We start from the raw sequence: 127,793 nt of genomic DNA on the forward strand, positions 1-127,793 counted from the left end.
AAGAGTCAAAGAACTAAATTGAAACTACTGCTTTCTTAGACACACTTATTTTTTGAGTCTTTTATAAAGCACATTAACGCAATTCATGCAAGGTTTTAATAAAACTAATTTTAAAAAACGGTGTACAGAAATTTAAAAATGCGATTCTAAGATTGACTGAGGTAGGCGCACAGCAGGACAAATCCTGTTCAAAATCTGGAGCAACCCGACTGGGGAAGTACCTCGAACTCACAGAAGATCACAGCTAAATAATACTCCTTTCAAACAGTGTTGTGTGTCTGGGGCGAGTGAGGTGACCAGAGCTCCTGGGGGGATTAGGATTAGGGTTGGTAACGCGCTTGCGATGCTTATAGTGTCGCAGGCATCTATAGGCTGCGGTAAAAATGTATAAAGAAAACTAAGAAAATATGTAACACGTCATAAAGACAAGAAATAATGTCACGACAAACGCCAACAATATAGCATCAGTTTTCTCTTATTCTATAAGACATTCTTGGGAGCCGTTACGTCATTCCATTGTGTTGTTGTGATTGACAAGTGCGTCGGCTTTTGCAATATTAAACTCATTATGTAAAGTCCGAGATGAAAGTCTAGGAATTATTGGACCGTAAGCGGGTTCAAAAAAATACTGTTTTTTGCAGTCGCCGAATAATAGATCAAGATTTGGCAACTTGAATATACATATTAGACAATCGATTATCATGACTATCTAATCGAACTATTGCTACTCTGTTAATTTTAATTTGTTGATGGTCTTTCAATTTTACAGTTAGGTCTTAGGTATAGGTCATATATTATAATTTTTTATCAAATGTATTTTTTTATTATAGGTCGTACCCCAAGTGGTAGAAAAGCCCGTGCCCTACACAGTTGAAAAGCCTGTACCCTATGAAGTCGAGAAGCCCTACCCCGTTGAAGTAGAGAAGAAGGTCGAGGTACCCATCCCCAAGCCCTACCCCGTCCACGTACCCGTCTACAAACACATCTACCACCACAAGGGAGGCAAACACTAAACGCAAGCCATAGCTTACCTTGTAAGCTTCGCTAACCGGTCTGAGCCAGTTTATTCTGGTCCGAACCAGTTATTACTAGATATAAGCGGTTCAACTGTAAATATAATCTAGTTTCGGTGGTGACATCGCCTCGTTATTCAAATGTGATATTTATTTGTGTGCAAATAATAATGTTCTGTTGTCTGTTGCTCGCATCGTTGTTGACTATTGTGTAATTGTTGTTTTTTTTTAGTTATAAATATATGACATTTGTATAAGATGTACTTGTTTTATTGTCCATTAAATTAAGCAAATTGTAATAAACCCAAAACCCCATTTCAATTAACTTTAATCACTTCACTATTTAATAGGGAGCCTTTCTAAAAGGTTAAATTTTCGCCTTAAAGGTTAAATTGTTGCAAATAAGACAAAAGCAGCTGTTAACGTTCCTTAACGGAAATTACTTGTTTATTTTCAAATAACACTTAAGTAGGGACATGATTTATTTAATAGTTAACTATTTCTTGAACACGGTAGAATACAATGTACTCACTGGTTTTATCTACACATCTATACAAATAAAAAAAATTGAAGTGTCTGTTTGTGATATTAAAATAACCGCTTTTTACTAAATTCATATGTATGTATACATATTGCCTGTCTGTCTGTTTGTTCCAGCTAATCTCTGAAAGGGCTGGACCGATTTTGACGGTACTTTACGTCTCTGGCAGATAGCTGATGTAATAAGGACTAACTTAGGCTATTTTTATTTTATATTTTCTTATAACCTTGCGAACTGAACAATGATTGTGTAGTTAAATTCCACCCGGACGAAGTCACGGGTACAGCTAGTTTCTACATAAAATCGCATTAAAGTGCAGTAATACCATGGATCAATGATTCTATACAACCCATTAAATGGAATGTGAGAATGAAACATAATAACTAACATTTTAATCAAAAAGATTAATATTTGTTAAGGGTCATTATTAAAATTATCCGTCAATAAAATCTTAAAATAAATATTTTTAAATTAATAAGATACACACGGTACATAAGGATGTATTCTATAGGGTTCTGCATTCAAGGAGATACCAAAAAAAAAATCTATTAACCGTTCTCTCAGCCGCTTCTGTATTAAAATTCTAAATAAACGTTCTGTTGGAATGTGCGCTTGGGTCTTTAAAGAAATGTTAAACTGACTCAAGAGAATAGAAAGAAGGAAAAGAAGCAGATATAGATGGTGAAAGAATTTGGCTATCAGACCTCTCACACATCATTCTAGACCTAGTTAACCGACTTCCAAAAAAGGAGGAGGTTCTCGATTCGACTGTATTTTTTTTATATATGTTACTTCAGAACTTTTGACCGTGTGGACCGATTTCGAAAATTTTTCTTTTAATCGAAAGGTGGTGTGTACCAATTGGTCCCATTTAAATTTATTTGAGATCTAACAACTACTTTTCGAGTTATATCTAATAATGTGTTTTTACTTCACCATTTTTTCGGCGACCTACGTTGTATTATACCGCATAACTTTTTACTGGGTATACCGATTTTGATGATTTTTAGTTTAATATTTCTTTCTAATTTTTAGTTAATATAAAGTTGGTGTTTATCTTGTGGTCACATTTAAATTTCATCGAGACCTGATAACAACTTTTTAAGTAAGCTTTGATAACGCGTATTTACTTGACTATATTTTCGTCTACCTACGTTGTATTACTTGTCGATGCAATCGAAGTCGGTTTTTTTTTTCGTTTGTGAGCAAATACAATTATTTCACATCAAAATTTTCCGTGAAAGTTTAGTATCGTACACGAGCAATTAGAGTAGTCAATTACACTTAAGCTATGCAACAAGAATAATTGAATGTTGCAAGTACAGCCGCAATCGTGAACAAATCGCTATAACACAACCTCCTTCCTCTGAGTCGGATCACGGTACCCGTTAGGTAAGCATGCGGCGCGGCCACTTTCACTGCCGCGGTCAAGGCACGGGTCGATGCACGATCTGTATTATATATCTTATATGTATATTGTTAATTATATAATATATTGAGAATTACTTTACCTTTAACATGCACTTCGCGCTTCAGCCTGTAATATCCCACTGCTGGACATAGGCCTCTTACCCCATGTAGAAGAAGGATCAGAGCTTAATTCACCACGTTGCTCCAATACGGGTTGGCGGATATATATCCTGCTATGAGTAACGATCGCTATCTGGTGTAAATAGTAACAACCAACGGGTTAACGTGCTGTCCGAGGCACGGTGGGGAGACCAAATGTCGGCCAACCCGCAGTGGAACATCGTGGTGGATTAAGCTCTAATCCTTCTTCTACATGGCCTATGCCTAGCGGTGGGATGTTACAGGCTGAATCGTGTCGTATCGTATTCAATGTAGCTCAACGTTCAAAGAAACCTGTTTTGGTTCTTCGTTACACCTAAAACTATGTTTGTTTTATGATTACAATTCAATCCTTTATTGGCAAAAATCATTTGATTACTGTAACGATTATCGCCTTTGTCACGAATGTAACGGATCTTATGACCACCGGTACAACAGATAGTTGCCATGGCTTCCGCGTCAACCCATCATAAATAATCGTGAAATTCTGAAATATGTATTTATATTAGACATAATTTAAAAATCCACTAAACGTCTCCGTTATACTATCTAGGCATTATTCGTTGAAACAATAACGCTAAAACTACATCATTATTTAAAATAACCAAGGACTAACGTTATACACTCTTAGTTTATTGGGGAACGAGTTTAATGTTTTAGTTTTAAGTGCGGATCGAATTCTCCCTTATTCTTCTCGTAATAAGCGATATTATGCCGCAGCACCCGTCACAATAATTACTGCACCTTATGATTTTATTGATCTCGACTCTATGTGATCGTCCCAGAGGGGGGTCAAATTGAAATTGCAATTTTATGCCATACAGTTCCAAGGAGCCTGATTTTCTTATTAAACAAGGTGTAATAAAATCTTATTTAAATCATATTTTTTTAATATTACAACCATATCGTAATCTGGTAATATTCAGATTATCGCACATAAGCAAATAATTTTTATTTCATAATTAATATACTTCAAATCTTTGAAAAATATCAAATATCTTCGTTAGAAATGAAAATTTAAAGCATTCATCTTCAAGAAGCAGTTCGGAGTAAAACTCAGTATTAGACCAAAATAAAAACTGATGCCTTATTATGTAACTAGGTCGGCAACCAAGCGTACGTCCCACCTGATGGTAAGCGATTACCGTAGCTTATAGACGCCTGCAACATCAGAAGCATCGCATCGCGTTGCCGACCCTATCCCCAATCCCCCCCAGGAGCTCTGGTCACCTTACTCGCCACAGGAACACAGCAATGCTTGAAAACAGTATTATTTAGCTGTGATCTTCTGTAAGATCACAACAATGCTTGAAAACAGTATTATTTAGCTGTGATCTTCTGTAAGGTCGAGGTACTACCCCGGTCGGGCTGCTCTAAATTTTGAGCAGGAAATTTGCTGTGCCCTACCTCATTTAAAATATCTATAAGTAAATAGTTACATCTATTTAAATTAGACGCTGAAATATAAAGTTAGTTCTAACGTTTTTCCTGAAAGACAACACGCTTCTGTTTTTAATACAATAACAAACTAATTTGAGAATAATAAAGAAATCGGTCTTATATTAAACTAGCTGACCTGGCGAACTTCGTATCACCTTATTTTTTTCTGAAATATAATAATAACATAATATATGCAAACTGCACACGGTGTGCAAATTTGACTAAAATCGGTTAAGTAGTTTAGGAGTCCATTGAGGACAAACATTGTGACACGAGATTTATATATATTATGATAAAAATTGGGTGTCCTGGAAGAAATCTTTTATAGGGATAAGCACATTTTACGCGAGTCTTCATGACACATATATTATGTATATAATTTTGTACGTATAAAAATTGTTAAATGAAATAAAAAAATAAAAAGTAATTAAATCGGCATAGCGACTCAACGAGGAAATGCTGCCAGCATTCTTGGCACAATTCCACGTGGACATGATTTGTACCATACGTATCTGTAAATATTTAGTTCTTAAGTTGTGAATTGTAAATAATAAAAAAAAATCTTCAATAAAAAATGTGTATGCGCACAAAGTACACGTCAGAAGTGAAACTTCTTTGGAAAACTAATTTTTAAGTCTCGTTTATATTTAATCTAAGGCTTTAGATTTCCGTTCCAGCGCCATCGACAAAAACGTTGGCGTTTCATCCGTCAAAAATGTACCCTCATGCGCCTTAAGACGTTTCACTTCAAAAAAATAAATAAAAAAAATCCTGTATATTTGTAACTACTCATCTACGCACAGGCGGAAAACATTGTATTCTCGATGAAAAGCCATACTAGCCTAACCTAATCTCTATCACTGAGTCTGTTTCTAATTATCTCAAATTAAATCATAATACTAGAGATCCCGTAAAGATAACAATATATTAAAACCAACGTATTAATTATTCTACTTAACATAAAGTCTACTAGCATTTATTGCAAGTATTTATTTATTTTATTATTGTTATAAATATTAGTTAGAATATAATTATGTTTATTTGTGATTGTGAAAATAATATAAGAATATAATTATGTTTATCATTATGAAAATAAACGTAATAAGTTTTATATATCGGCTTTATAACCTTCAAAAAAGGAGCCTCCTCCTTTTCTCAATTCCATTGTATTTTTTATGTACATATATTCGGTACCTCAGAACTTTTTACTCGATATACCAATTTCGATGATTTTTCTTTTATTCAAAAGCAGCACTGTCATGTGATCTTATTTAAATTAAACGAGATCTGACAGGTACTTTTCGAGTTATATCTAATCTAATCTAATCTAACTACTATATTAAACGAGCAATTCTTGTATATATATATATATATAGAATCTGAATCTCGGAAACGGCTCCAACGATTTTCATAAAATTTAGTATTTAGGGGGTTTCGGGGGAGATAAATATATCTAGCTAGGATTCATTTTCAGGAAATGTCGTTTTATCCCTGTTTTTAGGAATTGAAAAAAATATCGTTAGAATACGAAGGTAAATTTCGCATAAGTCAATGTAGTTGAAATAGCTCGGTGGGAAATCGGCCGCTCGGGATCAACCGAGAAGATCATGGTTCAAATCCACATGTCCTTTTCTTTTTCTAATTGCACTCGCTATTTTTTATTTAAATAGACTGTTCTTATTTTTTATTATTATGTCGGTAAAATCGAAAAATATTATTCATATTTTATCAATATGTAATTCGTATTTATACTTTATGATTTCCAAAAAACACGATTTACTAAAAATACCGAGCTTAGCTCGGTCAACCGGGTACTATCTAATTATATATGTATTTATTTGACTACTAACTGTGATGGATGTGATCTGATTAATAAAGTATTTGTTCAGTTCGCAATGTTAAAAAAAAGTTCTAAAATAAAAGTAGCCTTAGTTACTTCAGCTATCTGCCAGTGAAAGTCTTGCTAAAATCGGTCCAGCCGTTTCAGAGATTAGCCGGAACAAACAGATAGTAAAAAACTGTAAAAATTGTAATATTTTGATATATGCATTTAGTAAAAAGCAGTTATTTTAATATTACAAACAAACACGCCAATTTTATTTGTTTGAATAGATTTTTACGTCAACTTACGTTGTATTATTATGCAGCATAACTTTTTACTAGGTATACTATGATGATTTTGGTGATTCTTGTTTTAATCGAAAGCCGATGCGTGTTGTGTCTTGTGTGATTCCATTTAAACTAGGTCGAGATTTCATGACTTCTTTTAAAGTAATCTTTGGTAATGCTTATTTACTTAACTATTTTTTATGTACTTACGTTGTAATAGTTGTCGATGTAATTGAAGTCGGTTTTTTTTCGTTTGCGAGCAAACACAATTATAATTGTTGTATTTACTGAATTTTATAAAACCTTTTGAAATTTCTCCTAAAGTATCATAATAATAAAGTTATAGTAATGTAAGTAGATATAATTAATGAAATGAAAATGATTTAAAAAAAATTAATAGCCAGTAATTTTTTTTCAAAGTTTATAAAAATAGAAAGTTCTATTAGAATTATTATTTTACCAATAAAAAAATATATAATATAAACATGAAACGAGAGATATAGAGAGAATGGTCATTAGAACTTTCAAATAAAGATTACATGATAATCCCAGTCGTTACTTATTTGCTTCGTCTATAACGTCTAAATATTAACATTTTGAAGTAAAACTTCTTTACGAACACTCAACTTGTGGAGTAAGCTGATGAATGCGAGATGAGAGCGTTACGAAAAGTGTGATCGTGCGAGGTAAACGGAAGTTGAGAGGGACATGTAAGTTAGATGAAGCTAACGAAGTTTTACTTCAGTCGTGTGGTCTGAAGCACACTTTTTTTCTAAGGAATGCTTGTTTTAAATATTATCGAATGAGAAATTAATTTGATTTTAAAAGTTTTGCGATCTAAGAAAAAATACAATATGATCTGTGTGATTACGGCATTTAAGAATATGGCTATCCCTTGCTTCCTGTGGGTGTCGTAAGAGGCGAATAAGGGATAACACAGTTCCTCTACCACCTTGGACTTAAAAAGCCGACTGATGGCGGGATGACTATCCAATTGCTGGCTTTCAAGTACACAGGCCGAAGACGGGCAGCAGCGTCTTCGGTGCGACAAAGCCAGCGCTGCGGTCACCAACCCGCCTGCCAAAATGAAATCTTAATAATGGGAGAATGTATATTTAGCAAGCATTAGACTTACTTCACTACAGGTCAAAGCCTCACAATCGTCACGTACCATTGACACTGCAGTTCGCATCATCAATTATTGTTGTTCTCTGTTTAAACGGTATGATTTTTCTAAACAGAATCTTAGGACAACTTAACTAGAACAACACTAAGTACCCTCAGTTCGGCTTTATCATTAATCATAACTTTTTATATAAAAACCAACTGATGATACATCTTATTGAATCCCCGTGTGAACTAACGTCACCGAAGGGTGAAATCCCTCAAATAAGAAATGATAATGCCACCACAACTGAGCGATTGGTTCTGGCCGCACTGCGCCCGCGCAGTCGAGAGTGCAAAAGGCATTAATTTATTTTTTTATCAAGTTTTAGGGTCTCGCGGGAATAGCGTTTATGATATTAGGTCATCTTTATTTCTCAATTCAGAATTGAAAAGACTTAAAAAAAAGAATCAAATTTTTGTTTGCAAGCAAAAACTTTTTTGTACTTGAGCTTTTTTTGAACTTATGTCTAAAAAATCTACCATATTATATTTATTCATATCTTTAAATTGGCACTGTCAAAACAATCAACACGTCGATAAGGCATTAAACATTTTAATTTAATAGGTAATAATATCAAATAAAATTCACATACTAGTACAAAAAGTAACAGCACACATACGGCATCACACACTCTTAAAATACCTTGTCTTGTCAGATGTTTTTTTCTTGCGAGTATTATTTTTTGAACGATGCACCTGCCAGCCCCCCGCCGCGTCCCGCCGCGGCTTTCGAACAGACGGATTAATGCCGGGTTTCCTTCAACCTTGCGTAAAAAAACAACATCGCCTCGAGAGGTTTTAAGAGGTCATTATGTGTTTTTTAATATATACACGATTGACCTAAGATCTTGTATTTGTATGGATTTAATCGGCTTTTATACGAGCACTTTTGATACGAGCTGTGCTACATTGTGCACTTTCATTTAAATGGCTACTTTATAGTACAAACCATAATTACCAGAGGGTTATAGAGCAAGAATTTATGTTCAAAAATTTACCCAAATGATTTAAATGATTACGAAGATTTCGACAAAATAAAAATCAACTCAGACATCAATTAATCGAAAGCGAAACCGGGAAGCAAACAAAATAAACAAGACAGTCATGTTTATCGTATTAGACCAAACCAGACTAAATACAAAATCTAAAGCGATGCGTTGGTTGAATGAATTGGTACATGTAATTTAATAATTACAAGTCACTAAACAGGAGGACCACCAACCCGCCTGCCCAGCGTGGCACTACTGGACATAGGCCTCCACAACTTCACTCCAAAAATGGCGTGAACTCATATGTTTTACCCATAGTCACCACGCTGGGCAGGCGGGTTGGTGACCGCAGGGCTGGCTTTGTCGCACCGAAGACGCTGCTGCCCGTCTTCGGCCTGTGCATTTCAAAGCCAGCAGTTGGATGGCTATCCCGCCATCGGTCGACTTTTTAAGTTCCAAGGTATTAGTGGAACTGTGTTATCCCTTAGTCGCCTCTTACGACACCCACTGGAAAAGAGAGGGCTGGCTATATTCTTTGGTGCCGTAACTAAACAGCATATTTTTGGTTGGCGGATATGTTCCCTAATATAAGTAAGGATCTCTATCAGGTATTTATGATAGTAAGCGGGACCGATGGCTTAACATGGTCTCCGAACCGGAAAGAAATAATTGTACAAATACGAATATCCATCCCGAATGGGAATCGATCCCGCAGGCCATCAGTGTTTTAGACGACTCGCACCACTACACCAAAGCGGTTCTTCATGAACCTCTACTATGATATTATTTTTGAGATCTGAATACTAAAGATACAGTCGATTTGTTTGTTGGTAAAAATGTTAATCAGATCGGATTACCAGGTCCGATGAATACTCTTATCGTTAGTAATTATTATATGTGTATAGAAACCAGTGAAATAAGTCTTGAGATCTTTGCAACTTATATAAAGGTAATAAGAAATATGTTTATGTTATTTCACGGTTCAGCAGAATAACATCCGTCACAAGCCAACTACCTGATATAGTAACGATAAAAACCCATAATACATAAATAAGAAACAATCAAACAATTACAGCTGATGATAGAATTAAAACCATCATCAATCATACAAAACTTCATTGTTTGCATACTGATGCAATCGGATTTCCTACCAGTTTCTATGTGGGAAAAATCGGCTTGATATAGTACTTAAACGACTTATAGAGAAAGTGTTGAAGTATCATTACTTTCGCGGGCGTTAAATTACAAATTCGTCTCAATTTTCAGTTATAACTAATGTAATATTCTATTCACAATATTACTATTAATATTACAAAAGATCCACGATTATTTGCGTTTTGAATTTACATATTTTTGCATAAAAAGTTCTATGAATATAATTTAGGTCTAAATTGATTTGTCACGCCTATCTATAAATTTTATGCGTATATTGAAAAGTTTTATAGTAAAATTACGATTTGATGAAATTTTGAACAACGATTACAAAATGCCATACCTATTCAAGAAAATATTAAAGATAACAGATAACGATAACCAGCAATGAAATAATTCAAAATTTTCTTTTAAAAATCGGTTACGAAACCGAGATGACAAAATTAAATTTTCGTTGATTTACAAACTTGCAATATGTAATATTTGCTGACATATAACAAATAAAAACAAACATAGAAATCTATTTAGTCTTTATTTTCTTCGGATGAGGATTAAGCACAAAATATTGTATGACAAAATTGCAATTAAAATAACAAATAATATTGCTCATACTACACATAACAGCTAAATACTGTCGAATAACGAAATATTTAAATCTAAATGTATTCCTGTCAGATGTAAACATAGTGGTTGAAAAGCGCGCGAAATCTGGACAATTTCGCGAGCTCAAACAACAAACATGGCCGCTGTAACGAATGTGGCGAAACACAGCTACTTGACGCTACTGCATTATTACGTCATTTTAAAATAACAGTGGTTATTTGAAACACAATTTAGCTGGCGTTGAATTAATAAGAAATAAATTGCTGTAATTCACATTTGTAAATAAAAATTCTTAACCAAACCGTCCTCAATCATAATATATTCTGATAGCGTTTTTTTTTTCTTTGAGTTTTACGTTGTGTGTAATTAAAAAAATATATTATTTATTACCTGCCAGGTATTGCTAAATTAAATAATAATTATATCTTTAAATTGAAACCCTGCTCTTTAGAATAATTAGTATATTTATATAACGAAACGATATTAGTAGGTACCTATACAAATAAGGTAGGTATATATAATAATATCAAAATTTATAAGTATCTAATTAATTTTTTTTAATTATATAGTCTGTGTCTGTTCAACGAATCGAATTAAATGGTTCAACGAAACATCTTCGTTTGAATACTGTTATTCTTAATGAAATTAATTGAACATAAAACTACTAGTGTTGATGGTTAACAGTAATAAAATGCTTAATGCTAACCATTTATCGATTTTGTAACGTTCTACATTGTACAATATAATAATATTGCAGTAACATAAATCCTCCTTGTGCAACCAAACAATTCGAAAATATCTATTTGAAACTCATTTCACGTAACCTCTTTTATAACAATAATATTATCTATGCATCAAATTCGATAGAATATTTATAAAAGATTGGATTGATGATTTCAACATCTTTTTTTTTCTATTTCCAACCTGTAAATAGAAATAAGTGCTAAGGGCTCAGAACAACATAATTATAAGGAATATTTAGGTACTAAATGTTTTATATAAATATCAATAAAAAGTGACAAAAAGGACTTAACACAAGTATTGAAGCAGTGATGTAGCGTGGGTAGTGTCGGGGCATGGCCCCGGGCGGCACACGAAAGGGGGCGGCAAAATCACCACGATTTTTTTCAACTTGCAGAATAAATAATTCCAAATCGCGACCGTAATGTAACACACATAAAAATACAGTAGAATTGAGAACCTCCTACTTTATTAAAGTCGTTTCATGAACAAAATTAAAATTGTGCTTGCAATGAGTGTGTTAAATTAATTTGGTAAAAAAATTAAATGAATTGTTAAAGGCGGCAAATTTTCGGTAGGATCCGTGCGGCAAAAAACCACGCTACGCCCCTGCAGTTAAATATTTTAGGTACGTATATTATTCTATTTAAAAATCAACAAGATAGAAACTACTATCAAGACTCGTTTTTAATCTTCCTAAAAATCCTGCATTCCTACATAAAAGTTTAAAAAAAAAAAGATTGCACAGATTTATAAGGATACATTTTTCATAGATATTATAACCATTTATTTCACATTTCTAAATAAATGTTTTACACTTTTTTAAGTGGAATTTTAAACGTAACCACAGTCGAATATTAGCTGTATACTGGCATACAACAAAAAACATCAAAACCTCATGATTGGTGGTCAAATTTCGCAGTAAAAGGCTGGTCTCCATCAGTCAAAGGCCGGTGACGTCGCGTGCGCTGCAAATTGCAGCGAGCCCCGCCCTGCACGTTGCAATTAGGAAACCACCCTACATTATCGGCAAAAGATATATTATATACCGGTGTTTTTATGTACCGTGTGCATACTCGTAAAGCGAAAATATTACTATGAATTTTAGGTAAGTTAATATTTTAACTTAAGAAAATTTGTTGTTCTTTAATATTATAAAATCTGTTTTTCAAATCACAAAATCGTTAAAATATAGTAAAAATGAAGCTGCACGTTATTTTGTAAAGTTATAAATCTTCAAATTTACTGTATTAATGTACATTCACAATGTTTATATATACAGTAATTTGACGATTTATTCAACGTAACGATTTGTGATTTGAAAAACAGATTTTAGTAACGGGTGTTCTTTCGTTTATTAAGACAAGGAGTAGCTTGGAGTCGTGATATTTTTAAAATTACTATTATAGACATAGAAAGGATTTTCTTGGCAGGTGAAAGAAAGCCAAGATTTATGTTGTGAAAATGATGTTAATAAAAATAATTACACAATAATCGGGATTATTAAACGCTACATTAAATAAGTAAAAATTTTTATATGCTACCGTCTTTTGACGTGATAAGGTCTAATAAATCGACAAACGACGGCTGCATTCACGAAAAGGATGACTTCTTGTAGCGTTACGCTCATTGTACGCTTGCGTCGCATCTGTTTTGTTATGACGTTGTCACGTTAAACTATCGTCCGTAAACCAAATTTACAGACAAACAAATTTTTTTCATTTGGAAAGTAACCTACGATGTTCAGTACGTTTGCAACGCTTCCTTTTCAATAATATCTTAATTTTTTCATACCTGCATTGTTCGGATACAATAAACACGCTCAAACTGCTTAAACGAGTTTATACCATCATTGACCTCAGCTAAACTCAACCATTTTTTTTTTTTTTTTGATATCGCAGGGTAACCCATTTACGGGTGATATCCAGGATGCCCGGGTAGGCATTCCTAGACCGTATGTCGGCTTAGCACTTGGGGGTGCACTACCGACCAAAACCCCTGCGGGAGCCTTCAGCCGCTTTAATTGGAGGGTCCCGGATCTGCAGGCAACAGGATCCCTCCAGCGACAGGCTGGCCTCGGCGAAAAGACCAGACTTCTCCTCCATGGGACTGTCCGGCTCACCTCTGAACAATCCCGACGACGCCATGTCTAGCAGGACCGGGTTCCCATCCCGGCCCGACATGGGCACAGGGGCGTTACTGGAAACGCATTAAGTAGCGCCTCCTACGCACCCCCGTTCGTCGCCTGCGGACGGAGGCCTCGTCGGCGGCCCCCTCTCTCATCCGCTCGTCGTTCTCCTTCTGGGACATTACTGTCTCGCAGAAGGAGACCATCGCCTTCCAGGACTCGTCGTCGCCGAGCATCGCGGTGATAACGCTCGGCAGTGACAAGTCCCCTCCGAGGACTGTCGTCAGATCGCGACGTAGCGCCGCCCATCTCGGGCACATCTCGAGGGTGTGCTGGGCAGAGTCCACCGCTGCGCCACAATCGTGACATTCAGTCGTCGGCTCCCTTTGGGCCGTCCGACACAAGTATTCACCAAAGCAGCCGTGCCCGGTGAGAACCTGCGTCAGACGGAAGGTGAGGGGTTTGCGCTTACGGCGCATCCACCGCTCAAGGACCGGGCGCAAGGCAGCCGTTACGCGTGTGCGATACGGCTGCTCCGCCAGGTCCTCCCCCCACCTCCGCATTAGTGCTTCTTGCCCCATCCGGCGCACCCGTAGGATCCCGTCCAACGTGGGGTTCTCACCGAGAGCCCTCCTACCCGAGACGTATGAGTAGGTCTCGGCAAGGACCTCCGCCACGAGTTCCCACGGGGGATCGCCGGCTAGAGCAGTAGCTGCAGCCCACGATACCGTACGGTACCCCCGGATCACCCTCACCGCGATGATCCTCTGCGCAGACCGCAGCGCGGCCTTATTCCTCGCAGTGAGGCGATCCGCCCAAACCGGGGCACCGTACGTCGCCATACTCCGGCAGACTCCGGAATATAGTTGCCTGCAGGCGGCGCTGGGTCCTCCGAGGTTCGGGAGGAGTCTGCCCAGTGCACTCGCCACCTTCACGACCTTCGGTCCCACCACAGCGAAGTGTGGGCCGAAGGTCCACCCTCCGTCAAGGATGAGCCCCAGATATTTGATTTGGGAGCTCATCCTGACCCTCCCCTCTCCGATCTGCAGAGTAGCCCCCGGTGGGGGTCCCTTACGTCCGGTCCCGCGAAAGAGGAGGGCTTCGGTCTTGTCAATTCTGACCCGAAGCCCCAAACTCTTTATTCGGCTGATCACGAGGTCGAGTCCGACCTCGGCCAGCCGCGCCGCCTCCTTGTAGTCTCGTCCCCGAGAGTAAACGAGGGTGTCATCCGCATAGCAGATGACACCCATCCCGGGGAGGAGACGGCCTCGCAGGACCCAGTCGTAACCAATGTCCCACAAGATCGGGCCCAGCACCGATCCTTGCGAGACACCACAGCCGACTCGCCGCCACTCCACGGACCCCGACCGATTCTCGAGGCCTACTTTCCGATCGGAGAGGTACGCCTCCAACAGCCTCCCTAGATACGGAGGCACTCCGAAGAATTTCAGTGCCTCCCGTATCACTGCGTGCGGGAGGCTGTTGAAGACGTTCGCGATGTCCAACGACACCGCGACCACCACCTCCCTCCTATGTTCCGCCTCACCCGTCACCGCCCGCAGGCGTTTGAGGGCATCGATTGTCGACCGGCGTGCTCGAAACCCGAATTGAGATTCTGATAGTCCGGGTCCCGAGCCTTCCTCCAGGTGCTGAACGAGCCGGGAACCCACTATTCTCTCACACCACCGGTCGCACCGACGAAGCCGAGTCCGGGGTCCGCCCTGCCTTAGGAAGTAGGCAGAGCCGACCCTCCTTCCAGGCCCCCGGGAACTGACCAGACCGCAGGCAGCGGTCAAAAAGTTCCCGGAGGCTGTTGCCGAGGTGCCCGAGAGCGATCGCAAGTACTCTCCCGTGCACCCCGTCTGGACCCGGCGCCCTCTTCTTACTCCGAAGGCAGGACAACGCCGCCTCCATTTCAGCCTCTGTGACGGGTGGGGGAACACCCTCCTCCTCGTCCGGCGTCTGCCGAGCCATCCTGGGGGGCACGAAGCCCTCGGGTTCGTCGGGAAAGAGTTCCCCGACGATCCTCCCGAGTTGCTCCGGCTGGAGCGTTTCGCTGATGGGGGCCGAATGGGCGCGGAGCTTGTTTCGCGCCCAATTATACGGTCGGCCCCAGAGGTCTCTCTCCAGACCCCCAACTAGCTCCAGCCAGGCCTCTTCCTTGGCTCGGCATATGGCCTGCTGCAGGATCTTCCTCTTCTCCTCGTAGATCCGGCGCAGCCTGTCGTCCCTGTCCACGTCCTGGGGGCGTCTCCGCCTGCTCCGAGTATATTGCCTCCTGGCCCCGTTGCAGGCGGCCCGGAGACCGGTTATCTCGGCCGACCACCAATAGAGCGCTCGCCGCAGGGGTGGACGCTTCGCGAGTGGCATGGCCGCTCTGCAGACAGCAGTAAATGCGTCGCAGAGCCGGTTAGCCGCCTCATCCACCCCAAGCTAAACTCAACCATGTTTTAAAACATCGTAGTATAGAAAAGGATATATTTATGTTGACATCATCGTTTGCAGGTAAAACTGTGTAACTACATAGTTTTTTAAACTGTTAAGTTACTGTAAAAACTTCTTTTTCGTTCCTCTGTTGAGAACGAAGGTTAACGAAGGGAAGGGTTGTATAATAAATAACATATTTCAGTTTATTTTAATTAATCGTACAAATTTAATTGCATTGTTTTTCTTCAAATTATTTTTAACGTCATTACATTATTAATTACACACATACAACTGAATTTTGAACATAAATATTTGAACCGTGTCACTCTCCTATCTGAAAATATTTTGACGTTAAGATTTATAAAGATTTTTTTGAAACTGAATGAATAATATATTTAAACTAGTTGTATTGGCTGTACCTATGTTAGTCGTGATCTAGACGTTTGTGTTTGTTTGTGTGTCAGACCTTAGGCTGTACAAATATTAGTCGTGGTCCTAAAGTTTGTGCTGGTGTTACTAATCTCCGAATCCCAGACACAGAATTTTCTTTTTACTTAGAGCCGATAAATGGGTGTTAAGTAAATAGATAGAAATTGTTTAATTAAAATTTATACACTTGTAAACGTAAGTAAATTTCGAGGCATTGCATCGCGTGCGCTAACCGCGCCGCGCCCTTCCAGCCCGGTGTAATTACTGGCCTCCCCCGAACTATTGACATTCAGACTTGCCTTAATGGTATTAACCACTCTTTTGGGTTCAGTACCTTCGAATAAAAAACGATACTCACAGGGATTGAAAAAAAAACTCACAAATAGTTCAGCGGAGATTTTGAGAAAAATACAGTACGAGACCGTACATTTGGTAAGATAATTAGAAAATTTTTAACGAAAAAAATATGTTTGCATAGACTTTAGGTGACTCTATTAAACAATGACATAAAGTCTGATATAAACATATAAGAATTATATATAAGACTGGTACCTAAATCTTGAATCATCACAAATATTCAGTAACCAATACATCTACTTCTGAATGTCTTTTGTAATTAGAATATATGATTTTTTAATATACATAGGCATGCTATGCGTTTGTATGTTATTCAACATATCACTCACAATTTACATATCAAAAGGATTTTTAATAATAAAGTAATAAAGCCGAGTACATAATAGGAAGGTAATGTCTACCGAGACATTAGGATTTTGAGTTAATTAAATATTGTGATAGTAATAGGTGCTATTACCTAAGTTTGTAAAGTACATAATGTTAAGATATCAATTTTTACTTTATTGATCGATATTATTGCTACCTTAACCTCTTTTTTTGTAAATTATATTATTTTTGACGTTTGTTAAGTGTGTGTAAGCCTTACAGTCTGTGTTAGTTAGCTTATGGCGAAATAAATGTTTTAATTCATTTTATTTGTTAAATATTAGATAAATTTTGTTTATTGTTTTCTAATGTTTACGCGAATTTTACTCATTTAATGAAACAACTTTTTTCGGATTTTATCGCGGTTTATTATTATCTTTTGATTCCCGACGTTTCGGATACTTTACAGCAACCATGGTCACGGGGGGACTGAGGTGTCAGACGTCCCAACGTTACAAAGTTATTCGAAACTACCCGACATACATCAATATCTTATACAGTCCTATCTACGCAGAATGTGCTAATTGAGTCTTTAATCTGTGGTGAATTATGCTTGGTTTTTGATTTAATTATATTAATAATGGGGTCCCAAGCAGGTGGTAATTGCCAGCCATCTTCTCTATTGAAATTTGGATGTTTTTTAATTTCAATAGCCTCACGGATCATCCTCGCAAAAGAACACCGATTCCAACCAAGGATGATCCGTGAGGCTATTGAAATTAAAAAACATCCAAATTTCAATAGAGAAGATGGCTGGCAATTACCACCTGCTTGGGACCCCATTATTAATATAATTAAATCAAAAACCAAGCATAATTCACCACAGATTAAAGACTCAATTAGCACATTCTGCGTAGATAGGACTGTATAAGATATTGATGTATGTCGGGTAGTTTCGAATAACTTTGTAACGTTGGGACGTCTGACACCTCAGTCCCCCCGTGATCATGGTTGCTGTAAAGTATCCGAAACGTCGGGAATCAAAAGATAATAATAAACCGCGATAAAATCCGAAAAAAGTTGTTTCATTAAATAAATTTTGTTTTTCATACGAAACCCTCAGCACACAAATTTTACTCATACTTTATAGTTTTCTTCTTTAAATGCCATTCAATAATTATTCGTTCAATCATTCGAATCGTAAATTCAGGGTGTGCCTAAATACTGTTAATGGAAATGTTTTTCGGTAGAAATACAAAAGCTTCAAGGGCTTCACTGAAAACCACTTTTGAAATGACAATCCTTTCTGAATGTTTGTAATATTTCTGGAAAGATTTCCTATTCTATTTCAGGAAATCATTTTCCGGAAATTTTATTTTTTTTTTCCTGACTAAAATCTCGTTAATCAAACCTACTAAATGAACAGTGTCAAGTCTAGGGGTTTAATTATTATTGGTTGAACTGCTGAACATAAAAAACATATATTCTCCAGTTTATGTAACATTGGCGAAATCATAATTAAAAACCATTAAACCAAATGAACAAATGAATGACAATGGCAAAGTAATGAGTGCTATTTCTGCAGACATTGTTTCTCTAATGATATAATAATTTATCCCGTCTATACAAATATTTGCAATTCATCACTTCAGCCTATCGCAGTTATGTGTTTTGCCCATAGTCACCACGCTGGGCACGCAGGTTGTTGACCGCAGTGCTAGCTTTGTCGCACTGAAGACGCTGCTGTCCGTCTTCAGGCTGTGTATTTCAAAGCCAACAGTTGGAAAGTTAGTTGTTCGTATGTATTGTTACATCTCATTGTGATTCTATGCTACGTCATAGATAATCGTAAATACTAGTCATAACTAATCTTAAATAGAAAAGGTTATAAGAAAATTGTTATTTAAAAAAAAAATCTAATGAAATCGAGCACAGATTAACTCATTTACATAACAAATACGCATTAAAAAAAATCTCACATGAGATTCGCTGAGGAGGTGAGAGGGAGAAAATTATCTCACGTAATTAATGGATGAAAAAGAAAATGTTGATGTGCTATTTATTTTGAAATGAATAAAAATAATTGTATAATTTTAATTTAAGCATAGAAAAAAGTGCATAAATAAGTAATAATAAACGCTTCACGCTACTCCCGGTACTACGATTTACTCCTGTCTCAGGAAACACACAATACACAAGCCCAGACGCCCCGACCACGATAAATATCTATAGCCTACACAAATGTTTGTCATCTGCAGGGTCAAACTTGCGACCGCCGGCGCAATAACCAATGCTCTGACTGCTGTACCAATGTATGACCAAATGGATATTTTAAATAATAAAAAAACAACATTAAACCCTTATTTCGAAATTTAAATATACCTACAGGGAACGTTCTAGTTGTTTCTATCTTTCCAACTAAACAAACAAACACCGAACACAAGGCGGTTGACATTCCAACCTCCTTTACATCCAGCGCGATAACACATCTCGCTCCTAATCGAACGAACCGATCGAACAGCTCCGAACAACGATCTGTTTACGTTCGAAAAACTCAAATCGATCTATTTTAAACCTTATCTAATTACAATAGAGTTGTATTTTATATTATTAAGCTATAATAGTGATATTAAATTGAAACACTCAACATTCCTGGTTGTCGATTCGGAATGACTCAATTTGAACGAATTTATCTTTCATAATTCTCGAGATGTGTTTGACTGATTATTAAAAAGTTGTTCTTTTAAAAAATTACTGATCGATATATTGATAATTGTTAACAATGTTCAAACGAGACGTATATTTTATTAATATTTACGATCTGTAGCCTTGTTTTAAATATTATTTAATGAACCTTTACTGTGTCTAATTGTTATTGAAATGGAAATAGTAATGACTGTTAATTTTAATTTTAAAAGTTTGTTTAATTTTATGATTTGTTTTGTAATATAGTATTTTAATAAAAAGAAGAAAATACAGCAACATTGATGTTTTTTGTTTCAAGGATAAAAGTAAGATTAATAATTCATTTCAACTCCAAAAGTGATTCATTTTTTCAAAATAAATAGTGATGTTGAAGAGCCTGATTCATTCGTTGCGTGTTTCAACTAAAATTACTTTGCAACCCACTGGTATCACAATGCGAGGTAAGTTGTTCAATGAATCAATGAAGAACACATTACTTCCCAGAAAATGGTCTATTAAATATTTTACGATTTAAAAGGAGTCTACCTTGCAAGAGGCGAAGCAGTGCAGTTTAAGTGACAAATAAGCACTATAATCAAATTCGAAATATTTCAAACAACAATTGCATACCTTTAATGCAAATAATAGATACAAAATAACTGTACATTAAACATTTATTTTGACTAAGATCAGTCAGTTCAAGTTCGCGCCAGGCATCCCGGTTTTCCGCAATCCTCATCTAGCCTACACCGGCAATCTTACGTAGATCGTCGGTCCAACAGGGCGGAGGATGTCCCACACTTCGTTTGCCAAGACGCGGTCTCCACTCCAGGACCCGTCTGCCCCAACGGCCATCGGTCCTGCGACACAGATGACCAGCCCGCTGCCACTTCAACTTACTAATTCTGTGGACTATGTCGATTACTTTCGTTCTCTCGCGGATAGTCTCATTTCTAATCCTATCTTTGAGAGAAACCTCAAGCATAGCCCGTTTCATTGCACGTTGGGCGACTTTAAGCTTGTGGACCAGTCCTTTCGTCAGTGTCCACCTCTCGGCTCTGTATGTTAATACAATTAAACTTGTGGACCAGTCCCTTCGTCAGTGTCCACGTCTCGGCTATATGGTATGGTATGTTAACACAAGCAGGACGAATTTCTCTCTCTGAAGACTCGACGAAGCCAGACAAACGCCCCGCCCAGCCCAACCAAATCCTCCTATCGGCCTCCTTCTCGAAGTTATTGCGGCCTAGCCTAGCCGGCCTAGTTGCAAAGTATGGCCTAGGTAAATATAATCCTGAACAACTTCAAGAAGGGTACCATCGACCGATAGCGGTCTCGGTATGACGAGAAGAAGAAGAGTTATTTATGTTTGAATTAGATAAAACGTACTAATAGCTCCGAGGAAAAACCATTTACACAGTCATCATTAATATCGCCCGTTGACACCCTAATTCAAAACTTGCGCCTCAAATCTCCGACTCGAACATCCCATAGACAAGCATTAGTCAAACTGTCAAACACGCACCGAACTGTCAATGAGCGATGCGCTATTTCGCCGATGACCGGTAGCCGAATTTAAAAAAGACAAGCACAATGGAATCTCTGATGTATTGTGACTCGTCGCCCGATTTTGATTAACTATGCGACAAGTGACGTATTGTCAAAACGTATAATAGAGTCGGTGAGTTCTGAAATTAATCGATGTCGATTAACGTAATAGTGACGTGCCTCGTTCATCACGCTGATAAGTTGCGGTTAAAAAAGTCGGCAAAATAAAGCGGTTGGCAGACAACAATGGCGGCCCATTTGAATTGAATTCCTGTTACTGTTAAACTTTTGTTTTATTTAAATAAATCTATCGTTTTAAAAAGTTCTTATTTAACGGACATTGAGTAATATATTCGATTAGGAACAAAGAGTTTTTATTGTCGAATTTTACTGCTTAATTAAATTTTTATTCTGTATACGTAGAGTTGTAAGTTTGTAAGTGACCATAAAATAGTCGTAGAAATGCCAAATCTGACGTCTTGATCACTCTACGGTAGTAAAGTTCTCGTAACACCAAGTTTTATGTTTTTTTTAATGATGTAACCTATAACTCGTGTGCGCTCCACATTATGAACTATGAGTTATACCAAAATTTCTTCCTCCTATAAAAACAATCAAGAGTTTCTATCACGAATATTTTATTAATATTAATATTTTTATGGGATCATTTTATTACACCGCAGCGGAATCGATGGAGCACTTAATTTCATTTTAATCTACTGTTTAATTACTATTTTAATTTACGTTCAAATTTAATGAGTAATAAAACGAATTAGTGGTAAGATTCTACAAAAATTTAGTTTCAATGTTGAAAATAATGAAATAAAAAATGAAAAAAAAATATACGAAGAACAAACGTACTCACAACTACATAACAATAAAAAACCATTTAAAACACAACAAAACAACGCCATTTAATTACAACACAGTAGGTATTTTATCATATCTAGCTCGCCCCATAGACACGGTAGCAAGACTAAATAAATACTTCAAAAAAATCCAACTCTATCTACAGGATATAAGGTTCAAACTCGAAAAAAGTGTCAAAACTATTTAAACATCGTATATAAAGCGTACGCGCAGCTTGCACGCACCTGCATTGAAGCCGCCATTATTATTTTTAATTGTTATCTTGAATTTGCGACTATTTTACAACTTGCGAAATTTTTCGAAACCGTATCGTTAAATTGAGTTGTGTTTTTGACGTCAGAGTGACTGATGATTACGGATGGCATTGTGATTATTTAAAATGAACAACATCCTCGGGCTCTAAGTTGCCCATGCCTTTATCAAACCGTCAAACGTCATATATTACGCTTAAATCCTACAGGCGACTTATTACGTAAGACTGCAGAACGAAAGTCCCGGGACTGCCTTGTAAACCTATGACGTGTTCTGACGCTGATGGAGTTATTGTGGTCACAGTAACTGACAGTTACGCTGTGTTGTTTTAATTCCCTTCAAGACAAATGTTTTTCAGTCCACAGAGATATTTGCTATTGTCTGTGTTGTGTGTGTGTGTGTGTGTGTGTGTTGTGTTTTTCTAATACAGCATTCTAGTCTGACCATCGTTCAGTATATATTAACTAGTCGTTACACTCGGTTGCACTCGGATTGATATTAATATCATTAGTTGCGTTACCCTATAAGATGTACCGAGTTTTATAACATTTCTTTAAAATAGGCTTTATAAGACCATAATTGTGTTTTTGCTTGCAAACGGAAAAAAACCTACTTTAATTATATCGACTAGTTAACACAACTTAAGTCCACGAAAACATGGCCAAGTAAATACACATTATTAGGGATAACTCAATAAGTTCTCGTCAGATCTCAATCAAATTTAAATGGAGCAACGCGACAAGCATCACCTTTTGATTAAAAAAATAATAATTGAAATCGGTCCACCCAGTCAAAAGTTCTGAGGTAACATTAAATTGAGAATATCCTTTTTTTTTAAAGTCGGTTAAAACATTTGTACCTCTTTTTACGAAAATTGCGCGGACGGAGGAGTATGAAATTTCGTACACGTATAGTTTATATAGAGAAGGAGTGCATAATGCTAATATTTTTTTAATTATGCACAAAAATACATTCAATCAATTAAAAAAAAAAAAACATTACACACACTTCCATGTATTTGTCACACACATGCATATATATATATAATTATATACTCTTTTGTTTATAATTGAATTATGGTCGAGTTTCGACCATTGGGCGCCCACTAGTAAATAGAAATTGAAAAAGTAGGTATTTATTAAATGAAGTGTTAGAAGTATTTCGACCTACACTAAGAACATATGTAAAACAAAACAGATACCTATCGACTTGTGTCGACATTAAACGTTTAACTTAGCGATATTATTACCCCGTTTACAATTATAACTTACACTATAAGAAACTACCGCTCGTGAAAATATACACAAGTCCATTAATTCGATAATTAATTCGATGCATTAGTTTTAGATTAAATGGTTTATTTTAAAGTACTTTAATAGTATTACTAATTCTCCAAATAATGCGTCATTTTCTTAAACGCCTCCAAAAAGTGCAAATTTAGACATTACAGTTTATCTATGGGTACAAATAAAATAACCGCTTGTTTGTTTTGTAATATTAAAATAACCGCTTTTTACTAAATGCATATAGGTACATATACTAAAATAACATTTTTTAAAAATTTTGTCTGTCTGTCTGTCTGTCTGTTTGTTCAGGCTCAGGTTCAGGCAGGCAGGCAGCTGATGTAATAAAGAGTAACTTAGGCTACTCTTATTTTAGAAATTTGTTTATTTAATAAGTCTGTAAACTGAACAATAACTTTTTTGTTAAATTCCACGCGGACGAAGTCGCGGGCACAGCTAGTTTAATATAATTAAATTTAAGCACAGTATACAATATAGTTTCTAGTAGCTTAGTAGTTTGAAAAGGAGTAGTAGTATTTTTAAATAAGACTAGATTAGAAATATTGTCAAATCTAGGTCGTAGTCACTGAACCTAAATTGTACGAATATGTCGTAACAAAAGAATAAAATTTGTCATGAAGTTGAGGTCTAAAATGATGTTGATTTTAAGTAATTATTATATGCAAATGAAGTCAGGTTGAGCTAGTAATAAACTAAGATGACTTTCTTATTTTGTGCTCCAATATTGTATCTCTTCATTATGTTATTATAGATTTAAGTGTTTTAAACATGAAATACAAATAAATAAAATTGGAGTGTCTGTTTGTAATATTAAAATAATAATTTAAAAAAAAAAACAAAAAACCCGCCTGCGTGAAGAACAACTAATAGAAAATCAACTGAAAAAGCTGGAACAAGATAAAAATTCAATATGCACACAAAGTCAGCGAAATAAATAGAAACAATATCAAACATTTTGTGCTGTACATTTAAAATATATTAATACGGTAGTCCTTCGAAACTTTATGCAACGTCGTACATAACATACAGTCGGAGACATGCACAAAGAGAGAATGATTTGACTTATCCTTCAATTTCATTTTTTTCTCGAATGCTACAATATGGGTATATTGTAGCATTCGAGAAAAAAAATTTTTTTTCAATAACTATAATGGCTTCGCGCAGCCGCCATGTTTGATTTTTTTTAATGTCACCTATCTAAGAACACTTGGGCAGCTAAGACGAACCTAACGATACCTCAATTATGTAAATCCGTTCAGTGGTTCTGGAAATATGAGGTAGTAAAGAATATTACATACATACAAGATACGCGCGAAAAACATAACCCTTCCTTGGCAGTTGCTGTGTGGATACGGCACTAAAGAATTTAGCCACCCCCTCTCTTCCCGTGGGTGTCGTAAGAGGAGACTAAGGGATAACAAGGTTCCACAACCACCTTGGAACTTAAGAAGCCGACCGATGGCGGGATAACCATCCAACTGTTGGCTTTGAAATACACAGGCCGAAGACGGGCAGCAGCGTCTTCGGTGCGACAAAGCCAGCCCTGCGGTCACCAACCCGCCTGCCCAGCGTGGTGACTATGGACAAAACACATGAGTTCACGTTATTTTTGGCCTAAACTTGTGGAGGCCTATGTCCAGCAGTGGACTGTATAGGCTGTAATGATGATGATGACTAAATGCATAATTATGTATGTACTCGGTACCTACCATTACCATACCTAAAAACCAAATACGAAAATAACATTTTTTATATAATTTTTGTCTGTCTATCTGTCTGTCTGTTTGTTCCGGCTAAAATCTGAAACGGCTGGACCGATTTTGACGGAACTTATACTGGCAGATAGCTGGTGTAATAAGGAGTAACTTAGGCTACTTTTATTTTAGAAATTTATTTATTTTATAACTACGAACTGAACAATTACTCTTTTTGTTAAATTCCACGCGGACGAAGTCGCGGGCACAGCTAGTGCTAAAATAAATCTCTACTAGCAAAACTTCGGACACACAAGTGCAGTCGCTTGTAGGTTACAAAATAGCAAGCTGATCGTGGCAAAATAATACACAATTCTACTCAATTTCTTAATTCAATAGTCATTTGACGACGCGTTAGCGCAACGGTCACAGCACTGGCTGTTGGCTGGTCCCAGGTCGATCCTCGCCCACGACAGGCATTTATCTTGGTCATATAATTATTTCTCGTGGTCTGAGCGTTTGTGTATGTGTATTTGTGTATTGTGTGTGTTTCAGGACCCCCAACACAGGAGAATATGCTACTGGGGGTCGATGAGTGTGATTAATTTACTCACTATTCATTATAATCTAAACCCATTAGAAAGACCGAAAAATCTGTTTTAAAATAGGTCTGTTAACTCCTAAAATTTGCAAAATTTTAATAGACGCTGTAGCACACCTTATTGTTAGATTATTTTTTGTCCTTAGTTATAACATTACTCTCAATACTTACCTACTTTAATTAGGATTAAATTAAAAATTGCTTTGTTCAAAATCTAAGTCCAAAATTCATAAATATTTATAAATTAAAATATTCTCCTCCTTGCTCAAGGAAGCGAAGCATATAAATACAGTACGTTAATTAAAAATGCGTTAAACGCAAAAAAAGCTGTTAATTTATAATTCCGAACCGGTCGGCCATGTTGCAAAGGGCACGGTACTGCAATTTGTCAGTCGAGGGCGTTCCGAGCTTCGTAATTGGTGGTCAAGGACCGATAAAAAAGGGCTTTGTTTGTTGAAACTCGCGAGTACGCCCATGACGTTTATTTACTTGTTTCTAATGATGACTACAATGTTTCGAAAACCGTGACGATAGCGCTGTAAGCGCTGTAAAGATAGAGCGTTACAGAATTTATAAATAATGGAGCATCACTAGCTTGTTTTTTGTATTAAGTCTGTAAGTAACCGGGTGACCGGGCCTAGCTCGGTATTTTTATAAATCGTGTTTTTTGGAAATCATATTTAAATACGAATTACATATTGATAAAATATGAATAATATTTTCCGATTTTACCGAAATAATAATAAAAATATTTAAGTAAGGTTATTTAAGTACAAAATCATGAGTGCAATTAGAAAAAAAAGGACGTAGCGTGGGGATTTGAACCGTGGTCTTCTCGGTCAATCCCGACCGGCCGATTTCCGACCTGAGCTGTTTTAGCACTTTATTGACAATTGCGAATTTTACCTTCGTAGTCTAACGATATTATAGCCATTTTTTCATTGCCTAAAAACAGATCCTTACATTTCGTTGTTACTAAATGCCACTCAGGTGGTATACTCAGACATCATCGAGCTTAAAATTTTATATCAATAAAAATTGGCACCCGTGTAGCTACTAAAGTACTCTAGCTACGGCCACAGCTACGGTATATTGCATGTTTTATTATAAATACCTCTTCGGCAAATTCATTTTACTTCAACTATTAATAATTGTGTTTGCTAAAAAACCGACTTCAACTACATAGACAAGTAACACAACGTAAGTTGACGAAAAAAAAAAATTAACAAACGCACTAGTCGTCACTACGATTTTCCAGGGTTCCCCTCGATTTCTTTGGGATATCTCCTTTCCAACAAAAAAGAATTATCAAAAATGGTTCATAAAAGACGAAGTTATCCCCGAACATACATAAATATAGGTATCCTCCTTTTTTGACGTTGGTTAAAAAGTTTTTACAATAAATAATTGATGACTAAAACTACATATATATTAAACTATTGCTACCACTTACTAGAACTAACTATATAACTACATTTACAGTACATTCGCATATAAATAGTAGGACGTAAAATAAAATATCTTGCTCATAATCAGGACCAGCACGACTCATACCTCAAACTTAGAGAGGATATCAAATAATACTACTGTCATGCTACCGATATTGCAGGCGTCCATAGTCCATGGGCTACACTAATCGCTTTCCATCAGTCAACCCGTATTCTTGTTTGTCACTATAGTAAAAAATCGTTGTAATTATTTTACGACTTTTAGAGAAAAATATCGATTAGTAATAAAATTTACTATGTGCATCAAACTTAAGAAACGTTACAGAAAAAGCACATAATAGAAGATTTTATATATTTTTTACTAATATCACTTTGTTATTAACTTATTTGTCACAAGTGTAAAAAAAAAAAAAAAACAGAAATACCTCACGGCTTCGCTTGCATAAATTACACAAATTTCGTTTTTCATTTTTCTCTCCTTAAAATATAGCCTATTTAATTTATTGGAAACGTAGTAGAACAATTAATCTCCTCGTAAACGAATTTTTAATGTCAGTTTTTAGCTCATCCGTAAAAATATACAAAAAAAAAAAAAAAAAAAAATTCTTTACACGTAAGAACATGGTTTGGTTTTCGAAAACACCACTCAACAATAGACCAGGTACATAGAGTCTATTCTACAATAAGACAATGTCTGGAAAGCAGAGAGTACTGCTCGGCTGCCTTTCTCGACGTACAACAGGCTTTTGATCGGGTTTGGCATAAATGACTACTCTATAAAATTAAAAAGTACCTTCCACACTCCTACTACCTGCTGATGGAATCTTATCTCAGCGACAGAAAGTTCCAAGTCAAGCTCCGAAACGCAAGATCTTCCCTTCATAGCTGCACAGACGGCATACTCCAGGGCTCTGTACTTGGTCCGGTCATTTACAACATATTTACTAGTGACTTACCCCAGTCACCTGACACAGCTGTTGCAACTTTTGCCGATGATGCGGCCTTCCTCAGTCGTGATCGTGACCCAAACGAAGCGACCAGATTATTGCAAAGCCAGCTCAATGCCACCAATGCTTGGTTGACTAAATGGCGCATAAAAGCAAGCGCTCCAAAGTGTCACCACATCACATTTACCCTAAGACGTGAAACTTGCCCCCCGGTCAACCTAGGCCCAGACACATTGCCGCAATCAACCTGCGTCAAATACCTTGGGTTTCACCTGGACCGGAGGATGACATGGAAAGATCATATAAAAACGAAGCGCAACGAAATCAATCTAAGATTTAAAAATTTGCTCTGGCTCCTCGGTAGACAGTCTGCCTTATCCTTATCCAACAAGCTGAGGGTATATTGTTCCATAATAAAACCGATTTGGACATATGGAATCCAACTGTGGTCGACAGCCAGCAAATCCAACATTATGTGCCTGCAGAGAGTCCAAAACAATATTCTAAGGGTACTTTCCTCGGCGCCCTGGTATGCTCGCAACTCGGAAATTCACGAGTATCTAAAAATCCCAACCATCTTGGATGAAGCAAAACGATATTCAGCCAACTACAAGGACCACTTGACAATTCATCCTAACGCATTATCCAGTATGCTTCTGCAACCAAATCCAATTAGGAGACTCAAGAGAGCCGATGTACTGCCTTACTAAGGGGAAATGGAGCAGTGGCTCTATCTCTCCAAACACTAATCTCTGGCAACACACCTGATTATAGTCTGAGCGACTGATCGCAGGCCTAAAATAAAAAAATATATAAAAAAACATGTAATAACATTATATATACAGATATTATTCTTACAAAGTATGATTATTATAGTTATATTAAATGATCGTAACTTATTTCGTGCATTGACATAAGTATAAAAAAAGAATATAAGAATTCTAGGTAGCTCATGATTACCATTTTTTAAAAGTATTTCTTATCTATGACCGAACAAAAAAGCAGATGTTTACCGATTAAACGTACATTTATATTATAAAATGTACACCACCTGCAACTTATATTGCAAAAAAACATCTGCGATTTTAATACGACACTATACGTTATTCCAGGTTTCACTCGCGATGAGTTTCGATACTTTTAAAATTGGATTGGCCTTTGCAGTCGTAACATAATGTTCAACGCCCTCAATGAGATCTTATTATATTAAAAATATTTTTTCAATCTGACTGATTATGTGATAATTGTGTTAAAGTTTGCAGGCAAACGAAAAAGTAACCAACTTCAATTATATCGACAAGTAAGACAACGTAGGTAAACGAAAAATTAGTAAAGTTAATACGCATTATCAAAGATTACTCCAAAAATTGTAATCAGATCTCGATGAAATTTAAATGTGACTACATGATAAACATTGGCTTTCGATTAAATTAAAAATTATTAAAATCGGTAACCCAGTAAAAAGTTATGCGGATTTTCGAGTTTCCCTCGATTTCTCTGGGATCCCATCATCAGATTCTGGTTTTCTTGGTCATGGTACCACACCAGGGACTATCTCCTTTCCAACAAAAAAAGAATTATCAAAATCGGTTCATAAACGACAAAGTTGTCCCGGAACATACATTAAAAAATATATTATATACGGTCGAATTGAGTAACCTCCTCCTTTTATTGAAGTCGGTTAAAAAGTTAGAAATCAAAAAGTCCTAATTAGACTAATTATATTTATAATCAAAAGTAATCTGTAGAACAAACCTGTACAAATAAATAATTTGAATATTACTTTTGTATATTAATTTTTTCGAACGAAGTTCCTTAGGGGTTGCGGAGGCGTACGATAGCCGGCAAAAAACGTCCGTAACGTTGAAAAAAAGCGTAAGATTTTCATATAACATATATGTATGATATATACATACAGTGTCAAATGTATAGTCTACATGATGACTGTTATTATTATTGCAGTTTGCTATTATTATTATATAATTCGATAATTATTACATATTTTTATAAATCATTGTAAATAAAATAAAGGTGTTAAGATAATTTTGTAAAGTAGTTTCTTTTTATTTTTATCGATAAAAAATCATAATAAAAATATGTAACGGATTTTTTTTTTATAGCTCGAATAGAAGAAATTAATATTTTATAATAAGAAACTTCGTTTCTATCTGTTGTCCCACGACATCACAAAGTTTTTTTTATTATATTTTTTTAATCCCACAAAAGAAAAAAATATAGAAATTCTGATTGACCAATACTTTTCCCACTACACGCATACAGCTGATAGATGGTCTCATGAATAAATTAGTATATTTGATTTTACCATTGATTAAACATTTAAAAGTCAATAAAATTCGCCTTCATTATTCAATTTCGACGATATTAACATATAGATGATATAATGTTGACGTTAATATTTATTACTATTAATGGGGAAATCCCACCTAGCAAGTTTGATATTCAAATTTTTAATTCGAACAGATGCAGCATTGACACATTTTTTTATAAAACTTTAGAATTACGTTATTTACGTCGAAATTTAACTATGATTTATTTTTAAAATACTAAGTAAATATTTTTTATCTATATTACCTACTTATCCAGGTACTACTCACAATATTTATACGGTTTATCCATGCCTCAACTTAGCTATAGCTAACTAGATATTCGAAGACAACTTGTATAGTTCCATTGGGTGCAGTAATTATCACTCTTGTATTTCTTTTTTTTTATAAAAACAAGGTCGTGACAGTAAGCTATTACCGTAGTCTATAGACGCCTGCAACGCCAGAACAGACCAAACAGCCAGCCCTACCTCAAATCCTACCCAGGAGCTCTGGTCACCTTGGTCCCTAAAGGGAAACACAACACTGCTTGAAGGAGGTATTATTTAGGTATGATCTTCTATAAGGACGAAGTAATTCCCTGATCGGTCTGCTCCAGATTTGAGCAGGATATTTCCTGCTGTGTCTTGTCTCATTATTACAGAATAGCACAGAATACAGATCAGAACTGACTTTGACATCAGATCTTTTTTAGTCTTATTCATCTCAGTAAACTGTTTATGCCAGTAATAAATAAGTTTGTTACAAACTAAAGATGCTTACTAAACAACCGGGTACCGGGTACAACCTGCTTGATTATTTTCTATTTTTTTTTTTTTTTTTTTTTTTTTGATTGATTGATTGGTTTAATGGCTTTCAGTTGTGCCAAAGTATATTTAACAAAAAAAAAAAAAAAAAAAAAAAAAACGTAGACATCTTGATTTGACATATTGTGTCATTTAATGCCAAATTGTGACATTTAACAGTGTTGTACCGGACCCTAGTCGATAGAAACAAGTGGATTGTATTTAAGACGTCTGTTATACTAGAGCCGGTCCTTGGTGTTGAAGAGAGTTGCTGGTTCTATTCACCGTGTTCTTCGACAGGGAGTCGTCAATAAAGCAGTACTATATTCCTCTGAAGAATTACCTGCAACTCCCAAAATGGCGTCGCCTTTTATATTATCCTGAATTAGCTAGCCAGCGGACCCTTGCCTCACCTATAATATAAAACGAATATCTTAATAACTAATTTAAACATTAAGCTATTATCCTATAATTCTATACTTTATAAATGTAATTAGTTAAGACTATGCGTATCCTTATGCGTAAAGGAGAATGCTATATTGTGTTGTCTCGCTTACGCATGAGTGGAAGAGTCACGGTTGTCTCGTACAAGTGTAATTTGGCGTTTAGATACTGTTTTAATATTCTTCGAAAGGATCAATCTGCTTTTTCTAAATTATCTGTCACGCGTGACATTGGTCATCATCTGTGGCTACCACTACGTTATTGAATTGGCGACGACATGTCGGCGCAGCGGTCACAGCACTGGCTGTGGCAATGCCAGTCGCGGGTCTTATTCCCGCTCATTACATTGTATTGGCCATATAGATGTTTGTCGTGGTCTGGGCGTTGTGCATGTGTATTGTGTGTGTTTCCGGACTCCCGACACAGGAGATAATCCTACTGGGAGCCGTGGAGTGTTTTTTTTTATTTATTTTATTATTTATTGTATTACAAACTACATTGAATTAATGAAAACACGTACAACGTAAATTTTGATTCAGAGTTAAGACGTAACTATGTAGTGTATGTAAGAACAGCTTCTACTGGTTTCTAGTTGTTTCTTTCACGAGAGCCTCCGTGAGAGACCTGGTTCTGTCAAAAGTGACAATGTCTTACACCTCGAAATGTGCCGATGTCGTTTCGACAAGATTAAGGTAAGGCTTTAACAATAAAGGATTTAGACGTTAACATTTGAAATAGTGAGTGATTAAATTTTGATTCCTCGCTGTCTAGTTGATTCTCTGTACCACCAGGACAAAATCTAATAACAAAATTAGGAGCCATGTTAGTTAGCTTTTAATTATTAAATCTTGCGACAAGTTTTCCTGTTTTTATCGTTTGTTTATCAATTTGTTTATCAATAAATCTAAGTCGTCGAATTCACGAGCGAAACGGCTCCGCCTTCAAAGCTCAAGTCTTATCTCGGCATGCGGTCAACAAACCATTATTGCATAATGTAGACCATTACTAAGCTAAACCTTTTTGCACGTATAAAAAACATACTTAACTTTTTTAAATTAGGCATGCGCCGGCTATCTTCCGACGACATCTAAGCGCGGCCCGGCCAGCAGTAAATTACGGCAAACTGGAGCGTTGCAGCATTGTATGCAGATGCCGGCCGACGCATCTCCTTGTGATTTGCATCAACTTTCGGCACGAAAATTTGCAACCTGCTTAATTATATCGAACACTAGTATATGTGTGTAGAGAGGAACTGTTTATCGCTTATACGTCTGTTGGTCAAGTTGTTTGTACGTGTTCGATATTTATTGAAAATAGTTTTTTTTGTAACGGATCTAACCGTTTGAAAAGTAAATATCGATGTACAGTATAACCCTAACGCTTTTGACCTTTAGGTTCGGTAACTATGTTCTATAAGGCATGTTTTATTGAGGACAGGTGGCGCAGCCCGACACCGCCTCGTATCATTTTCAATAATAGAAACAATAGCCGATCGGAAGCACCCATTGTTCAAACTACAATGGCGCGTCTCATTACTCAACTGCTCGTTAACGTCTCGACCGCCGCAAAACACTAACTTTATCAGTCCCTCACGTCAAATATCTCCCCATCTCGAAACTATATCTCCTCCGGACACAATCGAGCTAAAATAAAAGCAAGCCATTGGACATGACTCCGACCGTTCTCCAGGAGCCAGATGCGTATCGGCGCGCCAAAAAGCAAAATCAGAATGATATGATGTTCCGCCGTTCCTTTTTCGAAATGCCCGCAAATTGTCAACCGGCGCATAGACAACGGGCAACGGGCGCATTTGAATACGGCCCAATTTGAATATAAAGGTCGGCGATCGCGTGTCGCCGCCATACATCAAGCGAGAGGGCTTTAAGTCTTCCGAGCGCTTTTTGGACACAAATAAGCGTCTGCCGTTCGACAGGACGCGCATAATACGGCCAGATTTAAACCCGGGCTCGGTGATATAGCGATGCTCCACTATTTATGAGAACTGTTGACGAAAGCGCATTTATTTTAGCGGTGATTTCGCAATGGGGTGCGAATGTTTTAACTGCCCTCGGCTCCGTCACGGCCTCGCGCCGTCGTCGCCGTGTAAATGATGACTCGGAGTAGCGCATTAAAATAATCATTTAAAATATTTATAGCGTGTAAACGTCGATACTAAGGCGCTGAGACACCCACGACAGAGTCCGTATCGACCGATGCCATATTTCATTTGGCCACAATTACAACGATTAAACGGGGCGCAACTCTTTGATATTCTTCCTTTTTATTTATTGTAGCGAACTTATTAGGATACTGTGGCATTAATGATGACAGATGATACACCATATATCGATTTAATGCGTTCTGTGCCGGGATTCCGTATCGATCTGTTTAGTTACCAGGGAGAATAAAGTTTAAGAAAATTATGTTCACATTAAACTAATAACCTGTATTCATATATGATATTAGTGAGAGTTATGTTTATTGCATTATTATTTTATTATATTATATTGTTATTTATATGATAAGTCAGAATTTTTAAATAAGTACACTTACTTTTTGTTAGTTTAATACAGTACCTTCTACGACAATACTAGTAGACTATTTAAATAATATTCTGATTATAGTATGATCAAAAATAAAGGTCATTTTAATGTTTGATATAGTTCGCAACCAAAAAAATGATACAATCAGACAAAAGAATCACAAGCAGTATTTTCCTTAACAAAACAAAAAAAGGAACATCTTTTTTTATCAACTAAATAGAATGACCAAACGAACATTTGAGTCATAGACAAATTAGCGCAGATCGAATCTACCACGAATTTGAATACGTTCCATTGAACGGGCGGGAACACGTTGTTTTTACCGCGTTTTAATTTAATTTTGAATTCCGAATGTCGTTTTGTGCGCGCTCCCCGCCGTGTTACAAATGGCGTCGATACATCATGCCGATGATATCTCTTTCAATTTTTGAAATAAACCCGCCATGGGCAGCGAATTAATAATGTAGGATATTATTACTCACGAGGTGAACTATGTGAAGGAGTTAAAATTAGATGTTATGTTAGATTGAAATATTTTCGTCTTGTTTCCCTTGTGTTGAAGAAAAACTTCTTTCCGCACGCTTGACTTGGGAAGTAAGCTGATAAATGCGTGACGGGAGCGTTACGAAAAGTGTTATCGGGCAAGGCGAACGGAAGTTGAGAGGGAGATATAAGATAGCTAAGATAGAAAGAGAGAAAGTTACGTTTCGTAAGTTTTACTTCAGTCCAATGGTCTAAAGCACACTCGTTTTTTTGACATAAATGTAATCAAATTTGATTCTAGTTAGAGCAGCCTCGTGACATTTAATTTAATTAATTATGCTGTAAGTTGTTAGATCAACTTTATAAAAGTAATATAAAATAATGTAATGCGTTGAATACGAAGTAGATACATAAGTAAATAGTTTAATAACATATAATAAAACAGATCTTTTTTTAATGTACAATAGTAAAATCAACATACTTTGTTTTTAAATTTATAGTAGAAGGTACCTAATAATAGATACGCGTTTAATATAGTTAAGAGTAGGTTTAAGTTCGAAAAGAGAAATTAAATGTCCTTTACATTCTTTTCTTTAATCTGCCCCTGAAAAGTGATAACCAGTACAGGTCACCTCTTTAAGATCGGCTTGGTAGGAGTACTCACTACTCTATTTGGAGCAGGGTCGTTTTCTCAGCAGCATCAGCCACTTCTTGTCTCTTTAGCTTCACCGAGTTACCTTTTCATCGCTTACCGATTATTCACTCTGAGCTCACTTATAAAGCTAAAGGCCTGTTTCTCTGGTTGCTGTTAAATTTCTGCTACTTATATCTGACGCTAATAGCGTCCAATACATAACAGTCTTTATCTGTCAGATATTTCTGTTCGCAACCAGTAAATGCAAAACTTTTTGTTTAGTAGTTGAGATAAATTAAGTGCAAAAGGGGTCCTTAACCACTTTTAAGTTATACCGATCCCTATCAGTAACTTACGTCGTAAATAAATTTTATCAGCTGCAATCAAGCAGTACTTTATAGTTAGTGAACATCCTCACTTCCACAAGCCATAGCAGCATGTTTTACTTTTCGAATACAGAATGCTTTGGATTTTGAATGTCAGAATATTCCAATGCCAAGGCTAATTGGGTTTAACGGTTCCTCTTTCTCGAAATTAAAACTACTTAGTTGAATGTTGTGTAATATTTATTTGCTAGTCAACAATTTTTAGAGGAGACGAGAGACGATTAGCATCATCTATTTGATCGTTACATTTTTTTGTCCACTTTTTTGTTCTGTTTTTTTTTTTGTTTAGTTTCTGTTTTGAGAATCTCTATTGAGATATTCCATTTTAACCCATTTGGATGAAAATTCTAAACATGCTAAAATAGTATATATTTTTTATTTACTTTTCATTTTATTGTTTAAAACACAACAGAAATGAACAAACGCACTAGTCGTCACTACGATTTTCGAGAGAGCCCTCGATTTCTCTGGGATTCCAACATCAGATCCTGGTTTCCTTATCATGGTACCAAACTAGGGATATCTCTTTTCCAACAAAAAAAGAACTATCAAAATCGGGTCATAAACGACGAAGTTATCTCCGAACATACATTAAAATATATATATACATACGGTCGAATTGAGTAACCTCCTCCTTTTTTGAAGTCGGTTAAAAATATCATTACCGACAAAAAATGAGTTTTGCGATGATGAATCAGTCAATAATTCAGTCGGTCAGTCATAATTATGTGTTTTGTTTGCGGCAACAGCGGTCACAATTTAATTTATGGGAGTTTCTTACATGTGTTTAGTTGACAGGAACGTTATACCTTCGTAATTTGTGTTACCTCACTTGTGTGTTGGAAATTTAACTAAAAATACACGAAGCGGGTAATTGTATAAACTTTATGGCCTATTTCACCGGTTATAGATATCGTTATTTGATCATTTTTATTTTATTTTTTTATTATTTTGATTTTTAATTGATAAATTTTAGATGTTTTTTTTGCCATCAAATTTCACTACTATGAATCTAAAAGCTTAAGTTTATTATTTGTGGTGAAACAGGCCCTAACCTATTCTACGACCTGCTGTTAACGTCTATTCCTAACGTATTTACAAGTTAAACATTATCTACGACCGATAAAACAGGCCTTTAACAATTGGATTGTTTAATAATAATAATAATAATAATATCTTTATTTCACTTACTTAGTACTATATTACTATGATAATGTGGCAACAATATCAGAAGTAATGAGATTAGCACTGGATTGTTTGTTAAGGTGATTTAGATAAAATCATTTTAATTTGCTCAACGGTCACAACACTGACTGTTGCGCTGGTAAGCATCTGTATTGGCCATATCCCAACAGATACTGGCCGTGATCTGGTCGTTATTCTTGTGTATTGTGTGTATTTCTGGACCACCAACACGGGAGTATATCCTTCTGGGGAGAGTTTAGAGTGAGTCAATTTAAAATGTTAGCATTAAAACAATTTCAATGAACTATGACAATAACTTACAAATAAATTTTGAAAATGGCACATGATTTTAAATAATATACCTACCAAATGAATGATTTCAAAGCATTTATTGTATTTTCTGTACGTCTATGGCGAAAATTACAAAAAAAAAAAAAATAGTTTTTTAAAGTTATTATATAATAATTTTTTAACAAATTTAAAGCATCTTTAGGGCGTTATAATCGGTGCGACTAACTCCTTGAGTGTTTAATTAGAGAGGATTTGTATGTTTAATAGTCCCTATACAGACTTGGAAACACTTGCTTGTAGTGAGCTGCCATTTACTCAGCGCCTAAATAAATACAAATACTAATCACGTAGATTTGACAATAACAAATATTTTTGAATATCATATCAAAAATTGACAACATAACATTATTATTAACATTATTATTAACAAATAATCGTTTTCGAAGTATTAAGTGTAAATTTAAAAAATGTGCAACGTTTTACAAACGCCTCATACGATTGTTATAGTAAATACTGATACCTGTGAAATGTTTTTGTGTAAACATGTTATAATTACTTTTTCGTGTTTCAACGTGTATGTTTGTAAAGGTGAGTTAGCCTAAAAATGTATTATAAATATTATGTTAACAATAAGTGAGCTTTTGTTTAACAATTGTCAACTTAGGTACGTGATTTAATAAAGGCATTTAAAAATCAAATCAATTATATAATCGTTTTGAAGATAATTACAAAAATAGTTAATAGAAACCTTTTGACGTGACGTTCGTGTCTAAAGCTAGTTTGCTTATCTATGCTGGGAAACTTACGAATTTAATTCAGTAGATGGTTAGAAAGTGGACTTTGATTAAATTTTTTAATACCATCTACCCAAAAATTTTTATGAGAAAACGTATTAATGAATTGACAATAATAAATTTCACTGCCTTTTTCACTGGACTATTTATATTTTTTAAAAAGAAATTATATTTTTATTTTTTAAAAAGAAATATAACTTAAATTTTACATTAAGTAGCGCCTTATAAATAAATTGTACAAAAAAACACGTATCTTAACGTTGCTACAAAAAGCGTAAGGTGTAATTTATCCCAGACGCTGATTACATGTATGAAGCTAAATTTACATCATAAAAATACAACTAAAACGGTGTTTTACAAAAATTACGTTTATATAACACAATCCAATGAAAGTTACAAAAATAGGTGTAATTACAATGTTACGTTAAAGCTGGACATTTTTTATGAATGATTGCATGAACTGAACTCCATCTGATGAGAAGAAATTAGATGAAATTAGATCGTGAGATGAGACTCATCACTCCAGAGTTTTAACTGAAGATCCCGTGACTACTATAATAGAACCTGGCGCGTCGAGCCTGCCCGTGAGTGAGTGTATTATCGTCATTTCAACCCTTTGGTTATCAAACGCGGCCCATCGTCTGTTTTCAACTATCTAAACCGATTTGAGTGAAAAACAAGAGTATGTTAAATACTTATTTTAACGATATTAATTTATTTAAATATATAACGATAAGCATTTGTTCACTTTTACGCATTCATTTCGAATACGTATTTTTTGTTATATTTGTAATTTGTTAGTTAAGATTGATTCTTGAGCACAAGAAATTAGGTATTACTTAAATCGTTTCGCTTCGCTTTAGTCATTCGTAGTCAGTAGTAGATAAAAAATTAATACAATACACCAAATGAATCTATCTATTTAAATCTGATTTCTGAACAGATGTGTCACTATCAAAGTGACAATTTACTCTTTTGAGTTTGACAGATGCTGTCACAACTCCCATCGACATTTCGTAACGGGACTATACTTGAATTTAAATTTCTCCCCTCCATGAAAACGAGTCATCAGCTTTCACCATGGTACAAACGGCATACTAGTGTAATGTTTTCGTAGAGTGCCGCTCGAGTATACGTGTTTAATATAACTGTATTTTGACAGGCCACAGCGATGTTCGCTCGAGTTACTTTCTATCCCACACTCCTGTACAATGTCCTGATGGAGAAGGTGACGAGCAGGCGATGGTACGATAGAATGGATGATACTGTTATCCTGGGTGCCTTGCCTTTCCAAACGATGACTAAACAGGTACTTTTTATAGAGATTTTTGTAAACTTAAAAAAATGTAATAAACCTAGTTACTTTCTGATTTAAATTTTAAAATAAAAAACAATGACACGTAGCTTAGTTCGATTTTTGTTACAGTAATAAAAAAATAAGGGTAATTATAGTAGGGTATTTATTAAACTCCGTAATACAATATTTGTCTTAAGCGGTTTGATGATAAAATGTTTGCTATGGTTTATATTATTTTTCATTGCATAGTCCAGACAAGAATAATACAACAAATTCTATTACCTTTTTATATTCTCAGTAAAAATGAACTATGTAACAATTTTTTTTTAAATTACTAATATACTTAGGTTGAGAAAACTAATTTTTAAGCAAATTTTTGCAAAACTTGTTTTTGACTATTCAGTAAAAGTTAATATTATTATTTCAGTTGATTGAAGAAGAAAATGTAAAAGGAGTCGTTTCTATGAATGAAACGTACGAGTTGAAGATATTCTCGAATGACGCCGAGGTATGTGACAGAATCAGTTTGAAATACAAAAACATCAATAAGAATAAACATCAAGTCATATGTTCATTTACCTCCTTTCTTAAAAACAATGAACCATATATTTAAAATTATATACCTTATTTATATATAATATTTTTAATTTTATTCTTTTAATAATAATACTATTCTGACTGTATGGTGTATGGTATGCGAAAATAAATTTCTAGGCAAGTGCATTCCATTTTAGATCTTCCAGCTCAAAATATAGTGGCAGTCTTATAAGCTTGTCTAAGCTTATAAAACTTGAAAATAATTCTTTTAATAATTTAAAAATAATATAATTGTAAGTAAAAAGTGTAGTTGAGTAAAACTTTTTTTATTCATTTTGATAACATTTTTTAAGGCAGATTCTATATCAAAGTAATGCTTGTTTGGACATTACAGAAGTAATCTTACACAGATAATCTCATTACAGATGTAATCTTTTTTCTTTGATAAAGGTAAATTTTATATTGAAGGCTTACATACAGTGAAACAAATGAATCACATTTAGCACAGTATAATGCAACAACATGTTGTCTTTTCAATTATCACAACTATTGTAATGACATATACGTTAGGTTAGCAATGTTGTCTGTTAACCGACTTCCAAAAAAGGAGGAGGTTATTAATTCGATTGTTTTTATTTTTATGTATGTTATTTCAGAACTTTGTACTGAGTGGACTGATTTCGATAAAAATTTTTTAATCGATAGGTGGAAAGGAAGCATGTCATTTGGTCCCATTTTAAATTTAATTGAGATCTGACAAGTACTTTCCGATTTATATCTAATAATGCGTTTTACTTCAAAAAAACCCATTACATTTGTTTATCCTTAAATATCTTTCTTTTTATTATTCATAAATATCACAATCTGTGCTAATATTATTATACTAGCGTCTACGCGCGACTTCGTTCGCGTGGAACAGAGACGCGCGCAATACTTGATCATTATTTTGCTGCGATGTTATTTAAAAATTGCGATATCTCCTGAGATACTCATTGAAATCGAATTATGTAAAAGGCTATTTTGTTTCAAATTAAATACTTGTGATGAATAACGTATTTATTTAGCTAAGGATTAATTATAAAAACATCTTCGCAATAATACAATATTTTGGAAAAAACTTGATTTGCATAAAAAAGGTTATAGTGAGCTAACCTTAAAAGATAGATAGGTATATGCTGTCGCAGACTTTTTTTAGAACTTTTAAAGAGGATCAATTCTGTCATACATGATTTTTGCAAAACTTTAGCTGTTTTCACAGCGCACGCAGCGGAAGCTCTCAAAAGGAAAAAAGAACCGCCGATTTTGAAACATTCTTCATTGGTGCTCCGCTACTTTTGGTCTTCAACCTTCCTAGATAAATGGGCTATCTAACACTAAAAGAATTTTTCAAATAGGACCAGTAGTTTCTGAGATTAGCGCGTTCAAACAAACAAACAAACAAACTCTTCAGCTTTATGATATTAGTATAGATAAAGCTAAAAAGTTTGTTGGCTTGTTTAAACGCGCCAATTTACGGAACTACTGGTTCGAATTTTAAAATCAATTTTGTGTTTGGATTACCGAGGAAGTCTATAGGCTTTTTTTTTAAAATTAACGTGACAGAAACCGCAGCCCTTACGCCACAATCTCATGACATCCACCAAAAAATTTAAAAAAGAAATAAAAACGTAATTCCAAAGTTTTATTGCAATTATGTTTTCAAACAATAATGTGTTCTGTTAGTGTGTTGTGGAACCTTGAGCTTGATACAATCTGAAGGTTAGATCACAAGACCGACAGAAAAAACTACCTAAGCACTTATCACAAAGTCTTAAGATTTGAATAAAAATAGGAGCATGTGTATTTACTACAGTTATCAATGTGTGTTGATTTATTTGTTATGTTAATGTCTATTGTCATTTTTTCTAATTTTAAAAACTTTTGTCGCGTGTTGCATATCGTAATTATAAATCAAAATCTTGTTTTCTTTACGTTTAGGAATTATAATGAAGCTCAGAAAGAAAAAGAAAAATTAACATGTGTATAACAAATAATAGTAAAAAAAAACATGCTTTTATAAATAAATAATTGTGTTTGCTCGCAAACGAAAAAAAAACCGACTTCAATTACATCGACGAATAATACAACGTAGATCGACGAAAAAATAGTCAAGTAACTACGCGTTATCAAAGATTACTCAAAAAGTAGTTATCAGATCTCAATAAAATTTATATGTGACCACATGATAAACATCAGCTTTTGATTAAATTATCAAAATCAGTACACCCAGTAAAAAGTTATTGCGGATTTTCGAGAGTTTCCTCGATTTTTCTGGGATCCCATCATCAGATCCTAGTTTCCTTATCATGGTACCAAACTAGAGATATCCCCTTTCCAACAAAAAAAGAATTATTAAAATCGGTACATCCAGTAGAAAGTTATGCGGTAAATACAACGTAGATCAACGAAAAAAGCGTCACATAAAACGCATTATTAGATGTAGCTCGAAAAGTTATTGTTAGATCTCAAATAAATTTAAATGGGACCAAATGACACACACCACCTTTCGATTAAAAGAAAGTTTGTCGAAATCGATCCACCCAGTCAAAAGGTCTGAAGTAATATTCATTAAAAAAAATACAGTCGAATTGAGAACCTCCTCCTTTTTTGGAAGTCGGTTAACAAAACTAAAAAGTAGAAAATCTTATCAAATTAGTTTATTGTCATCGGTCATCGCTAAAGTCGGTTACAAACATACAAGTGAAGGTAATAAAAAGCGTGTAAAAAAGACTAAATAATTAGAACATATTAGAGTTTAAGATGTAGGAAGCTTCTAGATCGAATACAGATAAATAAATGGCGTGTGCGTGGCGTGTTAATGGGTTTAAGTAGTTAATTCTTTATAGAAAAACTAGGTAATGTATCAATTGAAGTTTTTTTTTAAATCTACGATTTAAAAACGATTTTGCAGAAATGGCGGGAACACGGTGTCGAGTTTCTCCAACTGGCCACGACTGACATCTTCGAAGCCCCTGACCAGGACAAGCTTTATGAAGGCGTACGATTTATTAATCGGTGAGATTAAAAATATAGGCGCGTTGACATATAGAAATTATATTTTAAAACTATAATTATATAAATATATATTTTAATCCGATCCTACTACTATCTTATTTCCCGTAAGAGTAAATACAATTTGAATTGCAGAATGGTGTTGTGTACAGAACATTGATTGTCTGGGATGTAGTGATGTAGCAAAAATTGGGCATTCTCTAAATTTGATATTAGTGTCATATTCATAACGATGGTTTCATACCTCAGTAAAAATAGAACATGTCTCTGGATCTATGCTCAAAACAGACGATACGTTCCGCAGAAGTATACAGGTGTTCGACTCCTAACTACGTTCCTTCAAATGGAAGCTTATGTAGGTGTAAACAGATCACGTCCCACATGAAAAAAAATCCTAGCCTTTTTTTAAATTTTACTTTGTCCTAATATACGAGCTACTTTGGCAAGGTACTTCTGCATAACCGTACAATCACCACTATAATTTACAATAAATCACATTCTACGAAGAGAATAATTCTTTCCAAAACGCAGTTTTTTTAGCTATACTCGTCATTTTTTTTTTTTATGTCACTAGGTCGGCAAACAAGCGTACGGCTCAACTGATGGTAAGCGATTACCGTAGCTTATAGACGCCTGCAACACCAGAAGCATCGCAAGCGCGTTGCCGACCCAATCCCCCCCTCCCCAGGAGCTCTGGTCACCTTACTCACCAACAGGAACACAATACTGCTTGAAAACAGTATTATTTTGCTGTGATCTTCTGTAAGGTCGAGGTACTACCCCAGTCGGGCTGCTCCATAATTAGTCTCCAGTAATTTTTCTTTTAAAGGCGTGTTCACGAAAGGTACCATGCAGAACGGGTCTATTAAAGTAGCTCGTTTGTACACGGAAGGATAGAACGTAGTTAGGAGTCGAATGCCCTGTATTTATGTAATAATTTTTTTATACAACTAAGTCGACAAACAGGCGTACGACCCACCTGATGGTAAGCGATTACCATAGCCTACAGATGCCTGCAACACCAGAAGCATCATAAGCGCGTTTGCTGACCCTACACCGGACCCTCCCCAAGATCTCTGGTCACCTCACTCACCACAGGAACACAACACTGCTTGGGAGCAGTATTATTTTACTGTGATCTTCTCTAAAGTTGAGAAGTCGGACTGCTCCAGATTTTGAGCAGGTTTTTCCTTACCTCAATAGTGGTATGAATTGAGTATTCATTGTGATAATTTGTTGATCACTGACTAAAACACCGACTCGTCACCAGCTTCCTACCAAGTGACAACAAGCCGGCCACGGAGCAGGGTCGAGTGTACGTACACTGCAAGGCAGGCCGCACGCGTAGCGCTACCCTCGTCGGCTGCTATCTCATGATGGTTAGTGTCAAAATAGATATTTGCAACAACAACATGCAAAGACACATGCACAAAAATTTACAATCGCACGCCCATACACGTGAACTCACGCGCACATAAGCAACACAAATAGATATATACTCACGCAACATACACACTCACACCCAAACAAAGAGGGAAAGAGAGAGAAACACACACATCACACTCACGCACACGCCTACTCGCGAATACAAATGCATGTATGTTTGCACTTATTATTTATTATATAGGTACATATATTAAGATCTTGAAGAACAAGAAGGTGTCAAACATTTCATTTTGCAAAAAGGCAGATTATTTTTACTAACATTCTTTTAATGAAGACTTTACCAGCACATAAAGGCAGTTTAATAAGAAGAAACAAAGCTTTAGATATTTTAACTGAATTCTGACCTATTTTATATATTTTTCCCTTTAATACTTAACCAAAAGCAATACCAACTAGTTAATACGTTTAGAATTCACTTATAGCCACGACAACAAAGAAAAAAAGCTAAGGCCAAGAAATATTTTTCCAGAGAAACGGTTGGTCGCCACAAGAAGCAGTAGAACATATGAAAGCCAGACGTCCACATATACTCCTTCACACGAAGCAGTGGCAAGCACTCGATATTTTCTACAAAACACATGTACAGACATAACCATACTGTTGTATAGATAATATATAGATATATTAACATATACCATAGACAATTGACAACTTTCTATATTAGAAAGTTTTTCTGCCGCCACAATGTTTTTTTTTTTTATTGATTTTGACTACGTAATTTAAAGAGGAAAAGCGGATATGCAAGTTATAACTGAATAATTTTTAACATAATTGTTATGTTTGAATAGTGTTTATATCAAAGATGTAATTTAATAAAGATTTATTTATTTAATACTTTTGGGTAGTTTAAATGAATTAAAAGTAATAAATTGTATATTATTTTCTGATTTATTAAAGCTTAATAAAATAATATAACATACTTTGTTCCCTTATTTAAAATTGACATCCCTAATTTGTGTCAAACCAAATAGTACTTATTTTTTAACTGACTTCAAAAAAGGAGGAAGTTACTCAATTCGACCCTATATATATATATATATATATATATATATATATATATATATATGTGTGTGTGTGTATGTTCAGGGATAACTTCTTCGTTTATGAACCGATTTTGATAATTCTGTTTTTGTTGGAAAGGAGATATCCCAAGTGTGGTACCGTGATAAGGAAAAAAGGTTCTGATGATGGAATCAGAGAAATCTAGGTAAACCTTCAAAAATCATAGCGACAACTAATGCCTTTGTTAATTTCTTTTCGTCTACTTACGTTGTACTACTTGTTGATGTGATTGAAGTCGGTTTTTTTCGTTTTCGAGCAAACATAATTATTAAATATAAATTGTATGATGGATCCTTAGTGCCAAACGGAGTCGTAACATTCTTTCTGAATAATTTTATATTAAAGGAGCATTTTGATAGTTTGTTGCAAAATTAATATTAAAACAAAATATTTCCAGTTATATCAAATTTATTTTTAGAATAAATTATTTCACATATCTGTTAAAAGGTCTTGAATTAGAATCGTAAACACAATAAAATTATTTATACATTATAAAAAGGTTTTTTCATTTAGGCAGTCATTTGATTTCGAAAAGATTTGATACTAGAAAAAACGCACTTAACTAATAAAATATCGATAATTCGTTCAAATCATTTCATGATAATGGAGAACCATAGTTTTGTTAAAAGAAAATTGTTTAACAATCACGCTTTTCATTAAGTACCTATTAACACTATCAGGTAATTTAGAAACAAAATTTTTCTCCCTTTGCCAAGGAATAAAATTAATAAGTAGCAACACTAAGCAGCTATGTCAAAAATTAAAAAAAATAAGAATGGACGAAAAAGTTATATGCAAAATAAGTTTTTTAAATTGAAATTAATACATTTACAACATTTTACAACTAATCTTTTTAACTTACTATTCTAGATAATCATTTAACACGTCATTATGCAACAGATAACAAATTACAAGATGTGTTGCCCACAAAAAATATTCTAATAATACTTTACTCTTTCTGTCCAGCCTTGATAGCCCAGAATTGTTTGATAGAGTTGGCTATTCCGATGTCATGAGTGATGACGTAAAAAAGGCCTCCGAGGGTCGCGATCGAAATAAGGTAGACAAGGCCGATGGCGATCTTAGGGATGACAGGACCGAAAATACTCGCTCGTACGTAATCAACTGCGATTGCTTCCAAACCCCTGAAAATTAACAAAAACACGTTTAAACTAATGCATCATATAATTAGAGCATTCTGTCAATTAGTTTATTCCTTTTGTAGAAACTAATTCCATATTTCACTATTAGACTCATGTGTCTTTAAATCTACTAAGATGTAGTGGTAACAAGATAAATCGCTAATGTCAACTAACAACAACTTTTTTAAGATAATCATATTGTCGGTAACTTGACCTACAAAAACCTACCTAAAAATATAATTGTGTTTGCTCGCAAACGAAAAAAAAACCGACTTCAATTACATCGACGACAACATACAACGTAGATCGACGAAAAAATAGTCAAGTAATTACGCGTTATCAAAGATTACTCAAAAAGTAGTTATCAGATCTCAATAAAATTTATATGTGACCACATGACAAACACCAGCTTTCGATTAAATTAAAAATTATTAAAATCAGTACACCCAGTAAAAAGGTATTGCGGATTTTCAAGAGTTTCCCTCGATTTCTCTGGGATCCCATCATCAGATCCTGGTTTCGTTATCATGGTACTAAACTAGGAATATTTTCTTTCCAACAAAAAAATAATTATCAAAATCGGTACACCCAGTAAAAAGTTATTGCGGATTTTCAAGAGTTTCTCTCGATTTCTCTAAGATCCCATCATCAGATCCTAGTTTCCTTATCATGGTACTAAACTAAGGATATCTTCTTTCTAACAAAAAAAGAATTATCAAAATCGGTACATCCAGTAGAAAGTTATACGGTATAATACAACGTAGGTCGACGAAAAAAGCATCAAGTAAAAACGCATTATTAGATATAACACGAAAAGTAGTTGTTAGATCTCAAATAAATTTAAATGGGACCAAATGACACACACCACCTTTCGATCAAAAGAAAATTTGTCGAAATCGGTCCACACGGTCAAAAGTTCTGATGTAACATACATAAAAAAAAAAAAAAAAAAATACAGTCGAATTGAGAACCTCCTCCTTTTTTGGAAGTCAGTTAAAAATGAAACTGAGACTCCCTCTATCTCTATGAAAACCCTTATCCCTACCGTCGGAAAAGTATTTTATTAACAAGACTCAATTATTTAAATACTTGATCAAATTTTTTACAAGAATTTACGAAGAATAGACTAATTGTCAGCAATAAAAATAACCCCATCAAACTCAAATCAAACCAAAGATTAACTTACCAGAAACTATGGGCTGTAATCGTAATAGCCAGAAGCGAGTCCAGCACCTTGTTCGGTGAGAGCAATGCCAAGGGAATTAGCGGAATAAGTATTGCGGACGTTACCCTCTCAACCACCCACAGTTTGGAGTGATCCGAGCCTTTCTCACTGGCTAAACGTACAGCTGATGTGCGGAATGATCGCACCTGAAAATGGAAAATATAATAACAATATAATTACACTGTTAAACATTACTGTTATATCTAAAACATAACAGATATTTTACAACTCTTCTTGACAGATGGATTACCTAACCTATAAAAAAAAACCTAAACTAAAGGTTGGTTAGCAAAGAATTGTTTAAAATTTTAGATACTATGTATTTATGTGGATTTAAGCTAAAAGCCCCCTCTCTTCCCGTGGGTGTCGTAAGAGGCGACTAAGGGATAACAAGGTTCCACAACCACCTTGGAACTTAAGAAGCCGACCGATGGCGGGATAACCATCCAACTGCTGGCTTTGAAATACACAGGCCGAAGACGGGCAGCAGTGTCTTCGGTGCGACAAAGCCAGTACTGCGGTCACCAACCCGCCTGCCCAGCGTGGTGACTATGGGCAAAACACATGAGTTCACGTCATTTTTGGCGTAAACTTGTGGAGGCCTATGTCCAGCAGTGGACTGTATAGGCTGTAATGATGAAGCTAAAAATATACTTTATTACTGATTTAATGAAAAGTACAATTACAGAAAACAAAATTTAATATGAGAACACCTATTAAAAACATGAATCTTTAAACTACTACTTTTTTTTTATAATTACAGAATTTATAATAAGTGAATTGTAAAGGAACCACTTCTGAATAAAAGCTCTACATCAAATCAACACCAGATATTTATACTAAGCTAAGTCTATACTAAGTTATAAAAGTGAACTTTACAAAATTCAAGTTGACGTAGTATAAATTGTTGGTGTCGAAATATTTGCTATTTGTTTTATAATGTTATTTTAGAAACCATATTAGAAATTGTTTCTAAGGAAAAATTCATCAAAATTTCTTACCGAATTTAAGATTGGCGTAGTTTCAGTCTTCAACAAAGTGTTCTTGAGTGAATTGATGGTTGCTATGGTACGATGGGTTTCAATTGGCTTTAGGGCAGGTTGTGTTCCCAGTCTCATCATATGCTGCGACAAAAGTCGACTTGTGCAAGCTAGAAAGTAAAAATTGAAGTAGAATTATCTAGAGCATACGGAAATGATAATTTTGATATAGTAAAGGTTGGAGAAAAAGTTTTATTTTAATTAATAAATTATCAAGAGAGGTACTTATAGAATGTAGGTCCCAGTAGGTACTTATAGAAAATTCTAAAACTAAAAAAATAATAATTAAAAATTGCTCTTATCCTATGTGATTAATTTTACATTACTAATAAACAGAGAGTATTTTTAACTTTTAAAAATATGTATCGTTTATTTTTTTGGTTATTCTAATATAACTTTTATATTATTTAACTTTAGTGACATTATAGGTAATAAAATAGCAGTTTCTGATAAGGTTTACATTAAAAATAAAAGGAATCCACTTCACTTTAAGACTTTCAACCAATAATAACAAGTATTATGTAATTCTTTTTTTGGTTAAAATCGATACGAAGCTTAAATTCTATTTACCTGGTGTGCGTAAGAACATAGAGAAAGCCATGATAAGAATATTTCTGTATAATAAAATGCGACACTTTATACAATCATAAATTATGGCCACAAACCGAAGATTATTTCGAAATTCGTGTGATAAAAACACATTAACACAATCTGTCAACTTACAGGAGTTCAAGTGTCAAGTGGCCACAGACTGGTTAGAGGAAGTGTCAAAAGCACAAGTCAAGTAAAATCACATATGGCAACATAGAATGACTAGTAAAATATTTTAAGCAAAGAGCAACACGGAGGGGAGTAGCCATTCACAGGCGTTCCCCTCTGTCAAGGTATAAGGCCAAGTGGCCATATGCGTACAATAAAACTAGTTGCAGCCGCATTGATCACTAGACTAAATCTAATTGCGCCGTTGCGCGATTGAATCAACGTCCTTCAAAAAATGTCAAATCATTCTGTTTTTTGCTGCAAAAGAAATTTGCCACGTCAAATTTACTAAAACGTGGCGTTACCTGTCATACGTAAGTATTTTTTAATCACATTATTACTTGTATACTTCTTATAAACCTTTTTTGAACTTAAAAATTACAAATATTATCGGTTATGTTAACTCGATTTGTTTACCAACACAGGCCGCTCGCCCTCATACAATATGCGGATCGGTCGAGCGACTGATTGGAGTCTATTTCCGAGAAGTCACTGTCACCGAGCGATAATGTTGTTACCGGTTTGTTTGTAGATAGTTATCGATAAAAACGTCAAAGGCAAAAGAGGAGACAGACATTTTTGAGATTTTGATTTATTTAAAATATATTGCTAGCTTTTTTGATAAATATAATTATACTAGCGGTGCCCGCGGCTTCGCCCGCGTTGAAATTAGTGTGTCACAAAGTTTTCCTGGCAAACTTCCATTGAAACTCTCACCAAAATCGGCTTAGTCGTTCCGTAAACCTTCCTCTTGCCAATGGTGGAGCCCTCTCTCCAATGGTGAAGCCGCATGAAAATCCGTTCAGTAGATTTTGAGCGAATCGATCACATACACTTTTGGGGATTTTGTTTTATAATACACTAACTGTTGCCCGCGACTACGTCCGCATGGTTATGAAAATATGCATTACTATTAAGATGTTGCATTACTATTAATTTGTTCAGATCATATCAATACCACTAACTTTAAAGTGTTGGCGAACAATAGAAGGAAATTAGTCGAGGGAACCAAATCAACACTAACGCCACACTGTTTTTGTCCCGTAGGTTTTTTTTTTGTCTCATGTACAAGATAATCAAGATATGGTTCACCTTAGTTATAGTAGTGAAATGAAGCTTAGATTTATCAACTTTCAAAATTAACAATTTTAAATCCATCCTTTCAGAGTCATCAACAAATCATTCAATCTAGCAGATGACAGGCACAATCTATCATCTATGATGCCTTTAATGCTACGTTCCCTATTCCTGTTTCGTTGACATCACCGTGTATATCATCAACTCCTCAAAATGTGGGTTAACTTTAAATCGTTTATTGCATTGTTTGGCACAACAACGTTGCACCAAACGTATTGTGACATAATTATAATAGTTAGACATATGCTGTCGCGACACTTTTTAACCGACTTCCAAAAAGAGAAGAGGTTCTCAATTCGACTGTATTTTTTTATGTATGTTACTTCAGAACTTTTGACTGGGTGAAGCGATTTTGATGATTTTTAATTTAACAGAAAGCTGATGTTTATCATGTGGTCGCGTTTAAATTTCATCGAGATCTGATAACAACTTTTTGAGTAACCTTTGATAACGCGTATATATTACGTATATTGTATTACTTGTCGATGTAATTCAAGTCGGTTTTCGTTTGCAAGCAAATAAAATTATTGTAGATAATGATGTGTTCTATAAAGTCTTACTACATTATATATTTCTATTATCATTAGTTTTTGAAGCGCACGCAATGGAAGGAATTTTTTAGGTTATTTTTTTATCCCTTAGGTTACATTATTGAAGTTTTAGTATGGATCCCTAATATTTTTGAAAATATATTATAACCTATGTCGCTCAGGGATAGTGTAGCTTTTCAACGGTGAAATAATTTTTTGAATCGGTCCAGTAGTTTCGGAGCCTATTCAATTAAAATAACAAACAAACAATCAAATCTTTACTCTTTATAATCGTTTATTTTACATGAAGATGTTTGATTTGTAGTATATAATAAATTAAGTTTATTTTTATAATAACATCTTACCTTTGTATCACTTTAAAAACCTTATTTCCCTAACCGAGTATTTGAATTTATCGATAATGCATATCGACAGTTTTTACAACCACGGCTGTAAGCACCTTGTCAGCGTAGTTGCGGCGTGTCATTATACTGTAATGACACAGAATGTATCTATGTGTTTGTGAAAAATGTAAGTGTGATTTTAATTTAGTATGTGTGAGTGAAAAATGTGTGAATAAAAAACGCCAGGGCTACTCCCCTCCGTGTTGCTCTATGATTTTAAGGCACTTATATTATGTATATTTATATTATTATAATTTAATAAAGATTATAAAGTAATAAAGGTAAATTTAGTAAACTTTTAGGTTAAGGGCCTGTTTAACCAGTTTTGGATGACGATATAATTTCGATACAATTAGACTTTGATAGCGGGAGGTAGAATAGTCCAGTAGAACCTACGCTTCAGCCTGTAATATCCCACTACTGGGCATAGGCCTCTTTCCCCATGTAGGAGAATCCCCATGTCGGCCGGTATATTCCCTACTTTGGGTAATTATCGCTATCAGGTGTACATGATAACAACCGGGACCGACGGCTTAACGTGCTCTCCGAGGCACGGTGGGGAGACCCACAAGCACTGCATAAACACCCAGACCACGGCAAACACCTGTATGGCCAACTGTTTGTCATGTGCGGGAATCGAACCCGCAACCGCCAGCGCAACAGGTACAATCAATGGCTGTGACCGTCGCGCCAACGCGGCGTCAGTAGAACCTGTCTGTCCTCAATTAATAAACTGCAAATTTTGAAATTAATATATGCGAATATAAATATCTCATAAATATAGTAAAATACGATGATAAGAGAATTATTAATCAAAAGTTTAAATTATAAGTATGTACAGGAGTGCGCTTTAGATCACATGACTACATGACTAAAGTAAAACTTCTGCTCAATAGGTCTACACAGCGTCTTAGACATACGAAACGTAACTGGCTAATGAGAGAAAGAAAATGTGTGCTCGCACCTCTCCCTTGCTTCATTCACCTCGCCTGATCACACTTTTCATAACGCTTTTGTCACGCATTTACCAACAAATGAAAAAAAAACCGACTTCAGTTATATTGACAATTAATACAACGTAGGTAGACGAAAAATAGTCAAGTACGCATTATCAATAATTACTCCAGAAGTTGTAATCAGATCTCGATGAAATTTAAATGTGACCACATGATAAACATCGGCTTTCGATTAAATTAAAAATCATCAAAATCGGTACACCCAGTAATATGTTATGCGGATTTTCGAGCTTCACTCGATTTCTCTGGGCTCCCATCATCAGATCCTGGTTTCCTTATCATGGTACCACACCAAGGATATCTCCTTTCCAACAAAAAAAGAATTATCAAAATCGGTTCATAAACGATATACGCTCGATTTGAATAACCTCCTTCTTTTTTAAAGTCGGTTAAAAAGGTTTTACTGTTGGATGTTAACTGGGCTATTAAAATCATATTATAACGGTATCCATGGAGCGTAATCCATCACGGTCTTATATCGTGGTTATCCATAACTGGTGAAACAGGCCAGGCCCTAAGCCTAATTTAACTACACTTTTATTGATACAATTTAAAGTAATTATAATTAAAAAATCTATACAAAAGTTCCATTTTAGAATTATGTGTATATTTAACTTTAAGTAACAAAAATCTACTCAGTAAAAAATATTTTATTATCTGTTAACCAGAAATCAGAATGACAATTCATTTTAGATGATGTGAATGTGATTCTAATATTTGATTGTAATTTCGAGCAGTTGCTGATATTGTTGTCTAAATTTATTACAGAAATAAAATATTAATTTAAAATGGCTACGACCCTCGAAGATAAGTCTATTTGGGAAGATGGAGAAGAAGCCCTCAGCGAAGAAGTTCTCCGAATGCCAACAGACGAGATTATCAGTCGGAGCCGATTGCTAGACAACGAAATTAAAATCATGAAAAGCGAAGTGATGAGAATCTCTCACGAACTTCAAGCTCAGAATGACAAAATTAAAGAGAACACGGAAAAAATTAAAGTGAATAAAACACTTCCTTACCTTGTTTCAAACGTAATAGAACTGCTCGACGTAGACCCTCAGGAGGAAGAAGAAGATGGTGCTGTAGTTGACTTAGACTCTCAGAGAAAAGGAAAATGCGCAGTCATCAAGACTTCGACTCGTCAGACATACTTTTTACCAGTTATTGGCCTGGTGGATGCAGATAAACTGAAGCCAGGTGACCTAGTCGGAGTAAACAAAGATTCGTATCTTATTCTTGAGACGTTACCAGCAGAATATGATGCGAGAGTAAAGGCTATGGAGGTCGACGAGAGACCCACTGAACAGTACTCTGATATTGGAGGTTTAGATAAACAGATTCAGGTAATTACAATGAAAACCTTATGAAACCTATTAGAATTTTCATATCAGCATATAAAGTTTTGTTCTCTTTCTGGTTTACAATATTGACAATATTTTTTTTTTGTTAACTACTAGGAACTAAGGAATATTCCTTACAATCTGCCAACCTGAAGTGGAACAGTTGAATGTTATATGCTGAATCAAAAACATGTTATTTCATATTTCAATTTAATAAGTAATTCACACTGCATACAATAAGATTTATAAATAATGTTTAATATTACAGGAACTGATAGAAGCTGTAGTACTGCCAATGACGCACAAAGAGAAATTTGTCAACCTCGGCATACATCCCCCAAAGGGAGTACTTTTGTACGGTCCTCCGGGTACAGGCAAAACCCTGCTGGCCAGAGCGTGCGCAGCTCAGACTAAATCAACCTTCTTAAAACTGGCTGGACCACAACTTGTTCAGATGTTTATTGGTACGTTACATTTTCTATTACTATTAAAATCACATGATTGCATGTCTGATCATTAGATCAGAAACTCCAAAAATGATAAAATAAGTAAAACAGTAAACTGCATGCTTTCTATGTGCAGATCGGACTTAAAAATAGTAATTAGTATTATTTTAAAACTATGCACTTCTGCATGTATCATACTTTGATGACATATTATATACCACCTATATTTTTAAAGAATTGTTATAACTCATTAGCCTACCCTATTTTTCTCCTTTTTAATAAGTCATTAAGGTCTGGCTCTGTGCCTATTGCTTGGAAGCGCTCGTTCGTGGTACCAGTATTCAAATCAGGCGATAAACATAACGTTCAGAACTATAGGCCGATATCTAAATTATGTACCATAGCTAAAATGTTCGAAAAAATTATCTACGATAACATCTATCCATTTGTACGGGGTATTCTGATTGATGAACAACATGGTTTCGTCGATAGAAGATCCGTTGAAACTAATGTGTGTGAGCTGATTCATCGTGTACTGAAAGCTATGGATGGTGGTGGCCAGGTGGACGTCGTGTATACCGACTTCTCGAAGGCTTTCGATAAAATATCCCATAACATACTTTTAAATAAACTGGAGCAAGTTGGTATACACGGTGACCTACTTAGGTGGTTATCGTCTTATCTTCGGGACAGAAGTCAGGCAGTGACAATAAGAGGCTTTTGTTCTTCTTTTACTCCTGTTTCTTCTGGTGTACCACAGGGCTCTCACCTTGGTCCGTTGCTCTTTGATATCTTTATAAACGATATTTGTAAAGTTTTCGAGCACTCTTCGATATTATTATTTGCAGATGACTTGAAGGTTTTTAGAAGGGTATCTGTGCTGCCAGATTGTTTGCTATTACAAGAAGACTTAAATAAATTATGCAAGTATTGTAAGGATAATCAGCTTTCTCTAAATGTTAAAAAATGCAGCGTCATCTCATTCACACGTAAAAAAACGCCGATTTCTTTTAACTACCATCTAAACGACAAAATAATTGACCGCGTTGCGGGGGTGAGAGACCTGGGTATTTACTTGGATAATAAGTTAACATTTGGGAGCCATATAGATCAAATTGTTGCTAAGTCTTATCGGATGCTTGGCTTTATACTTAGGGTTGGTAAGGATTTTAAAGACTACGATACTCTTATTATTCTTTACAATGGCCTGGTGCGCTCTTTGTTGGAATTTGGGTCTACTATCTGGAACCCTCAATATAAGATATATGTTGAGTCCGTTGAAAAAATACAAGCTAAATTCCTTAAGCATTTGAATTATAGGTTTTGTCGCTCTTATCATGACTTGCCTAGTTTCAATTCACTGGAAGTTCGCCGTACATTAAAAATTTTATAACGCTGATATATTCTCATGTTCGTTATTAAGTTTTAGACGTAACATTAATCAATTAATGAATCAATGAATTTAATTATTTTATGTTTTATTTGCTTTTTATTATTTTTTTGATTTTCATTTTATTTATTAACATTTTCAATTGTTAAGTTACTCAATTTTGTGTTTTAATTCTAAATTAATTTATTTTTATTTAAATTATAATTTGATCTTAATTTGATTTTAATTTTAATTTTATTTTGATTTTAATTTAATTTTGATTTTGTATTTGTATTTTATTTCTTGTTTTAGATATTTTATTTCTAATTATAAATTTTTTGCGCTCTGCTTACTGTGTTAGTTGTTAGTGGAAACTTAACTGGTATATGCACTATCTTGTTGATGTTCTTTTTTACTTTGTGTTATATTTTACTGTCTGTTTCCCAAATAAAAATAAATAAATAAATAAATAAATATTCGAGCAGTGGCCACGTCAACTGGTACAATCCCCCCCCCCCCACGTGACAATAATGTTTGTATCGACCGTATGTGTTTTCAATAGTCTGGGTTTTTGTGATTGTGTTATTTTCTGACTTACTCAGTAATCAAGTCTTATACACTGAGTGTTAAACTTGCAATAAGATAAATATCACAAGTTTGAAACAAGTTATGCTTTCAAATTAATTTTGACTTATTAAAATACCCTATTCTAATTATTCTCTTGCATCAACAGGTGATGGAGCAAAACTTGTCCGCGATGCCTTTGCCCTAGCTAAAGAAAAGGCCCCTGCCATCATCTTCATTGATGAACTCGATGCTATTGGTACCAAGCGTTTCGACTCAGAGAAGGCCGGTGATCGTGAAGTACAACGTACCATGTTGGAGCTGCTCAACCAGCTTGATGGATTCAGTTCTACTGCTGATATAAAGGTAAAATATATCATAAATTAAAGTTATTTTCAAATGTTCATTTAATGCTGAGCGGTTACAATGCACATAAAGCATGATATGCTAACATTTGTGGGTTCAGTCGTAAAGATGTCTAACATAGTCTATCCTTTTCTACTTGTGTTATTTCAGAATCCCCAATAGGAATCTCATACTGGGGCATCCTGGCACTATGGGGCATTAATTTATTTGTTAACATACTTTAAAGGTTGTTAAAGACATATTCATAGTCATATCACTTTCATATTCACATTGGTTTGTAATGAAATTTTGATTTATTTTTATTTTTTTATTTTATTTGGGTAGTTAAAATAATTGGTTATCTGTATATAGTGAGTATTTGATTGTTTGTTGACTTCTATTTGTCCTTATCAATATTAACAGGTCATAGCTGCTACCAACAGAGTAGACATTTTGGATCCCGCTCTCCTGAGATCAGGTCGTCTGGACAGAAAGATTGAATTCCCACACCCTAATGAAGAAGCTAGAGCCAGAATTATGCAGATTCATTCCCGGTAAGAACTAATTTTTTTAGAGGTTTAGAAAATAATTGTAATGTAAATCATCATTACAGCCTATACAGTCCACTGCTGGACATAGGCCTCCACAAGTTTACGCCAAAATAAAACGTGAACTCATGTGTTTTGCCCATAGTCACCACGCTGGGCAGGCGGGTTGGTGACCGCAGTACTGGCTTTGTCGCACCGAAGACGCTGCTGCCCGTCTTCGGCCTGAGTATTTCAAAGCCAGCAGTTGGATGGTTATCCCGCCATCGGTCGGCTTCTTGAGTTCCAAGGTGGTTGTGGAACCTTGTTATCCCTTAGTCGCCTCTTACGACACCCACGGGAAGAGAGGGGGTGGCTAAATTCTTTAGTGCCGTAGCCACACAGCACAATTAATATAAATACTTCAATAAAATTTAAAATAAAGAAACATAGGAATGATCTATATTATAGTTTTGATCTCAGTTCATTCTCGACCTGTAAAAATTTTGTTCAACAAGAAACAATGAGTGTATTCATATTATCCCTAACAGTCAATTTCTGATCAAATCACATTCCAGCAACGATCTGTCTATTGTTTTATGTATAAAAAAATTTTTACCGGATCGTAATCTCAAGAAATCAACACTGTATCGGGCCATAATATGACAAATGGTCTATCAAGTGATGCTGTGGAAGTGAATTACTCAAATTAAATATAATAATATTTAATCATTAAAAAAATTATTATTGATTGACTAGCCCATTTGTGCAGTTTGTTGTGGCTCTGCTTTCTGTTCAGCAGTTTGCGGGTTCAATTCCCACCTGAGTCTAATATATATTAGTTCTGTATATTTATTAAAAAAAATTAGCTATATCTTTCAGCTGTTACCTATAACACAAGCATTAAGTTGCTTACCATAGGAATAGACGATGAGTATTGCATTTATTTAAAAAAAAAATATATTACAGAAAAATGAATGTGTCTCCGGACGTCAACTTCGAAGAACTTTCCCGTTCTACTGATGATTTCAATGGTGCCCAGTGTAAGGCAGTGTGTGTGGAGGCTGGTATGATTGCTCTCCGTAGGTCGGCCACCGCAGTCACACATGAAGACTTCATGGACGCCATATTGGAAGTACAAGCTAAGAAGAAGGCTAATCTTAGCTACTATGCCTAGTTTAACACCTGCTTTATGTATAAGTTTTTAATAATAAATATATTGTATTAAATGCAAATACGTGTCTTATTCCCTTACTTTTAAAAAATAATATATATTGTTGTTGTAATTTATTGATTTAAATAGTAATGCTTGTTAATACACTGGTATGAATTAGCACGAACAGTTTAATATTTTCTCTTAGTAGACTAACTTGGCGTGTTCAATTCCCTTTACTCAATTATTTGATCAAAGCCAAGCACTCACGTTCACAGCAGTAAGCAGTTTTTATTTTTAGTTTACTGTGTTAATCATATAAGGGTGAATATATACTATATGGCTTCTTTGTTTTTATTATAGAATTTAAATATATTAGGAATTTGTAAATAGATATAATATTTGATATATAATCAAATACTACATAAGAACATATAGCTAGCATAAAAGTACAAATACTGACGAATTACAATTAAATCTTTGTAGTTTGTGCTAAAAAAAAACGAAATATTGAACGCATCCATATAATCTGTTGACGCGCGTGTGCTAAATTTGAAACATAAAAATATGGATCTTTGAAAATTCTAGTTGATTTGTTGAATATAAACACAAAACATTACAAATACAATTAGATATAGAAATGTGAAATTATTTGTGAGTTAACGAACTTCGTCCGCAGGTCACCGGCGAAGTAAATCGGCTATCATATCGTAAGTAACCTAAATTTTATTTTCGCAAAGTGACAGTCAGATATATTATTAAAAATATTGCAAATACCGCATAACGATATTGATTTTTGAATGTTTTACAGTATGCGGTGTTTTCTTACTGCTTTATGCTGTATTTGTTGCTTGTGAGATGATTGTTGTTCTTTTAAAAAATCTATTTGGTTGTAGTTCGAAATTAGCTGGTATTAATTTACTATTTACTGTATTTTATATCAAAAAGTTTACATTTATATATGTAAATGAATATTTTTGCGACATAAATAACTTCTAAACTAGATTTTATATTTCTAAATAATTTAAAACGAAACAATATGCTGTTTTGTCCCAATTGCCTACCCTAAAGTCCACAATGGAACAGGAAGATGAATTCGAGCCTACGTTTAAGACATCTCCGGATGAATTACCCAAAATACACAAAAAATGCAACCACAACCGTCCACACACCAGGTTATTGATAGAAAAATATAATATTTATTATTATTTAGTATATCATACCATCGAAGTTAAAAATCCATAATTATTTTTAACAAAATATTAACTATTTTCTAAGCAATGCCAAATAAAATGCAAAATATTGCTATTTATCTGGATTTTAAACTTCTATCTTATCACCATTTTTCTGTCTACAGTTAAATCTCTTCATAATAATTTCACTATGCTTATCATATGCATTGTGCTTCTATCAATCTCGAATTTCATCACAACATTACAGTAGTAAACTTCAAATTACAAAATATAAACTGCATCGTGACATAAAAACAAAACATTCAAATTATAATTACAAAAACTCTAAAGCAATTATTGTTCTACATCCCACTAATTATCATTATTAATAATAACAATAAAATTGTTATATCTATATAGATTTATGTGTTGTAATATTGAAAACTATTTTTTGTCTGTTATTTTACAGACTATTATATTGTTCTTAAGTTTACCAGTTACCCAATAATAATTAATTCTGGGTAACTTTTACAGTCCAAAGGACTAGGTTACGCCTGTTTAGTCATTTACTTCAAGTAAACTCATGTACTTGTTATATCTGCGTAGGTGACATAAATTTGTTATAATTTTAAACCCATTTAGTGGTTGAGTTTGATGTGTGCATACCCTGAAATTCAGATACATTTGAAATGAAATGAAATTCCTCTTATCTGAGATGCGAGACGGAAATAATAATAATAGTAAATGCCTCACACTCAACGGCTCCCACTAGGAATTGCTCCTGTGTCGGGGGTCCGGAAACACACACAATACACAAGCAAAAACACCCAATCAATGGCAAACATCTGTATGGCTGAAACAAAAGTTTGCCATGTGCAGATATCGAACCCGCAACCGCCAGCGTAACAGTCACATACTAGTGTTGACCGTTTTTTTTCGCGAGTTATTGCCTTATTGCTTTTACGCTTGTGTAGTGTAGTGTAGGACTCCTGGCCAACCCAGACTACCCACTAAAACCCAGCGGTGCCCTCATCGCCATAGCGTGGTGCCACGAGATTGCTTTCGCATGCTACCGCGACGCCCCGACGTTTGGCCCTGGCGTCTAAAGAGCACCTACGGACACTGTGAGTGCTCTATCACCCTGGCGGCGAGTGGGAGGAATAGTGGTGGCCTTCTCCCACACTATTGCGAAGGTTAAAGCAGCGCATAACGCTGTCTCCTTCCCCCTGTTATTATATGATTACGGCCGACAAGCACCTCACAGATCTTCGTCTATTACGGCCACTAGGGCGCAGCGCTGGGGCCCCCAAGCCACACAGTCCTCGAGAGTGTGATGCGCCGTATCACTTGGCTCACCACACGCGTGACAGGCAGGGGTGGCCATCCTACCCGCGATCTGATGCAGGTACTTACCGAAGTATCCGCGCCCGGTAAGTACCTGTGTCAGTCTAAAGGATGCCATGACCCAGCAACGTAGGTGAGGACGAATGGCATCTACCGTCGCTAGACCCGCCGCTGGAGACCCCAGATCCTCCATCAACCAATCGATCAGGGCTCTCTGAGCCTGAGTCCTGATTCTACGAATCTGGTCCGCACTCGGAATTTGTCCTCGAGCTCGGAGGCTCGACCGGTACCGGTACACTTCCGCAAGCATCTGCGCCTAGAGTTCCCAAGGCGGATCGCTCGCGAGAAATGTCGCCACTGTCCAATACTAGTATTGTGACCGTTGCGCCAACGCGTGACAAATAAAATGTAAGTAAAGTTGTGTAAAGTATAGAAACTTAATGTGCAGATTTATATATAATTTTTTGTTGATTCCATCCAACACTATAATCAGTGTTGCAATGGAACTCTTTTTAATAAACAAACCTTAAGAGGTAGCTAACAACCCGCTGCAATAAAATTGTTGTCTGACACTCATGTCAAAATCTCTGTTGTACTCTACTTATTCCTAAACTTTTATTTAAGGAATTAAAAAAAAAGCTTTAATACCTTAAAGATGTTAAATAGATAAAGATAATTATAAAAAAAGGCTTGGCATAGTTATACTATAATTGCACACCACTAAGAAAATAACCATGTATTGCACACAAAGAAAGATAAACAATAGCAATCTTGAAGCTATAATGCAATCAGACCTCCAGAATGTGCCTTTTGACAGTCCATATAGTCAGAAGCTTTAGAGGATCTCAGAACATTGCTGAATTGAGCTTCTCAAGAAGTGATCTTAAATATGATCGTAACCAAAACTAAAATGTCTTGAAACCTGGGACGTATGGTTTAACTGAGTAGGTCAAATTTTAAAATAGAGGTAAACCGCAAAATCCAGTATGGCTTTTACGGCCGAAGCTAGCCAGCGAAATTTTTTGCGCCATCTACTCCAACAAATCCTTTGTGCCTAAAGACCAAAGACTTGGAACCAACGAAGACAAATGTTTCCGACATATGATCTCTAACTGTACTAAGAAAGCTCATGCTTACTCATGCGAAAGATAGAAATAGGTGTAAATAAAAAATAAGGAGTTCCGCAAATAAACCTCAGATAAGAAACTGAATTGTTAATGGGCGGGAAACGTATTTTCAGGACTTAGTAGTCGTTAGGTCGCTAAAAAATCATACTTCATAAAGCAATTCATGACAGAAATTCGGCCATACTGCGTGTGACCATCAGCGGTTGATGACAAACAGTCACGCACACAGGACATAAAGAAAACATATTAATATATATAACATACACATACATATAACATATATAAGAAAACTGAGGTAGGGCACAGCAGGAATTTCCTGCTCAAAATATGGAGCAGCCCGACTGGGGTAGTACCTCGACCTTACAGAAGATCACAGCTAAATAATACTGTTTTCAAGCAGTATTGTGTTCCTGTTGGTGAGTAAGGTGACCAGAGCTCCTGGGGGGGGGGGGGGGGGGATTGGGCATTGGGTCGGCAACGCGCTTGCCATGCTTCTGGTGTTGCAGACGTCTATAAGCTACGGTCATCGCTTACCATCAGGTGAGCCGTACGCTTGTTTGCCGACCTAGTGACATAAAAAATAAAAAAAAAAAAATTCTCAATAAAGACATTCAACTGTGTAGATATGAGCCAGTGTTTATATAATTGGTTAGAATAGTCGAGTTATCATATAAGAGTGTACAAAGCGCATTATGTGAAACAAACACCATTAACTCGATCTACGTCTTGTGTAGCACTATGTAATGTATTAGACATATTTTCTACGACTGATACAGTTTTCTTATATAAGTTTTAAAGTATTGTTCACGTGTGCCGTTTATGTAATTAGTCAGCTCTTAGTTAAATGGAGATGAATATAGCCCTCCTTCTCCTTCATGGAGACTGGTGTCCTGTATGTCCAGCAGTGGGATTACAGGCTGAATCGATCAATAAAATCTCATAGGAAGCTAATATTATCGGTGAAGTTTTAATTCTTTAGACAAATTTTTTTGCATAGAAATTGGTAAGGCTTTTGGGTTTACCATATCGACAAAAACGCGTTATGTCGCGAAACTGCTAGGAGCGTTTAGTTCTTAATTTCCTTGATTGATAGCTTATTAATGCAAATCCAATAAATCCATTCAAAAGCTACATCAAGACATTTATATGTACAAAGGCTCAAAACGCTTAGTCGAATTGAAAACTTCCTTCCTTTGTCAAGTCAAAACACATCGACTGGACAAAGAACTCATTAAAATTTAATCCATTGACTAACGTAGCTCTGTTAGAATAAATTGAATTTTTTATGAGCAAACTTTGCTTTCGTTCTCTTTGCCCATATAATCTATTCTTATAAGAAAACTGTAACGTGCCAAATTCCTCATATTGAAGACAATCTGAAAAATGTTTTGGAGATCGCTATAGATTGATTGGAGAATATTTCAGTTCGCACAGTTACAAAATAAATAAATTTCTAAAATAAAAGTAGCCAAAGTTACGCCTTATTACATCAGCTATCTGCCAGTGAAAGTCCCGTCAAAATCAGTCAAACCATTTCAGAGATTAGCCGGAACAAACAGACGGACAAAAATGTTATTTTAGTATATATGTATACCGTGTATACAAAAAGCTATTATTTTTATATTACAAACAGACACTCCAATTTTATTTATTTGTAAAGATGTATAGACTGACATGAACACGGACACATATGGACACAGTTGAACGATGCGTAATGCAATTAGAAAGAAGGATAGCTCATTAAAAATTCGCAGTACGTTCGACGTTTAGACCAAATAGATGTTTCAGAGATTAGCCGGAACAAACAGACAGACACAGGCAAAAATCGTATTAAATGTTATATTGGTATATGTACCGTGTTTGTGTTTTACATCCATATGCATTTAGTAAAAACCGGTTATTATTACAAACATACATTAATTTTTATTTATTTGTATAGAATATAGATAACTCTGCAGAATGAACAATACATTTTTTGTTAAACTCCACGCGGATGAAGTCGCGGGCACAGCTAGTTTAATCTATAAATTTTCCTATCGCTAGAATAAGTATATATTATAATTTGTTTTCTAAGGTTGTCTGGAAGAAATTGCTCTTTTAGCGATAAGGCCGCCTTTGTATATCCTCCATTCCTCTAATTGTACTTTTTGTGTTTGTATCTTTTAATAGTGTCCAATAAAGAATATTGTTATTATTATTATTATATATCAGCAAAAACTATTGAAATATTTTCACACTAGAATCTGGTAATCTTCTAATATATATATCTAATATATAAAATTCTCGTGTCGCGGTGTTTGTAGATAAACTCCCCCGAAACGGATTGACCGATTTTCATGAAATTTTGTGTGCATATTGGATAGGTCTGAGAATCGAACAACATCTATTTTTCATCCCCCTAAATGTTAAGGGAAGTCCACCACTAATTTTTTTTTAATTTTTAGATAAATTATTATTTTTTTATGATACGAGTACAACATTAAAAAATACATACAACCCTAAATTTTAAACCGTCTACGATCAACGCCTATTTTTAAATAGCGTTTAGCGGCAAGAACGTTTGCGGAGTCAGCTAGTATATATATAATTTAATTAATTAAAACAATTCTTAGAAATTAGAAATCTTTGGTGATATTTTTTTTAATAAACTTAGAATTTATGAATATATAAGAACTCAAAACAGTATAACAATATTGTTGTACCGTAAAAATAAAAATAAAATAAAAATGGCTTCGTATGTAAATTTTTTAGTGGCTGGAATAGCCGTTAGAAACATTTTCACAAGCATTCATTTATAGTGAAATTTAATTGCTCTATATTGGAGAATACGAATAATAGTTACAGAATACTATATAAAAAAATGCAAATTTTATGACGAGAGAAGAATGGATGGCTGTGATTTTTTTTAAACGACTTCCAAAAAAGGAGGAGGGGTCTCAATTTGACTATTTTTTTTTTTTGTATGTATGTTACCTTAGAACTTGAATGGGTGGACCGATTTTGATTATTTTTTATTCGAAAAATGGTGCGTGTCATGTGGTCCCTTTTAAATTTAATTGTTATCTAGTAAGTACTTTTCGAGTTATATCTGATAATGCGTATTTACTTGACTATTTTTTCGTCAATCTTCGTTGTATTATACCGCATAACTTTTCACTGGGTACACCGATTTTAATGATTCTTGTTTCAATCGCAAGCTGATGCTTGCCTTCTTGATCTGATGACTATATACTGATACTTTTTGAGTAATCTTTGATAACGCGTATTTACTTGACTATTTTTTCGTATACTTACGTTGTAATAACTTGTCGATGTAATTAAAGTCCGTTTTTATTTGTGTGCGAGTAAACACATAATTTTTATGTTTATATGGATTTAGATAGTTAATGAATCAAACACACCATTATTTTTCGGTTATGCGATCGATTCTTTTACTAGTAAAACCGAGACACACTTTTAATAGTAAGTATAGGGTGCTAGTATTAGAAGAAAATAACAATGTATGTATAAGTAATACGATGGCTTAGCGAAATGCACACATGCAAATAAATTTAGACCAAGTTTACATTTGTATATTATTATCATAATATTCGATTAATAAATGCGTATTTGAATATCGAATTTGAAATCCGATTGTTTTAATGTGCGCTTGGGACCAGTAACAACCATTCACTTGTGCGCTAACTGGCCACTGTGACTACAACACTCGACAGTCGGCAGTCACCTGCTGGCAACGGCGCGTGACGGTACTGTCACACCATTTGTAGTGAAATCTAGTTTGACTCGAGCGCCGTTTGTTTACTTGCGCGATAACTCGATCGTCAACTTGATTGTTCGCGGTGTTTGTGCGGAAAAGTGAAAATGGGAAAAGTTTTTTCGTAAGTCGATTGATAGAATTTTTAATTAATAAGTAAGTAAATAATAATAAGTAATGAAAGTAACGTTGCGTCAATTGAGTAATTGTTTTGCAAGTTGTTGCTACAGTTAAGTTTCAGTAATTACGTGATTTTCTATTATGAGTTTTGTCTCAAAATATGTATCTGATATGTAGTTTTTATATCTTAAAGAATATGTCAGAATTGTTGACGCCTATGATTATTATTCTCGTACTTAAATCAATACCAGACGGTCGTGGGTTTTAATCCGGGATGAAAACGCTGTGTTGTCTCGTGTGGAAATTTGATTTTAATTTTAAAACAGTTAATTAAATAGAAAGAAATGAACCTAATAGCGTGTCTTATGTATGCATAGGACAGGAGACTAATTTAACCGTGGGATATCTCTTGCTTTTTACGAAAGAAAAAAAGACATTTTTTATTTTTTTATTAAACATAAGTACATTTGCTCATAAAAATCAAAGTATCCTAACATTTCTTACAATTATATTATTTAAATATGTTTAACCTAATCTCCTCGTAACTTAAAGTCCTTAAACTCTGAATCTCCATCTAAATATTCACGCGAACAAAGTACCAAGTTACATCTTAATCATTTCAGTAGCTACATAAAATTTTTATTAGGATGATATAACTTTTAACTGTTACGAAATTAATTGTTTTTTTTTGTACTGTGGCTATAATGGAAATTACGTTTAGCATTGTTGTCTGATGGTTTTTGTCAACTGCGACCAGGGTTTGGCCAACTTTTATTTATCGACCTTGGTCTTTCATCCAACCTCGTGACAAATTGGTTTTTTATCTATAAAATTTATTTTTATTTTAACATGACTCTTGACTCATGACTCGATGATTTTAAATCAATTTTAGAATTATATATTTTTATGTATTTTTATCGTTATATAATATGTATTAAAAAAAAGTTACTATAAACAAGCCCTAATATAAAATATTCGTCTATCTATAGGCCAATATGAACCCTAATAACATTTGTTGCCAACAAACGTTGGAGTTATCGAACTCATTGAACAAATCATAATATAAGGAATATTGGAGACAAACACTTGTTGAGTCGACTAATAGAAATAAATACAAACCTGACAATAATTGGCATCAATATATCTGTGAGTGAATAAATCTTAAAATAACGAATATTGGTCACAGTGTTGGTTGGTTGGACCAATATGAACAAATCCTAATAAAAGGTATCAAATATTGGCTGATTTTACCAATACTAAACATGAAACAGATAGTATCAAGCCTTGTGGCACACTTGGGACGAAGCCGTCCCAAATGTCCCACAAGTGAATACGAATGAAACGACAACTTGTCACGAACAGACATGCAATTTCACCGAGTTTTTTGATATTTAAATATTAAAGGCCAGATATTATGAAATATTTTCGTCACCAAGTAATTGTAGTGACTTAAAAGGGTATAAAAATTATGAACTTTCGAATGCTCAGAACGTATATGGAAAAAACTTTTTGAAGTAAAACTTGAAAATTGAAATAAGGGAGTTACTTGGTGAATGCGTGACGAGAGCGTTACGAAAAGTGACATCGGGCGGGGCGAACGGAGCAAGAGAGAGGTGCGAACAAATTTGTACAGATATACCTACTGGAAGAGGACATTAAACGAACAATTCTTCTATATATCTATATTTAAACTTAAATAATGTTAAAATTGCATGTTTGCGATGTTGTAATATAAGCTACGATTTTGTACACAAAATCAGATATTCATAGAATATTTGTAATGTTACGAGTATGACGTCGATGTTGCCGGAAACGAAATTCAAGAATTATGGATTCCGTTGAAGCAATTACGGTTATGTTTCATGCAACCACATAAATAAGGTATCAGCAAAATGTATACGTACTGTTATCAATAGAACTGCACATTTTTCATACTTTATATATATATATATATATATATATATATATATATATATATATTTTTTTTTATTTTTTTATTTATATACTTAATTGCACTCAAAAAATTGATATAAAACATACAATAATAGAAAGGTTTATGGCAAAGGTGGACTTATCTCTGAAAGAGATTTCTTCCAGTCAACCCATGGTCATGAGTAAGTGTTTCATATAGCGAGGCAAACAGTGCAAGAAGTATTCATTCAGAAGAAAATAAAAAATAAATAATAAATATTAAAAAAAAAACACCAAAGAAAAAATAAATAAAATAAAAGAATAAAATTTATATATATATACAAAAATGTAACATACTACATATTAACAAATACATATAAAGATACATACCAACATACACATATACTTATACATATACATACTCACTATAATATATAAGTAAATACATACATATTCTATAATATAAAGATGATTACACATTAGCTAGTGAAAGCAAGTGTTTCTTTAATTTATATTTAAAGGAAACAAGGGAAGGACTAGTTTGAATGACTCTTGGGAGTTTGTTCCATAGTATGGAGGCGCGTACTGAATAAGAATTTAACTTAAATTTTGTATTACATTTCGGTATGTCTAGCTTAGCTGTAATGCCAGGGCGCCTGGAACGAGTAGGAGAGGGCAGTAGGTGAAATCGGGATCGAAGATACGATGGAGCATTTGGATCGTGAAGGATGTTAAAGAGAGTGGAAAGGATGTGCATATCACGCCGAAGACGAATGGGGAGCCATTTTAACTGAGCACGAAATTGAGAGATGCGATCAAATTTTCGCAGGCCAAAAATGAATCTTATGGCAAGATTTTGGAGACGCTCTAACTTTGTAAGTAGCTCCTCAGTCACATCCAGATAGCATACATCAGCATAATCAAGGATAGGCAGTAGAAGGGTTTGCGCAAGCATAATTTTGGTTTGGAAAGGAAGAAAATATTGGAGACGCTTGAGAGAGTGAAATGTGTAGTGTATTCTTCTGCTGACCTCGCTGACATGAGCTGACCATGACAAATTGCAATCCATAATAAGCCCTAAATTCCTAACTTTATCACAGTAAGGAATTGGGACCCCAGAGTACGAGATTTTAGGAACCAATTCCCAGTCAAGTCTGCTTCTCAATCGACTACTTCCAATAATGATAGCTTGTGATTTAGCAGGACCACCAGACCAAAAGACCTAGCCCAGTCCTGAACTGCGACAAGGTCACTATTTAAATTTTCAACAGCCTCATGCAACTCAGTCAACTGGAAGTGTCTGTATATTTGTAAGTCATCTGCATACAAATGGAAGGGAGAAGTGATAACACGAGAAACATTGTTAATGAACACAGAAAATAGCAATGGAGATAAGACGCCACCTTGTGGAACACCAGCAGTAAGCTCCATCCAATCTGACGTATTGCCGTTGAAAGTAACGCACTGCTGACGTCCAGAAAGATAGGAGTGAAACCAGTCAATAACTGCAGGTGAGATGTTAACTGCACGCAGAGTACTAAGAAGAATGTCGTAATCAACTGAGTTAAAAGCACTGCTAAAGTCTAGCAGGATCATGGCAGTGAGCTTGGTTTGATCCATTGCACACCGCACATCCTCTGCCACATTCAGCAGTGCTCCAACAGTGCTGTGGGAGGGACGGAAACCGGATTGATAAGGAGATATAAAATTGTAAGAGGAGAGATGAGTATAAATTTGACTATGAACAACGGATTCTAGGACTTTGGAGAGTATGGGAAGAATGGATATAGGTCGAAATTGAGAAGGGATAGTAGGATTAGAGGTTTTAGGTAAGGGTATGACAAGAGCTTTCTTCCATAGCGATGGAAGGACATTGCATGTAAGTGAAAAATTTATTATGTGAGTAATTACAGGTGCAATGTCCTCCAACACAGGAAGAATCATGTCGAGGCTGAGGCTATCGTTACCAATTGCTTTAGTTGATATAGAACGTACATGCTTCTTAATATCCTCCTGCGAGACTGCTTCAAATGAAAAACTAGGTAGGTCAGGTGAGACAAAAGTAGATAAAAAAGAAAGCGTTGCAGCCCTAGTATTAGAATCCACAGTTACAGGTGGAGTAATAAAATGTGTGTTCAGAGAATTTAGATTCACGAAACTTTGGCAGGTTATCGTGGATTTGCCCACCCCTAGCGACCTAAGGAATCTCCAAACTTGGGATTGGCAGAGACCCTGAATTGAAGAGTGGATGTAACGGCGCTTAGCGTCCCTACACATTCTATTGCAGATGTTACGTAGTTTTTTGTATATGTTTAAGTTTTCTTGGGTTGGATTTTGTTTGTTTTTTGTTTTAGCTTTGTCGCGCTTTGCCATTGTTCTTTTGATTACAGGTGTTAGCCAGGGAGCGGGAGCGTGTTTGATTTCGCACAGGTTTATTGATAAATATATATATATATATATATATATATATATATATATTTATCAATACTAGTAGTCACCCAGTGGTCGAAATTCGACCATAATTAATTTAAATTATAAGTTTGAACATTTTTAAGGTTCCGTTGTTTGTTTTTTTTTTTTTCTTCATTTAAGGAGTTTTAGTCCATAAGGACTACGCCACTCCATAGGAACATCATACATTTATATACAAGAAATTAATGAGGTCGTCGTCGCATACCAATGTTTACAATCTTATACAATAGTTTAGCCGGTTCAGAAAGAGGGTACGCCAAAATTGAATTACAACCTCCAAGTTCTTTAAAATTTTGAGTTATTTGCAGCACATCATTTCTAATATCTTCATTTCGGACACATTCTACCATAATGTGAACTGCATCTTCAATGATGCCGCATTCGGTGCACAACGGATATGGTAGCATCAGGTAAGCAAACTTAAAATGGAATGTGACCGGAACGGAGTCTAAATGCTGTGGTTAACGTATTCCTACTCAACATTCATCAAACCATGGTATTCTCCAAGGATCATTCTGCGTGGTTCTGTACCATATGCCCTTCTCCACTGACCGTTCATCAAAATAAATTTTCCACATATCAAAACAGTATATTTTAATTAGATGTAAACAGTCAGTGACAAAGACTATACTTCTACCATAATAAACAAATGAGTATATAATTATGCGTGTGTCTCAAATGCATGGTAGTGTGTGTAGTGTTTCTTTAAATTGATTAAATGTATTTTTGTGCATAATTAAAAAAAATATTAGCATTCTGCACTTCTTCTTTATATAAATTATAAGTGTGCGAAATTTCATACTCCTCCGTCAATAACGCAATTTACGTAAAAAGGAGTACAAAGTTTTTGATTCACGTATTAATATATAGATATAAAGAAAACTATTACGAATAAAGTATTATAGGGTTTTTTTGCTAAATCCGTTCATAAACAACAGTTGCTCCTGGCAATGGTTAAAGCCATGATTATAATTTTTATGGCGATTCTATTGGCACATGTCCAATTTTTTTTTTTTTTTAATATAATTATCATCCAGTAAGCAGATGAGTGAAGGTCGACCTTAATTGGAAACTTAGACTATAAGAAAGATAAAAGAGCTATTACCAAATTTGATAAAAACAATGTGAGATCCAAATAACAAAATGAATCATTCCATACGATTCCAGGATTCTGTTATTAGTATGCACCGTCGGTGACTGTACGTCTATTGCCTTGTACGGTCGCTAAGCAGACTTGCACTATTATCAGAACAGGCGTCAGTGTGAATTTGGCACGACACTATCGCCTCGGTGCTCGCTCACGAGAGTAGCGGTCGAGGGTAGCGATCTATTATGAGCGATGATATATGATTTTATTCAGCCTGTAACATCCCACTGCTGGGCCGTAGGCTTCTACCTCCAAATAGGAGAAGGATCGGAGCTAAACACACCGGGCGGATGGTGTCCACCCGGTGATACCACTGTGACGGATGGTGATTTGATTTGGTTCGTGATGGTGATGGGTATTTTAATATTAAATAACGATATGGTAAAAAGCTTAGTGCTACCATAGTTATAATTATTCCTAGAATTATTAGTATTTCGTATTTCCACCGGAACTAAACCGTTAGGTTGTTACAAATGCAAACTAATACAGAATACGATTTTACTTGTGATAAGCTTTTAAACAAAATTACGTCTAAACAGTATGTTTATGTTACGTCTGGATAAATATATCTATAAAATGCTGAAATAATCTTATATATAAATTTCTTGTGCTACAATGTTAGTTACTATACTCCTGCGAAATGACTGGAACGATTTTTATAAAATTTTGTATGCATATCGGGTAGGTCTGAGAATCAGCCAACATCTATTTTTCATACCACAAAGCTATAAGGGGGCGGATTGAGGAGGCTAATAACATATATGGCAAAACAACGTTTGCGGGGTCAGCTAGTATTAATATTATATTTTATGACTTTTTAATTAAGTTGTGGATAGCGCTATTCGAGGGAAGACGGTCACTAGATAGGATGGACATAGGCCTCCCCAAGTTCGCGCCAGAACAGTTTACTGTTAAGGTACAATCGTAACTTATATTTGCAGAATAAACTTTACCCACAACTCCAACAGGCCCTCACTAAACATGTGATGAAACTACCGACTTATTAATATCTATCGTTTGTCTCCCATTAGGTATAAATCACTTTGCCTCTGTATACTTTGTTTTACTTCGTAAAGGTAACCAAATGTTTGATTGTAATGCTTATCTCAAAACGAAAATCAGTCCTAGATTCGTGTAACGCCAATAAATAAAACATTGTTACATAGTTTTTGTAACGATACATGTAATTACTGTTTTTTTTTTTTACAACTAGGTCGGCGAACAAGCTTACGGCTCACCGGATGGTAAACGATTACCGTAGCTTTATATACGCCTACTACCCCAGAAGTTTTGCAAGCGCGTTGCCAATCCTACCCCTAACGAGCTCTGATCACCTAACAGGAACACAACACTGCTTGAAAGCGTTATTATTTAGCTGTGATTTTCTGTAAGGTCGGGGTATTTCCCCAGTGGGACTGCTCCAGATTTTGAGCAGGATATGTCCTGTTGTGCCATATCTCATTTGAATGTTCTTTTGTGAACAGAAAACGATGCGTCACAACGCATAATATGTCGCGAAGTTCTGCGATATATCATTACAAGTAAATAGTATGTTAGGCATTATAATTTCCGGTTTAAGAATGTCTAATAATCGCGTCCGTTCGCGAAGTGTTGTCTTTTTAACCGACTTCAAAAAAAGGAGGTTACTCAATTCGACCGTATATATATTTTTTTTATGTATGTTCGGGGATAACTCCGTCGTTTATGAACCGATTTTGATAATTCTTTTTTTGTTGGAAAGAAGATATCCCTGGTTGGGTACCATGATAAGGAAACCAGGATCTGATGATGAGATCCCAGAGAAATCGAGGGAAACTCTCGAAAATCCGCATAACTTTTTACTAGGTGTACCGATTTTGATGATTTTTAATTTAATCGAAAGCCGATGTTTATCATATGCTCACATTTAAATTTCATCGAAATCTGATTACAACTTTTGGAGTAATCTTTGATAATGCGTATTTACTTGACCATTTTTTCGTCTACCTACGTTGTATTACTTGTCGATATAATTGAAGTTGGTTTTCCTTCGTTTGCCTGCAAACACAATTATTGACATTTTTGTCCCTTACATGACAAAGGTAACTAGAAAAGAAATGTAATAATTATTACCCCTTCAGCGGTACCGCTTAAATTAATATTTACTAAGATTAATCTAAATTTAGGATGAATGCACTTTAACCTGCTCCTACTAGTCAAGAAGTAGGATCAGAAACGCAGACATCATCTCAGACTAGTGAATTCAATATCATTATAATAATTAAAGTAATTGTTTTAGTCTGACGTCGAAATGAGCAACTTTCAACTGTGTTAATAAAGCAGATGTAAAAAACGTGAATTTACAAATAAAAAAAGGCGAGATAATTAATGTTTCTTTGACTTTTTGTTCACAGTAGTTCTTACGTAGGTACGTAATGTAATAATCTAAGAATTTAAAAAATCTATTTAATTATGTTATTCGCGTTTAAGAGTGAATGTACACGTAATACTTCATGAATTGCATATGATTAATTATCTTCTATGTGATAGTTAACGGTTGTCTTATTTACTAACACATAAATAAAATTAGAGCGTTTGTTTGTAATATTAAAATGACCACTTTTTACTAAATTCATATGTATGTATTGTATACACGGTACATATACCAAAATATTTTTTTAATACTTTTTGTCTGTCTGTCTGACTGTTTGTCCCCGGCTAATCTCTGAAACGGCTAGACTGATTTTGACGGGACCTTCACTGGCAGCTGATGTAATAAGGAGTAACTCTGCGAACTGAACGATAACTATTTTGGTGAATTCCACGCGGAAGAAGTCGCGGCCACAGCTAGTTTACCTATATTTTTATATCATTCACGCTAAATATAAAATGAAAGTTATTTTTGACGTAAAATTTAAATTTAAAAAAAGTCATGATTCGCTAAAAAAAAAACTCGTAGCTTTACATTCTTTATTAACCGACTTCCAAAAAAGGAGGAGGTTCTCAATTCGACTGTTTTTTTTTTTTTTTTTTTTTTTTTTTTTTTTTTTTTTTTTTTTATGTATGTTACATCAGAACTTTTGACTGGGTGGAGCGATTTCGACAAATTTTCTTTTAATCGAAAGGTGTTGTGTGCCAATTGGTCCCATTTAAATTTATTTGAGATCTAACAACTACTTTTCGAGCTATATCTAATAATGCGTTTTTACTTGACGCTTTATTCGTCGACCTACGTTGTATTATACCGCATAACTTTCTACTGGATGTACCGATTTTAATAATTCTTTTTTTGTTAGAAAGGAGATATCCCAAGTTTAGTACCATGATAAGGAAACTAGGATCTGATGATGGGATCCTAGAGAAATCGAGGGAAACTCTTGAAAATCCGCAATAACTTTTTACTAGGTGTACCGATTTTGATAATTCTTTTTTTGTTGGAAAGAAGATATTCCTAGTTTAGTACCATGATAAGGAAACCAGGATCTGATGATGAGATCCCAGAGAAATCGAGGGAACTTCTTGAAAATCCGCAATAACTTTTTATTAGGTGTACCGATTTTAATGATTTTTAATTTAATCGAAAGCCGATGTTTATCATGTGGTCACATTTAAATTTCATCGAGATCTGATAACTACTTTTTGAGTAATCTTTGATAATGCGTTGTTACTTGACTATTTTTTCGTCGATCTACGTTGTATTACTCGGCGATGTAATTGAAGTCGGTTTTTTTTTCGTTTGCGAGCAAACACAATTATTGACTAAAAATCTTAATTATTAATAGCATTTATTCTTAAAAAACTCGAAACTAAACCGCAAAAAAATATTTCATTACGCTTTAAGTTATAGCCGTAGCTCATTAACATGTCCGTAGCGATCGAGGGTCGGGCCCCACACCACACGTGTCGACGTGGTAACATCCAATCAATACTGTGACACGCACGTCGTCACGGATACAATAATGTTAGCTCACGTTACAGCTTCGGAACTATCACTACACTTGACAAACCGTAACAGTCACCATCATGGGCGTACCCACAGTGGGGCGAGATCATTTTCTCCATCCTGAGTCGAAACTAATAATAGTATTTTTAGATTTATATTTTAAATTTTAAATTAGCTAAAACGTCCGTAAGATATTATTGAAAAAGTTTAGATAGTGAAGGTAAATAAAAAAGTATTTATTTTTATTTTCTACTATGTATTCATTGAATTTTTACATTTATACTAGCTAACTCCGCAAACGTTTTTTTGCCATATATTTTATTAACCCCCTCAATCCCCCCCCCCCTCCTATAACTTAGGATAATGAAAAATAGATGTCCGACCGGTGGCGGGATAACCATCTAACTGCTTGCTTTGAAATACACAGGCCGAAGACGGGCAACAGCGTCTTCGGTGCGACAAAGCCAGCCCTGCGGTCACCTACCCGCCTGCCCAGCGTGGTGACTATGGGCAAAACACATGAGTTCACGTTATTTTTGGCGTAAACTTGTGGAAGCCTATGTCCAGCTGTGGACTGTATAGGCTGTAATGATGAGATGTTGTTCGATTCTCAAACCTACCAAATATGCACACAAGATTTTATGAGAATCCGTCAAGACGTTTCGGAGGAGTTTAACTACAAACACCGCGACACGAGAATTTTATATATTGCACTAGTGGTCGTCCAATGGTCGAATTTCGACCATAATTAATTTAAATTATATAGATAGATATTATCTAGTATGTTTGACATTCAGTAAAGACAATATTCTCAATTTTATTGACGCGTGTGTGTCAAATGCCACGGTAGTGTGTGTAATATTATTTTTACTCATTTGATGTATTTTTTATGCATTATCAAAAAAAATTAGTATTATGCACTCCTTCTCTATATAAACTATATAAGTGTGCAAAACTTCATACTCCTCCATCCTCGCAATTTTCGTAACAAGTGGTACAAAGTTTCTGCTTCACGTATTAATATATAGAAGATTACATAAAATTAACAAATACGTGACATTGTGTGTTAGCAGTAAAATGCACTGTCTAAAAAAGTTTCTTTGTTTCAAATTCATAAGAGTTCTTCTTCTTCAGGGTTAATGCCTTTCAATAGTGCCAAATGAGCACAGATGATTTCGCCAATGTCACGTAGAACTATTCCAATTCATCAGAGTTCCTAATACTTTTAGTTTTTTTTTTTCAAATGTCACGTCAAAATTTACCAACTTTTACTTCGTAGGAGTGTCTTAGAATTAAACACACCTCTTTAAACAAACTTTTACTTACTTACTCTTTAAATAATATAAAGTAATGAAGAAAGTTTTTAATTTAGTGATGTTACGTTTTTTTTCCTTTTACTTACACACACATTAGCCTATCGCAGTCAACTGCTGGACATAGGCCTCCACAAGTTCGCGCCAAAAATGGCGTGAATTCAATGTGTGTGTGTTCGGGGATAACTTAGTCATTTTATGAAGCGTTTGTTATGATTCTTTTTTTGTTGGAAAGAATCTGATGATGGCATCCCAAAGAAATCGAGGGGAACCTTCGAAAATCGTAGTGGCGACTACTGCGTTTGTTATTTTTTTTTTTTTGTATAAGTACCTACGTTGTATTATTTGTCGATGTAATTGAAGCCGGATTTTTTCGTTTGCTAGCAAAGATCATTATTATTTTTTATTTCATAAAGTAAATTAGTTTAATAGCAAATTGTGACTACTTCGGATCCAATTAAGTTTATTGCATTTTTGCTTTACGAATAAATAGCATCGAAAAAAAATTCATTAATTATAATTATTTTCCTTATGATTTATTTAACTATTTTGTAACCTAAGTTATTTGTCCTTGTACAAAAAAATTAACTTATATAAAACATTGTGAAAGCGACTCGCGTGACATGGTAGGGTAAAAACTTGCACAAGTCATGTCTAAGTGTTTCAAGTTATTTTCTTTTACGATGAACTGTCTTTGGAAGTTTAACCATTAACGCTTGATAACAGTTTGAAAGTGGATAAGTATGGGTATCGTGATGCTTTTTTAATAATCCTTTTTTAGCCCTTTAAGTACCTACTTGTATTTGGTAATGATTGACTAAGTGGACGTTTATGTGCATGTATGTTATGGATGATCATTAAGATATTGAATACATTGGTATTTAATTTAGTTTTATTTTTGTATACCTATTACCTATATTGAGTGGATGTAAATGTGTTTGCTCGCAAACGAAAAAAAAACCGACTATAATTACAAGTAACACAACAAAGGTAGACGAAAAAATAGTCAAGTAAAGGTTCTTTTTTCTTTTTATATAACTAAATAGGCTAACAAGCGTACGACTCACCTGATGATAAGCGATATCCGTTGCCTATAGACGCCTGTAACACCAGAAGCATCGCAAGCGCGTTGCCGACCCTAATCCAATTCTAATTCTAGGTGCTACGTAAAAGTAAATACGTCAAAAATTACTCAAAAAGCACTCATCAGATATATCGATCAATGTTAAATGGGACCACAAGACAAGTATCGGCTTTTGAATAAAACAAGAATCATCAACATCGGTACACCCAGTGAAAAGCTTTGCGGTATACAAAGAATAAAAATATGTATGCAAAGTAGTTTGACGAAAAAATGGTCAAGTAAATACGCATTATTAGATATAACTCGAAAAGTACTTGTTAGATCTCAATTAAATTTAAATGGGACTACATGAGAAGCACTGCCTTTCGATTAAGTGAGTACTATATACCATTTTTAAGGTATATATATTTACAAAATATCAGTGAAATAGAAGAAATAGTACAAGTTCAGTTGCTACATTATGTTGAGACAATAACGGACCTCCCTAGTTAATCTCTAATTATTCCTGAATATCTTCAAATTCTTATCAGTGTATTTGTCATAATTTCTATCAGTATGTCTTTAGAAAAAATAGGATAGGTTAATAATTAATTAACTGGCTTAAAATAAAATAAAAATCGCCAACTGTGAGTCGGATTTTTTGAGTTCCATGCCAAAAGTGCAAAAATGCAATGTATCTCGTAATATTCGGTTAATAGACGTCGAAATAACATTTTTTTTCTACTGTAATGCACCTTTCTTATTCTATTAAAAATACAAAAGCTAGTATAAAACTATTATATATTTTATCTAAATGATTTTATGTATTAATACGTAATATATTTAGAAAAAAAGCAGGCTTAACCCTGCACCTTGTTTTGACTGGTGGAACTATCAATCTTTAGTATCTACTCAATAATTTTGTAATGCACCTAAGATAAAAATTGACATGTTTGTAAATTTACGAAATCTACCCACAAGGTGGTCAAGGTTCAAACAAATTTATAATTTCTTTTGACATCCGCTCTCGACGAATATAATTTAATGAGCTCACGTATCAAATATCAAAAAGTTTCTATTAATAAACAATGTCACAAATCCTTTTAATATTATAAACGAGATGATTTTTGTCAGGATAGATGGATGGATGGATATTTATTACTCTTTCACGCAGAAATTACTAAACTGACTGGTAATGAAACTTGGGACGTAGATAACTGAAGATTTAGAATAACACACAGGCAATTTTTATCCCGATATTTAGGAGGGATCAGAAACAATTCGAATGAATCGAATAAATAGTATTGATTATTTGGCTAATGTCACGTAGAAGAAGGAATTTGCGATAAAAGACTATTTCTACGAAAAATTAGCGTAGTCATTTGTGATAGAATTTATTAAAATTAATAATAAGGACAGCATATGTAATCATAATGAATAATAAGGACAGCAGTCAATTCAAAAAAGGTTTCAACATTATGTCCTGTTATTAAAATTGTTGATGAAACTTTTTGAACGTCTTTATCAATACCCTTCGACTTCAAATTAATGCTAAGTGTTTATGACAATAAATATTATACAATATATATTATATTTATAGTTAAGCTTATTTAATAATTTTTGACTTAAAAATTTTATAACTTCGAACTGTTACACGGAATTTTCATTCCATTACTCTTATAGATCGGTGCACTGTTCCATATATGAATTAATACATGTAATCCACTGGAGCAGAATACTTTCCTCATATATCCTCAACTGTATCAATCTTTACGGTATTTACGTTTCCCGAAGAAAAAAAATTAACTTAAACATAAACTATATTTGGTACTCATGACGGTTCCAATTTAAATTCAACCCAGAAACCTTTCAGCTACTATCATGGTAATCGTTCCACCAGTGAACATTAGTTCATCTTCTCAGTATATACGCGATAATAATTAGGACGCAACAAATCGCTCGTAATTGAAGCGATCATTTTCAGAGAGTAATAATTTAAACCGTAACTAATCGGTTGAAATTAATAAATCTGTAGTCATTTTTTATAGCCTAAATTTGTTTATGAGCATTCTGTTCCAATGGTGACGACGTTTGGGTATTTTATATAAATAACTTTTTCTATAGTTGTGCTTATACTTGTGGCTCTAGCCTCTGCCATCAAAACTGAAACTTGTCTTAAACAGTAAAACCTTCTGTCCTGGTTATTATGATTAACACCTGAAAACAACTATTATTATTGAAGTGAAACTTTTTTAGAATCGGTGTGATTTGAAAGTCGATGAAACGAAAATGCGTCACTGTAAAGAAAGAAACACATAAATGTATAGGAGAGAATGGGATAGAATACATTACCGTTAAAAACGCGTAAGCGACGAATTTTGCATGGCGCCTACGACCTTTTTTCCGAAACCATGGTCATCGTCGATAAAACAAATTACAACGACCTACCTTCCCACGACTTTTCAGAAGTTTTACTTCTGCCGTGTGTGAATCGCACACACACATTTTTTTCTCAAGAAAATTGTTTTAGGAACCGCCAATTATTATTTATCTAGATGAGGACCATTTACAAGTTATTTTAGTTTACTTTATAAGTCCAGAAGTTTAATTTACGATTCGATATAGTAATAATTTTTTACGTTAGAAAATAAAATATTTATTAGTAATGTCATATGCTGAACATAGTCAATGACAATACAAATGAAAAAACGCGGGTCGTCTAGTCGCGTACATTCTTCCATGGACACGATTATCGTTTGAAATAATCAATGGTAATGTGCGATGGTCATATTTACATCGATAACGTAACACAAAACAAACGTTAAAAGCAATATTTACTCAACCATTAAGCTGTGTTGTAAATTGCATTCAAAACATATAATTAAGACGAACACCGAAGGTTGCAAAATTGTTTAAAACATTTTAACCTGATTGATAACGGAATCAGGTTAGCTTCATATAAAACATATGGTCAGCTTCGTAAATGTACTCGTGTATAGAATGTAGCACACGTATTTAGCGGATTAACGCGTTCGTTAACAGAAAATTTCGCTGAACTTACACTATAATAATAATTAATCCATCTGTCTTTTATTTTTATCATCATCATCATCACTTCAGCCTATTACAGTCCACTGCTGGACATAGGTCTCCACAGGTTCGTGCCATAAAATAGCGTAAACTCTGTGTTTTGCCCATAGTCACCACGCTGGGCAGGCGGGTTGGTGACCGCGGTGCGTATTTGAAAGCCAGCAGTTCGATGGTTATCCCGCCATCGGTCGGCTTTTTAAGTTCCAAGGTGGTAGTGGAACTGTGGTATCCCTTAGTCGCCTCTTACGATACCCACGGGAAGAGAAGAGGAGGCTATATTATTTACTACCGTAGCCACACAGTAATGTCGAAAACGAAACGAACGAAGTCGTGATATTCCGAAAAATGACCGGGTCAGTCAGTCGCTATAAGGGTGGGGGGAGGATCTTTCAAATTCAATTATATCAATGTCTAAAACGAAACTAGCCGTTTTGCTAACGAGTCGCTAAAATATAAGAACCGGGCTACAGGCTATAAACTTGGCACGTGCCTACATTAGAATATACGCATATTAGTTTACGCTTTACATAATTTGCTCTGTTTTAGCCCGTTGACCTAGGTGAGCGACAAAACGCGACGGAACGTGACTTTAAGTAGTCATATAACACGATGAGATACGACGGATTTGTAATTACACTAAAAGGCGCGAAGTATTACAATTTTATCTTTGCTATAACTACTGTTTTCGAGTGCTTGTTTAAAATTTTGTTTTTAAAAATCATACTCGGCAGTGGAAGATAGCATTTCGTGAAAATTGCTGCATCGTGCATGTTTCTGAATCGAACCTGTATTAAATACTTTTGAAAATTCCTAGTCTTTACAATTGCAATCGTATTGTTATTTCCGAGTATGTAATTATTTAAGGATCAGTTAAATGAAACTGGGTTGAATGCTTTGCGGAAGTGCAATAGCTTCCCTGTGGTTTTGCCTCAGGCGTGATGAATTAACACCCCAAAGGTTGTAGTTAGTGAGAGCCCGATATAAACGTACCCTGGGTAAATAGAGACTTACTGCGAAATGAATTATCTATCAGCCTTTCCCCCAGTGCTGAAGCCGACATACGGTCTAGGAATGCCTACCCGGGCATCCTGGATATCACCCGTAAATGGGTTCCCCTGTGATACCAAAAAAAAATCTATCAGCCTTACTTAGGACAAGTCGAATAATTTGCAGTCGGATTAATTGCAGGGTTCGAAAATTGGGTTCGTGGCTGCAACGGTAAAGTATGAATCATTATTCATTTAATTTCAAACGAATCCATTACACGTAATGCGTATGGCCAGTATTAATATGCAATGTATTAAGATATATGATGTCATGATTTTGAAGATGAGCTAAAAATGATCTGTCTGGAATTAAGATATATACATAAAAAAGTACATAAAGGCAATACGCTAAAAATACGTTTAGTTGGGCTGGATTAGCAGTCATGTAAAATTTTCGGCATTTAAACTTTGATATCGCCAAAGGATGACATAGTCCTCTCCGAGTCAGGCGCAATGAAACTCATAAGAAACAATCTTTTGTCTAATTTTTATATAAATGGTAGAATTAGACACGCAATTTCTTGTATTAAGATGAAATATATTCCTAATTCCTTGTATAATACCACAATACAAGTCTCGTCCAATTTTGAGCAACATTTTCAACAACAAAAAAACTATTTATAATATTTCCTGTTGTTTGTTTGTAATATCTCTCGTGCACGTAAGTACATACATCTGCATATTATACTAATTATCTATCAATGACCACGGCAATATCGTTCTGTTGACAGAACTCTGCGAATTTTCAACGGAACAGCATTAAGATTTGTGTAATAAGCATATAATTGCTAATACACTAAACGGTGTCTAGTGGGTCTAAGTTGTCAATAGTGCTTTGATTATATTTATTAGAATCTTGATTTTAACATATGCACATTCTTTTAGCATTTCAGTTCAAACTTTTCCGTTCTTCTATTTTTGTCCCTTTTGTGAAAGATTCTCTGCTATACGAAATTTTTTGATTAGATTGATTTTTTTGAATAGGCCTCTTTCTCAATGTAGGATAAGATCGACGCCTAATACACTAAGCTGCTCTACTGTGGGTTTGCAAATACGACTTTTAACGCAACATAATTTAAAAAAATCCGATAAATCTTGATATCAAATAAAATATTCTATAATTGATTCTAAAAAATAACTTGGATACCGGAAACTTTATTCCGGAATTCAGTACGGTTCCCTTAGAAACCGGGATGAAAATCAAACCGTTTTTTTTTTTTTTGTCTACAGCTAGTTCGGAAAACGAGGAAAGATCGGACTAGAAATGAGTATATAAGGGGAAGTTTGAAAGTAGCACCCGTGACAGAGAAAATGAGGAGCAATAGGTTAGCGTGGTATGGGCATGTAATGAGGAGGGATGAACGCTATGTTAGTAAAAGAATGTTAGGGATGAATGTCGAAGGACGAAGAGCGATCGGCAGACCGAAAAAGTGATGGATGGATTGTGTGAAAGAGGATATGAGAAAGAAAGGAGTGAGCGCTGAAGTGACGAATAATAGAGAGGAATGGAAGAGGAAAACATGTTGTGCCGACCCTTCATAATTGGGATAAGGGCAGGAAGATGATGATGACTGCTAGTTCGGAAAACACGCGTAAGGCTCACTTGATTTTAAGTGATTACCTTACTCGCCTCAGGAACACAACACTGCTCGAAAACAGTATTATTTAGCGGTGATTTTCTGTAAGGTACTTCCCCGGTCGGGCTGCTCCAGATTGAGCAGGATATTTCCTCAGTTAGTTTAGTAGTTTATTTTATTAGTAGGTATATAATTGTATTATTAGGCTATGTGATTGAAATATGAGTACATTAACATTTTATTTAGGCGAATATTTTTTACATACCAATATTAAAAATTAAAAAAGGCAATCTACTTATTTTTTTTTTAATTTCATTATAATTATTATCTATGATGCTATATCTATGCTATTATCTTTTTTATGTAGGGTAAGTTATTTTTTTAATATTATCTGCGTAATGATAGCGCGTAGAAGGTACAGTTATAATATATAATTAAATTTTAAATAAAAATGTGTAAATCAAAGCGATATAAAAGCGTATTTACTGCGCTTAAATGTAATTTAACGTTAATTTTAAAAACCGCTTAACGTATCTAGATTTGCTTTTTTTATATAACTGCAAATTAATTTAGCTTACTTGTTCGTGCTGTTTAATAACCGTTACTTTATCCGTTATATACTCACATCAAGATATTTTTAATTATATGTTAAAGTATTATTATCTAATCATATTTAAAATGATCAGGGTGTAATAATAATAATATCATTATCATTATCATTACAGCCTATACAGTCCACTGCTGGACATAGGCCTCCACAAGTTTACGCCAAAAATAACGTGAACTCATGTGTTTTGCCCATAGTCACCACGCTGGGCAGGCGGGTTGGTGACCGCAGTACTGGCTTTGTCGCACCGAAGACGCTGCTGCCCGTCTTCGGCCTGTCTATTTCAAAGCCAGCAGTTGGATGGTTATCCCGCCATCGGTCGGCTTCTTAAGTTCCAAGGTGGTTGTGGAACCTTGTTATCCCTTAGTCGCCTCTTACGACACCCACGGGAAGAGAGGGGGTGGCTAAATTCTTTAGTGCCGTAGCCACACAGCAGTACCGTGTTGCAGAAACCTCCACTTGATTACATGTAAAAACCCTTAGGAATTAATTATTATTAATTTGATGGTACAAAAAACTATCTAATAACTATAGTAAATCTGAGATCATTCACTTGAAAACATGCCTAGATTGTGCATCGTCAATGCTGTGCATGATGAATTCATTAGTAAAATCTTATATGTTTAAATTTGGCAAGCTTAGTAGTTACGTAATAAGTAAAAGGTTACTGTTAATACACGTAAAACAATCCAAGATCATTAATTTGGATGAATGGCTTCTAGTACAAAAGATATTAAAAATTAAAACTCAACAGATCCCGGTAGGAAACACAACGATTTTGACAAATATCTGTACGGGCTAAATAAGTAAACATTTGTTATTACTACTAATTGTTTTTACCAATCCGCCAAAGGGTTCAACTGAGGTAGGGCACAGCAGGAATTTCCTGCTCAAAATATGAAGCAGCCCGACTGGGGTAGTACCTCGACCTTACAGAAGATCACAGCAAAATAATACTGTTTTCAAGCAGTATTGTGTTCCTGTTGGTGAGTAAGGTGACCAGAGCTCCCGGAGGGGGGTTTGGGGATTTGGTCGGCAACGCGCTTGCGATGCTTCTGGTGTTGCAGGCGTCTATAAGCTACGGTAATCGCTTACCATCAGGTGAGCCGTAAGCTTGTTTGCCGACCTAGTGACATAAAAAAATGGTTGTCCATTAACCACGTGAGATTGGAATAAAATCACAAATGATCACCACGAAGAATATCACCACGAAGAATATCACTTCTATTATGAGATATCACATGTACCTATTTGAACGCGCAATTTCTAAACCAGCAAACAAAAAAAAACAAATCCCATGTAATTCTAATGTATAACTGTCTATACTATCACTATGCTTAATTTTACAAAAAATATTTATTTGGTTTTTAAAGAAAATATAGGGGATTAAAAAGTAGCTAAGAAACGTCACGCGTGACTTGACAATCCTAAAACACGTCGTAAAAGCTCAGCAGTGCCAGCACTGATTTGAACTCGTAGCTGTCTCTTATCGATTCACGTCAACCCACGTACTTGTTTTTTAAAGCCGGATGCAATTATCTATCGGATAATGTATCTTCAACTGTCAATACTTTTAATTATTTATGATCTGTCTCTTAATTAAAATAAATCAAGAACTCGTTTCATTTGATACGTAACACTAATTAGTACAAGCTTAATTTAGTTAATAAGCTTCGTGCGATTAAATATTAGAAGTAGGAGTAACTGTGATTTTGTAATGTAGAAAGTTTTCTATAGTTTTATTTGAGCCATCTAAATGTCTATTATTTTTTTGGTTCAATTTTCTAAAAAGCAGATTATTATGAAGTCTTAAGTTATTACGAATATTCATTCGTCCGTTGTTAATTGTTAATTTGAAATAATATTCAGTAGATTATTGAGGTTTTAATAAAATATTTGGTAACTAGCCGTGACCGCGACTTCGCCCGCGTAGAAATTAACAAAAATAAAATTATTATGTTCGCAGAGTTGTAAAATAAATAAATTTCTAAAATAAAAATACCCATAGTTACACCTTATTACATCAGCTATCTGTCAGTGAAAGTACCGTCAAAATCAGTCAAACCATTTCAGAGATTAGCCGGAACCAACAGACAGACAAATAATGTTATTTTAGTATGTATACCGTGTATACATTCATATGCATATAGTAAAAAGCTGTTATTTTAATATTACAAACAGACACTCCAATTTTATTTATTTATAAAGATGTATAGACTACGGCCGCTGTATATATTACACAGTCAACAGAGACGACAAAGACATGAACACGGACACATATGGACACAGTTTAACGATGCGTAATGCAATTAGAAAGAAGGATAGCTCATTAAAAATTCGCAGTACGTTCGATGTTTAGACCAAATAGATATACAAAAAATAAAAGCTGCAGTTGTCGCACCGCAAAGCATTCATTGTGTATTTGATACTTGTCGTGTCAAGGATGCTAGATGAGTAGTGCAGACGAAAGACGTAGACGAATACGGAATTTAAGTTATCTGTTATGTTATAGTCAACGTAATATTGTGGCGGCATCTATCTCGCGACATACAAACTAGAGAAAACTGACGTACCCATCGCGATATCAAAGTTATTCGAAATTTAAAATATATACAAGAACCCGTCAACAACCGTCGGGGCAGTAGCCCACCAGACACAAAACCCGTCTGATCGGAGGATCCTCCCTTTTCAATGGCGGATTAGGAACTTCACACCCTGTTCCTCACACACTCCCAAAATGTAATGTCTGTTATTTCACATAAAAATATTTACAGAAATGTTACATGATCGATAGCAAACGTACTCTACGTTACGTAAATTAAAAGTGTTTAAATCTCATCGTATTTACTTTTGTTTTTATACACGACGCTTTGTCATGGTCCGGTTTAATTAACAAATAATGTTTCAACTGATCTCATCACTATACTACAGTATCGTAATTAGTATCATAGAAAATTAATTTAATTCAAAATTATCTTTCGATATATTCCGTGGCCTGGCCCGTCGTTTAGACACAAATTTCGCCAAATTAATGGATGCCATTGGATAACCAAATTCCATTCGATTTATAGACGGAGTGGATAATTGTACAAATATTTATTTCCAGTCTAGGGGGATGTCCTTGTGGGTCTCTCCAATGTGCGTCGAGGGGTATGTAAATCTTTTGGTCCCGGTTGTTATCATAATTATATATATCCACCTGATAACAGACCTTAGAAATAGTGATGGTAAAGCACGTACTCTCTGAAGATAATTTTAAAATGATATTGTATTCGTGAGCTGAAATTAAATTTTACACAGCCATATATAAGAAGAGATCGTCGCGTGAATCATCGCGCGCGCACTGCAAACGAAATGACTGCTTCGGGTAGGGTTTGCTTTGCCAAGATTTTTTACAAAATACATAAATTTTAATTAATTTTATTGAGTTTATATAAATATAAAAAATATTTAACTCTTTATTTATTAGTGCTTTTTTACATAAAATGTTATTGAATTGTATAAATAAGCAAGCTTAGGACGTACAAAAGCTGAATTTTAAAAGTAAGAAAATGTAGAAGCTGTGTAAGAAGGTTATGAAATTCTACAATTAAAGGTTCTCAGATTTCCGAACGATTTTGAATTTATAAGATAATAAGGATTAATATGTACTTAACGTGTAATAAACGCTTAAAATATAAAATACACACAAAAAAAAAAAAAAGTTAAAATAAGTTGACAACCCTGAGTAAAAAGTCGTATGAGTGTACGACGCTATACATAGAACTTTATTGCTTTGTTTAATAATTAAAACTAAGAGAACGGTACTTCGTGAAATTAACATATTTTTGGCTTTATGACGCCTGACTTAAATCTAAAACATGAAAAAAAATGAATATTTGTTTTGTTTCAAATAGTTCCTAATTAAATACGTAGCAGGCCTTAATAGAACCAGGATATAATTTAAAAAATAAAATACACCCATGTTAAAATTGAAAAAAGAATATTTTAACCGACTTCAAAAAAAGGAGGAGGCTAAATCTCAATTCGACCGTATATATAAGTTACTCTATTCGACCGTATGTATTTTTTTTTTAATTTATGTATGTTCGGGGATAACTCTGTCGTTTATGAACCGATTTTGATAATTCTTTTTTGTTAGAAAGGAGATATCCCTAGTTTGGTACCATGATAAGGAAATCAGGATCTCATGATGGGATCCCAGAGAAATCGAGGGAAACTCTCGAAAATCCAATGCGTGTGCGAATGTGTGGCGAATGCTAGCGCGACCCCATCTCGCCCCACCCAGGCGGACGACTGCTCACACGTGGTGGTTTTTAGTCAGTAGGAGTCTGACATAACCCTCTGGCGCCCCCGCGCTGGAGGGTATCCATGACGGATTTTCCCCCCACGTAAAAAAAAAACTTCCTTATTCGGCCTTCTTCAAATTTAGAACAGAATATATCCTGCCGTGCCCTATATAAAATTCTCGTGTCACAATTTTAGTTAACATACTCCTCCGAAACGGCGAGACCGATTTTTGTCAAATTTTGAGTGCATATCGGGTAAGTCTGAGAATCGGCCAACATCTATTTTTCATACCTATTAATGTGCATGTTACTACTATGGCAAAAGCGTCAGTTTTCAAATACAAACACATATGTTTCGCGTTATATATTCACAGTATTACTAGCTAAAGGTTACAATTACACCGACAATAAGGTCGCACCATACAGTTATGGAATTCATCGAGCGACACCGTATACGTACACAATCGTCCATTCAGCGGTCGCATGGTGGTGACCACATGCTCGCGTGATGTAATAGTCTTGATTTATTGTGTTATGTTTTAATTATAAGTCTAGACATAGTTTTCCTAGGAGTCTTAGATGAATTTAGACTAGATAGGCTGTCAGAGATTTTATCAAGAGATAAAATAGGCTCGGTTCCGCAAGTTTCAAGTGGAAATATATGACAGTAGAGTTAGATTGGGCAATAGAAAAAGAACATATTATCCCAGACTTCTACCAATAAATATTTACTACCTACTAATTGGATACGACATGTTAGATAATTATGTGATTCTATCAACAACCGGTACAATTGGCCCTTTAAGTAATGATTGTAAGGCCACAGGGACTGAGCCAGAATATGCCATTGATAAGTCTTAAGTTTATGTTTAAAAATATATAATTCTATACACATTGCTGTTTTAATGAAAATATTGAATACTATATAAATTAACATCCTTTATTTTTGCGACTGTATGGCTGTAAATAAAGAATTTGAGTATGTGTATTATATATAGGTATAACGTTATTTTATTTACTTATGTATTTCCTTTCGGGGATTTTCTTCTTTTAAGGGTGTACAAGTTTATACTAAAATATAGGGTAGGTAATATAAAACTTTTTCATAATTATTGCTCTCAAGGGGGTAGAGAAAGGTCGTTTTTCTATTTATAAATTCATGTGCCAGCTTTCCCACACTAAAAGTGACAATACTGAACGAAACACATAAACTCATTATGAATAATAACTTTTGTTGTATCAATTATTTTCGTTGTACAGAATATAACCTAGCTCCATAGCCCTTAATAAATAAAAAATATAACATATAATAAGTTAATATTTTTTATAAGTAAATCTTAAAATAACTTTATCGTACTTATAAAAAACAATTTGTGTTAACTTATTCTTAAGATGTATGAGATGTATGTATCTTTACATCCGAAAAAAACGATTCCAAAAACTTGTATTTAAAGTAAATTCTACTCATACCTATATAGCCAATGTTACATTATCAACAGTAAAATAAGGTAGTAATATGAGATTTGAATCACTGACATGACAATAAAACAATAAATATATAATGTACTAGCTTCTGCCCACGACTTCATCCGCGTGGAACAGTTTCTTTGGGCTAACTTTGGAAGCTCTCAAAGGTAAAAAATAATAACGATTTTGAAACATTCTTCATTGGTGCTCCGCTTCTATTGGTCTTAGATCGTCATGATATATAGCCTATATATAGCCTTGCTCGATAAATGGGCTATCTAACACTGAAAGAATGTTTTAAATCAGATCAGTAATTCCTGAGATTAGCGCGTTCAAACAAACAAACAAACTCTTCAGCTTTATAATATTAGTAATAATAATAATAATAATATAAGCCTTTATTCAGACGTATACAGTTTCCAATAAAGTTTAACTTAATTTGACGACTGCTAAGTCGTCGACATCGACAGCACGGCTGTCTGCCTTTTGGCAAAGGCCCCCTCCATTTCCTTCCACTCTGTTCTATTAAGTGCTCTTCTAGTCCATGTTTTTCCTGCTATTTTTTTTATCTCATATTATAATATTAGTAGTTAGTATAGATTAAATTATCACTTTTTTGTAATACTAAAATGAAACTATTAATTCAAACATAACACAACCTCATTCGCCGTATCGGTTCACTTCATTAACATTATTACCATTGAAAAAACTTGCAATATGCAATAACATAAGTACGCAATAATTAAATTAAAAACGTTACTCATATATGGAACAAGCGATTGTCATTCAAATCGATATATCCAAGGTTTACATCGCTGTAAATAATTGTTCGAATGACGCTTGCTTTTTTATAATTGTTCTACATATTTTGCTATTTAATAGATATAGTTGATCAAAATCGTTCTTTACTAAAATGCATGAAACAGTTACTGAGAGAACGGTTGTTTAAATATACGCAGAACAAGCTTTCAATATATCGCTGTAAGAGAATAATTTATTAATATCGATTATTTCCGTTGCGCTTGTCGGCTTAAGTTTGCTTGAAATATTTAATCCTACGTTTTTATAATAACATAGCATGAAAAACATTTTGTGATATTTCCACATGAAAAAAAAATCAAAACATTGTTCTCACATCTTCAATGAATGATATAAGAGACTTTCTGCGTTACACCATTCACATTCCAATCACAGATTAGAATATATCGTTCGTTTTGAATGAAATATTAATTAAAAAACATTATTTTCAGTCCACATGTATCATCAGAAACAACAATTCCGTCTACATCGGGCCTTCAAACGAAGCAAGACAGAGACAGCATGAGAAAAAATGACGACGAAACAAATGATGCGAAAGAGAAAGAAAACCAGGGCTCGCTATCTGATTGGGTGTCGGGGGGACCGATCGGATCCAAGGGCGCCGTACTTATATTCAGATCCTGCGTTCTCGCATCGAGAACACCCTCAATGGAGTCAACGACGAAAACAGTCGGAAACAATACAGGGACCACCATATTGTTAAACAAGGCAAAGAACATGGCGAAGAGATTGGTAGCCGAGCCGCACTCTTTCAGTGTGAGACCAAAAAATATTATGCATGACGTAATGGAGACGTTTGGGAATAGCAATAAGTATACAGGGCAAGCTTATGTTGTTAGGCACGTTAGTGAAGCCGAGATGCCTGAAGCGGAGTCGGTGGAGGAGCAGGGACACGAGCCTGCGGAACACAAGAGAGATATCGATGACGTCCTGAACGATCTGAGTAAGATAACGCTTAAGAAGAATCTCAATATAGAAAACACCACCGCCAATATTAAGCCTCCAGAGGAACCACCGCCAATTAAAGGTAAACAAGGAGACCTTTAGACCACACGACTAAAATAAATCTTCTTTAGCTATAGGCCTGCACAATAGCCCTGCACTGTCTTAAAAATACGAAACGTAACTGGCTATGAGAGAAAGAGAGAAAGAAAATGTGTGCTCGCACCTCTCTCTCGCTCCGTTCACCTCGCCCGATCTCGTCACGCATTCACCAGCTTACTCGCCAAGTCAAGCGTGTGTCAAGAAGTATTATTTCAAAAATAACTAACTTTACAATACCATTTTTAAACTACAGTAAAAAGCATGAAGTAAATCCTTTTATAATCTCTCGTTTCCAGACACTAAAGAAGAAAAAAAAGGAAAAAAGAGTAAAGGCAAGTATAAACGGAAGAACACACACATGCAAAGGACTTTGTCTCCGACTTACGAGAGCGACGACTCTGAACAAATGCTAGTTAAAGATGTAGATAGCGTTAAGGTAAACCTCATTACATATAAAAGTATAATAGTTCTTCCAATATTAAACTACCTACACAAAATTTAAATCATATTACGTTACAATTCGATATAACTTCCTGTAACATTAACCTCGAAGTTATTAATTTAAATTCTAATGAAACTACCCGCCGAAATGTAATTTTCCTAGTAATTATCATAATAATTTAACTTTTCACATTAAGGTATTAGATAGTTGTCACATGCCAGCTCGCGTGCTGAAGATAACGTATAAGTTGGTCAATACCGAGACTAAGCTTTTGCACCGACTCCTCCAAGCTCATGGTCTCACAGAAACCTCGCAAGATTCGAAGGATTTCAACTTGATGTGGGCAGGATTACATCCCAAGCCCGATGTACTGCGATCACTCACGCCTTATCAACGGGTTAACCATTTCCCTAGGTATGTTATACCAAGATAACAGTTTGAATGCTCCCTAGACACAATGTTTCTTAATTACAAGAATTTTATGAGGCCTGAAATTCAGCATCAGGGCTGTATTATTACATCGTGTTAGGATATTGCCGCTAAGATGATAGTCTTTATAGATTATGTATCGTGAACCGTTTTTTATTTTTTTGTCTTGCTAGACCTAAAATTCAGACACTTTTGAAGGAATTGGTTATCTGGTTAAGGCGAAGTGTCATTCTCTATTTTAGTTTTAATAACAATGAAACTCAAAGTTGTGGCTGATAAAAATACTCTGTCAAAATTCGAAGATAATTTGAATCTGGGTTAGATTAAACCTGGTGAAGAAATTGTTAGAAGCACACGGCTTAGATCAAGTTCACTCAAATTCCTCGATATGGATATTGCTTTGGTCGGACCTTCTTATACCATTGAGTAAATTCAAGTCGCTATCTCAACCGAAAAGGTCAACCATTTTCGCTGTAAAAATATATACAAGTTTAAAAATTACACCTAAAAGAGGCCAAAATAACGCCTAATTTAGAAAGTTTTTTTCGATAATTCGAGAAAAATTAAACTCAAAAAAATTCTTAATCATTTTTTGTTTCAAATTCCTAAGTATTACGTACTGATTATTCACATACGTTTACATAGTGAAGGCTACCCTCATAGATAACTTCTACGTCAAAAAGATCGTACTCTCGTCGAAAATATTGACAGCAAAACTTTATTAACTTACAACAAATCAGTTAATATCATTTCAGTACTTATTTTTCAGACACCCATCTTTCGCAGGTCCTACGAACTGACGCGCAAAGATAAACTGTTCAAGAATATTGAAAAAATGCAGTACTTTCGTGGCTTGAAACACTTCGACTTTATACCTACTACTTTCTTGATGCCAATTGAATATAAAGAGCTCTGTACGACGCATTATAGGACGAAGGGTCCTTGGATAGTCAAGCCGGCAGCTTCCAGCCGAGGTCGGGGTATATACATAGTGAATACGGTATGTAATGTCTTTGTTTATTGAGGTGGGGCAAAGCAGGAAATTTCGAGCCCAAACGGGGAAGTAACTCGACCTTACAGAAGATCACAGCTAAATAATACTGCTTTCAAGCAGTGTTGTGTTCCTGTGGCGAGTGAGGTGACCAGAGCTCCTGGGGGAATTGGGGGTAGGGTCGGCAAAGCGCTTGTGATGCTTGTAGTGTTGCAGGGATCTATAAGCTACGGTATTCGCTTACCATTAGGCGTGCCTTTCACATGTTTGCCGAGTTAGTCGTATAAAAAAAAAAGTAATTACAACCGACCTCAAAAAAGGAGGATGTTCTTAATTTGATTGTATATTTTTTCCGGGGTGTATAAATTTTAACGATTCTTTTATTAAAAGTTGATTCTTGTCGTGAGGTCCCATTTAAATTTGAACGAGATCGGACAAGTCGTTTTTGAGTTAACGCTAATAATGTAATGTATATAAATTGAAGTCGTTTTTTTCTGGTTTGAGAACATACACAATGATGTTTTTGTAATTCAATCATATAGATGAATGAAGTAGGTCAACGGTTTTACAGTGTTGCGGTTTTGAGGTGGATGCGTTTTGTACCTGATTCTCAGTGAATCGCGATTTGGTTTAGGGACAACAAATCATTAATTAGAATTAAATAAGAATTAATATACAAAAATTTCGAATTATACATAGACACTAACAATTTACAGTTTGAGAACTAAATATTTAAAGTTAATTGCGGTGAATTAATTAATTTTAGTTTAAAATTTGAAATAAAAAGCTTATCTTTAACCAAACTTACAGAAAAATTGAGCATTTTTTTTCAAATTGAGCAGTTTGAGATCGGCAAAAAATCGTACGACTCACCTGATGGTAAGCGATTACCGTACCCTATAGACGCCTGCAACACCAGAATCATCGCAAGCGCGTTGCCGACCCTATCCCCATTCCCCCAGGAGCTCTGGTCAGCTTACTCACCACAGGAACACAACACTCGAGAGCAGTACTATTTATCTGTGACCTTCTGTAAGGTCGAAGTACTACCTCAGTCGGGCTTCTTCAGATTTTGAGCAGGACATTCCTGCTGTGCCCTACCTCAGTTACTAAATATTTACACTATTTTTTATCAATTAATTCACACTAGCCTAAGAGCTAGTAAAATATCGCGGATATGCAATGTCATACATAGTTATTTATTTTTTACTTTTCTCATTTTACTGAATACACATTTTTTCTTTCATATCTTCCCTTCCCATATAAACTAAAGAAAACTATTCCAAACATTTTTGAATATCATATCAAAAATTGACCACTCCAGCGGGGACCGAACCTGCGTCTCCGACTGACCGTGTCGGCGCTCTATCCAATTAAGCTATGGAATGTTTTTGAACGTTTTTGATATGATATTCAAAAATGTTTAGAATTCCTAATGTGTGGATAATACAAAAATAAAATCGTACATATTGAAAACTGTTCCATTAAAAGTAACTAAAAGTAAATTTTAAGATATTAAAAGTAAACTTTTCCTCACTCGAAGTAATTGTCAAACAGCCAGAACAAATACCTAAAGGAGAGAACGTTGTCGTAGCGAAGTACATCGACAAACCTCTGCTAATCGGCGGTCACAAGTGCGACCTCCGCTTGTACGTCTGCGTTACTTCGATCGACCCTCTTCTGATATACCTATACGAGGAAGGCCTCGTCAGATTCGCAACTGTCAAGTATGATAAGACGAATAAGAACCTCTGGAACCCCTGCATGCATCTCTGCAATTACAGCATCAATAAGTATCACACGGACTATATCAAGTAAGTTATCACTTTTTTTTTTTGGGGAAGTAAAACCTTTTTACCCACGCTCGACTTGGCTTTTTTTTTTTTTTTTTGGAGTAAAACTTCTTTACGCAAACTCGACTTGGGTAATAAGCTGGTGAATGCGTGACGATAGGGTTACGAAAATTGTGATCGAGCGAGGCGAACGGAAGTTGAGAAGGAGATAATAAATTAGTGAAGATAGAAAGACAGCGTTACCTTTCGTTAGTTTTACTTCAGTTGTGTGGTCTACAGCACACTCGTTTTTTTTTTTTTTTTTTCATTTGAGTCATTATATTTGGATTAAATTTACAAAATTAACGAAAAAAAAAACCAATTCTACGAAAAAATGACATTTCATTGTAATATCATTATTCCGTCATTGACATATAAAGGACATAAATACAATGACATTCACAGGAAGTATCATGTTCTTTGACCGGAAGTTTTGCATTACCAATTGTGGGCAAAGATTTAATAACGACTAATTTATTCGGCTAGACTAAGATCTAAAAATGGGACCTAATTTTGTAAAAATGATGTACTCGTGTGACCTCAGTACCAAAATTTCAAAAACGTACAAAAAAATAGTTATAATAAAATAATAAACTTCAGCATACATACTTACACTCATACATACTTACAGCACTTATAGCATTTTTTACTTACAATTAGGTGCAGTTTTAATACAACAATGTAAACAATCCATTTATTTTGCTTTTTGCTGTCTTAATACTATGGGTATAATGGTTAACCAACCAATCAATAAATTTACATAGTTGTCTCAAAACTTTTTTTTTTTTTATGTCACTAGGTCGGCAAACAAGCGTACGGCTCACCTGATGGTAAGCGATTACCGTAGCTTATAGACACCTGCAACACCAGAAGCATCGCAAGCGCGTTGCCGACCCAATCCCCAATCCCCCAGGAGCTCTGGTCACTTTACTCACCAACAGGAACACAATACTGCTTGAAAACAGTATTATTTAGCTGTGATCTTCTGTAAGGTCGAGGTACTAGCCCAGTCGGGCTGCTCCATATTTTGAGCAGGAAATTCCTGCTGTGCCCTACCTATGATAAGACTGTGTTGTTATTCCAAAAAAAATAAATCTTCTCCAGGTGCGACGACCCAAATGCAGGCAACATAGGTCACAAGTGGACACTCTCAGCTCTACTTCGTCACTTACGCAAACAGGGACGGAACACGGCGGCTTTAATGGCTGCCATTGAGGATCTAGTGGTGAAGTCCATCCTTTCCTCAGCGCAGACTATCACCGCCGCGGCTAGGGTCTTCGTGCCCAACCATTTTAACTGTTTCGGTGAGTACCGGTTAAGTAGCCTATTTCCAGAATTGGAACGGTTCGTAAGTAATGGTTAGTTAACCCTTTTCTGAATGGGACATTAAAAATACGTTTTTTTTTTTTGTTTATATACAACTACGTCAGCAAACAAGCGTAAGGCCCATCTTATGGTAAGCGGTTATCGTAGCCTCTAGACGCCCGTAACACCAGAAGCATCGCAAGCACGTCGCCGGATCCCCCCCCCCCCTGCTTGCCCCCATGAGCTCTGGTCACCATACTCACCACAGGAACACAGGACTACTTAAAAGCAGTGTTATTCAGCTGTGATCTTCTGTTAGATCAAGATATTTTCCTAGTCGGACTGTTCCAGATTAACTTTTCACTGCTAGACATAGGCAGGTAGAACAAGGGTAAATATTCGATATTGCTTAGTAATGGTCTCCTATATGAAATATATAGAAAGCACGCAATATTCCGCCAGATTCTCAACTGCTGCTTGATGGATAATTTCTCTACCGATATTAGCGGTGGTTTATACTCATAATAACTATGGGGCCCTTCATAATTTCATCTACTTCCTAGGCAAAGTTTGGTAATTCCACAAGAACAAATCACCCTAACGAGAGAAAAATATTTATGCAAGTAGAAATATTTGCTCAATTTTCGTCCCGTTGCTGTGCATTTTGTACTATTTTATTTAAATTCATAATAAAAAAAATATTGTTTGCAGAACTGTTCGGGTACGATATTCTAATAGATGACATGCTGAAACCTTGGTTACTGGAAATCAATTTATCGCCAAGGTAATTTTTACAGTTAATTATATTATAATTTGTATAAAAAATCCATTTATTACTAAATTTTATCAGTGAATAAACTTACTTACTGACTTCTTACAGTGCAAACTTTTATAATCTGTATTTTTATTAAAGAATTAAACGTTAACTAATTATTTTGAATGAATCTTTCCAGCTTAGCCTGTGAGAGTCCATTGGACGCAAGGGTCAAATCTGCGCTATTAGCTGATACGCTGACCCTAGTGGGGCTACCCGCTGTACCCATGGCGAAGAATGAGGCCTCGCCCCAGAACAACTCGCTAAGAATGAGGATAGGGGCTGTAAGTTACATGATTTTTTAAAGTTTTTTTTTTCTCTATAAAGTATAGAAATATTTGTAGATTATTTGTTTTTACTGTCGAGAAAGAGCGAAGACGTACGAAAATGTACTTTTAATTTTGTCTATGTTTTTTTTAAGTTTGTGGAAATAGATCTTTGAATATGTGAAACTATGTATCTTCAAAATGGAAGAAAAACAAGACTCAATGCCATTTAAATGACGACTTATATGTATGTATTTTCTGATTACTATGACTCTCTAAAAATTACTTACAAATTATCGCACACCCCTGAATGACATTATTATAATAATTAGTGTCGTCGAGTGCACTCAGCGGAAAACACGTGCGTGCGCGGGAAAATCCCCACAAACGGGGGTACACAAGCTCTAGCGGGGGGAGTGGGGGGAGTGGGGGGAGCGGCCCTCACGGGGGAGGAGCTCCGGCTGGTGCGCGCTGTGAGGGCTCAGTACGCGCGTCGGGGTGGTTTCGTACGGATCTTCCCTAGTCAAAACTCTTGGCAGAAATATGCTCAGTATCTCGGTGAGTGAATCATTTTATTGCTGATTTCATTTTTGGTCAAATCTGCAAAAATAAACTTAACGGACCCCTGCGATGTCCAAATTTTGGTCAAACGGAAAATGTGTATTAAAATGAACTTCATGCTTGCTTTTTACCGTCTGAGAATTAAATCTTTATTTTTATTTTAAAGTCCGAATTAACTGAGGTAGGGCACAGCAGGAATTTCTTGCTCAAAATATAGAGCAGCCCGACTGGTGAAGTACCTCCGACCTTACAGAAGATCACAGCTAAATAATACTGCTTTCAAGCAGTATTGTGTTCCTGTTGGTGAGTAAGTTGACCAGAGCTCCTGGGGGGATTGGGGATTGGGTCGGCAACGCGCTTGCGATGCTTCTGGTGTTGCAGGCGTCTATGAGCTACGGTAATCTCTTACCATCAAGTGAGCCGTACGCTTGTTAGCCGAACTAGTGATATAAAAAAAAACTTTAACATTACTTATTATCCCAACTCCGTTATGTGGTAAAAACGCACTAAATACAAATCGACAACGCAAAACTACTACAAAGGCTGTTTTGTTCTATCAAATAGGGCAAAAAATGGAACAGCACGAAATGCCCAAAATCTTCTATTCAAGTTTACCTTGAAATATCTCACTAGTGACATATAAAAATATAGTAATAGCCCCGCGCAGACCAAGTATCAGGTGTGCCAGTACGCTACATATCTCTCAACAATCGCGCGCACCACGGTGTAATACAGCACAACTATAAACCTACTTAACATAAAAATATCCCACTATTATTACATATTCTTTAATGCACTAAATAATATTAATTATTGTCATTACATAGGAAGTTTGCCAATGCCAACTTATCTCTAAAAGAGATCTTTAACAGTCAACCCAAACTCCTATTGGTATAGTAAGAACGGTCTTCACTCCACGTCTTTAAATAACAGTACGTCATATGGCATGTTTGGTAGATTAGAATAAGAATTGGTCCCTAAATATACAAATTGACGGCGCAGCGTCGACTACTAACAAATTGATTGACAAGGCAAAAAGTTGGAATAGCACAATATGCTAAAAACTGTCTATTGAAGTGTGCCTCAAAATATCCCACTAGCGGCATTTTAAAACACCATCTATATATATAGCAGGAATTTCCTGCTCAAAATATGGAGCAGCCCGACTGGGGTAGTACCTCGACCTTACAGAAGATCACAGCAAAATAATACTGTTTTCAAGCAGTATTGTGTTCCTGTTGGTGAGTAAGGTGACCAGAGCTCCTGGGGGATTGGGGATTGGGTCGGTAACGCGCTTGCGATGCTTCTGGTGTTGCAGGCGTCTATAAGCTACGGTAATTGTTTACCATCAGGTGAGCCGTACGCTTGTTTGCCGACCTAGTGACATAAAAAAAAAAAAAACATCATTGGTATTAACAAGAGCTGCTGCAACCCCCACAGACCCAGTGTCGGGCGTGCCGCTGTGCTCCACGTCCCTCAACAACAGCGCGCCCTACGGCGTGCAGCAGCACAACTACAACCTGCTGGTGCACACGCACGTGCTGCCGCACTTCCGCCACGCCGCCGCCGCCGCGCCCGAAACGCCGCAGAGGTCTGGCTCTAGCGTTATTAGCAATATATGCACAGCTATTTGGCTTTATCAACCACAGCAGAGGTGTGATACTTTCCATTTGATGTTCCTTTCCATCATCAAGTTAATTAGCTTAAGACCAGCATATCTAATGCAAGTAAGGCAGGGCCGGACTTGGAAATCTGCCTGATATATATGGGGATAAATATGGGAACAAAAGGAGCCCTCAATTATTTTCCAAATAAAATGAGCAAATTTTTTACTTGAATTTTTTTAATTATAGATGAATGAAATGATTATAGAAATTGATTTTTTGTAGATATTTAAAAACAATTTAATCATGTTTGTGCAAAGTATTTATAAGTAAAGGTGAAAAAAAATGTCAAAAGGAAAGGTTGTTTAATTGTGTTAGAATTTTTCGGAGTTATTGGCCCATCTTCTATGGAGGCCCCGGGGCTACAGCCTCGGACGCCTTCCCTTAAATCCACCTTGTACGCAGAGTAAGTTGTAGGTAGCAAGTATAAGTGAAGAGTCGATTCGGCAGGTTGCAACGCTACGAGGCGGCGGAGTGGGCGGGGGCGGCGCCCGCCGTCCAGCTGGACTCCGCCCCCGCGCCCCCCGCACACGACTCGCGGAGGGCTAAAGCACTACTCAAGCAGCAGCTGGCAGAGGGCATGCGACTCACGTGAGTCACTGTTTGTTACATGTTGTAGATTAAAGATTAAGTGTCGGAGTCATAACTGAGGTAGGGCGCAGCAGGAATTTCCTGCTCAAAATATGGCGCAGCCCAACTGGGGTAGTACCTCAACCTTACAGAAGATCACAGTTAAATAATACTGTTTTCAAGCAGTATTGTATTCCTGTTGGTGAGTAAGGTGACCAGGGCTCTTGGGTGGGGGTGATTGGGTCGGCAACGCGCTTGCGATGCTTCTGGTGTTGCAGGTGTCTATAAGCTACGGTAGTTTCTTACCATCAGGTGAGCCGTACGCTCGTTTGCCGACCTAGTGATATTAAAAAAAAAAATGAAAAAAAAATTATTTTTATTTTGTTTGTGAACCTCGCGTGTGCCGCAGCACGGGCTCGGCGCGGCGCGCGTTCGGGCTGTACCTGTCGCACGTGCTGAAGCGCCTGTCGGCGCCGGCCGGCGAGCGCGGCGCGCAGCACGCCGCGCTGCTGGCGCGCTTCCTGCGCCGCGCCGCCGCCTCGCTGCGCACGCCCTACGCGCTCAAGGTGACCTGGGGGAGGGGGGGCCAGTCGTTCGGCCTTCCCTTTCTCTCGCGCGGACGGCAGCGGTAGGCGGCCTCCTCCGCTCTCGCTCTAACTCACAGCGCTAGATTACTTTACGTTATCACTGCTGTCGAACGTCCCGAGACGCACACGTTTTTTTTTTGTGTTAAAGTGATTTGCTCCTGTGGAATTACCAAACTTTGACTAGGAAATAGATGAAACCAATGAGCCCGATTGTTATTATAAGCATAACCATACTAATACAGATAGAGAAATTGTCCGTCAACTAGCAATAGAGAATCGAGCTAGATTAAGTTGTGAGCTCCCTGTTTCTTTCGTATAGTAGAGTATTATTAAGCAAATTCGAATATTTACCCTTGTCCTACATGGAAAAAGAGGCCATTATCTAGCAGTGAAAAGTAAATCTGGAACAGCTCGCCTGGAAAAGTATAAAAGATAACAGCTAAATAATACTGCCCTCGAGTATTGTGTCCCTGGGGTGAGTAAGATGGTCAAAGCTCCTGAGGAGGGTCGGGAGTAGCTACTAGTGTTGCAGGCGTCTATAAGCTTAGTCGTATAAAAAAACAATTTTACACACGCACACACCATGCCATGCATACAAACACGCACACGTAGACACACGAGTTCGCACGAGTTTATACGTAACTGATACGTGCGCGAGCTTATGCAAACATTTTTTCTTTGTAAATAAGTAATTAGATATATAAAATATTTGCTAAATATGTATTAGAAAATAATTTTCCATTTAAGATGCGATAAACGATTGCAAAATCTACTATACACTCTCATTGAAAACATTTTCTCAGACAGCCTTTGGTCAAATAAATTTATATCTATGTGGCAACTCAAACCTTTATTTATATATTTTTTTATTTAATAACTCATCAGAGCCCACCAGCTAAAATGTGCGACAAGGACCGTTGCGCGGTAATAGCAAAGCAGTTGAACGATTTTCTCTACATGTACTATCGGGAAACAGACCTGTACACCGACAGTGAAGACCGCGAAGGATGCGTCTCCAACATACATTTCGCACAGTTCCTATACTCTGCCAGGTGAGAAATTAATTCATAATAATTGTAATATACATCCAAAAATACTGTATCTAAAAAATCTTTTTTTGGTACAGTTAGAACCGAATATAAAATCATCATATCAAAAATTTCGCTCTAGCGGGTACATCGTTTCATAGCTTAATTGGCTAGAGCGCCGATACGGTCAGTCGGAGATGCAGATTCGATCGCCACTGGAAAGGATTTTTGGTATGATATTTTAAAAGATGTTTAGGATTCACTTATGAGTGGGTAACACAAAAATAAAATTGTACCAAAAATGTTCAAAAGACAAATTAAGATGTGTCGTTATATCATTCTGTATTTTTTGTGAATTCACTTGAAATGGTCGTCTGAAACCCAAACAATATTACAATCATTACAGCATATACAGTCCACTGCTGGACATAGGGCTCCACAAGTTTACGCCAAAAATAACGTGAACTCATGTGTTTTGCCCATAGTCACCACGCTGGGCAGGCGGGTTGGTGACCGCAGTACTGGCTTTGTCGCACCGAAGACGTTGCTGCCCGTCTTCGGCCTGTGTATTTCAAAGCCAGCAGTTGGATGGTTATCCCGCCATCGGTCGGCTTCTTAAGTTCCAAGGTGGTTGTGGAACTTTGTTATCCCTTAGTCGCCTCTTACGACACCCACGGGAAAAGAGGGGGTGGCTATATTCTTTAGTGCCGTAGCCACACAGCACATATTACAAATGATATATAAAAATATAATTTGCATCAGTTGCAACAGGCGACCCTATCGCTAATACAGCGATCTCTTCCAGGCAACCTTTGCGCAGAGGACTAAATGTGGGATGGGGCGCAAAAATGTTATGTAACATACACATGAACATATTATACTCATATACGTACATATACCTACACAAATACATATATCAATCTATAAAAACTTAAAACATCGTCAACCACCTAAATCAAAATGATAACATAGTATCTGTACCGCAGTGAGGCAGATTTAGAAGAGGTGTTGCTGCTACTGCTACACAACGAGAACTACGTCGCTACGTTCCTCGGGGACGGCCGCAGCAGCGCCTTCTGTGTCGACGTGCCTCCAGAGCGGCGAGCCGCCGCGCCCCCGCGACACACGCTACTGCGGCACCTGGCCGCCCTGGCGCACCTCAACTGCAGGAGATACCGGTACACACGCACACGCACACACTCTACTGCGCGCACCAAACACACACATAACACACACACACAAACACACATAACACACACACACACACACCCACACAAAAACACACACCCACGTACACACGCGCGCACTCAAACACATGCACACACGCGCGCACTCAAACACACACACACACACACACACACACACACACACACACACACACACACATGCACACACACACACACACACAGACGCACTCGAGCACATACACACGCGCACGCACACGTGCACACGCACGCGCACATACACGCTCACAAACTTACATATAATATGTACACTACACGCATGCTACAGACATTCACCTGTCCAACATGAGTTTGATGTTTTGTAAAACAATTTATAAAACTATTTAACTGTGTATATTCCAGACCAGAAATGGAGACATCGAGTCGATCGGAGCCAGAAGAACCCGCGTCCACCGACAGTGTCCCACCGCCCTTCATCAGCTCGGACGTGGTGATCAAGGACTCCCTAAAGGAAGAGAAACCTCTCAACGTCGCCCTAAAGTACGCCAGATCATAGCGATGTAATGCCCTAGTTCATACAATAGCCAGGTAATTACTTCCAGACCAATAAAACTTATGGGTAAAATATTACTCTACAGGAACTACTCTGCCGTTTAATCATTTTTTTTTTTTTGTAGAAATTATTTCAATAATAATTTGAAACATTTGAAGATATAAATCGCTAGTTTACAACGAAATATGCAGTTTATTTTAATGCAAAAAATTTCTATAGCATTGTCACATACGTCCATAGATGCACACGGTAATAATTTAAATACTTAACAAACGTAACTTGAATACGATAAAAATAAAGCAATAATTATAGATATAGAAAAGAATTTCTAAAGTTACCACTATATTATAGTAAATCAAGAGTGAATAGGCATCTTCTAGGCAAGCGCGCACCACCTTAGGCTGCATCTTCACTTGCCATCAGATGAGATCGCAGTCAAGCTGCTCTATATATTTCAAAAAAAAAAAATATAGTCTCCTATTTCTCACAAAATGATATTCAATCGCATAAAGTAATCGCAGTCACGGTTCTTAAATTTTCTCATACCTAAAATATCTAATAAAAACCAATATGAGCGACACACCGCTTCAATCCTGTCTTTATTATAATCTTCAATTATTCATCAAGAAAAAAAAAGTTCCTCATTAGTTAATAGTTTGTTGTAATTTGAATTTGATAAATGATTCCTAGGTTGTGTAATGTTAAATGTATGCAAATGGAAAAAGTGCTTGAAAGGTACTTAAACGAAATAAATAAAAAGAGAAGTAGATTTTTTAAAAAACGTGGACCGTAGATATTGATGGCTTAAAAAATATCGCTTTTAAATAACTCATTTCGTTTTTAACTCTACCGATTAATACTCTTAAAAAAAAGTTGAAAGTCATAATTTCATTTGCAAATTGAAACAAAATTGTGGCATTTTAAGTATGTAATAAGGATGTTATACAAAAGTCATCCATATAGCCTTTGAGATAATGGTACAAAACGTGCACATATGTGATTAATAGGAAATTTAACTTTTTTTTACTATAGCGGTAACAGTTCAAACCAAAGAATAAAGATATTTACACAAGTACCTGGCACTGTAGACTGTATTTGATTAAATGAATACTTAAGGTGCTATGTCGAACGAATATCAGTGTTAGTATGTCGTATAGGGCGTCTACTGTCACAGGTTTCCTAATTTCGCTAATATGTTTACTAAAAATATAATTTATAAAATTTCAAATATGTTTCATTTCAGTTATTCAAATATTGAGTGTAAACATTGGCGTAGCTAGGTACATTGCGGGGATAGACGTGCTTAAAGAATCCAGTAATTATATCGTCGGTTGAATGTAAAAATGACATTTCTCAAAATTTTCAACATTATTTTTTATATTGATAAAAGACCCTTTATAAAATTACCCGTCAAGCTCACTAGATGATACCAGTGTCATTTCGGTAGTCTGTGGTCATCGCAATATTGATTGTAGAAAAACGTCACTCCTGCTATTTTTATAATTAATTTAAATTAACAACATCAACAACGATTCTTAATATTGATGTAAATCCCTTTAAATTATATATAACACTTACATGTAAATATAAAAATTAACAGGAAAAATTAATTTTAATAAAATTAAAAACATTAAATGCGTATATTGCAAATTTTGCTATTTTTGATTAATGTCACTTTTCTATTTAACCGACGATATGTTTCTAAAAACGTAAAAAATTCACGAGATTATTAAATCGAGTTAAAAGAATTTGAACAAACATAGTAAAGTAGTGTTACCACTGTAAAAACAATAGTATTAAGTCTACTCCACTAGCAAAAACCGAGCTATGCCAATGTATTGTTATGTGTAATAATGTAAACCATTACAACATAGTTCTTTAAAATATTGCAATAATCAGTCATTATTATATCATTGTATTTGAGGGTTGGATATTACTTTGTAAGTATATGAGAAGTGATATAAACTGTTGTAATATTGCTTTTTTTATATACAACTAGGTTGGCATACGGCTCACCTGATGGTCGGCATTTCCAACCCTACCCCATTACCCCCAGGAGCTCTGGTCACTTTACTCATCACAGAAACACAACATTGCTCGTAAGCAGTATTATTTAGCTGTGATCTTTTGTAAGGTCGAGGTGCTTCTACAGTCAGGCTGCTCCAAGGGTTGAGCCTGCAATACCCTACCTTCCCTCCAACATATCTCAGCAATTCGTAGCTGCTAAGACATAAGACTTGGATATAAATTTGTTCTCGTGACGGTATTCCCAGACGCCAATTTTAATGATCGTAGACTGAGCTAGCGGTAGTGATGTACTTAATTACTGTGCGGACAAGTCTAGTAGTTAGTCATTGTTTTATATTAAATGTAAAAGTTAAATTATTCCTTTACTTATATTCCTTCCAAGTTTGTTCACATTATTTTTATAGTTTAAAATTAATTTTGTTATACAAGTGGTCGTTTATAAAGAGGCCATCCATAAATTACGTTACACGAATATCACGATTTTTGAACCCCTGCCCCGTCCTTGGAACAGGTCACATTTGTGCCCCTGCCTAATCTTTCCATGTTTTACAATTTTTACACCCATCAATTATTATTTTTATTAAATTAAAACATCAGTTTCTACATTATTTTTGTATATCTAATAATTAAATATATTAAATTTTGAAATATAATGTTACAAAATTTTGGACATCCCTTGTCAAGTTGTCACACTTCGTCGACCCCCCACTTAACGTGTGACGCAATTTATGGATGGCAATTCGTGATACTATATAACAATATAAAAACTCATTTGTTTGTTCTATCTGTAGTAAATCTCTTGTTAGTGATTCGATAACCGATGCTAGTCGATGACCATAACATTGAAATTGTAAAACTTAAGTATTACGAATGAAATTTTTATTTATTTAAAAATATAATTAGTTCAATTTTTTTTTTAAACATTGTTTTCAAACAGCCGATAGAAACACTTAATGAAACCAAAGTATTGTTGGCAGCTAAGCTGATTTTTAAATTGTAATATCTAATTTATTTTTGAAATTTTGTGTTTTTAAATTGTAAAGTTAGTTTATGCTTAAGTATCTCTAGCCAATTATTTTACTCTGAATTATTATGTCGTGATCTAAATTACTGATTGCGTTAATTCAAAATGTTATTTTATTTAGGCATATGTATATTCTTATTCATATTGTTTGTGGTTTGGTATAATGTAACGTCCACAGACACTAGAGCTTATTATTGGCATGACTTAGTCCTAAGTAGTGCCATAAACAATACAAAGCAGTGTTCAAATCAACGCATAGGTAATGTAAGCGTGTTTTGTTAAAAAAGTGAAGCTTAGCTTGAGTACAAAGTGTGATAATATTGTGAACTCCCAGACAGCAATTTTAATCTCTCTGAAATTATATTTTCAATATGCTACGAATAAATCATAAAATATTAAGATAGTTTGATTTTTTTAACCTGTAATACCTGTTAACTTGTAAGAATGACTAATTAACCATTTTTTCGCCAACATGCTCCAAAGACCGGCGTTCCCTAACACCCAATCAAATTAATAACAAAATACAATGAGTAAGCCAGAAATGACGCAGTAGTATCGATTAACGAGGTTTATACTTCAACATTGACTATTAACCAACTTCAAAAAAGGAGGTTCTCAATTCTACTGGTTTTTTTTTGTTGCCTCATAACTTTTGACGTGACAACGTTAGGGATGATCGATATTCGAAAAACATCGATGTTGACATCGATGTCATAATCGAAAAAAAAAAAGCCCGACATCGATATTCGATATTTATCGAAAACTGAACATCGATGTTGGATATCATCGATGATTTATGCAATAATAACTGACAAAAAAATAAAACACAGTGTAAAAGTTCGGAATTTATTAAGAAAGAGATCAAATGATTACATATTCCAATATTTTTTATCAATTGACTGCAGGAAGAGTAATTTTGATAAAGAAGAACCTTTTAATCTATTTCTTTGTTGATAAAGAGTAGAGCCAGCTTTTGAAAACAGTCTTTCGGATGGCGTTGATGTCGCGATAGTACTCAAATATTTCAGCGCTATTATTTTTAATTTCGGGTAAGTGGAACCGATGACATTATTCCAAACTTGGATAGGATCTTGTTTAAGATCAGATACTGTATTTTTCAAAAAGTAGCTTAACTCGGAAGGCATTTCGTGATCATGAGGGGAAGGCGTAGAGTTTTTGACATTTACAAGTTTATAATGTTCGCTCCACAAATTAAATTCTTCTGTTGGATCTGGCGAATCACTCATAACTTCTTCAATTACTTCTGCTTCCGTTGTAGTAGTTAGTAATTCTTTGACTACTTTGATTGCTTTCGAACATGCTACGCGGTCTTGAAAGTGAATATTTTTGAACCTTGGGTCTAGCAATGTAGATAAAGCAAGTATTTGAACATGTTCCGAGGGTAACAAGCGTTTACTGATTTCAGTCATTATGTTCTGCTTAAGATCCTGACCCATAGAACTGTTTGTTTTAATGTTGCTCATTTTTAAGTTTAGCATTCGTGTTATGGGAATAACTTTGCTGCTGGTAACGTAGTCTTCTCCACAGATTTCTTTAGTAGCAACTTCTATAGGGCGTAAAACTTCAAAAATTTCAGTCAACTCTTCAATACCTTTTGCAGTTATCATTGGAGGAGCACTTGTATGGCAATTAACAATTTGATTAATTATTGGTCGCAGTTCTAAAAATCTTTCCACCATATAAAAAGTGGAATTCCAGCGAGTGCTGACTTCTTGTATTAATTTTAGATCAGAATGCTTTCGTAATTCATCACTCGCCACTACACTATGCTTAAACCAAGTGACAATCCTTTTGACAGATCCAATTAATTCTGGCAATTCCTTTGTTTTTGCGATTGATTTTTGAGCTACCAAATTAATTAAGTGAGCAAAGCAAATAATATGGCATTTTTTTCCAAATGAGATATCTACAGCTTTAACAACATTTGCTCCTCCATCAGTTACCACAGCGGATACTTTTTCTGGATCTATACACCATTCATGACATGTCTGCAACAGCATTCTTCCAATGTATTCAGCAGTATGTGATTCGGCTAACTCATAAACTCCTAGAGAGACTGATGCCATTGCCATACGTTCTTCGTCATAAAAGTGTATAGTGACACCAAGAAAACTCCTAGTCTGCATGGTATCCGTCCATATGTCGGTTGTCAGGGTAATATTACTACGTAGGCCTTTGATTTTATTTTTAAAAAGATTCTGTGTAACTTCATATTGGTTCTCTAGCATGTTCTTGAAAGTATGCCTGGATGGGACTTTATACAGAGGTGCAGCTGCTTTCATTAAGTTTAGAAATCCTTCATTTTCAACCATTTGGAACGGCTGTGAATCTTTGCAAATCATAAACAAGATAGCATTTGTAAGGCGAATTCCTTTAGCTCCATTTTCAGAAAATTCAGATATGCTCCTGAAACTCTGATTTAATGTCGGCTGAAATATTTTTGTGCGAATAGACGATGCACTTATGTCACTTGCATTAAAACTACAATCAGAATCAACTGAACTATTTTCATGTAAAGCAGAGACAGGTGCGATTATCTCAGCAGAAGTAGAAGCAGTTGGCATTACAGGTTTTACGAATGTCTCCTTAAATGATCTCTTGGCGCCTGTTTTATGAACTGTGTTCTCCTCGTTGCTATTTTTTCCTAATAATGAACTATGCATTTTTTCAATGTGCAACTTAAGATTTGTGGTGTTGCCACAAGTTTTTATGATTTTATGGCAAGACCGACATCTGGCTTCATTATTTTCAAGTCTTTCAAAAAATTCCCAAAAGCGACTTTTTGGCGGCATTTTTAATTCTGTTCCTGTATTCCTGAAAACAAACAATGAAATTTAAATAAAATTCAGACACGAACTCGAAATAACCAGAACATGCAAAAATATTCATAGAAAATACACAAAATAAAATGTTCTGTCACCTTAATATACTATTTTCAATGCAAGCAAAACAGTAAGAATCCACACCACAGCCGTAAAAAAAGAGATAAATTGTCTATGGCCCGAGACATTCAAATTTTGCGCGAAAGAAAACGATAATTGTTTTGCTCTATGCTCTCTTTATCTCATATACAGCATTCATAACCTTAAAAAATAACAATTTCGTTTAGCATGCACAGAAAGCAAACAGATGAATTCAATATTTAGAAGTCAATCAATAAATACTTACGTATTGTTGTATTTCACGTAATATTATATGCACAATAATAGAATACTATCAAATGAGTAAATTAAAACAGCCGACGCACGCACAACAAATTTTTTTATCAATAAACGAATGGGAGGGGTCAGGGGAGTGAGAGAGAGCGAGCGAGGAGACGACGAAGAACGTACGACGAATAAAAGGAACGACCGGTGCGCCCTGAATGAATGAATACGCGTTCAAAGTTCAAAATAAACTTGATTTGTGTTGTGGATGCGTTCATAAAAGACATATTTTGTTTCGTAACTTCGTAAGTTGCATTGGTCATGTCGTGCGTGAGGCCGTGAGTTAACATCGATGACAGATGCCGTTAACATCGATGTTACGATATTTTTCGTATAGCAATATCGATGTTAAAACAGCGATGTTTTTGCTTTCAACATCGATGATCATCGAACATCGATGTTCATCGAGCATCCCTAGACAACGTCTAATAAATCGAAGAACGCCGGCTGCATGCCCGAAAAAGGATGACTCATTATTCCGTTACGCTCGTTGTACGCTTGCGCCGCATCTATCTCTCTTCCACTCGATTGGCCTGTGCGTCCGAGTAGATGTTTTGTTATGACGTTGTTATTTTGCTGGGTGTACCCATTTTAATGATTCTTTTTTTTTATCGAAAGCTGGTGCTTGATATTGTGCATTAAAATTCGATTAAGATATGATGTTCTCATCCTACTTTTTGAGTTATATCTAATAATGTGTAAGAAGCTATTATTATGATTATTTTTTCGTCATCCTACGTTTTATTACTTGTCGATGCAAACACAATTATCTATACAAATAAATAAAATTGGCATTAGTAAAACTGCATTATGCATTTAGTAAAACTGCTTTTTACTAAACTTTTTTACTATTATGCATTTACTAAAACTGCTTTTTACATAGTCACCACGCTGGGCAGGCGGATTGGTGACCGCAGTACTGGCTTTGTCGCACCGAAGACGCTGCTGCCCGTCTTCGGCCTGTGTATTTCAAAGCCAAGCAGTTGGATGGTTATGCCGCCATCGGTCCGCTTTTTTAAGTTCCAGGGTGGTTGTGAAACTTTGTTATCCTTTAGTCGCCTCTTACGACCAAATATTCATGTGCATGCATATACGCGTGTATGCGTGTGGGTGAGAGAGAATATATATGTTGCAGTCAAAACTCTTAACCAGTCAAAAGCACTATTGACTAGCAAAATCAGTCAGAAGTACTTTTGACCGTTTGCTTTAGTCAATAATACTTTTGACTAAAATAACAGTTAAAAGTACTTTTGCCCAATGGAGCTGGTTAAAAGTACTTTTGACTAAATGATTCCGTCAAAAGTGGTTTTGAATGGTTGCATCAGTCAAAACTCTTAAAAAGTTAAGACAAACGCACATATAAACTTTTATATTATTCATTATTAGTGGAGAACGTGCTGATATTAGAACAAAAATGAGTAACTACGAAAAGAAAGAAGGCTTTTTGCAAAGAATTTTAGCGATGGAAGATATGAAAGATAGTCATTTCAATGTGATGACAAATTAAAAATTTGAAAAAATTGCAATGGATGTGGAAGACGCGAAATTTAATGAAAAGGAAACATCATTACAGTACAGTAGACTACAACGCTTTAACACATTGAAGTTTGTGGTATAAAAAAATTAGTTACAAACACAGAACCTGTCAAATATTTTTGCCGGCTGAGGAAATCTACGACATTATTGATGCTGCTCATATTTCTATAGGGCATGGTGGTCGCGATAGACTTAAGAATGAAACGACAAAAAAGTACGCTAATGTTACAAAAGAAATGATTAATATATATTTATCAATGTGCGAAGTATACCAAAGGAAGAAAAGCAAGAAAAGGATGGGTCAGGTTTAGAAACCGATCCTGCACACTGAAATGAACTGCCGCTGCCAAGTCGATCTGATTGACATGCAGTCGCAAGAAGATCGCGGGCATAAATTTATTATGGTTTATCAGGATCATTTGACTAAATTTATTCACATCTAACGAGTTAATAGTGCTTTTGACTGACGCTTTTTTACAGTTAAAACTACTTTTGACGGAGAGCGTCAGTCAAAAGTATTTTTAACCGCGAATTTGCAGTCAAAAGTACTAATAACCAATAATTTTCAGTCAAAACCACTTTTGACCAACTTGTCCAGTCAAAAGTACTTTTGACTGATTTCGCTAGTCAATAGTACTTTTGACTGGTTAAGAGTTCTGACTGCAACATATATATATACACAATATATATATATATATATATATATATATTGTGTATGTCCATCTGTAACACTGAAATAAATTTAATTTACATCTGCCTTAAGCAAAAATCCCGTTTCGTAATAAGACTTGTTGAAGCTAACTAAAAACTTTATTTTTACATTTTCCTGTTGTAAGTGAATATAATTATATTTAACTAGTGACCCGCCCCGGCTTTGCACGGGTGCAATGGTGATACTAAATATACTACAGAATGTCTTTATTTATAGTGTGAAGCTAGCTTATAGCATGGTTATTAACATAATGACAACAACATTCAAATATGCGTCGTTAGATTACACATTGTTACAGAATGCGTTGAAGAAATAAAGGTTCACTGCTCGTTCCCAATAGGTGATAGGTTGATAATATGTAGCCTATATGTTGAACCGACTTCTTAATAATATTCGTGCCAAATTTGTAGTAAATCCATGCAGTACTTTTTGAGTTTATCCCGGACATACATACAGACAAACAGACAAAAATTCTAAAAACTATATTTTTGGCTTCGGTATCTATTGTAGATCACACCCCAAGTATTCTTTAAAAAAAAAATATTCATTGTACAGTTTTGACTTTCCTACCATTTATTATATGTATAGATGACCTATTAATGGAGCTATAGATTCTCGAGCCATTTATATAAAAGTGCTTTTGCGCCAGCTTAGTTCTGTGCCTCTCTATAACAAAAAACAAGATCAGTTCTCTTAGTGAGGGTTCCCTTTGTAGCCTATTTTGCAATGCTTACGAGTACTGTATAAAAAAGAAAGTAAAGATTTTGTGTAAGATAAAAAAAAGACTGAGAGGGACATATGGCATGTGGCGCTGTGTAGCTTTTATAGTAAATATGATTTTTTTCGCTCCTTAAAAAATGATATTACGGTTTTGGATATCAAGAAAACTTTTTTACTGTCATTTTCACAAATATTTTCAGACATCCTGTTAAATTTTATTTTGCATATAGACAGTAAACTAGAGCACATTTTATGAACAATAGTTTGTATAGCTTCACACTATTATTGTTGATTTTAAAAGTAAGTTACTTTTATGCATAAAAAATAATATTAAATAATAATAATAAAAACTAAAGTGAAATAGCTACAACTAGATAATTTACATTAATTGGCTTCTTTTGAGCGAAAAGGAATTAATTTAAGAAATTATCTGAGGCGGTATAAGTTTAGAAAAAAAAATCTAGTTAAAAAAGTTATGATTGATGATATATAAATAAAAACACAATATAGTCACTAATCATTTATTCAAAACAATACACCTTTTCATATGCACTTGGTTACGAATCGCCTCCGTCGAGACACGCCGTCGTAACCGGTCGACTTGGGAGTGGGTTCAAACCTGTGGATATACCATCGCCAATCAGCCAGGGGCCCACATCCTGTTAAATTTAACCATGTATTAATAAACAGAAGGTGTGAGCTACACAACGTATCGGTGGTACCATTTGTTCATTTACTCATTAAAACTTTACGTGATTTCTTAATGTATTTATATGAAAAACGCAAGTAAATTTTTAACGTAATTTCAATTCAAAACGTTCATTACGCATGAGGCGGAAGTAGAAAAATTTAGCGTCCGGGCACTTCATGTGCGAAATATTTTGTATCGCTTGAATATAAAAACGCCCAGCTCTTACGCAGATATCTTAGATATGAAACTCTGTTGGTCTGATTGCAACTATGAAAGTTGTAGCCCCAGATAAAGCGGCCGCTTGTTCGTTAACGTAACCGTCTATAGCCGTACTTACGATAACATTTCGTAATCCTGTCTTCAGTCGCCGTCGCCTAACGTTAACGCCGTCGAATGGTGTCTACGTTCATAGCATCGGCTATACTTCGCCCTCACTGCCCGGACCGTGTCAAGCCGCTAAAACGTCTGAAAGGACTCGCACGCACTCTGTTCATATTGACGCACGTGGCGACGTTAAATACATTTCGCTGTTTCAGATCATTGAGTCCGGCAACTCCTTAGGCCCGGAGGCCACCGACCGTACTGTTTTACCTAACAGCCGTGTACGTCGGTTTAGGTACCGGTAACTCGATAGCATATCAACACTAGCGGTGCTTTAAATACTAGAGGACATATTAAGATAAACATTGAAACGAATCGAGCTCGTCGCCCGTTCGAGGAGTCCTGCAAGTTAATCACAAGTTAAGCAACGCCTCAACCAGGCAAGCGCGGGAGGGACAGAGGCCGGGGAGGGATGGCATGCAGATGACGATGTGGAGGCGGGAGGACGGTCGTCAAAAGAAAAGATGTATCATTCCAAAAAAGGAATTTAATCTAAAAGTAAAATATAATACATCTTATTCACCTATTACAATCAGAGACTTATGAATTAAACGCAATCGTCATAACGTATCGCTCAGATTCGTCACAGCGACGAACGATCAAAATTACATTAAAAAAAAAAAAAACAATCCGTAATAGATTAATCATTTACTCAATTATAAAAAATCGAAACAGTTCCCACGTGTAATGTACTCTAATCGTAGCTCACAGAGGGCCGTCTTACCGCTAAGATTACAACTACACGAGAGCCGGCGAACGATTGTGGAGGCTCGGGCCACACCACATAACTATGTACTAGTAAAATTTCACCCGGAGACCACCGAGTCCCATTCGTTATTGCATTGCAAAACTATTTCAAGCGCCCAAAGTGTCTGATGTAAACATGACCGTTGCTGTCAAACAGAGGCACCGGTGTCGTTCTAGTTGTGTCACACGTCCGTGAGCATATATCTATATATGCTCTAGTTAGCAACCAGAGAGCGAAATAGCGCGACAAAATAACACATTTTCGTGTGTCGAGCTTTCGAGAAATTAATATACGATTTATACTAAATATTACAAAATATATTGATTTATAAATTTGTTTTTCTATATAAAGGAAGAAATAAGGAATAGATATCAATAATTGATGATACTAATCTACGTCTAATATAAAATATCAATGTTCACACATAAATTTAATAGAAATGATTTATAGTTGAGAATAAATGTTTAAGAGATGTCAATGAATGAATTCTCTCTGGTTGCCGGGTAAACTTGAAGGTGACCCTTACCGTCCCATAGGAGGATACTGTTGGGCGTATGGGTCACGGTCATAGCCAGCAGCGGCCCCAGCAGCTCCACGCCTGGAAATCAAATCAAAGCACAGTTTATTAATTGCAGGCATCGCCTATATAAAGTAGCTAATAGGTCTTCAGCCTGTGTATCTCAAAGTAGTGGATTAAGCTCTGATCCTTGTACATGGTGAAAGAGGCCTATGCCCAGTAGCAGGATATTACAGGCTGAAGCGTTGTATGCTTGAAAGATAATATATTTTTTATTAGAATGAATAGCTAATATCAAAGCTTGTGATACTTCTGTTGTTGTAGGCATCTATAGGCTACGGTAATCGCTTACCATCAAGTGGGATGTATGCTTATTTGTCACCTTGGTCATATAAAAAAATCCTAATCTCCACAAAACACAGGATCTTAGTTTTTACTCACTTTGTTTGAAAAATAAATAATAAATATAAAACGTGATAAACACAAATCTGATCTAATGCGATACTACAATAACAGGATTATGTTGAACGGTTTAAAGATTTGTATAGTAATAAACGTTTTTGTCTAATTACATTAATTTTTAGTTAACTTGAAAAATAATATACCTGATTAAAACATCATTGGCTACTTATTTAAACAAGAAGTTAAATTGAACACATTAAAATCTTCTGCTACAGCATTAGAGACATTCGCGATTTGTCGGGAGATAACACGTGCTATGCTAATTTCTTTATGTGTAGTCTTAGCTGAGTGTATTGAAATTGATGATATAAAACTGTAATTAGCCAAAGAGTGCGATTGAAGAACTGTCAAAACCAGAAACTTTTATAATTCACTTTTAGCACTTGTCATTAGCAAAATCATGATAAAAAACTGATGGAGTCTCTAAAGAAGAAGCTATGGTTGTTTTGGGTTCAATACTTGCCCTGAGTTTTATTTTAATAAATATATTTATTAATATATGTACTATTTACATTTAATTCTAAAAAAGAAATATATACCTATTTAAGTTGGATGTTTACTTAAACACAAACTAATATTAACACATTCAACGCCACCTTGATTTTTCAGTCTTTCTGTTTGGTCCTCGGAGGACACCATATAGTCGACACATATTTGTTCCATTGGTGCCGCAAGGGATACAACATGACCACAAGCCATCAACTTGAAAAATATGACTGATAAATGTCATATTGGGTAAGAAAAAATAAGTAAGATCTTTGAATGAAAAGAATAGGTAGGGTAGTGAAATAAAAACAATCATAAAAATGTTGTAAATAAGAACTTCTAAAGTGGTGTATGGTGTTCAACGTGTTAACAGTAAGTTATGACAAATAAAAAACTATAATGGATGCAGGTGATTAACCAGTGACTAACTGCCTGATGCATAATAAATAAGTTGTAAACTTACATTGGAGGGGGTGTCCTGCGGCTGTACATGTCTCCGTTGCCCATGGGGGCAGCTCGGGGAGGTGCTCTGTCATAGCCAGAAGACATCGGCATGGGCCCTCCTCGCATTGGAGCTCTTCTGTCCATCATGTCCCTTTCATCCGGATACATGGGTGCGCGTCTGTCATCAGGGTACATAGCTGCCATGTCATCAACTGGAGCGCCGTATCCGCGTCTATCATCAGGGTACATCGGTGGGGGAGCTCCGTACTGGTCGCGTGTGCCTCGTCCGTCCATCAAGGCGAAGCCCCGGCGGTCTTCCCCACCGTAGCCATTGTACCTGTCATCGTATCCACCGCCCATCGGAGGCCTGTCCATGCTCCGGTCGTAGGGCGCTCCGCCACCCATTCCGTTCCTCATGGGCATACCGCCACCGCCCATGGGAGGTCCTCTCATATCGGCGCCCCGCATGGGGCCCATTGGCCGCGAATCACGCATGTGAGGGTAGGGAGCGTCTCGGAGCCCGGGACCACCGCGCATTGGGCCACCACCTCTACGATCCATAGATCCCCTCATACCGCCTCTCATTCCACCGCGGCCAATACCACCACGCTGTCCTCTTTCCTTAATTCTTCCACGTTCAACTGTAATTACGCCGCCATTGAACGTGGTGTTATTAAGTGCCCGTATAGCGGCGACGGCCTGGTCCTCCGTCTGCATGTGTACGAATCCACATCTGTTCATTATATCGCATTCTGTCACAACTCCGAACCGCTCAAATAATTTCCGTAAGTCTTCAGGTTTCGAGCCCTGAGGCAAACTTCCAACGAACACCTTCGTTTGCTGAAAGATGACAGTCGTTAAAACCTCAATGTTTACGTAACCATAAGACTTAAACTTAAAATATAATACATACCGCCACCATTATGTCTACTTTCTAGTATTCCGTTTTGTTTTTACACTTATTTATAGCACGTGCACAGTACGTAGTCCACCTTGCCCGCTTATTAACTGCTCAAAATGGCGGGCCCAAAGTAACGCTACAAACGCCGGAATGACGCCGTGAGGTCAGGAATTGTCTTTGGCATCTACACTTTGATTGGTGTTTTTGTACAAAGCTGACAGATGACGTTAATGCCTGTGTTCTGGTTGGCTGTAATGTTTATTCCATAAACACAAGATCCAAAATGTAAGTTAACACGCACATTTGTAATTTGCGGTTTATATCCGGGTTCAAACTTCTGTAACAAAAAATAATATAACTTTTTTTAATACTATAAGTAAAATATATTTATCTTGAAAATTAATATTTGTTATTATTAATTAATAAAAAACACATTGGCGCACGAAAGTAGAATCTATCCAATAGCGGCAAATTTAAATATTCTTGTTTATTATTTGCAAACTACTGCGGCCCATATATAACTATTTCATTTTAATTGCTATATCAATATAAAAATTTATGATATATTTTATATTTAGTATCAGCATTGTACCCGTGAGAGGCGGGGCCGGGTCGCTAGTTAGATATAACTCGAAAAGTACCTACTTGTGACTTGTCAGATCTGGATTAAATAGTCCTGAGGTAACTAATAACATATATTTCTATATGTCTGTGTGTAACAGATATATAGAAAACAGAAATTCAAAATGTTGATTTCATGTTCCCATAAAATAATTCACACAAAAAATGGACTTCGATTTGTAATTCAATGAAATGTTCAAGTTGGTGTTGGTCAGCATACTAAAGTATGGTTCATTGACTTTTATACTGTTTTAATGGTGCTATTTGTAGATTTCGTTTTCATTTCGTAGTTGGTATTTAATTCATGATTCTATCGTATATAAGCAATGGCGATCGGGTCTAAGGAAATATTTATTTATTTATTTACTTAAAAGGTACACAAACAACAAAACGTCTACATAATTATTACAAGTTGATAAATAAATATTTGTTTGATAATTTTTGATATGTATGTCTATACCGTTTATACACTATAGATTGAACAAAATACATAGGTATTGTATCTATAGTGACAACGAGACACTGTTAATTAGGTACAACTGTCCTTAAAAAAACAGTATAAGGAATCAGAAAAATAAAAATATTACAAAACAACTACACACTTCCTTTAATTCTTAGTGACATCTGGACATTATTTATAAATGTCATTAATTTATTATGCAGTAAGTCTAAGTACAGTCAATGTTCAATTCGTTGTAAGTGTTATACATCCTCACCAACGGAGAATGAAGTCCCAGATTTGTTTTGCGATCTGGCCCACGCAAATTTTTTTTCATTGGATGTCGAGGTTATACTGTATTGTACCACTACAGAGATCTCCTTGCACACTAGTACTAATCTTATTACATATAAATTACGTGTCACGTTGTTGTCCGCGATGAACTCCTAAACTACTTAACCGATTTTAATCAGCACACCGTGTGCAGTTTGATCCAACTTAAAAGATAGGCTATATTTTTTTTATATATGTAATTACTATATAATAAGGCAATACGAAGTTCGCTAGGTCAGTTAGAGGATTATAAAAAAGATTAATAAATTAATATATAGTTAATAAATATTATTAATAATAAATAAATTAACAAAGAATTAAATTCAAAATTCTCGCTAAAATCACACTGGGTTACAAGCGTTCCATGGCTACAACTACAATACAACCATAGTTTGGTTACAAAAACTGTTAAAACAATTTTTTTTTTGGAAAATCCATAAATGCACGTACTTCTGCAACAGCAGCGCCCTCTAGCGACTTTTGTGGGAACTAGAGATCGACCATATAACGATTAGTTGATTTGTGTTTTGTAGACAATTACAGATGGCTCTGATTCATTCACGTTACATGATATTTATAACCGACTTTAAAAAAGAAGGAGGTTCTCAATTTAATTTCTGTTGTGTATTCGATCCCCGCACATGACAAACATTTATATTGGCTATACAGATGTTTGTCGTGGTCAAGGTGTATGTGCAGTCCTTGTCGGTCTCCCCACCGTGCCTCGGAGAGGACTTTAAGCCGTCAGTCCCCGTTGTTATCATGTACACCTGATTGCGATCGTTACTCATAGTAGGGAATATATCCGCCAACCCGTATTTTAGCAGCGTGGTAGATTAAGCTCTGATCCTTCTCCTACATGGGGAAAGAGGCCTATGACCAGTAGTGGGATATTACAGGCTGAAGCGTAGGCCTACATATGTATTATATGTATATACATAGACAGCGTTTTAAAAAAAACCATTATACGTGTAAAAGCAATGTTATAATTATATATAATATATTGAACTCGCGGTTTTGCCCGTTTAAATTACATGGTTTTAGCAGTTCTGTTTATATGGGGAGAGGGGCCTATGCCCAGCAGTGGGATATTACAGGCTGAAGTGTATCTCAATTGGAGTGTTTTAATGTATTTTAGTTACCTCAGGACTATTTTATCCAGATCTGACTCGGCCCGGCTTCGCACGAGTACAATGCTGATACTAAATATAAAATATAAGATAAATTTTTGCAACTAGCTGTGCCCGCGACTTCGTTCGCGTGGAACTTTTTATTACATCAGCAATCTTCCAGTGACAGTTCCGTCAAAATCAGTCCAGCCGGTTCAGAGATTAGCCGGAACAAACAAACAGACAGACAGACAGACAGACAAAAATTGTAAAAAATATTATTTTGGTATATGTACCGTGTACCTATACATCCATATACATTTAGTAAAAAGCGGTTATTTTAATATTACAAACAGACACTCCGATTTTTTTATTTGTATCTATAGATGTAAGCGCAAAAAAATATGTTTAGTTACGACATCACATTAGAAACCTCTAAAACCACCAGTATTTCTCTACTATATTACGTATGTATTATACTTAAGAACCTTCCTCTGGAGTCACTCTATTAAGTACAGATAACAACATCAAAATCCGTTGTGTAGTTATAATAACTAAGCATACAGACAGCAGGAAGCGACTTTCTTTTATAGTATGTAATGATAATGCCTAACTATGTACTTACTTGACTGTTTTTTCCTCACCTTGCGTTGTATTATACCTACCTACCCATAGCTTTTTACTGGGTGTACCGATATTGATTTTTTCTTTTTTAAATCAAAAGTTATTACTTGTATTGTAGTCCCATTTCAATTTGATCGAGGTCTGATACTTTTTGAGTCATTTTTGATGACGCGTATTGACTTGACTATTGTTTCGTCTAACTACGCGTATTACTTGTCAATGTGTGTCGTTGTGTTGATGTGATGTCGTTAATTGAAATCAGTTTTTTTTTGCGACCAAACACATTTCTCTATAGGATAAAAGTATAATTTTTAAACATTTAAAATATCATATATTTACAATCTAACACTAGGAAAAGAGCGTCACCACAAACGGTTTTTCTATAGACGAACCAATGGCTTTTAACTACGTATGCATATTCATAAGTCACGAAATGTTAACGTAATAACTAATCTCGGAAACTTCGACACAAATAGATCCGTGCATTGTGAGATCACCGTTACGAGGAAAATACCGCCGACGTACACATTAAAGACATCGTTTAGTCCGTTCGTATGAACTCCCAGGATATAAATGTTGGTCCGATAAAAAAAACGTAAGATCGTTTGTTTGAGTTGAGCAATTAGAGACATCACAAACCACACTAATAAGTTTAAACAAGCCGTCAAGATTATTTGAACCCGGTATGTATATTTATACCTGCGGTCACCAACCCACCTGCCCAGCGTGGTGACTATGGGCAACACACATGAGTTCACGCCATTTTTGGCGCGAACTTGTGTAGGCCTATGTCCAGCAGTGAACTGCGATGAAATGATGTATTATAAGCTTTTGAATGGCTCATTTTAGACCGGAGCATGTTTTTCTTATGCTACTAATTTGGTAAACAATCGCACGGCCCAACTGATGGTAAGCGATTAACGTAGCCTATGTAGCCAAGGGTGTTGTCGACCCTACCCCCGATCCTCTCCAGGAGGCCCAGGAGCTCTGGTCACCTTACCACTACGTGCGAGCACTATTATGTAGACGTGATCCTCTGTAAGGTTTAGGTGCTTCAGACGAGCTGTTCCAGATTTTGAGCAGAATATGTCATACTTTGATCATGATTGGTGTATTATACATAGTTTATCACATAAACCTAAAGCCCTGAAACTTATTATACCGTTCGCGATTAAAGCCTATATATCAGTGACTTATGTGCAAGATAAGCTCTATCAACGACCGGGAAAGCAGGTTCTTGAGGAAAGAGATGACTCATAATAAAAGCGCAAAGCTTATACATACTAGTTCTTACGTTACTTTAACATCCCACTCCTGAGCATTGGTCTCTTTCTCCATGTAGGAGGAGGCTCAGAGCTTAAGCCACGCTGCTCAACTGCAAGTTGGTGGATAATATTTTCTTACTATGAGTAACGAGAGCTATCAGGTGTATATGATAACAACATATATATTTAAGAAATAAGAAAATTTCGCTTCAGACGTATATTAGTGTTTGGAATGTGTATGGAATTTTACAATTTCTGAGCGGAGATGTATGAATTTAGGCGTATAAATGATTTGTGTGATTAGTATGAGAATAATGGTTTAGTTATTTTTTAAGCAATAATCAAGTGTGCGGTCCGCCTGCCATTAATCGATTACCGTAGCCAATGGACGCCGATAATCCAGGAAGGATTGCAGCACGATACCCATCCTAGCCCTGATTTGCCCCAGGCTCTGACAACCTTACCACAGGAACACACTTAGAGCAATATTATTAAGCTGTGATATTTTTTAAGGTACTTCTCTAGTCTGGCTGTTACAGATTTTGACCAACGTATTTCCTGCTATGACCACATATTTTGTATTAAAATAGGTATGTATAGGACAAATTGATATTTTTGTAAGTTTTAAATATCGCATTTAGTTATAAGGCATCTGCTGGAAATATTGAGGATTTGGAGCAAATACAGATAGCGATGAGCTGTCTATATGTATAAACAAAAACGAGTCACCCAAATGAAGCTATGTGGGTACGTACTACGTAGTTACGTACCTATGCGCGTACGCTATCTTCCGAACCACTGCACCAAATTGAATAACTTTTTTCGTTCTCATTTAAAAATTGTCGTCTTCAATTTTGTATAACAGAAAATTAAAAATAAATCAATACTACACCGTAAAAATATCTATATGGCGGTACGATGCTCGCCGTCAACTATTTATGAAATGATTACCAAATTATGAGCGTCATGTACTGCCTAAGTACCGCGGACGAGACCGCGTGTCACAAATAATATTATTGTGTACTAACACATCATGTCATGATCGATATGACCTTAACAGCTTTTCTAAGTAAGCCTTAACTTACATTTGCAATGTCAGTATAAGTGATACTAGTTACTCGCGATGTGCGTCGATAACTTGATAAAAAAATTATATTGTAAAAATACGCATTAAAAATAATTTTATAAAAATATTTTAATTTTTTTTAATATTATAATTTTTTTTAAAGTAACGGTAAGTTTCTTTTTTTTAAATACAAATACAGTTAAAAAATAAAGTTTATTTTAGTCACCAGCATTTTTTTTTAACTAATGCTTTTATTACATTTTTGTTTTTTGTTGTAACCTTAATGAAATCTGAAAACACTTAATTTTGTGTAGGTACTTAGATTTTATTAATTTTTTGGTTTAATGTAGCGTTAATATTTTTCTTAAAATACTGAAAGAATAAATTGATATGTATAATCACATTCTTAAAAAGCTGCAATATGCTTGTAATTTATTTTTATTTTTTTTTTTTTTTAATTTGATTCAATAAAAAATAATAAAATATATATGACTTCTAAATGAAACTACTAATTACATACGAGTACATCATTTCAATTTTTAACAGATAAAGAACAAGAAACGACATGTTTGCGAAATCAGTGCTCTTATTCCTAATATTATTTCTAACAAGCGCGAGTTATCAGCAAACCAGGACACTTGAAAAGTTTCAGGAAGTTTTCGCGTGGAAACAGTTAACTTACAACATTTACGGGAATGTGTGTGAGTATAAATAAATAAATTAAAATGTTTAACGTACGCAGACGGCCATTTGTTAACCGCGAAACGGCAGTAAAATAGTTTTTTTTTATTTGGAGCAATGGATTTTATTTTCTAATGTGTAGCGATTTGATTTTAGTTGATTTTTAATACTTTCTCAAAAATTCTAACTTGAAAACCTCTTTCGAACAGTTAGTATATTAAGAAATCACAACTATTGCTTGTCGTCTATCGATATCTTAAATTATGCGTTCAAAACTCTATGTAAGTAAATTGCTTGACTTTATAAACAAGAAGTGTGAATATGCAGGGCCAGATTTAGAGGTCTGGAGGCCTCGAGGCGACAAAGGAATGAAGGCCCATTGGTCCCAAATTATTATCCAAATAAAATGGATGGCTTTTTTAAAGGTTTTTTTAAAACTCCCCCCCCAAAAAAAATATGAAAGGAAAAGTTGTTTACTAGTATTTATACTTAGTCTGAATTTGATTTTTTTTCCGAAGTCTATTGTGAAGGCCCCCGGCAAGCTCTCCCCTAAATCCGGCCCTGTGAATATGATTTTAAATATAGAATTTTTTAAAGCGTCCTTGACCAACCCTGTCAATAGATATTTATGTCGTGTAGTTCTTATGATGCAATCTTTATACAATTAATTGTATTTGCTAGCAAACGAAAAAAAAACCGATTTTAATTACACCGATTTGAGTAACACAATGTAGGTAGACTAAACAAATTAAGTGGTGTCATGGGACACTAGGTATGAACGTAGTTCCTTCGGATAGTATAGAAGCAACACAATTTGAAAAAAAAAAATGTTGAATTTTATATATATTTTCTAGTTCTTGATTTTTTTTTTGTTGTTTGGTTTTTAATTTAGTACATAAAAGTATTTAGGAAATTTAGTAGTTTAGAAAATAACAAATACCGTAAAATAAAATAAATCAATTAAAATAATAATAATAATAATTCAAACTATTAAGTGAAATAAAAAAAAACATATGGCTTTATTTATTTTTGTCGACAGTATAAAATTACATAAATAATTTTAAAAAAAGTTTACTAGTAATATTTTAGTTTTACAAAAGTCATATTATACAGTCGTGTGACCGATATTATGTCACTTCCGTTATATATTTTTCTTACGGTTTTAGAATCACATTTTTTTCAGTTCGCTCGCCCAGCCAAATGTCAAGCCTACCGTAAGGAACTTCGTTCCAAAAATGGTCGAGTAAATACACATTTTTAGAGATAACTCAAAAAATACCTACTCGAAACAAAATCGAAACAAAATCAAAATCAAAAATATCTTTATTCAAATTGGCTTCAAAAGCAGCTTCGAATTTTACAAATTAAAATTTTAATTACTTTTAAAAGTGAGTTACCACCGGTGCCGGATGTAGATTCTGTAGAGAATACTCGGTAAGAAACTCCGCAGTTGCTCTTTTAAAAATAATAATATATAAACTGTGTTTTAGTACAAAATTAGTAATATCTTGCTTGAAATACAGCGTCGCTAAGTCCACACATCTTTATCAACTATGTAATCCTGAACTGAATGAAGCTTTAGCTATTAATTTCTTTTTTAATACAAACTTTATTTTTTTTTCTCAAATAAATTCAATACATAAATATGTGACAAATACCACCTTTCGATTATAAAAAGATTTTTTATATATTACTTAGTCGCTAATGAATCCTAGCGAAATCATACATGACATTTTTATGTAGTGGAAACAAAGATAACGTAGAGAGACAAATAAATAAAATAAACCCGTTTTTTCTTATAAGTGCCTTGTAAACATTAACACGATTGTAATAATTGTTATATCCACTTGACATACAGCCATAAATGTTTTCAAACATATTACAAAATAAAATCCCTCATCGCGTCTGTTTACGATAAACTCAAAAACTATATAACGGATTTTAATGCGATGTCATCTACTCATAAATAGAGAAGATTTAGCGGGCGATTAGCTCACCAGTAGATCACGTTTTTTGACGGATAGCGGTATCCAACAGATAAAAGTTTTTGAATGTATTCTTCTTTTTTTACCATTGTATTTCACTGTATTTGTGAGTCATTTGCAAATATTAATATAAATGTTGTAATTTATTTATTGAGCAGGAAAAGAATCTAATAGGTTATTCTATCTCCCGCTGTAAAAGTCTAATCGTAACCAGTGACTTTGATTTTTAAGTTTTGTCGTTTTAACTAGTTATCGATCACGATCATGATTCAGCCATGGGCCTCTTTGTCCAAGTAGGAGGGTAGGAGCTTAATCCGACACGCTGCAGCTTAGGTTGCAGGATACGTTCCCTATTATGAGTAACGACTGCTTAACGCGCTCTCTAAGGACAGCTCTGCAGTCACCAACTCGCCTGCCCAGCGTGGTGACTATGGGCAAAACAAATGAGTTCACGTTATTTTTGGCGTAAACTTATGGAGGCCTATGTCCAGCAGTGGACTGTATAGGCTGTAATGATTTGAATTAAATAAAATAATCATCAAAATCAGTAGACCCAGATGGTAACAGACACATAAAATACAATCGACTTGAGTCCTCGTGCTGCTGCTGGAAGCTGGTGAATGAGTGACGAGAGCATTACGAAAAGTGTGATCGAGCGAGGCGAACGGAAATTGGGAGGGAAGTAAGAGATATAGTTAAGTTTCGTAGGTAGGTTTTACTTTAGTCGTGTGGTCTAAGGCACACTTGTTTTTTGAAGTCCGTCCGTTAAAATCTAGGATAATATTTTAAAGGCATTGTATGTTACATAGATGCAAAACAAAATAAAATAAGCTTCACTTACCATAAATAACCTACTGTATGTATAGTTCAGGGTCGTCTGCAATTCTGCAGTCAATATTAGCTACTATCATAAAAGGCGTAATTGTCTTGTTAATCCATTACATAACAATCAACCTATCAATTTAACCGACTTAAAAAGAAGGATGTTCTCAAATCGATTGTATTGTTTTTAACTGATTTCAAAAAAAGAAGGAGGTCTACAATTCGTCTATATTGTTTGACTTGAAGAATACGCCCTTAACAACCACTCTTGTGTAGTGGTGCGTGTGGGCGCTTAAATTTCGGCGGTATGTAGGTTCGATTCCCGTTCGGTATGGATATTTGTATTTATACAAATATTTGTTTCCGGTTTGGATGTCTGTTCTGACCCATAAGGGTCCCCACCGTGCCTCGGAGAGCACATTAAGCTGATAGCGATCGTTATTCATAGTAAAAAATATATACCCCCAACCCTAATCCTCCTCCATATAGAGAAAGAGGCCTATGCCCAGCAGTGAGATGTTACAGGCTGAATCATATCGTATCGTATATAGAATATCTACCCATACATATATAAAAGATTTTTAAATGCCCTCAAAATAATAATAATAATAAAAACTTTTTCTTTAAATCCTTTACTAACAACATATAACGTCGTATAAGTTGTTAATAAAAAGTTTTTTTTTTACTTTTAATATACTTTTTACATTATACTTATCACCTACCAAGTTCCTCAGTTTGGTTTCACAGCGGGGAAATCATAAAACCCTTAGACCGCCATCTTTAGAAGTATGCCACATTAGATTTAGAAAAATAACATAACGTTGTTTTTCGTTAACGTTCCCTTTCATTTGATACTCATATTGT

At 35.5% G+C, this 127,793-nt stretch overlaps 7 protein-coding genes across 8 annotated transcripts in view; 4 read left to right on the forward strand and 3 right to left on the reverse strand.

The window, feature by feature from the left end:
- The first annotated feature begins 39,208 nt into the window (after positions 1–39,208).
- LOC123662264 (phosphatidylglycerophosphatase and protein-tyrosine phosphatase 1) lies at positions 39,209–45,175 on the forward strand. The gene is made up of 6 exons (XM_045597131.1): positions 39,209–39,293; positions 39,373–39,519; positions 39,935–40,015; positions 42,995–43,098; positions 44,366–44,474; positions 45,011–45,175. Exons 1-6 carry the CDS (start codon positions 39,291–39,293, stop codon positions 45,131–45,133), a joined length of 567 nt encoding a protein of 188 aa, XP_045453087.1. The 5' UTR covers positions 39,209–39,290; the 3' UTR covers positions 45,134–45,175.
- An 818-nt stretch (positions 45,176–45,993) lies between these two features.
- LOC123662265 (succinate dehydrogenase [ubiquinone] cytochrome b small subunit, mitochondrial-like) lies at positions 45,994–49,766 on the reverse strand. The gene is made up of 4 exons (XM_045597132.1): positions 49,581–49,766; positions 48,972–49,120; positions 47,932–48,116; positions 45,994–46,748 (listed from the first exon to the last, which is right to left on the reverse strand). The coding sequence occupies exons 1-4, from the start codon at positions 49,609–49,611 to the stop codon at positions 46,553–46,555; spliced, it is 561 nt and encodes a 186-aa protein (XP_045453088.1). The 5' UTR covers positions 49,612–49,766; the 3' UTR covers positions 45,994–46,552.
- Positions 49,767–53,516: 3,750 nt separating this feature from the next.
- LOC123662261 (26S proteasome regulatory subunit 6A-B) lies at positions 53,517–58,675 on the forward strand. The gene is made up of 5 exons (XM_045597127.1): positions 53,517–54,199; positions 54,465–54,660; positions 56,745–56,941; positions 57,344–57,474; positions 58,414–58,675. Exons 1-5 carry the CDS (start codon positions 53,645–53,647, stop codon positions 58,619–58,621), a joined length of 1,287 nt encoding a protein of 428 aa, XP_045453083.1. The 5' UTR covers positions 53,517–53,644; the 3' UTR covers positions 58,622–58,675.
- Positions 58,676–59,124: 449 nt separating this feature from the next.
- LOC123662260 (tubulin polyglutamylase TTLL5) lies at positions 59,125–104,524 on the forward strand. The gene is made up of 17 exons (XM_045597126.1): positions 59,125–59,307; positions 59,669–59,772; positions 91,269–91,864; positions 92,178–92,317; positions 92,520–92,737; positions 93,539–93,752; positions 95,301–95,557; positions 96,680–96,879; positions 97,592–97,664; positions 97,834–97,978; positions 98,293–98,518; positions 99,962–100,112; positions 100,636–100,776; positions 101,165–101,321; positions 102,228–102,394; positions 103,357–103,548; positions 103,957–104,524. The coding sequence occupies exons 2-17, from the start codon at positions 59,675–59,677 to the stop codon at positions 104,108–104,110; spliced, it is 3,129 nt and encodes a 1,042-aa protein (XP_045453082.1). The 5' UTR covers positions 59,125–59,307; positions 59,669–59,674; the 3' UTR covers positions 104,111–104,524.
- A 3,504-nt stretch (positions 104,525–108,028) lies between these two features.
- LOC123662435 (zinc finger BED domain-containing protein 4-like) lies at positions 108,029–109,843 on the reverse strand. Its single transcript, XM_045597278.1, has one exon. The coding sequence runs from the start codon at positions 109,841–109,843 to the stop codon at positions 108,029–108,031; it is 1,815 nt and encodes a 604-aa protein (XP_045453234.1).
- Positions 109,844–113,861: 4,018 nt separating this feature from the next.
- Positions 113,862–118,149, reverse strand: LOC123662262 (RNA-binding protein 4.1-like). 2 transcript variants are annotated; one of them, XM_045597129.1, is made up of 4 exons: positions 117,997–118,149; positions 117,103–117,923; positions 115,701–115,772; positions 113,862–114,013 (listed from the first exon to the last, which is right to left on the reverse strand). In XM_045597129.1, the coding sequence occupies exons 1-4, from the start codon at positions 118,003–118,005 to the stop codon at positions 113,995–113,997; spliced, it is 921 nt and encodes a 306-aa protein (XP_045453085.1). In that variant the 5' UTR covers positions 118,006–118,149; the 3' UTR covers positions 113,862–113,994. The 2 variants fall into 2 exon arrangements, with proteins under 2 accessions (XP_045453085.1, XP_045453084.1); XM_045597128.1 differs by having other exon boundaries at positions 113,862–113,973; positions 117,997–118,140.
- Positions 118,150–123,991: 5,842 nt separating this feature from the next.
- LOC123662436 (L-dopachrome tautomerase yellow-f2-like) overlaps positions 123,992–127,793 on the forward strand; it is a 12,776-nt gene continuing 8,974 nt past the window's right edge. The window contains exon 1 of the mRNA XM_045597279.1: positions 123,992–124,142. Within this exon, the coding sequence (XP_045453235.1) occupies positions 124,007–124,142 (136 nt within the window). The 5' untranslated portion in view covers positions 123,992–124,006. The remainder of the gene's footprint in view (positions 124,143–127,793) is intronic.

Source organism: Melitaea cinxia, chromosome 18, assembly GCF_905220565.1.
Source record: "Melitaea cinxia chromosome 18, ilMelCinx1.1, whole genome shotgun sequence".
Taxonomy (NCBI): domain Eukaryota; kingdom Metazoa; phylum Arthropoda; class Insecta; order Lepidoptera; family Nymphalidae; genus Melitaea; species Melitaea cinxia.

Bases quoted from the DNA above. Each gene is read 5' to 3' on its own strand.
- LOC123662264 (XM_045597131.1), top strand. The intron at 40,016-42,994 runs GTATGTGACAGA...ACGATTTTGCAG, and splicing joins TATTCTCGAATGACGCCGAG to AAATGGCGGGAACACGGTGT. The intron at 44,475-45,010 runs GTTAGTGTCAAA...ATATTTTTCCAG, and splicing joins TCGGCTGCTATCTCATGATG to AGAAACGGTTGGTCGCCACA.
- LOC123662265 (XM_045597132.1), bottom strand. From the start codon at position 49,611: ATGGCTTTCTCTATGTTCTTACGCACACCAG. The intron at 49,121-49,580 runs GTAAATAGAATT...TTTACTTTCTAG, and splicing joins TATGTTCTTACGCACACCAG to CTTGCACAAGTCGACTTTTG. The intron at 46,749-47,931 runs GTAAGTTAATCT...GTTAATTTTCAG, and splicing joins ATTACAGCCCATAGTTTCTG to GGGTTTGGAAGCAATCGCAG.
- LOC123662261 (XM_045597127.1), top strand. From the start codon at position 53,645: ATGGCTACGACCCTCGAAGATAAGTCTATTTGGGAAGATGGAGAAGAA. The intron at 54,200-54,464 runs GTAATTACAATG...TTAATATTACAG, and splicing joins GTTTAGATAAACAGATTCAG to GAACTGATAGAAGCTGTAGT. The intron at 56,942-57,343 runs GTAAAATATATC...CAATATTAACAG, and splicing joins GTTCTACTGCTGATATAAAG to GTCATAGCTGCTACCAACAG.
- LOC123662260 (XM_045597126.1), top strand. From the start codon at position 59,675: ATGGAACAGGAAGATGAATTCGAGCCTACGTTTAAGACATCTCCGGAT. The intron at 92,318-92,519 runs GTAAACCTCATT...TTTCACATTAAG, and splicing joins AAGATGTAGATAGCGTTAAG to GTATTAGATAGTTGTCACAT. The intron at 101,322-102,227 runs GTGACCTGGGGG...ATAACTCATCAG, and splicing joins GCACGCCCTACGCGCTCAAG to AGCCCACCAGCTAAAATGTG.
- LOC123662435 (XM_045597278.1), bottom strand. From the start codon at position 109,843: ATGCATAGTTCATTATTAGGAAAAAATAGCAACGAGGAGAACACAGTT.
- LOC123662262 (XM_045597128.1), bottom strand. The intron at 115,773-117,102 runs GTAAGTTTACAA...TTTGATTTCCAG, and splicing joins CGCAGGACACCCCCTCCAAT to GCGTGGAGCTGCTGGGGCCG. The intron at 113,974-115,700 runs GTAAGGGTCACC...GTATATCCACAG, and splicing joins CAGTATCCTCCTATGGGACG to GTTTGAACCCACTCCCAAGT.